The sequence below is a fragment of the Gavia stellata genome, chromosome 12, assembly GCF_030936135.1.
Source record: "Gavia stellata isolate bGavSte3 chromosome 12, bGavSte3.hap2, whole genome shotgun sequence".
Classification (NCBI taxonomy): Eukaryota; Metazoa; Chordata; class Aves; order Gaviiformes; family Gaviidae; genus Gavia; species Gavia stellata.
Window position 1 is genome coordinate 1,304,718 of NC_082605.1, and position 143,468 is coordinate 1,448,185.

Sequence of the window (143,468 nt, forward strand, 5' to 3'; positions counted from 1 at the left end):
AAGTTCTCCTTGGCAAGCAGATGTGCACGGTGGAACGGCAGGCTGTCTGTGGGACCGCTCAAATGGAGAACGTTAGAGAACCGAGCGCTGAATGTCTCTCCAGCTGCCGTGTCCATCGTGGTCACTGACACCCGGGAAGGCCTGGACAGGCAGCTCCTGAAGGCTAAAAAATTATTCTCTACCTGCTGGGGAGCGTCGTTCTGCTGGGAAAGGCCATCGTTAGCTGCTGTAGAGCACCGGATCAGACTACGCGCCATCGTTAGCTGCCGTAGAGCACCGGATCAGACTACGCGCCGTCGTTAGCTGCCGTAGAGCACCGGATCAGACTACGCGCCGTCGTTAGCTGCCGTAGAGCACCGGATCAGGCTACGCGCCGTCGTTAGCTGCCGTAGAGCACCGGATCAGACTACGCGCCGTCGTTAGCTGCCGTAGAGCACCGGATCAGGCTACGCGCCGTCGTTAGCTGCCGTAGAGCACCGGATCAGACTACGCGCCGTCGTTAGCTGCCGTAGAGCACCGGATCAGGCTACGCGCCGTCGTTAGCTGCCGTAGAGCACCGGATCAGACTACGCGCCGTCGTTAGCTGCCGTAGAGCACCGGATCAGACTACGCGCCGTCGTTAGCTGCCGTAGAGCACCGGATCAGACTACGCGCCGTTGTTAGCTGCCGTAGAGCACCGGATCAGACTATGCGCCGTCGTTAGCTGCCATAGAGCACCGGATCAGACTACGCGCCGTCGTTAGCTGCCATAGAGCACCGGATCAGACTACGCGCCGTTGTTAGCTGCCGTAGAGCACCGGATCAGACTACGCGCCAGCTCCAGAGCTGCTTATGCTCGAACATGTAGCTCTGTACACGTAATCCAGCCAGGGTGCCGTACTGGCCCCTGATCCTCTCGGTGCTGTGCGTGGCTGCAGGTTGTCAGACTGCAGTCCGAGGTTACTCACTTGAGGATGCTGAGTAAATGTAGAGCAGCATGGAAAATGTCAGACCGTAGGAGTGTGAAGAAGCTTTTTCTTTCTGTTTAAGTACTATTAAAAATCATCCATGTAAACAGATTCAGAGCACTTGCTAGTGGATCCCGATTAAATTTGTGACATGCAAATTATGTTGATTTTTCAGTAACCAAATGGACTCAGGAAGAGCACCGGGTACCATCTCGGCATAGGACAGCACAGCAAACACCGGAGGAAACTCAGCTGTGAGAAAGCTGTTGTGCGGAGGGGTCTTGCTCCGCTTGCCCGGCACCGAGGACTGGTCAGGAGTCACCGGTGCAGCTCAGCAGCGCCTGCGTGTCCTCACCCGTCAATTGTAGATACTCGCCTTCCTCCAAGAAGGCTGGGCAGTGAAGGGCAAGCGGGGGAATCAAGTCTCTTTTTTTTCCCCCATAATTTTCTCGATTGCAGGTTTGGGGTTTTGGTATTTGGTCGGCTCTAGAATATTCCCCATTCTCTTCTGTCCACCTGCTGAGTGAAATGTTGCTGCTACTTTTAGTCGTTTCATTAGCCTGAATCGTGTCCTTTTTTCTACATGGTGCTGGAAACTTTAGCTGGGAAGAGGGTTCTAGGTCAAGTTTAGGTAATCATAAGCCTTTTCCACCCTTAATGATTCTGTGATTCTGTGAATTGCTGAATGGGAGGAAGAGGTTGAGTCAAGGTGGTATGGAAAATTAACTTTTCCCTTCGTGTTTTTCAGAAATCCGCATTTTACTTAGCTTTTGGGGAGATTGCAGGATTCTGCAGGTTAACTTCAGTTTTTGCCTTTTTGCAGGTCTCTTTCCTCAATGCAAAAAGAAATGTTATTTTTAGGAATTCATTATAACTGGAACAAGGTGTGGGAGCTCCTAACCTTCCCTGCTTTTCCCTTGGTACCTTCATACTGCTTTCTGTTTACTAAACCTCTGTCTGGCGAGGAGGAAGAGCCGGGCATACAGAACTAACGGTAGGTAATTCTGTATTTCTAGACATAGTGCAAACCTGTGGTTTATGCCACAACTGCAAGTCCTATAAGTACCGTATCTATCGGGACGCTTTGAAAAACAAACCACTGAAAGATTGAATGTATCCGTAGCGCTGAATTATTAGTCATCAACCATGTTTTTTAAGAGAGAGATCCTATTTAAAATAACCACCTGTTTTCTTATTTTAAAAGGTTATTTTTACTCATCCGTAAGTAAAAAGGAATTAATTAAAAGAAATTATGGTCATCTGGCAGTCAACTTCCTTTCCTTCAGAAGTCTCGGGGAATAATAACTTGGTAAACATTCTCATTTTGATGGTTCTTTTTTTAATTTAGTTAAATTTTCATTACTAAAACATATAGTATGTTTGTCAGAACCTAATACTTAAGAAAGCAAGCTTGACGGTGGCGGAGGCCAGAGTCCTTCCGTGAATTTACAGAGCAGAAATGTCACAGCTGTTGATGGGCGCAGCCTTTAGCAAAGCAACGGTGCCGTGCCTCAACCCAACCCAAGGGGAAGCACAGCTTGGGCTTCAGATCCCAGTTTCCCTCAGTCTGGTCTACTGCCGAGCGTCGGTCGTAAGGAACCATGAGGTCAATATTCGTAGAGTGATTGACGAACTGGTGGGAATGACGGAAGAAACAAGCCTGAACAAAGAAAAAGCCAGGTACGCGTGGCAGACGTCGCGTTTGAGGTGGGAGCGCAGCCTTTAGCAAAGCAACGGTGCCGTGCCTCAACCCAACCCAAGGGGAAGCACAGCTTGGGCTTCAGATCCCAGTTTCCCTCAATCTGGTCTAGTGCCGAGCGTCGGTCGTAAGGAACCATGAGGTCAATATTCGTAGAGTGATTGACGAACTGCTGGGAATGACGGAAGAAACAAGCCTGAACAAAGAAAAAGCCAGGTACGCGTGGCAGACGTCGCGTTCGAGGCGGGAGCGCAGGAGCGCGGGGTTGTGTCATCAAATGCGGTGCGGGAGTTACTCCCGAGCGGGGTTTACAGCTGAAGGCCCCTGAAACGCGACGGGTGGGGAGCGCGTTGGGTTCCCTCTAAGCGCCCTTCCTCCAGTGACAGCAGGGCTGTCTGCCCGACGGCTGCAGTCGCCTCCGGGCCGCACGCGCACCGGCAGCGCGGATGGAGCGGCGGGCCGGGACCCGCACCCCGCGCCCCGCACCCCGCGGGAAGGCGCTCCCCGGAGGCGGCTGCGGGGGCACCTCTGCCCCCGCGCGGCGGGGCGGGGCCGGGGGACCCTCCCATTGTCTCCGGCGGGGCGGGCGGGGGGGGGGGGCGGCCCTCCGCAGCCTCATTGGCGGCCGCCGAGCGCCGGTGCCTTAAATGGGGCGCTGGGCGCGGAGCGCGGCCCATTGACAACAGCGCCGCGGCGGCGGGGCGGGGGAGCGGGGGGGGGCGGCGGCGGCGGCCGTCGCTCCATGGGGGCGCGGCGGGGGCTGCCGCAGGGCTCACCGCGGGCAGGGGCGCAGCCCGCGCCCTGAGCCGCGGAGCGGGGAGGCGGGCCGGGGCGCGCTGCAGCGCGCAGGGGCGGGCGGCGGAGCTCCGGCAGCCGGCTGGCTCCGCACCCTCTCCGCGGCGCGCAGGGGCGGGCGGGCGGGCGCACGCGCGGCGGTACCCGCCCCTTCTCCCCGCCGCCCTTCTCATCCCCCTCCATGGCGCTGAGGGCGGCAGCCCCCCGCTCCGCGCGTAAGTAAGCGGCTCCGCCGCGCCTTTGTCCGCCGCTCCGCCCGAGCGCGGGGCTGCGCGGCCGCCGGGGCGCGGAGGGAGGAGGCGGGGGGGGGCGGGCAGGGCGGCTGCGGCCCGCGGAGCCCCGCTCGGGCGAGCCCCGGGGCCGGGGGGGGGGGGGGCAGCCGGGGCCGAGCGCGGCCGCCGGTGCGTCAGGGGGCTGCGCTCTGCCTTCTCCCTCGCAGGTGGCGGTGGGGCGGCTCTGCGCGGGCCCGGAGCGCGGTGACTTCCCCGGCGCGGGGGCGGCCGCCGCAGCCTCAGCCCCGATGGAAGCGGGGGGCGATGCCGGATCGGCGCCTCGGCGGGGAGGCGGCCGCGGCGGCTTTGCGGCGACTGCCGAGCCCGGCGCTGGCCCGGCTGCGGGGACGAGCATCGATACTGACGGGCCCGGCGGGAGCGGGGCGGCCATGCCCGGAGCCCCCCCCCCCCCGCCGCTCCGCGCCCCCTCCTCCAGGGACCCCAGAACGGTCCACCAGCGGTTCCTGCGGAGGAGCGTGGTGGACTCGGACCAGGAGGAACCCGCTTTCGACCTCCCCGAGTCGGAGCATCAGAGGAAAATCATCCTGCTCCCCAAAACCCGGAGGAGAATTGCGGAGCGGGCGAAGGCAGGGCAGGGGGCCGGGGAGAGGCTGTGCCGGGGGGCTGAGCCCTCCCCCGGGCCCGGGGCAGCGCCGTTCCCCGGCAGCGTCGGAGAGCAGAAGGAACCCGGCAGAGATGTGGAGAGGAAAGAGGCGGCGGATGCGGCCAAAGACCAGAGCAAGGCTAAGAAAGAGGAGCCCGAGGAGGAGGAGGCCGATATGAAAGCGGTTGCCACCTCGCTGGACGGCAGGTTCCTAAAGTTCGACATCGAACTCGGGAGGGGATCCTTCAAAACGGTCTATAAGGGTCTGGACACGGAGACGTGGGTGGAAGTTGCCTGGTGTGAACTGCAGGTAAGCCGAGCTGATCCTCCTGTGCCTTGGTTTTTCCCCTGCTTTGTACGCCTAGGAGCTAAGGGCAACACGCCGCTGTCACCTACAGAAGCTCAGCGATGAGCAGCCCTCACAGTCACCATTGCTTAGTATCCAGTGTCTAACTATAGCGCAATATCCTCATTGGCTCTGGATCTACCACCTTATGTACACTCCTCCCAGGCTTAACCCGCTCTGAGCCCTGAGCGCTGACTGCCCACACTTGCGACGTTAACCTAGGGCCTGTCATAGCGCCTAAAAGGCTCGCCAGTCGCTCGCTCCCAACACCCAAAGCGTGCCGAAAAGAGCTGAACACAGCTCCTCTCCGTTCCCCCCCTGCCCCTCCAGAACGCAGCGGCTTGGTTTAGCAGGAGCGGAGCGGCGGGTCTCTATTAAAGACGCCGAGCGTAAATGAAGTCGGGGAGCGTTTGCAGGAGTGAGCTTTCCTTTTCCTACAAATACAAATGTGTTATGCTTTTATAAAGACTGCAGACCTGCTGCCCCCTTATTTGCCCCTTCCCTTGCCCTGAAATGGTGACTGTCACCAGCCTCTTGTGAGTCAAACCTCCAAAAGCACCCGCGTGCTCGCCTTTTTTTAGGCGTCATGAACGAGCGCTTCAGTTAGGTCAAAGACCTCTCTGTCCAAATACCTTTAAAAGGAAGATTTTAAATAAAAGATCTGATTTGGGTTCTAGAGCTTTAGATATTACTGGATGACTTCACTCTAAAGAGAGTCAAGGTTTAGATACTGTCTTTTGCTGGTTTGGGACATAGCGATTTTATAGTCTTATTTCTGTACAAATGACAGTGCTATACGCTTAATTTTTTCTTTGGGAAGCTTTTAGTGTCTGTTACTTACCCTGTTTCTGTTGGCATCCATTTGAATGAGACCTATCGGAGAGAAAAACCTGAGACTTCTCTTTTTTCCCTTGAGCTATTAGTCTGAGTTACTCTGCAATTTTGGTGGGAAGTAGAAAATTGAACTCTTAGTTATAATTTGGGGTCCTTAAACTCCCTCTGGTTGACGGAGCTTTGTGGCCTAGGAGAGTATTTGAGAATAGCATGTAAATAATGGGGTGTGATAAGCCTGAGCTCCTGATTGTGCGTTTATTTTTTATAACGTTGGCCCAAGCTGTTTGTAAATCATTCCTGGCTTCCTGGAGTAGGTGGGGATGGATGTACCGCCACATCTTTATTCCCTAATGATTTCGTTACGCAATAGAATCATAATTCACCGCAGCACTCGTTAAGAAGTACGGGGAGCACTTCTCAGTCGTCACAATCCTACGTTCCCGTGGCTTTTATGAGACAGAAATGCCGACTACGGAGCCGCAGCGGTTGGGCAAGGTCAAGCCCTGAGCGGAGAAGCCGAAGGGCTGGTGGTAAGGGGTTTAATCCCTCCTCGCCCCCAACCTGGAGGGCTCCTAGGGCAAGGGGGAGAGGCTGTGGGATTGCCAAGGGGATTTACAGGGAACTGAGGGAGGCCGGCGCTGCTGGGAGGAGAGCCTTGCGGGCAGGCCTGGCCTTTGTCTGGCTTCGGCTTCAAACGGAATCCCAAGCGTGTGAGGCTTTTACTTTAGTAGCCTGAAATTCATTCAGGATGATAATTGGGCTGCTGTCGGAGGGAAGGTTGGTCTGTAGGAGAGGGCCGATGTTGTTTAGCCATCGGTCTGACCAGCGCAGGCCAGCTCCGTCGCTGCGGATCAGGAATTCATCTCGCTGCCAAATTTTTCAGCATGCTCTAGCTGGGGAACTGAAATAGATGTATTTGCAGCATACTTTTTGTAACGGAATGGCTTTAACTACAAAAGAGTGCCAAATGTGTCTGAGAACGCGGCGAATTGAAATCCCAGTGTTTGGGTCATTTACACTGAAAGAGATTGGGAAGGGAAAATTGCAGTGTGACATGTACCTGGTGACTGGTTTTCTTATTCCTAAACAAGCTAGGGATTAATAACTTAATAACTAGGGAAAATAACTAGGGATTCTTGCACCGACTGCATGTGAAGAAATCACCTGGAATAATTCCCTAATTCCCACTACTTTCCATTACATGTGCTTCAGCTTCAATCAGATCTTACTACTAGAGATTTTCAATTTAGCGCAGAATTTGGTTTAGGCCTCTAACTGTAGAAAGAAACCTCTCATTATTATTTGACTGCTTCAGAGAAATTGGTGTGAATCCATAGAAGCAGGCGAGGGCTGCTGGTTCTCCTTAAACACTGCTGTCCTTCCGCCCCGGCAGGTTTGGAGTGGATGCCGGAGGCCAGGTAACAGGAGATGGTATGTGAATTTTGAAAGCCGGTGCTTTGGGCTGGATTGAGAAAGTCTAACTGAATGACAAAAGTCTTTAATCACCATGGAGTTGAAGCCTGTGCTCTTAGTTTGCATGAAGGAAGGTGTGAATAGCTGTGGGGCATCTTGGGCTCTTTGACTTGTCCCGTACATACTCTCCTGATTCACTAGGGAGTTTTACTGGGAAAACATTCAGAGAGTGCTGGCAAGTAATGGCTTTATTCATGGCATCTTGAACGTTTTTATGTAAGCTCTGCCAGTTAGCTATGCCCCCGTTCGTCTCTCTCTGTAGAAATTTTAAGTTCAGCTATCCATAGCGGAAGACTGAGTGGGAGCCATCATCACCACACTCTTGGAGAGGGAAGGGCTTCCTCTGCAGTCTCCCACCATCAAAACCCATCCCAGAGCTTTTTTGGGGGAAAAATGGCAACAAATTGTACCCTGTCTGTCTTCTGGCGATGCACTTGGGCTTGTTACTTCTAGAGCCTGGGAGTTAAAAACTAGCAGTGTTGAGGTTCCATGCAGGCGTTAATCCTCTGTCCTTGCTCAGCGCTTTTTTCAGCCCGGTCGTACTGTTGCCTGTGTGTCTCGGTCTCTATTTTGTTGGTCTGAACAAAGACCATGCGAGCTGTTCTTGTTCAGTGGTCTTATTTCATTGAAAAGATGGCTTTAGGGTTCAGAACCGAAATCATGGCTTGGATTAGGGTAGGGTCCAAACGCTAACCACACTAGACCTGGATTTTAGACCTGAGAAGACGTGAAAGCTGTGGCCAAATTCTAGCTAGAAAATAAGTTTATCGTTCCTTCTTGAAACTGAAGTGTTAGAGCAGGATTAGTGTGCCCTCGCAGTTTGGAAGGCTTTGCATTCTAAGGTTTTCAACAGCTGTAATTAATTTTAATTGGTGCCATGCAATTGCTGTGTGGTGAGGCTTCGGTGTAACAGTATTTCAGTGTTGCACTCCTAAGTAAAATGTTAGGTCAGGAATAAGGAATATAGGCTTTTGCCAATCTACTGCTGGCAAGCCAAATATGCATTTTAGCTAAATGAATGGTTTCCAAATCCCCATCCTATTTCCCTCTGGGAAGATGTAGGGAAACTGCCAAAGAGTCACACCTGGTACTATCTCAAATGCAAAGACCTCGTTGTACTTCATGGTTCTCGCTTGGACTCTGACTACCAAGCTTCCCTTCGCTTGTGTTTAATTTTAGTCCTCTTTGTTGAAAATGTGGAAAGCATAGAATGCCTCATCCTGCTGTTGCTGTACCCGCGGCGGGGAGGGGAGAAATGCCTGTTGGTGAACACCGCAGGCAAGCCAGGCTTTTTCCACCGGTTGCCCAAGTCATGGTCTCCACTCTGCATACTTTTACTTGGATGGATGCTGGTTTCTGCGGGACACTTGGCCTCCAGGTGCTGTGCATGAGACCATGTGGGAGTCCTTGATGCTCCCTGGGACAGAGATTATTCAGGAATTGGATGTTAGAGGTATTTGGGGAGCTAGGGAAGAGTGAAGGATGGATGGAGGCCAAGTCTCCTTCCCTGGCCATATAGCTGAAACTAGAAAGCAAGGGTATTAAATAGCTCTGACTGCATTTTCCAAACGGCCACCAAACAGAGGGGGCTGTAATGGTAAAACAACCACAAACAGACATGCCACTCTAAGGTGACAATTTCTTGCTCCCTGCACCTGCAGCTTTTCTGCCAAGCTTCTGGTCATATAGCTCTGTAGGGAAAAACTTAATTATCTTTACAAGAGAAGTGTTTTGCTTCATAGTTTTATAGCACTTTTCCCTTTTTTTATGCCATTGCCAGTCTTTTCAAACTGTCTGAACCAAAGAAAAAAACGTGAAAGTATATTGTATGTCTTAAGTCACTCAGATGTTGAGGGGTTTCAAATTTTTGGAAGGCACAGATCTTAACTGAAAATTAAGTTCTATATGTGGATGCATTTCTGAACATTATTTTCATTTGATTCATATGCAGTATTCATGTGGGAACAGAGAATGTGTTTTCTTGGTCTCAGTTTTTATTCCTTAAATGAGAAGCTCATCCAGATTGGCCGATAGCGGACTGATGTTAATACGGCATGACTATTCTAGAGGTACAAGATGAGATTAGACTTTGTTTTAATACAAAGTGAATAAAAAGGGCATTTAAAATCATTAATGCTAGACCTCTGAACTTGTGGATTTTTGTTTAAGACTGATAATATTTCCTTGAAGCAAAATTTCTGGTTTGAGTGGATGAAGGGAGGAAAAGCATGCGGTTTGTTTCTAAGCATGTTACCTTATGTATGAGAGAAGGTCTATGTAAATGCCTATGTAATACTTTCTTAAATTTTTAAGTGTTATTTTTCCACCTTATGTCCACTTAGAAGATCTGTGATAGTTGTTCAAAGCAATACCAAAGGTCCACGGCTCGGATGTGCTTTGTGTAAGCAGATACGTTTGCATGGTTAAAAGTGGGAATCTGTAAAATGGGCAACGTTAAAGCAAGTTCACTTTGCTCTAGCTGGCAAGTCACTTCTGGCAAGATTAATTTAACTCCCCATAATTGATGTGGAAGGAGGAGGATGTCTTATGCCCCTGTATCAAGAATCCAGGGGATTTCTGTCTGGAAAAAGGCAACATCTTCAGGATTTTCTCTGGTGCGGTAGTTTGGCTTTTGTAGCATCCGTGTTGGCTGACAGCATTCATCTGATGTTGAAATAGTAGCTGGTTACTATCGATGCTGTTAATTTATTGGCCGGGTAAACTTTGTCGTGTAAATGAACAGAATAATTTAGAAAATCTTTCTGGGAGAAGAAAGGAGGGAGGCTGTATCTGAAAGCTTGAATCTGATATTGCTGTGTGCTCAAATTAACTTGGAGACTAATTTTGTCTGTTTTGAGTTAATTCTCGAGATAGTGACTTCTGTTTTAAATTTAAACAATTGGTTTAGCTCTGCATTAGTGTCAATATGAAAACATGTGCCTGTAGCAGTGGTGTTTGTTAGTATAGCTGTTGCCCTGACATGAAGAAGCAGGATAGGGATATGGTAGTGAACTATTAATAGACTGCTTCTCAAATTCAGTGAATGAAATAGAGCTGGGTCAGACTTCAGGTTCTGCCTTTGAATCGAATAAGCCTCCTTTCTTTTGCTTTTGAGTACCTTCTGCCTAAAGGTGGGTTGTACGCTCTTTTAGTCCTGGTTAAACTCTTCATTTTAAATGCGTGGGGTCCTGTTGCAGTAAGAGGAAATGACTTAAAATAAAACCAGAACTTGGCGTAAAGGATATATCTGGTCCCTTTGGTCATCTCTTGTCCACAGCTGACAGGGGGGAAAAAGTTGATGTTGCAAGCTGTCATCTTACTAACGTTTGCCCTTGATAATGCAACCTGACTTGTGTGTATAACATGTTCACATTTGTCGTCTGATTGCTGCCTTGTGTCATGGTTAGGATGTGACAGAGGTCTGAAGAAAGCTCAGTGGCACTGGTAATGATGGGCTAAGAGAAGGGTGGCAATGGCATTTCATAGAATTGTTTAAGTTGGAAAAGACCTTTAAGATCATCAAGTCCAACCGTTAACCTAACACTGCCAAGTCCACCACTAAACCAGGTCCCTGAGCACCCCGTCTACAAGTCTTTTAAATGCCTCATGGTATTTAAAGTGGTGACTCCACCACCTCCCTGGGCAGCCTGTTCCAGTGTCTGCCAACCCTTTCAGTGAAGAATTTTTTCCTAATATCCAGCCTGAACCTCCCCTGGTGCAAATTGAGGCCGTTTTCTCTTGTCCTGTCACTTGGGAGAAGAGACCAACACCCCCCTCCCCACAACCCCCTTTCAGGCAGTTGTAGAGAGCGATGAGGTCTCCCCTCAGCCTCCTCTTCTCCAGACTGAACAACCCCAGCTCCCTCAGCCGCTCCTCATCAGACTTGTGCTCCAGACCCCTCACCAGCTTCGTCGCCCTTCTCTGGACACGCTCCAGCACCTCAATGTCCTTCTTGGAGTGAGGGGCCCAAAACTGAACACAGCATTCGAGGTGCGGCCTCACCAGCACCGAGTACAGGGGCACGATCCCCTCCCTACTCCTGCTGCCCACACCATTTCTGATACAGGCCAGGATGGCGTTGGCCTTCTTGGCCACCTGGGCACACTGCTGGCTCATCTTCAGCCGGCTGTCGACCAACACCCCCAGGTCCTTTTCCATGGGGCAGCTTTGCAGCCACTCATCCCCAAGCCTTTAGCGTTGCCTGGGGTTGTTGTGACCCAAGTGCAGGACTCAGCACTTGGCCTTGTTGAACCTCATACAATTGGCCTGGGCCCATTGATCCAGCAGTTGGTTACTGGAGTTACTGGGATTTTTGGATGCTCTGAGAGGTTACAGATGCTGCAGAGGTTGGGAAGAGTGATTTTTTTGGGTGGGTAGACAGAGGGTAGGTGCCCTACTCTAAGGATCAGGTGTGAAGGGAATGGTGAGGAGGGAGGTAGTGATAAATCTCCCATGCTTCAGGAGCCCAGCTGGAGTGGTAGGGTTGGGTTTGAGTGCTGAGAAGAGCTTGCTACAACTGCCTGATGAGGGGAAGTTTGGTTTTTAGACTTGCCATGACATAGCTGTTGATCGCCAGCAGCAGGATACTTACCTGCGTGTTCAGTAGGTTCTGTGGTATAAATGTAAGGTAGGTGCTGCTGCATGATACCCAGATGCCCTGTAGGCATAAGACGAGGGCAGCCAAAGGCATGTCATGTGAGATACATGACACTTGGCACTCCTGTTGTAAGAGACATCTTCATTGCTCTGAAATAGGAGGGGTTTAGGCAAATAATGTGTGGAGAATATTGGAAATGGTCATGCAGAAGCAGAACTGGTTTTCTTCTTGGTTAAGTTTGTACGTGTGAAATTGAAGTTATAGCTGGAAATGCATTATTCCTCTGAAGTGATATTGGCCTATTAGAAAAGATGGGTGCTATCCCAATGTTGATTCAGTGTGCCTGAAACCAAGCTTGGCAAGGAAGGGGAAAGTTGGGTTTTTATGGAGTTGAGATGTCTGCTAGAAACAACCTTCATCTAGTATCTTGCTATTCCTATGTAGCTCTGAAATGGAGGAACCAACTCACTGCTCTGAGATGAGAATCTACCTTTCTGCCAGGAGTAGGTTTTACAATTATATTCTCTGCAACATCTTAAAATGAATGGCTGCAGTCTCTTCTGCGGTGTCGTCTGGACCAGTTGTTAAAACTGCAAGATGATAATACTTTCAAATCTCTGCTGTATATGGTGTGATGATTTTTCTTTATTTAGAGAGAGAAGTCTTAGCTCCTCTTTGCCTTCATTTCACTTCTGCGGAGCAAATAAGAAAAAGGCTTTGGTCAGTTGGTGAAAGAGTGAGCTGTTTGGTATGTACAAAACAAGGTGTGCACCCTAATTCTCCATACCTCTCTTTTTTTTCCCCAAAGAGTACTTGTAGATCTTTCTAAATCCAGTTTCAACACAAATCACAAAATAGAGCCCGTTTTATATATTAGGTTGGTCCCTTGCTCTGGAATGGACTAATCTTCAAACCAAAAGCAGCTTCCCATATCCCGGAATAAAATCTCACTGTCCTCCAAAGAAATCAAGTCCATACCTCCTTTGGGGTTGACGTTTATCCAAAGCAGCTTGCTTGTTGGGGATTTTGTCCATTATGAGTTAGCTGGGGTGCTGCATAGCTTCTGAGCTGTTCTTCTGACTTTCTCCTCGCAGATGATCATTGCCGTGTAAAAGACCCTGAGAACGTGGTGTGAGGAGAGGGTCCCAAGTCCCGTGTCTCCGGCGATCACCTCTGTTGTGAACACAGGGTGCCACTGAACACCTCTAAGCCTTAGGAAGCATCTTAGTTGCCAGCTGGTTGTCTGTAGGGATTAATGAACCTGGACTGAATTCTAAATCAGCTGGCAATAAATGTGTACCAAGAACTTTCTAGAGCGACCATTTGGTTTGTTAGCAGTGACTTTGGCTTACTCAAAATATGTACATTAAATGGTGTGTGGTGACAGCCCTTCTACTCAATCCCTGAGAGAAAAAATACGATGAGTACAATTATAGGAGTTTACTTGACTTTTATTTTTGGAAGATGCTCCATTTCAGGCTTGAATGGTCTTACGTAGCTGGGTTTTCAGTTCACAATCATCCCAACAATGCTTTTTAAAAAAAATTTATTACCCCTACTAAACGTGCCATAGCCTGTCTAACCCCATTGTGGCTACAGCGTTATTCCAAATAAGCAAATTTCTGGAGCTGATGGGATTTCTTCCCCCCTTCTCCAGAACCTTCCATATAAGTGCGCATGCATTTTAATTCGTATCAGGTGTCAGTGTACACAATCAGATTTTGTAAGTGATTTCCTAGAAAATAATTTTTTCTGTGTTGTGTTAATACAGCGTAAGGGCTGTATAATATGGTGGTTAAATATGCATTGGGGTAGCGGGTAAAATGAAATGCCGTATTATGGGAATATACATGTTGCTTAAACTATCAAGGAAGGAGTAACTTAAGACCTAATACCATCTGTTCTACAGTTGTTTGCTACAGAGGGATACAAAACACTTATTCATGGACTCTGAGGAGAACAGATAGGAGAATGTAGGCTCAGATAACATTTGTGGGGGTTTTCTTATTTGGCTGTTTTTTTTTGTGAATTCAATCTGATCTTCATTCCTGACTTCTGAAAGGAAAATTAAACATGCTTTAAGGAGTATTTGATCCTATTACAAATCTCTGCAGCACTTTGCCAACATTAATTTGAATTTTAATGTAATTTTTGGTTAGGTAAGTAAACTTAAAACTGCTTTGATTCCTAGCTTTCTCTAAGAAAATAAAAACCTGAAAGGAAACGGGCCTTTTTGTTACACACTAGTCCTTTTTTGCAATGGTTTTTGGGGAAAGCTGTACTGTAGTTGGTTACTAAAGCCACCAATTTGCCTTTCTCAAACTCTGAGAGCCCTGCTGTAGTCTAGCTCTCCTGAAACAAAAAGCCTTTAAGTAGTTTTCACCTTAACCCGGAGAATTGGAGTGTAAATCTGTATGGATGATGCCTGACTCTTTTTTTTTTTCTGAGCTATGTTTATACTTTTGGGGACTTATCGTACCTTTTCCATTAACTATTTAGCAAAGTATTGGCCTTAATAAATTGTGGTTCTGTCCCGGGCATGGTAACGTTGTGTTCCGTGTATTCCTGTGTCAGCGGGGCTTGTCCAAATGCCGTTGGCAGTGTGTTTCAAGTGCTTAAAACCGTCTAAAACCCAGTAAGACTGAGCAGATGGAGGAAGGTTTTTCTTTAGCTGAAAAACCAAAAATTGTTTCTATTCTATAAAATAAGGTTTTATCAAAGAGAACAAATGACAGTTGGTCACTTCATATATGGAGAACTGAGTATTTATTTTATAAAAGCAGTCTAAGCCTACATCTCCTTCTGAAATGGATGTTCCTTTCTCTCGCTGGTGTGTGCTTGAAGGATTAAAATTATGGTGTTTATTCCAGATATTTGTACAATAAGCAGCTTTAACATTGCTTTTCCTGATGCTGTCTGGATTTTTTCAGAGCAGTGTTTTGGATGACCCATTGTACTCACAGGAGCTAATACAGCTGTGGTGGTTGACTGAGCAGAATCAATTTTGTCTGTTAAAATAGAACAGTGAAGAAGAGGGGGGAAATCACAAAATTTCCAGCGGATGTGTATCATTGCTGCAGGCCTGCGCAGCTCTCTGCTGAAACATTCGATAAAAAGCTAGATCTTGTAAAACTGATTCCAAATCGGGTTGGTTTGTTCTAGGCTTGACTGATTAATTAAGGCAAATTGCTGTGGTTGTGTGCTTTTGAACTTGGTTTCTCTCCCACATCAGTGGTTGTTTTGAAGATTGTCGCAGATAATAAAGCAAGCCTTGCACTAATAAAATGGACTTGCTTTTCTCTCCATTACAGGAAGACTTGTATTGCCTTCGATTACTAATGGAGGATGAGAATATCTTGTCCTTTGGCAAACGGTGCAGTCATGACTAATACGGGTGGTTTTGCATGTACTTAATGTTGTTTGTGCGTATATAAAATTAATAGTAGAAGCAGAGAAAATACACAACCACTTGTATTAAGCCACGAGATAGAAGGTGAAATGAATTGCTAAGATGACCTAGAATGGTTGCTTAGAGCCCATCTGTGATCCTGGCTCCTTAGGTTACGTTCTCCCTCGTGTAGGGTTCTTTTTGCACATGCTTCTGGGGACGTAGCGTCAGCACCCGCTGCCCTCCAGGCTTCTAATCTTATTTTTGCATGAGTTGTAATAACTTCTGTAACATCTTTCCTTGACCTTAATGAATTTAAAAGGTCGTTGTGGCAGTTTGGCCTGACCAAAGCCTGTGAGCTCCAGGAACCGCCAGCGCAGGCAACGGGGGGAGAACATAATGCGATATTTAGGAGTAAATAACTTGTATTGTAAGGCCCTTGTTAATTTGACTCTGTTCCAGGAAACATGGGGGGTTTTCTGTAAATTCCCTCTAACAAAAGTGAGAGGAAAGCTGCTCTGATAATCTGCTGGTCCTCAGATGCATGGCAGACGCTGAAACTGGCCTAAAGTTATCTGAAGCAGGTTTGCGCTCTGAATTCTTCTGGGCTGCCAAGAGCTTCTGAGCCCCATTGGTGTCAAGTAGCAGCGATCGCTTGGTCTTTAAATAGAAAACTCACTTTGGAGTCAGACCGTAAGCTGCTTTCAGACCCGCATCAGGCAGCGGGTGGTAAACTCTGACATCTGGGGCCCGTTCCTGTAAAGATGGAAGTGGGAGCCATGACCTGTTAGGCACGCTGCCAGCGGTGTGGGCCGGGAGCTGCGTTGGCTTGGACAAGGACCCGCAAGAGCAGCGTGCTGATGGGGAAGGCTCCATCCCGCAGCTGGTTGCTCCATCTTCAGATGCCTGAACTGCCTGGGAGGGAGGCGAGACCTGTGGCTAACCACGCTGCTGGGGAGGTGGCCTATCCAGCAGTCTTCAGCGTCTCCTCCTGGGATTCACTTATCTGAGAGGGGAAGAATCTCCCGTCTCGGAGGCACGGAGTTGCTGGAGGTGTGCTCCTCACCCTTGCTTAGCTGCGAGTGTAGTAGTTTGGAGGCTGTGGTAAAGGCTCCAATGACTCCTGCAGGTGGGGATGGGAATTGGGAATGCATCTCCCCTGTTCGTTAAGTCCTTTGGTGTTGCTGTCATGGGAGGGGAGATGGGCCGTACCTCTTCTAGGTGGCATGTAAGAGGAAAGGAGTGCTGTCAACCAGCTCTTTCACAGTGCGGTAGGTGTGCTCCACAAATGTCTCCTGGCTTCAACTATTTGAGGAGTGGATGAATGTTCATTTCTGGGTCCCAACTGTGTTTATATACAAGATGGGTACTGACCGAAGTTAGACTGAGGCCATATGGGGTGTAGGCAAGAGACTGTAGCTTCTGCAGGCGCCTCCTCTTAAGAAGAGGCATGGTGCCTTTAGTACATTGGCAGCTGGAGGACTGGGTGTCAGAGCTGCAAGTGCTTTCAGAAGAGTGTGTTTGGACCCAGGTCAATTTTATGCCTTATTTTCATAGTCTCGTGTTAAATTAAGCCAACTAGATAGATTCCCACGTGATACAAGATACTCCTATGAAGGCACCCTGTGGTTTCCTCTAGGCTATAGACAACTCTCTAAATCCTTGTATGTGGAAGAGGATTAAGCCTTCTTTTCGAAGTATAAAAGAAAAACTTGTAGTGAATATCTGTGGTTGGCAGAGGGAAATAAAGTGAAACCTCTTTTTAACTCTCCGGAATAAATGATAGATATTTGGTGAGATTTTTTTTTTGTGGCTTGACTGCTTGAATTCCTGTTCTTCTCCATCCCTGCTCTTGAGCACTCTGCCAAAGCCCACACCCCTACCACAAAGTACACTCCATCCACACCTGGGCTGATAATAGGGAAGGCTTGTTGGATGAGAGGGGAAAAGCAGCTGTGCTCACTGCTTCCAGAGAGAACTCTGACATTCCATACCATGAGAAATGTTTAAAATGTGTGTGAGCTGAAATGCATTTACTTGGATGAAGCCGGCATTACAAGTTTTTTAGCCACTGAAGTTACAAAACTATTAGAAAGAGCAATTGTTCCTCTAAGTAACATTGAAGCATTAAATACAATGCTTCATTTATTAAAGCATGTACACTTTTGTAGAGTTCTCTCAGGTGGTTGGAGGGAGGGGGAGAACAGGCTTGTGCTCACTCAGTGGGGGCTTCAGAGAAAACTTTTACTCTAAATAGCTTTGGGTTTGGGCTGCAAACTCTTGCGTGTGAAGTGAGACATGTGAGATGATGAGTATGTATTCAAAAACAACTCCTGCGAATAAAGGGACTGTGGATGTTTATTGACTTTTGTCACACTAATATCTAGCTGTACTTTTCCTTTTTTGCGATGCTACTGAACAACAACTCAATTTATAACAAGTGTTGCTGGGGAGTGCGGTCCGTGTTGGAGGGAATTGTTCAACATGAGGATGGTGATGGAGAATGACTGAAACTGGAGGGTCTGCGGTTGGGGGGGTTAGCTTTGCCTGACTGGGCTGTAGCAGAAAATACACAGCTTGCTAACCTGGGACCTAAAAATGAAATCAGTGTCGGTGCTGAAGCCCACATTCTCAGTGTGCAGGGTGTGACTGATGCTGATCTGGTTTTGTTACGGACTAGGGAAGGATTCCACAGGGTGGTTCATCAAGCCCTTCTTGCATTCCTGTATGCATTTTTAGGGAGGGTTTATTAAAAATGGATGCTACTTCATAAAAACTTTCCAGTAGGTCTTTAAAAACAGTTTAATGTCATCTTCCTTCTCATTCCTCCTCTTCCCTGTCCACCACCACCACCCCAAAAGTTACAAGGACGGGATCCTGCTCTTCAACACCTTCTGCGCTGCCACAGGGTGTACACAAATACACTTGTTCTTTTTTCATGTCCCTTTCTTTTCTTTAGAGGGTCATCTTCACCATCGCATGAAATTATCTTCTTTGAATCTCATGTTATTTCACCTACCAGTCTTCCAGTTGTGCGAGGTGTTTTCTTGGGCAGCTGCTTTGTGCAGCAACGAGACTGTCAGTCAGTGACGGCTGCGGGAGCTCCTGATCTTTTGGAAAATCCCGATGCACCTGAGATGGAAATCAGAATTTGCAGGCAAATAAAGGAAAATGAGGTAGCATCTAGCGAGACGAGAGGAAAGGGTATTTTATAACCTTTTCTGCAATAATTGTTAGTTTGTGATTCTTAGCAATGACTGATACTTGTAGCCTTGTTGATGCTTGCCACCATAATTCTGATGTTGCAATTAAGGATTTAACTGTACACATGTTGTAAAGGCTTAAAGGCTTTGATAAAATGTATGTATTGTGTATTTTATGCATGCTTTATCTGCGATCCTACTTGCATTACCTCTGATTTTTAGAGCTGAAATTGTAGTTTATGAATTCTGTTGGAGAAAGGAGAAAAGCCATTAAAACATTTCCACTAAGCTAATTTTTGTGTGCAGAAAGAGAGAACTCTAATTTCTAATGAACTGAGACCTTTGTACCTTAAAAGATATATAGTGTATATTTCAAAATGGATTTCTGTCAGCAGGATAACTGATGAAATCGTCTTGTAGTTGGAGTTCTTGGTACCTAATAAAACGTGAGCTCCCCATGAAGCTGCTTCTCACAGAATCATCAAGGTTGGAAAAGACCTGTAAGATCATCAGGTTTTTCCATCAACTTAGTACAGTTTTGCATGTATCTTTTTTTCTCAGAGGGTACATATTTAAGGGTCGGAATGAGCTATAATCTGTGACAAAGCAGAGCGCTTATTTGCGTGAGTGGAGAAATGGAAGGACTGGTTCAACTAGAAGATCTTAAATGTGCTGAAATGTTAATTACTCTTAGAGGTCTAAGATGAATAATTGGTCATGAAAGCCTGTTCACCTGTTTTAATGAGCTCAGTTTAAAAAAAAAAAAGCTGTATGCTATTTCTAAGGCGCTCATGTACCAAAGGTTTAAAATCCCTGAGCCAGGGTTTATGCATTTGTTTCAATAAGCATTAGATTCGGTTTGTGTTTTAAGCATGCTATATATTTTAAAATGTAATAACATTCCCAGGGCAGCAACTTTTATTCTTTGGTCTACCCAAAATTACTATGCAAATTTACCTGGTTTTAAAATAATTCCTTGCACTGATAGTGGTGTGATGATAGCAGGTCTTGAGTGTTATTTCTCTTGCAAGATTAAAGTGACCAAACAAATTATTTTTTTAATTGAAGAGAGATAACGAAAGCAACTATATAACTATATACAGTATACAGCCAGTACCAGAGCTGTAACTCCCCAAAGGAAAACACAATGCAAAACCAGCATGTTTGTAAATATATATATATTTTTACAACATAGCTGGGAGAGTCAGTGGTTCAGTTGATCAACTTAACCGCGGAGGTGAAAATATATGCTCAGAAGCTTCCCTTGGTTTTGGAGAAAAATTCAGTAATTCTACTTTTCTTTACGAACCATTTTAAGGAAGATTATACCTGCTACCTGGGTTCATTTAGTAGCGTTCAGCCTTGTTAAATAGCTGACACATGATATAGCTGGTAACAATACTGTCCGGGGAGTGGGCATTCCGTCTGGTAATGGCTGGGTTGTGATTTGATTTTGATCTCGCGTTTGATTGCGAACAGGTCTCAACTGTTGAGTTGCTGTCTACTTTCATACTCATGGCCAGTGTTGACTGTTTGTTTGGTCTTTGCTTATTGCATATCCGTAAGATGGATGTGAGAGTTACTTTAAAAACCCCCCATAAATGTGTGATAATAATCATAATAAGGATAAAAGGTTTGTACAGGTGAGATTAATACAAGAATCTAAAATTGCCAATGTCCTCTTAAATTTAGCGACTATTAAATAAGATCATCACAATGGGTATTATTCTTTGTTAAAAGACCCTTTAAAGTAGGTGGGTTTTTAAAATTAATTGCAGTATGTGGCACTCTTAATTGTAGCGGTGCAGAATATATAATGTACTTCTGGTAGGCAAAGCATGCCTGAATGAGTTTAAAAACAATAATAAAATTCTTCTTTAGTTGTGAATTCTCAAGTGCTTTCTTTAAAAAGTCCCTGGAGTGGTTTAGGTGGATTGTGAACTCGTTAGGTAGAGTTCTACCTAAGCCTTGCTTTTAGAAATACTTTAACTGTTTCTTTACACTGCGTTTGGTACATCGACTTTCTCTTGAATGCTGTGTATAAGGCGGTGCTGGTCATGTGCTATCCTACTCGAAGACACTAGAAAGTTGAGACGTTTGCTCTTTAAAATGAAATTGTAGCTCCAGGGAAGGCTGTGCTAAAACTTTGGTTTCATTGGAGTCAATAAATTGTTCTTAGAATTTCTAATTTTGAGAACTTCTGAAACCAAAGCTTTAAAATATTTTAAGGAAATCACTTTGTGACTCAGAAGTTGTTTTTCTTTGATCTTAAAAACGCTCTGGTATTTTTGTATGGGATGATAATCTGCATCTAGATTTTGATGGTGTATTATTAGTTTTATTTATGATATTTAAACCATTGAGTTCTTTGGAAATTGGCTGAATCTGGCGAGACTAATCCAGTCGTCTCCTGCAAGAAATTCTTTGCTGAATACTTCTGAGCCCCCTTTTCTGAGCTATCTAGAATTGAACTACAGCTACTGGGAACCTCTTTGAGCTCCAACTTGTACATTTTTAGTCTTGTAGTCTAAAAATATTTTAATAAATGCATATAAATTTATTAGACAGCAATCAAATATGAATTATTAATTTATTAAACAGTAAATAAAAATATTTTAATAAATATTGTAATGAATTTTTAGTCTTGCAGACTAAAAATACATCTTTTACTAAAAGAGTATTTGCAGTAAATCCAATTATAGTTGTTTCAAGAGTGCTAATGTAAAATGAGTGGTCTCGGAAAACTTTCTCGTCTACAGCTTGATGAAAGCCAAGCTTTCGTCAAAATAAAAGGCTCAGCATAGTGTGCCGATAGGAATTAATTCCCAGGGAGGCTGCCTACCGCTCTATTTCTTTGCGCTGCGACAGAGAAACGCCGCAGATTATTTCTATAATCAGGTTAATTGAAGGAACGGAGAGGGGTAAGGAGAAAGTTACTGGATTTCACGTCATAGTTGGGGAAGGAACGGGAAGGGCTGATCTGTTGTCTTCCTGAGTAGGAAACGTGTGTTGTGGCTTGGTAGCGGGCAGCTTGTAGTGCATGCTGGGAGCCAGCTCCTGAAATGCTCTTTTAATAACATACATGTTACGTGTATATTATTGTTCAAGGAACGTGTGGACGGGTCATTGTGGGACATGGTTTAATGGGCATGGTGGTGTTAGTTGATGGTTGGACTTGATGATCTTACAGGTCTTTTCCAACCTTAGTGATTCTGTGATTAGAGTGGGAATTAATGTCTTTCCCATGGAAATGTCTTGGGAGAAAGGGGCGTGATGAGAAAAATTTCTTTAGCCAGCCTTGTCTCAGTTTTCAGGGAGAAAACTCCCAGACTCTTTCACTTGAGTTTCTCCAGCCCTAGTAGAGGCTATGTGAATTTAAACACAATTAAGAAACTACCCTAGGGCTGTTTTCTTTTTTCTTTTAAAGTTCAGTAGGTAAGGGCGTTTTATTTCCTACACCTGTATTTCCTGGTTCCTTTCAGAAGCTGCCAATTAGGGCTAATCTTTTCCCATGGCAGCCTCTGGTCATTGGAAGTTGGAAATATTAAATCCCATTGAAGGCTGAGCCTGCGAGGTTTTTAGGAAGGTTTTGTTGTGTGTGTTTAATAAGTTGCAAACTCATATCTCAATCTGAAATGTCTTAATATTATGGTGCGTGGACTTAATGTTTCTTTTTGTCTGCTTACGGTTGTACCTGCTGGTGCCACAAGCTACCCCGGCCGCAACGGCTGTGCCGAGAGCATGCCCGTGCAGCCGGCTCTGGACCGGAGGAGGGCTTTGGGTCTGTCACAGCAGGACTAAGGGCTCCCCTTGGTCATCCGTAGGGTGGAGATCTGGGAGGTTTGTGAATTGAATTTGTAGGCCAAACCTCCGTTGATGTATTTATTTTCTATCCTATTTTTGTCTCACATCTGAAATCGTTTTTATTCAGGGTAATGTTCTGGAGGACCTAATGTAGTTAATAGACTTAAAACCAACCAACAACTGAAACCCAAACACCCTATTGGGAATGAAAGGTCATCACGGAGCTTTTAATCTGAAGTCCAACCAACCAGACGTGGTATTTAATCCATCTTTCCTTGGAACAGCAGCCAACATATAAAAGCCGTAATAAGAAAATCATTAGTTACATCCTCTTCTCAGTCTAACTGAACATCCTCTAAACTGCTATGGACGGGCCTGTGGTGGCTTCCTCTAACTGTGGCTTTTTTTTTCTTTAAGTTTCTAATAAATCATGAGAGGCTGTCCTGACTTACCCGGGATAACTAGCTGTGCTTCACCAGTTTATTTCCAGCTAGTTATTCTTCCGGATGGGTATCCCTGTTGTAAAGGGATTCCAATTTAACTAGTGTCACAGCAAATATTTACATTATATTACCTGAATTCTGAAAAGACCTATTCCTATAACTTCTTCCGAGTCCTATTTCAAGCTAGTTAAGCTCTGTGAGTTATTTGAATTGAGATGGTTTTTGTTCTGGATTTATGTGCACACCTCTTTTTTTTTTTTTTAAGAGATCACAGGTATTCTCTGCATCTGTTTTTCACTTTTTTTAGGTTGAAACGTTCCTGAATTTCTTTCTCAAGAGCCTGCAAATTTAATTGGGTGAGGAAATCCTTTCCTCACTTTACATAATAATTTAAATAAATTATCATGTCTCAAATGAAACTTTTATTCTAAAGAAAGCAAGGCATATAATAGTACTTGGCTGTGCTGTATAATACTCTACAGTTAATGAAACATCTGTATGAAGTTAAAAATATGAAAAAAAGTAGATTCTTCTAGGGTAAAAGAACAACCATATTTCTCAGCTGTTGCAGATGAAGAGAGATCAGCTTCAGAGGAATTTATTCAGGCCTCTTTTTGCATCATCAGAAATGGAGCTTTGACAGCAGAGGCTGAGAATTTGTCTCCCTGGATGGCCTCTGGACCTCCTCCATGGCTGCAGAGCGTGCAGGGCAGGTTGGGCAGGGAGTGGGGTGGCACCTCCGTTGGACCAACCTCTGTCCGTAGGGTGGCTGGCCCTGGGAGAGGGAGTCTGGCAAAGCATGGAGCTGTGCAAGAAAGCAAGAATTAGTTGGGTTACCTGCTATGAAATCTGCTTGTTTAGCAACACCTGGGTAGGTTATTTCAGGGGTGGGAAACAAGCTGTGATGGGATCAATGGGTGGTGGTTGGAGACACCCGGCTGTGTTCTCGGTTGGTGGCGGTGGCCATAAGTCTCTCGGTAGCCCTGTGGGCACGGCTCTCCTTTGATGTTGCACTGGCACGGGTAAAGAGGTGAATAATTGGAGCTGTTTGGAAAGGGGGAAGTCTAACAGCCCCTGTGAAGGTACAGCTTCAGGTTAGACTGCATTTGGACTTTTTCTTCCCCCTCCACGGGTTGGTTCTGCAGCGGCTGTTTCTCTTGGTGGGCAAGCTTTGAAAGCACGGCCGCATGTGGTATTAAGGCAAGACGATGATTCAGAAGAGTGAGTTCCTCATGTTCCTTCCTCTCAAAACTGCTGCGAACGTACATGGGAAGATGTGGTTAAAGCTGATATTGGAGAGATGTGTCCATGAGCAGGGGCAGTTACATAACGTGGATATAGAGGACAGCAAGTACTGTTCTCAGCTAGCAAATTGTAGGACAGCTAAAATGTGACCGGTTGGGAAAGGCAGGCTCGATGTTCCACACCGACACACAAAGCAAAGGGAATGTGATTATTCCAGACTTTTTGTTTGATCCCCAAATGTTCGCATAATATTCACTGCTTTTTAGGCACAGCAGAGGGAAAATGCAATTCAGGAAAGAGTTAACTAAGGTCTTTAGATGAGTCTGCGCCAGGCACACCAAGGGCTTTCTGCCCTGCTGGGTCGCCTATGGGTGGGTTCTCCTTACGGGCTGCACAGGAGCCTCAAAGTTGGTATGCACCCAGCATAGGTTGAATTTGGCTGCTGTTGGAAATGATATTGCACTGATCTGGTTTTTGGGTTTGGTTTTTCCTGGGAGGTAAGGAGGGAATAATGTAATGTCAGTGCAGCAGAAAATTGAGAAGGCACTCCAAGTGTTTTCCAAGGGAAGATAAACTGTATGAATGGATGCTTGCAAGAGGGGTGTCTTGGGGACTCAGCAGAGCATGAAGGGAGGAGAGGAATGAGGGGGTGGGATAAATGGGGGTGGGTGGTTGTGGCAAGGGAGAAGCCCAGGGGATGGGAACTGTGGGCGATGTGCAGTCAGAGCAGGGGATGCCTTCCTGTCCCCTCTCCTGGGACTGTCTGAATCCTGTCCTTGCTCCTTCACCTGAGCTGAAGCTGGCTTGATTCTTTAATGTGAGATGGAGCTTGGAGGATTCCTTCCCTCCCGAATTACATTTTGCCCAAATTACTCTTTCTCTTTGTCTATGCGTTACATTTTCATAGAATTGTTAAGGTTGGAAAAGACCTGTAAGATCATCAAGTCCAACCATCAACCCAACCCCACCATGTCCACTAAACCATGTCCCGCAGTGCCACGTCCACACGTTCCTTGAACCCCTCCAGGGATGGTGACTCCACCACCTCCCTGGGCAGCCTCTTCCGGTGCTTCACCACCCTCTCAGTAACGACATTTTTCCTAATATCCAGCCTGAACCTCCCGTGGCGCAACTTGAGGCCATTTCCTCTTGTCCTATCTGTTTTGCCGTGGTGGGAAATGAAAGCAGGCATCTCATGCACAAAGCAGCCGTGCTGGGGGGAGAATGCAAACGAGTGAGCTTGGCTGGAAGGTGTGGTTGTGAACACAGGTGCTGGGGAAGGAGGATGCCCTGATGAGAATGAGCAGCATGATCCCCTCTGAGGTGTTGGTTTAGGAGGGCATCTAACTGGGATGTATGAGCCTCTGCAAACCTTTCTGAAAAACTGTTTCTGTTTAAAGATTAATGTCCCATGTATGGCAGTGTCTATAGGCTTTTCTGGATTCTTCCTCTAACTGGGATGCCTTGTCTCGTGGTTCTAAGGCAGAGTGAGTGCACCAAGATACTTGAAAGGTTTTCCAGAAAGTGGGTTAGAGCGGTATTGTGTTCCAGATCCCGCAGGTAAACTAAATCAACAGCTCAAAGTTTGAACAGTTGTATTAACCTCAAATGGCTGCGGACCATCGAAGTGCCGTCTGTTTTTTCAGATTTAACGTTAGTTAAGAATCTGTGAAACACCTACTGAGTCTCCGCTCTTCCCAAAAGCGGGGATATGTTTCAGGAGGGGGGTTGTGAACCATGAACTCTGCTTTCGAAGTGATGTTCCCCAATCTCCCAATCTTAGTATGCAAAATGTTGGACAATTCCCTTGGATAACTAACAGCACACTATCCGGTGCGAACCACTTTGTGCATCTCACTTCAAGAAAGATGTGGACTAGTCGGTCAGAATCCAGCATGTGGTTACAACAGCAAGCAGAGATGTTGAGTACATGGCTGGTAACGAGAGGTGGTTTGTCCAGTCTGGGGAGTAGTGATGGAGGTAAAGATATTGAAGATAAAGGTATTTGAAGAATAGTATCTGAAAAAAAAACCCAAAAGCCTTTGTAAAGGAGGAGTTGAATAAATGATTCTTCATGCCCACTATGTACAGGCAAATAATTAATGGGCTTAAAATGAAACTAGGGAGATGTAGGTTGGACAAAAGGGAGAACTTTCCAACTAAGAGCAGTTAAGCATTGACAGATATTCCCTAGGGAGCCTCACTGGAGCTGGTGTACAGGTCTGTCAGGAATAATTTAGAAGTCATTGCTCTTGTCTTGAGCAAGGGAGTAGACTAGTAGACTAGTCCTGGTGTCTTCTAGACCCACTTGCTGCAATTCTCTTATTCTATGCTATGGCATTGGTCACATGTTCAGGGTTACAAGGTTTGCATTTCCATTGATATGGTGAGTCCTGTGAGCACTGTTATTTCCATCAGCACATGGTTTATGTAAGTTTGGTTTAGTTTGGTAAGGGGCCAACCTAAACTGAACAGTCATAGGTTATCTTTAAACTGAGCTGTTGGCAAATGACATTTGCATTTATTTCGTTAAGAGTGCGTTGACCTGGTTTCAGATGGTGTAAGGGTTATGGTGCAACTTCAAATAATAGCCCAGCCAACAAAAATTGTCCCCATTTTGCATACAAAGGACTCAAGCACCTAAGAGAAGCAGTGACTTGTCCGGGGGCAGAGACTACCCTTACAATTGTGGTCACTGTCTTCAAGAAGGAAGAAAATGTCATGAAGGGCCACCAGAGTGGTTCAGTGAATGGAGAACCTTGCTTATAACAGAAGGCTAGGCTTTAGCTCGGTTAGCCGGGCAAACCAAGAGGGGTTTAGTAGAATCGTAGAATCATTTAGGTTGGAAAAGACCTTTAAGATCATCAAGTCCAACCGTAAACCTAACCCTGTTAAGTCCACCACTAAACCATGTCCCAGAGCACCTCATCCACACGTCTTTTAAATACCTCCAGGGATGGTGACTCCACCACCTCCCTGGGCAGCCTGTTCCAGTGTCTGACTCTGTAGTAACTCTGTACAGTAACTCTGTAAATATAACTCTGTAGAAGGGCAAAGGGAGGGAAAACTCACTAAAAGGAAGAGAGCCATGAAGGCTAAAGGATGAAGTTGTCTTGAAGCAGTGTATCTCAACTGAACAAGGAGGAGGAGTAAGGTTTTAGCACAGCTTTGCTTTAGGAGTGGCATGACAAGAAATCTAATTGTTTTAAGATGAAGGTTGCTGAATTTGTGAACAAGATTATATGGCATGTTCTGCAGGCAGAGAGAGAAACATTAAAAAAAACCAAAACACTTTAATTTGGAAATCTCTTTAAGTGCTCATATTGCTTCTGAATTGCTGTTTGGTTTGGGTTCTTCTAAAAGGTCTGTTGTATCCTGAAGTCAGGTCAGGTTTGCAACTGCACGAATCACTGAGTTTTGAACATACCTGTAAAAAGAAAGCTTTGTGTTTTCCAGATAGTGCTTCGTATTTAAAAGAAAAAACAAACCCAGGAAGAAAGGCTCTCATTCTGTTCACAAGCCGTGATGCCTCTCAGGTTATGTGTTTACACTTTTGTTCATAGATTTGATTTTTGTTGGAGTTATTGGCAATAGCTGGAGGCTTAGAGTCCGAAAACTAACCAAAGTGTCTGATGCCAGTGGAGCCTTGAACTTGAGAGCAGAGATAAATTGATGTAACCTGAAGGTTGCTTATCCAGCACAGAACGTATAACCTCTTTTTAAGCAAAATGTTGTTCTGTGCAAGTAAACATCTGACTTTTTCCGCGTGCAGAGGTGATCACGGTGCTTCAGCAGCTGAGACGCTGAAGCCTCAGAGCAGAGGAGCCAGCAAGGGGAGCGGGCAGCATCGTTGCATGGTCCTGGCTCTTCGTGTCTCACCGTTCCCCTGGGGCTTACCTTCCAGCCCAAAATGATGAGGTCATACGTGAACTAATTTTGTCATCCTTACTTCACCAAGCTTCACTTTTATGGCTGTGGAAGTGGTGGTAGAGTGGTTCCTGTAGATGTTGATGTTTCCTGCTGTGTTTCTGATGTTGTTTTAAATAGCCTACTTGTGTTGATTCTTCTTTCTTCTTTTTTTTTTTAAATGACAGGGTTGGAAAAAGGTTTTCATTCAGTGTCTCTACGACTTAACTTGAAGGGTAACTGCACATCATACGGCAAGCCTGCAGAATGAAGGAGCCTTTCCTTGGCACTTTCTAGAACTGCTGGGTCTGTGAGCATTTGCCAAGGTCGCTGTTCGTAAGGACACGATCTTCCTGAGGATGCTGTATCAAGCGTCTTGCTAGATTCTGCTCAGTGTAATCTGAAAACTTAGAGCCGGTGTCTGTACTGTCAGAACACATGGTGGGTTTTGGTTGTAGTAGAGGAAAAACGTAACGCTTAAATCTCAAAAGCAATGAAGCATTAATGTGTGATTTTTGGCTGAGGCTGAAACACTTGGTTTTCCACAAAGCCTCGTCTCTTGAGAGTAGGTCTCCTGTTACTGGCTGGGCGCATATTTAGCGAAGCAACCAAGTAAATAGACTAGAAGAAATCATTGGTTATTAACTTAAGGTTGGTTAAGAGAGACAGTAGTAATAACAAAAGAGAAACTAATCTGATTTGTTGTAGTGGTAAATCAGCTCTAAATTGGTTACTGTAGTATCTTTATGTTGAAGGGGGGGGTTGGTGAAATAATAATGCTTTATTGGTAAGATTATTGCTGTTTTTACTAGGCATTATTTGAACACAGTGTTGCGCTTGCCCTTCTCCCTTCCTGTCTTTCTGTCACAGTTATATGACTGCTTTTCTTTCTTCTAAAGCCTCGCTAGAGTGCGAGAGGTGAATGGAAATGGTGTTCCTGTTGTGGCAAAGGTTTATGTTTGTGACCCATCTCATCAATCACACCTGCTTTCCTTCTAAATGTTTCCTAGGCAAGAACATCTGTTTAGGAGAATCCACCGATCCCTATGGGATGATTTTCCATATGCTCCTGGTTTAGGATAAAATTAAACCAATGGACCTTGACAGTGTTTTCTTAACCAAAAATGGGTCCTTGTGCTTCTGTTAACAGAACATGATCAGTATTATTTAATAATGGCATGAATCACTTCCACTAGTGCTCTTCTGGAGAGTAATGCAGCGTCTATGTGACTTGAACCGTGCGTTCGCGCACGAAGGCAGATGGTGTTAAACAAGTCGGATCAGCGTCATATGTCCAATCTGGTGCTGCCTGGCATACTAACAGGGTAATGATTTATAGGATTGAGGGCTTGGAGGTATGGTTACCATCAGAAGGAAGGAAATAGAGCTCATGTACGCGTTCCTGCAAGACGAGTAGAGCTGTCGAGTGCCCAAGTTTCCTTGGGTGTCTTCCCTTTCGGAGTCTATAAATTTTTGTCTAGAAAACGGAGGGCTCGACTGCGCGATGTCCAGGGATCTGAGGCAAGCGGCCAATCTCTTCAGACTGACTCAAGTTGGGTGTGTGCTAGTCAGGCTGTACATGCATGAGAAATCCAACGTGTTCTGGGTGACCAGGCTTGCAGGGTGGGTTCTGGCCAGCCGCACCGCGTGTACGTGGATAGTCCTGTGTGGAAATCTTGCAGAAAAGGACAGCCCAAATGAGTTCAGACTTGCTGTGATTTCTCCCTGCATCTGTCTCATCCTGCAAAATTGTGACCTGGCAAAATTAGCATCTGTAAAGCACTTTGTGGTCCTGGCGTGGCTGAGAAAGGAACGCTAATGCACCACGTGGTATTTATAATAAAGCTTTCATTTGGAAACTAGGATGAAGGCTTAGAAATCCCTCGCAGCTTCCGTGAGGGTCAAGCCCATTGACAGAGCGCTGTGTGCGCACGCTGGGATAAACAGCTGCCAACTTGCACAGTGATCTTTTTTTAACGTGTTTTCTGAACTTTTTGCCCCTCTCACCCTAGCGTACCCATCAATGCGAACGGAAAATAAAAGCACGAACTGCTGTTTCTGACTTCAGTTGCGTGGGCTGAAACAGCGGCGTGTGCTTCGAAGTTGTGTACGGTCACTTGCGAATGAGCGTGGCCTTGGATTTTAACGTGCTGATGAGTTTTAAAGGCAGCCCTGCCCTCTTATGTAAGCCTTTAACATACTTTCATGCCTTATTTGTGCTATTTATCATGGTATCGTACCTGAGTTTACTATGCCATTATACAAAAAGGGTATGTTGGGAGGGTTTGGGCAAGTTATTGGGCCAGAATTGATGACCAGACATTTCTGAGCGCTTTGCTGATGAGCTGAATTAGACTCATAGACTCATTCATTCATCTTCTGTCTGCTGTACCTTGCATTGATTTTACTGGAATCTCTATAGAAAATGTGTAAAGAAATAAACTGTAAAAGAATTAATTCAAACATAAAGTGGGAATTTTAATACTTCATTTAAAGGGATGAAAATATTAAAATTGAGACCCGTGAATGCACATGGAGAGACTCTGAAATCTTTTCTTAGTGCTCTTTCACAGAGGAGCGGCTGTATCCCTTCAGAAATTCTGAGCAAAGGCATTTTATGCAAAACACATAGCTCGCCACTTCCTTGAATTTCCCCAGGAGGCTTTTAAAATTATTCTCGGTGATGATTTGCCGTCCTCATACGTGTTTGACTGCGTCCATCCGTGACCTGCTCTATCACAGGAGCGTGGCGGCTCCGTGGTCTAGGACGACGAGGTGTGATGCTGGGGTAGCGGAGGGCGAGGCTGCCAGCCGGGCTGAGGCGGAGCGGTGGGGAGAGGCAAAGCCGAGTGCGTGTTACAGAAGTGGTGCTGTGTAGAAACAACGCTTTTATTGAGAAAGAGAGGTAAATAGAGTCATTTGAGGGTATCTGTTTAGCTTTTAATTTCAGTAATGGTCTTGAACATTTCCCTGCAAGGATATATATCCTACAACATTTCTTTCTCCCAGGGTAGGGCAATTACTAGTAATGTCCTGTGATTAAATACGGCATTCTTCTTTTTTTCCAGTCTGCTCTGCAGACATCTGTGCTTTCATTTTTCTCTGAGTACCATTTTCCCAATGACTGAACAATAACTTGTTGACCGATGAAGCCCTTCTGTGTATTCACCTGTCACTTATTCTGGGGACTGTGGGAAACACAGTTCCAGGATTTATATTCTTTACAGTGAGCGTCCATTACTGCTGGCGATTAATAAATGTCTTACTCGAATTGCCAGTTCTCCTTCACTAGTAATAAAGCTGCTGTTTCATACTAGGAAAAAGCTTTCATGCTATGCAAGCTACAGGGACTTCAGATAGACCAACGTTTGCAATCTTAAAAGGGTGTATTGATTGATCTTTATTAATAGGAAAATCTCTAAGGAGAGATGAAATACCTGAATTTTGGAAAGTTTAAAGAATAACTATAAAGCTTTTTAAAATCATATGAAATCTAGGCAGAGTTGCCAGGACACTTTTCCTAACTTCTAGTCAAGTTTTTCACTATGCTGTATTTTGTGTTTTATAGGCAGTTAACTTTACTGAGCAGAGAGATCCATCTTTGGGAAAAAAAAGAGATATAGTCTTTATAACTCCTTAATGAACGTATTTAGCAGTAATATTATTCATCTATTGAACACAGAACCACTTTGTGCAGCGTGCATTGAACCGAAAGGATCTTCAGTCCTAAGTTTTGCAGGCAATGCAATTTGTCTTTAAAAAAAAAACAACCCCAGGCAATCCAGCCAGGTGGTGTCACTCAAATTAATGAGATTTTTATGCATTATTGTTTTTTTTAGTTGTGCCATTCAAAATGATTTTAGTCTTTTTATTTACTGAAATTAATAGAGGAGGGCAAACACTTCTGTTGGGTTACTTCTCTGTGGGTGGGTTCTTCGGTTCTGTAGTACCTTGTTAGCACGCTTGAAGTCAAACACCAGCCAAACAAAAGAGTTTTTATTTGCTTTGTGTAGGTACACATCATTAGAGTGTGCAAGATCGCCAAGAATAGCGTCATCTTCATATACCCCCTTCTTAAGGGGGTTTGTAGAGTAAAGCCGGCTTTTGCACTTTTCTCCTGTTTGCAGAGCGTTTTGGGGGAGGGAGACAGGACAGAGAGACGAAGGTTTCTGTATGTTTTTCTAATTAGTATTGGGTTTTACCAATGTAGGAAATAATATGTGATTAAACATACAACAAGCCTTTTTTGGCAAATGATGTCTCTGTCGACAATTTCTTCTCCTTGCACTACTCAGTGAAATCTGACCGTGAAGCCCAAACTGCCAGGCCGTTCTTTTCCATAACCTAATTTTCCCATTTGAAAGTCTTTTAACTATTCTTAAGCCAACCGCCTCCCGGGCTGCATGAAAAGCAGCGTGGTCAGCAGGTTGAGGGAGGTGATTCTGCCCCTCTACTCACTCTGGTGAGACCCCACCTGGAGTCCTGCGCCCAGCTCTGGAGTCCTCAGCACAGGAAAGACATGGACCTGTTGGAGCGGGTCCAGAGGAGGGCCACAAAAATGGTCAGAGGGATGGAACACCTCTCCTATGCGGAAAGGCTGAGAGAGTTGGGGTTGTTGAGCATGGAGAAGAAAAGGCTCCAGGGAGACCTTCTTGCTGCCTTTCAATACTTAAAGGGGGCTTATAAGGAAGATGGGGAGAGAGTTTTTAGTAGGGCCTGTTGCGATAGGACAAGGGGTAATGGTTTTAAACTAAAGGAGGGTGGATTCAGGCTAGATATAAGGAAGACATTTTTGATGCTGAGGGTGGTGAAACACTGGCACAGGCTGCCCAGAGAGGTGGTAGAAGCCCCATCCCTGGAAACACTCAAGGTCAGGTTGGACGGGGCTCTGAGCAACCTGATCTAGTTGGAGATGTCCCTGCTCATTGCGGGGGGCTTGGACTAGATGACCTTTAAAGGTCCCTTCCAACCCAACCTATTCGTTGATTCTGTTCTTGCAATCTTTCATAAAATTAGTGTTTTGTCCTCATAGTTCTCTGATTAATATTGCTTTCTGTAGAGTCTCTGAATGTTTGATGCTGTTTGTTAAATACAGTAATGGAACATTCCTTGCCTCATGTTATAAAATCCATACTTCTGTAGGGTAGAGATTTTAGCTTATTAAACAGCTGTAATCAAGGGGTCTGAACACACTGACTCATGAGAAATGTATCTATGCCCACCAGCTGTGAATCTGCCAGTGTAAGATACGGTTTTTGTTTTGGTTGGGGTTTTTTTTGGTTCTCCAATTTTCAAACTCTTGTCATGACGGGCTGCAGGATCTCCTGTCACTAAGCATCACTCACATTTGTTTAGATTTGGGGCTGCTGACTTCATGTTTTCATAGGGCCCGTCTAGCCAAGGTTTGAACTATCTTGTTTGCATTTGATAACTAGCATTCGAATTAGTGTTCCGGGACCTTAGCCAAGGGCATGTGTCCTATAACATAACTATGACTGTAACATTACTATGTCATGGACTTCAAGTCAGAAAGAACCACTGTGGTCATCTAATAGAATTGTAGACTTCTAGAATTGTAGACTAAACGTGCGGACGTGGCACTGCGGGACATGGTTGAGTGGGCATGGTGGGGTTGGGTTGATGGTTGGACTTGATGATCTTGCAGGTCTTTTGCAACCTTAAGGATTCTGTGAATCTCCTATGTACTCCTAAGAGTTTCTTGGATGAATCTCTGATAATCCCTTACCCTCTCTCAGATAAATTGTGCAGACTGAACTACTTAGGCATGGTCAGCATGGCCCAACTCTTTAGGGATGCTCATGGCCCATCCGTAAAACTGGGCCCACGCTAAGGGGCATGTCGAAAAGGTGTGCTCTGCACCGGCAGCTTCTTGCTTCACGCTCCCGCTCCAGCCTCGTGTTACTGCTGCCCGGCAGGCTGTGCTTGGCTGCCCTGGCCTCCCTAGGTCTGGCTTAGGATCGCTGCTTAGCACGGCTGGCTCTCCAGCCCCTGCGCCGGCCAGTCTGTCTCTGGTCTGAGTTACAGAACCTCCTGACAGCCAAGTGCTGTTAGGCTGCTCGCACCCAGCTCACACAAGTATCTCTGTCTCTGTGACCTGTCATCTTTAGCTTCAACACTCTCCTAATTCTTACCAAAGTGTAAAATTTGTTAGGAACGATGGGCTTTTTTCACAGTTCTTTATAAAAATACAAATCACTTTGTTAGAACAAAACCGAAGCCCTGTAAAACCTCTTGAAAATCATCAAGGCTGTGTATTTTTATACGTGTAACTTCTGTTATGTGACGGGTCGCTTACCTAATTTTTAATCAATTTATGTAAATGGATATTTTCTGTTTCATTCTTACTCTTTCTTAATGTGAAGCAAATGCATTGCAGAAATCTGAGGTTGTTATGTCAATGCTATTATCTTTATCAACCCAAACATATAATCTCATTGGAAAGTGGCCAAGATCTGCTTCTCATAGACCCATGTTGATGTTACCCTTTCATGCTTTGCTGTTCAAGGGATGGGAAGATGAATTTTTAGCTGTTAGTATGTTTTAGCTGACAAGTTAGTGTTATTCTTTTGGGCAGGGCTATAGAATGTCAAGCTTTGCAGGAGGGAAAAGAAAGAAAAAGGAAATATTTTGTTACAAATGTGATGCTTTTAGCTTAATTCTTAACCGTTATGGGAGACTTTGATTAATGTATCCTGGCCAGGAGCGCGTTGTTTGCCTTTGAGTGTTTGCTAACAGGTTGTCAAGTGGTGTTAGGAATGCACGAAAAGCAACCGCTCTTCTCAGAAAAGCATTTAAAAAGGTCCCCAAGTAAGACGTTTCCAGACTCTGGATAAATTACTACGTAAGTGTTCATGAGCTGGGATGCCCCAATCTGCAAAGTGTCTTTGTGGCAGTGAACAGTCCCCGTCCCTACTTTCCAAGAGTTTTGCAAGCATGCCACAGGGAATGCTTGTTCCCGGTCTCTGAGCTGTTGCAGAAGAAAAGCCTATTGGCTTTTTCCTTTGTCTTTGCACTATATCCTTCCCATGTATCTTTTCTTTTCAATCTTATTTCCAGCAGCAGCAAGCAGTTGGTCCTTTCTTGGGTGCTGCGTGCTGCGGAGCAGGGCCAGAAGGAGAGTATAGTGTTCCCTGGGCAGCTCCGAGACTCTTGACTTCCCAGGTGTGGGAGTTTAAGTTGGGTATTTGCAATAATATGGCCCTCTGCAAGGATTTTTTTTTTTCAAAACAGAAAAAGCAAGTCATGTTAAAGGACTATTTTCCTGTATTCTCTTCCAATGAACTCTCCCAAAAAGTCCCTTGCAAAAAATGGAAGCAAGTTGGGAGGAGGAAGAGTTCACAGTACTGCTGGTTGTGGTGCTACTTATCCACAGATCTCCAGGGTGTACGGAGGAGCTCCTTGTTGGTTTTTTGCGTCCTAGAGATGCAAAACGTGGGCACAGAAGAATGAAATGACTAGATGTAGGTGGCTCCACAAGCCACAGTGAGGGAAGAACTGGAGAAGTTTCTCTCCAGGATCCATTAAGCCACTATTAGAGTTTAAATCAAGGTCTGTGCAAAGACCCATCACTTTTCTGTTGTCTAGCTATTTTATATTCCTTTCCCTCAGTATAACGAAGTTCAGCATGTACGTACATAGACACACATGCACTTGTTCAGTCTCACTTGTTTTGTGAAAACAAAGACATGAAAAGTTAAGAGATGCTGAACTGGTATTGAAGGCTGCATGGGCAAGTTCTTCTTGCTCACCCGGCTTGTGCACCAAGACGGCTCTTCTCCGGGAAGAAAATAAACTATGTCCAGCTAAATAAAGGCTGCAGTCATTGGGGTGATCAAGGAGACAGAAGGTGCGAGTTGTTCTCCTGCCCGGAGAGCTCAGGGCGGCTTCTGCAGCCCTGACCAGCAAGACCGAGGAGACCTCCTGATGTTGTGGTGCTCTCCTGGCCTCCGCTCTGTTTGCTGATATCTTTTAAGGTCTTTAAGCATTATGCTGCATTGGATGGAGGGGAACAAGTGTGAAATGGCTTTTAACTCTGCTTTTACGTGACACGAGGTGGTTTTTGTGAGAAGAGTGATTGAATTAGAGGTGTATTTATCACTGTGGAAGAACCATGATTTGAAGAACTCTGAAAATATCTCCTACAGCCTGCTATAGGCAGGGCTGTGAAACGGTTCTTAGTCTATTGGTCCGGGTTGGTGGGGAGTCTTGGGTTTTGTGGTTTTGGAGTTGGTTTTTTTACTAATTTGAAAATTTTTGAGGTAGTTTCCTAAAATAAATGTACTTAGTCTGTAATTAGAGACTAAGTCTGAAGGCCAGTTCAGTGAGTATCTTCGAGGATTGGTAAGGCTGCCTAACCTGTGGTGGACTAGTAAATCCAACACAGTTCAAGGGCTTAATTTTGGAGGCAGAAATATATGTTCTGGCTTGAATGATCTCCATTACAAACATGATATTCACAGAATCACAGAATGATAGGGGTTGGAAGGGACCTCTGGAGATCATCTAGTCCAACCCCTCCCACCAGAGCAGGTTCACCCAGAGCAGATTGCACAGGTTACTGCATTTCCACTGAAATAAAAGTTCCAAAGGGAATGGTTTGTTTTAAGTGACTTTTCTAAATTAGCATATTCCACAAATGATAAAAACTAATACGAAGTGAAAACGTTAGAAGTCATTATATAAATGTCACATTTATGTTCTTCCATTTATAATGTGTCAGCAGGTAGAGATGAATCTGGTTTAGGTAGAGATGAATCTGGTTTAGGTAGAGATGAATCTGGTTTAGGTAGAGATGAATCTGGTTTAGGTAGCGCTCAGCTTTGTTACCGCTGCAAAGAAACTTCTAATCGTTTACAAACTGAAACTGTAAAGCCATGCAAACACTTCTGTTGGGTCTTACCAGATTTCCCCTTTTGACAGATTTTAATATTCAGAACACATACGATGTTATGCAGCCACACTGAGGTTACAGTGAAACTGTTTTCTTATTTCTGAATGTTTGTGACTGTAACTGAGCACCCTATTCTCTACTTAGTGTTACTGCTGCATTATAATTAATTCACTGGTAAGAATATTTCACTTCAAGTATGTTTTACAAACTGAAGTAGGGAATTGTTAGGTTATAGCAGGGTGGGAAATGGTAGCAATAATGGGATGAAAATGAAGTTTGCATGTTAGAAAGGCAGGGTTGAATGCTACACGAGACACTCAGATTAAATTTGCTGGGACAAAGCTAAATAAAACTTGCCTTGTTCTGCTAATTCTTCGTGCTGGTTTCAACAAGGCCAAGTGCCGGGTCCTGCACTTGGGTCACAACAACCCCAGGCAACGCTACAGGATTGGGGAAGAGTGGCTGGAAAGCTGCCCCACAGAAAAGGACCTGGGGGTGTTGATTGACAGCCGGCTGAAGATGAGCCAGCAGTGTGCCCAGGTGGCCAAGAAGGCCAACGCCATCCTGGCCTGTATCAGAAATGGTGTGGCCAGCAGGAGTAGGGAGGGGATCGTGCCCCTGTACTCGGCGCTGGTGAGGCTGCACCTCGAATGCTGTGTTCAGTTTTGGGCCCCTCACTCCAAGAAGGACCTTGAGGTGCTGGAGCGTGTCCAGAGAAGGGCGACGGAGCTGGTGAGGGGTCTGGAGCACAAGTCTGATGAGGAGCGGCTGAGGGAGCTGGGGTTGTTCAGTCTGGAGAAGAGGAGGCTGAGGGGAGACCTCATCGCTCTCTACAACTGCCTGAAAGGGGGTTGCAGAGAGGTGGGTGTTGGTCTCTTCTCCCAAGTGACTAGCGACAGGACAAGAGGGAATGGCCCCAAGTTGCTCCAGGGGAGGTTCAGGCTGGATATCAGGAAAAATGTCTTTGCTGAGAGAGCGGTGAAGCACTGGCAGAGGCTGCCCAGGGAGGTGGTGGAGTCACCATCGCTGGAGGTGTTCAAGGAACGTGTGGACATGGCACTGTGGGACATGGGTTAGTGGGCATGGGGGGGTTGGGGTGATGGTTGGACTTGATGATCTTACAGGTCTTTTCCAACCCTAATGATTCTGTGAATTTTGGCTGTCAAAGCTTATTGGCCAAATAAGCATTAACATTTACAAGCTGAACGGTAATGCGGGGTAAGTAGCAACATTTTCAGTGCATCGTGGAAGGCTGGGAAAGGTGGTAGTGCTCCTCCGGCTGGGGTCTGCCCGGCGGGCGAGGAATGGCACCCCCTTTTTTTTAGGAAAGACAACGCTTCTACTTAGCAAGCACACAGCAAAGAGAAACTGAAGGGGATTTCATACCCATAAAATAAGTTAATTTGAAAATTGCCTTGGAGTAAGGAGAGAAGCTGAAAGAAGAAAAAAATTGGATGGCTTCTCTCTGCATGCAAGCGCCCTGCCGCTGTCCTGGTCCGGAGACAGGTTTTATCTGTCGTGTTATACCCACGTTATACTGGGAAACGCCAGCCCTCTGAGGGCAGTGGCATCTCCTCTCTTCCCTCCACACGTTTTCAACTTTCTGAAGATATTTCTTAGGCAGCAGCCTGAAATGTCTCTTTCTCCTCCTGCTGTGGCTCATGCCAGAAGGACTGAGCCTCCAAGGGATGGCTGGAGCCACCTCCTCCTCTCTCTGGCTGCGTGGCGTAGACGAGTCCGGCACTGAAGCAAGGATAATTCATAACCACAGTGTAGACGTGGCACTGCAGGACTTGATTTAGTGGGCGCGGTGGTGTTGGGGTGATGGTTGGACTTGATGATCTTATAGGTCGTTTCCAACCTTAATGGTTCTGTGATTAAAATTGCAAAGGCATCAGCCGTTGTGCTTGGAGGTATTTGCATCTTCTTTCTTGAGTATTCCTGCCTGCAATTCGTGCTCTTCCAAACCCGGTAGAAATGAAGATAGAAGTAGGAGCCCACTGCGGGTGCGACACGGGACCAGCATCACAGGCACGTTGGTATTTGGCTTCATCTGTTTGAGACGCTATGTCTTGTAGTGTTCGTCATTTTACGTGCCCAAATACTGTGTTTACAGATGACATGAAGTAGGTGAAGCAAAATGCTTTTTAAAAACAGAACAAACTGTTGCATAAACTTTCATCAACCCTAGGGTCAAAAGTGAATTCCAGAAAATACCAAATTCTCATGACGTGTCTAAAACGTTTCTTTGGTGGTTTGGTTTTTTATTTCTGTGTGAGCAGAGGTGGTCTGGTGTCATGGGGTTTGTTCAGCTTTTTTTCACGCATTGATTTCACAGTTTCCTTTGAAAAAGTCATTTTGTGAGGCAAGCCTGAGCTGTTTCTGATATTTCACCTAAAATTACAAGCTTATGTGGAACCTGTGAAGCACTGGTAATTAAGGGAGTTAATGGGGTGCTACCTGCAATTAAATAAATTGCTTGTGACAAGAACTTTTCTGTTGAACCATAGGTTATCGTAGTGCAGTTGCATTGGGAGGTTTTCATCTGTAAAACACGGTCTCTGCCCATGGTGTTGGGTTTCTTAGGTGTTTTCATGGCTCTTGCATTGAGATTTGTGATTCGAGATGTTGATTCCCCATCCTCCTGCACCTTGCAGGACGAGTTTTTTAAGTTCTGATGTTCAGTAGAAGACGTGAATCTCATCGTTCCTCTGCCATAAGACTTTGAGATGTTCCTTAATCAATTTAAAAAGTAGCAAGCTGTACTTGTGTCCAGCAAAAAAGCAAGCTCAGCCTTTTCCGCAGTGCCAGATTTAGCCACACAGATCTGAATTCAGCTCCTAATTTTCTGTAGGTTTCTAGAAATGACTTGGGCAAGTAAGTAAATCTCTCTCAGCCTGTTCTGTAGCTCCTGTTCATTGAATTGTGAGCATCACTGGGGGCAAGGGCTGCTTTTTATGCATTTGGAAAATGAGTTACCACTGGGAAACCTCTCTGTGCTTCGCTAATACAGCTACCAAATAGCAGGCTGTAACTTCACCGAGGGTGACTTAGTGAAGAAGAATGTTGGCTGAATGCTGATATGTAATGAAGCTGTAAAATTTTTTTCCTGATTTGCAAGTTGTCCAATGGCATCCGCTGTTTGTTCACAGAAAGGGGGTTTTCTCTGTTAGGATCGCTTTAGATGATATGTGCTTATAATTGAATGTACAGGGTGTGGGAATAAAAGGTCCTGAATGCTATTAAAAATTTATAGCACAGGCATAATAATAATAAAGGCTGGTACGTGAGAGCAGCTACTTCTGTAATATCTTGAGCTCTTCCCAGTCCCAACTGCTGCGTGTCTGAGCCTGCCTTTGCTCCCAGTTATGTCTCCGGGAGAAATCCTAGATTCCTCCGATAGTGGATTAGACAAGTCTTAATGTGAAATTCAAAAGGTGATTGCACTACCTGAGTAAAGTTTTCGTTTTAAGCACAAAAATTGTTTTTATTTTCTTCTAAAATGTGGCGTTGTTCATCTTTATTTCTAAAGGTCTTTGAATTTTTAAAACTTGAACTTTTGCAAAACTGTGACGTTTCCCTGAAGAGGCGGTACTGCTGATACAGAATTTAATGAATTAATAGTCATATGCAGGTACCAGCTAAGACATTCCAAGCTCCCTGTCAGAGCAAAGCAAGTTCTTGGCTTACGCTGCAGGATGTCTGGGAAGACTGCTCTCTATTCCCATCCCATGGGTATTTAGCTATTGAACTCGTGCCTGTAGGGCAGACCAGAACTGCGCTTCTGTTCATAAATCCGCAATAAACTGGTAGACAGCTACATAGGAGAAAGCTGCCGATGGATCCCACTGCTGATTTCGTATCTCAAGGCAATCTCTGGTTAGAAGAGTAGTTGCGGTACGTGAGCAGAGGTACGGATTTGGCATGCAGATGTGAAAATGTGATGATATGAACAGATGTTCATTCTGCTGATTTAGATATTTGATTTCTGTTCTTGTGGCAGAAGTGCTTCTTAGTTTCCTTTTCTTCATCACTGATGTGGGTAAGTGATGTTATAGCTTCTGCATGACAGAGGTGGGCCCTTCCCTCCTTTGACCTACTGCTCCTACTTGCTTCACCAGACACACCTGAATCTGTTCCAAAATGAGGACTTTGTCCTGTTAGGCAAAATTAAAATAACCATCAGCTATGAGAGTTGAAGCATTTAAGAAAAAAAACCTTACCAATATTTATAGGCTAGCTGGACACAGAAGTAGAAGTCCTCAGGCCAAGAAGTCTAGGTAAGATACCCAAGTTGTGTGCCAAGGAAGGAGACATGCTCGTACAAATGTGTGGGCCGGAGAGGAGAGGGCTTTCAGATGTCCTTAGCAAGGCTGTGACACGCCAACCGGACAGCTTGAACCTGTCCAGGCTGGGGAGCGATCTCGCAAAATAGCGAAGGGTCTTTTCAAAGCGAGACAGGAGAACTTCGGTTCACAGAATCATTGAGGTTGGAAAAGACCTGTAAGACCATCAAGTCCAACCATCAACCCAACCCCACCATGCCCACTAAACCATGTCCCGCAGTTGGTTGGCTGTCTGAAGCCAGCTGTACTGTGGCCCAGGCTCCCTCACTAGCAAGTGTGAGTTTATTCTTAAGTCATTTCCACTTATGAAGTGTTGAAAGTAGTTCAATTTCCTTTAACGTTACTGAAAACTCAAGACTTTAAAAAGAGGAACTTAAAGAAACGCAGTGAAACTGCAAAGCAGCACAACTTTCTAGTGGGTAACAGCTGTGCTCCAAACCCTGCTCTGCTCTTACATGGTTATAGGCGTTGCCGTGTAAAAAATAATTCTTTGCGTGGTCTTATTTTTATTTTTTCATTTGATCCCCTTTGCTCATGGGGTGAGCATGTACTTTATTCCCAAATCTGTTAGCCCCTCCGAAGTAAGTAGACAAGAAACTTGACCTCAGTTGTTAATCTTTCTTAGAAATCTTCTAAAGACTCAGGTGAAAGCCAGTCTCTTGCTTGTGTAACTTTTAAAGTCTTAGTCAGAGCCCATATGTTACAACCTGGAGGAAATGATGCTCGGGGATGACTAACAGAACATGTTCCCGCTGTTAATTTGGGTGTCATTCCAGAAATTTAATTCGTAAGCTTTCCCTTTCATTTTGTTAACACCTTTACTTACTAATTCCAGTCTTTGCTGCTGTTCCCTGCTAAGGAACTTAATGAAGGGATAAATCTTATATTAACAAAGAGAGGTATTTATTCGCCCTGCCTGCGACGAGCGGGGAGAAGCAGAGAGCATATGTGTGATAGATTAGCAGAAATATGATTTACGGATAGGAAGTTCACTTTAATGTAGCTTCCTGCTGCAAACATTGTTTTACTCCAGTCTCTCTGGAGTAGACGGGTCTGTAATTTACCAAGAGCGAAGCCATAAAGTACTAATTGGGAATTACTTCTTCCTTCCAAAAAGAAGCGAATAGCTTTTAGTGGTTTGATGCTTAAAACTGACCATGCAGTTATAATCTGATTTGCAGCAGGAAAGCTGGGAAGATGAATGAAGAAAAGGTAGCTTTTGGTGAGGGGTCTGGAGCACAAGTCTGATGAGGAGCGGCTGAGGGAGCTGGGGTTGTTCAGTCTGGAGAAGAGGAGGCTGAGGGGAGACCTCATCGCTCTCTACAACTGCCTGAAAGGGGGTTGTGGGGAGGTGGGTGTTGGTCTCTTCTCCCCAGTGACAAGTGACAGGACAAGAGGAAATGGCCTCAAGTTGCGCCAGGGGAGGTTCAGGCTGGATATTAGGAAAAATGTCTTTCCTGAGAGAGTGGTGAAGCACTGGCAGAGGCTGCCCAGGGAGGTGGTGGAGTCACCATCACTGGAGGTGTTCAAGGAACACGTGGACGTGGCACTGCGGGACATGGTTTAGTGGGCATGGTGGGGTTGGGGTGATGGTTGGACGTGATGGTCTTACAGGTCCTTACAGACCTCAATGATTCTGTGATTCTGTAATTTGTAACCTCTTCTTACCGCCTGTTCAATATCTGTCTGTTAGATTGCCCTTCATAGTGAAGGATAGATTATATAACGCCAACCCAATTAGTGCTTATCTGTCAATGTGAAGGGTGAAATCATGGAGCCGTAAGCCAGCCAGGCTGTACGTGTGACTGGACGGTGTCTGTGTGACTGGTGATGCTGTGCCCGAGGTGCACCATGAACGCTCTCGCTCTTGTGGTTTATTCCTGCGGAAGCACTCCGTGAGCACTTAACCACAGGAGCCCGGAGTAGCTGTAATAATAAAATGTCAAATTCCCAACGCAAGGTTAAGGCAGCCGAGCACGCACCAGTGTGCCTGCCCTGGGGAATGCCTTTTTAAACCAGTCTGCTTTGTAGGCTGCGTGGATGCAATCTCCTATCTGCTCTTGTGTTTTGTGTGACTTAGTGCTTTTGTTGCTGCTGGGCATGATGCTAGCTAGGGCACTGCAGTCAAATAACAGGCAATTGATGAGTTTGCATTGTGTATGTATTTGCAGAGCTGATACATCTAAAGCTCTGAGGGTGAGAAAGCTCGTTGTTACTGTGTCCGCTCCTTCTGGTGCTCCGATTCACACACAGAATCATTAAGGTTGGAAAAGACCTGTAAGATCATCAAGTCCAACCATCACCCCAACCCCCCCATGCCCACTAACCCACGTCCCGCAGTGCCCCGTCCACACGTTCCTTGAACACCTCCAGGGATGGTGACTCCACCACCTCCCTGGGAAGTTTATTCCAGTGTCTCACCACTCTCTCAGGAAAGGAATTTTTCCTAATATCCACCCACAAATTCTGTACTGAAGCCTTTAAGCTGACTATTCGTCACAGTTTATTAAGACAGTGAAACAAATTAAATTGGCAGATTCTTTCTTAGCAGTAACGCAATCCGAGCAGCTATCTCGCTTCTTGCTTGGTTCTGTTTAACTCCAGTTTGTCCGGAAGAGTTGAACCAGCCTGGTGCGTTTGTTGTGGACTTTTGAAGGTTGAAGTTTATTTTAGAAACCTTGGCGCTAAGTAGTAGGCTTGAAGCTTTCAATTATTTGAAATGGAATTACAATGTCGCCTCCTGAGCCAAGACTTTATGTCCCAGTGAGGAGAGAAAGAGCCAAGAAGTGTGAATGCCTTAAAAGGAGAGGAAGCATGGTGATAGCTTCAAACTAATATTGTTACCTCCTGGATCACATGGAGAATGTTTTCCAAGTCTCATGTCTCAAGAAGCTCAGAGCAGCAGTAATGCTGTAGATGCAGTGGAGCAGGCTGAGCAACAGGCTTGTTCATCAGCTCGGCGTGATGCCGCTGTTGGGCTCGAAGCGACGGAGGAGCAGGCCCATTGTGTGTGACTTGGCATCCCTGAACCTCCTTGTTCAGCTGTACCATGTTGAAAACGTCTCCTGCTGCAGAGAGCGTGATGGTTGATGAGTCCTTGGGTGAATCTGGAAACCCGCTTCATTCCTCCAAATTCTGATAAATTTGGGTTATGCAAAGTGATGCCTTAAATCCTGTTAAGTAGATTAGCTTTCTTTGGCATGACCTTTCCAAAGAATCCTGTTCCCCATCTTAAAATTTGATGTCCTAAGGTTGTTTCAGGCTTACACCCTTGCCTTCAGCATAAGGACCTTTTGTGGATTGTCTGATGGGGAATGAGTGTTTGTGACCCCAGTAAAGGTTTTTCGGGTTTGGATTAAACCCTGAGTGAGTCACGCAGTTAAATGGGTGGTTTTGCTGCTTCAGAGTAGAAAACAGTTCAACTGTTAAGCCCTTTCAGAAACACCTAATGCTTTGGCCAACGACTCATATGTCAGATTCAGCCTGGAGGAATTTAGCAAAGGTTGGTTGAGCCCTTACAGCGCCGGTGACCCCTCCCGTGGTGGGGAACGCAGGTCGCAAGGGCGGCTGCTCTGCCTCAAGCCCTGCCCGCACGTCTTCCCTGCCCTCACCTCTCCTCTCACGTCTTAGTACTGGACCCAGGCTCTCTCCTGAGAAAGATGCTCAGCTATCATTCTGATGAAAAAAAAAACAAAACAGGTTCTTTCTACTGTAGTTATAGGTTAAACACATACTTGTCTTCCAGAATCACTTTGCAGTTGCCTGTCTTGCCGTCTTGTACTTTGAATTCAGACAGTAGCCCAAATAATCTGGCGCTCATAATATATAGAATATACAGAATATGATTGTTGGCAATGTCTGAAGGATATTTTTAAAAGTTACCCTTAAAGTCGCAGTGGAAAATGTCTCACAGTGCTTAGAAATCTGGAAATGAGAGTCAAGGGGTATGGTATTACTTTTTTTTAATTAGAAGGTTTTTAAAAAACTGCTGGATCTGTGTCGCCGCCTTTTCCTTTCTCTGCTAGCCCACACTCTGCTCTTCCTGTCTCACACAAGGACCTGCTCCTTTTCCTCCTTCGTAGCAGTGTGTCTGATTTACTCTACACGGTTTAAATTAAGAGGAAACTCAGCAGTAGGGGAAGAAGTGATGGATTTGAAAGCAATTCTCAGGCTCTTCTGTCCTGGCTCATTAGACAGCCTGCTTTTTTTTCTTGCTTTTTTTTTTAACTTAGAAAAAACACAGTTGCTACAGAGCAGCAGAAATACTGCCTTGCTCTCGGCTGTTGGCGTTCAGCGTGCTGCTGCCCGCCTGTCCCCGGCAGCGGCGCGGGGTGCTCCCGGCTGCCCCTGGGGATCCGGGCGTCAGTCCCCATGGGGCACCCCGCTGTGCCAGCCCAGATGGCTGCTGTTGCTTGGGGCAATGTTAGCTCTGATGCTGTTTCATAAAAAGTAAAGAAAACTGAGAACCTGCTTAGCAGCCACAGTGTGAAATGGAAACGCTCCCCCCGCGCACGCACACCGCTGGGGAAGCAGGTTTTCGGTCTTCCATGAAGGGCCAAAGCATCATCGTTTCAACTCGGGTTTTCCTCCTGTTTGTAGCCACAGAAATTCTCATTCCCATATGGAGTTCTTCGCAGTCGCGGATGAGGGCAGGCTATCAAAATGGCAGTGGCCTGATCCCTCTGCATCTTGGTTACGAATCAGCTGGGTGCCAATTTAATTCACTACGTACGTGCTCTTAGAAACACGCCTAAGTGAACAGAGAAAAGGAAAATGTCTGAGGTTAAAATATGAACTAGTTAATCTTGGTGGTTTGCGAGCTTTTGCTTCTGCAAGTACGAACGGTTACACAATTGTGCCTTTTAAAGAATGAAAAAGCTTCATTTCTAGGGCAGGGGAGGGAAGTGCTCCCAGCCTGACCAGGGGAGACAAACCAGACGGCGACGGTGTGGCCTTTGAAACTTGCATTTTGCTCTTTTACGTCATCTAACGAGGCTAGAGCGTGCATCTGGGTGGCTTGTCGTAGGGGTCTCCACGTTGCTCATGAGGTCCAGGCAGCCCCGTAGGCTTCTGCTGACCCGTGGGGAGGAGGAGATGGCCTCTGCAGGCTCCGTGCAGGGTCGCTTCACAGCCTGGAGTTTATGGTGAATGCTCCTAAATTTCTCTAGGAAAACCAGAGTAGTAGAACATGACATTGCTCAGGTTTCTAATCTCAAAGAGTAAGCGTTTCCATGCGGCCAACGTGCAGCCAACAGGAAAGGATGAAGGACAGCTTTAAATCCTTCCTTTGTCAACCTTAAAAGTCTGTAAAATTAGGCAGAACAGCAAACAAAAAGAAAAATTCATGTGTTTGGGTTTTGGGAGGGGGGTATTGTTTTAATTTGTCCCTGGAAAATGGGCGGGTTGTACAGCCCAGTGTGGTTACTGGGGGACCTCAGCCGGCGATCACTGCCGTAACTGCCCCGGCGCAGTCGTGGAAGGTGGTGAGCGGTCACGGCTGTAAAAGACGGCAGCAGCTTAGCTGGGAGGACATTCAGACCTGGAAATGAAATCCTGCATCTGTTAATCTCTTGGATAACGAGCCTCACAAAACCAAAACAAGAAGTAAATAGCTGTGTGTTGATCCATCAAGCCACGGGTGTGTTTATGTTGCCTGAAAAACTAATGCTGTCATGTAGCATAGTGTAGCACAGACGCCTCTTTGTTCAGAGGCAAGTCTTTTGTCTTCTTGACACTGGATTTAAGGCGAGTGCCCTAGTTCATACACATTGCTCATCCCTTACATAAAAGATTTTTATAATTGCTCTTGATACAAGCGAAAAACAAATCTAGAATTCTGAATAGCTTAGTGATGAGTGCCTTTATTTTATTTTTGTCCCTTCACTACTAATAATGTCTTATTTTGGATTATAGGACAGAAAACTCACAAAAGTAGAGAGGCAGAGATTTAAAGAGGAAGCAGAAATGTTGAAAGGTCTACAGCATCCAAACATTGTGAGATTTTATGACTTCTGGGAATCCTGTGTAAAAGGCAAAAGATGCATCGTGCTGGTTACCGAATTGATGACCTCTGGAACGCTAAAGACGTAAGTACTGCGCTCCTGGTGAGAGGGCTAAGAATAGCGATGGAAATTTTTAGAAAAATCCTACTTTCATATTCTGAAAAAAGGCATCTCCAGATAAAAGAAAAAAATGGAGCTGTTCTCTGGTGTCTGTCATTTGTCCCTGCGTTTGAACTGCATTGATTTGACAAGAAGAATTTTGGCCTCCATCTCTCTTTTTTTTTTTTCCTGCTTTCCCGTTTCAGTTATGCAACTAGAAACTGTTCTCTGGCGTGTTTTATCTTCTGTCTGTGACGTTTTAATTTGTCAGGGGGTGTTTTTGGGATTGCTTTTGTGCTTGTATTTGCATGTTTTGTTAGAAAATTCAGATAGAATAGCACTTGCATGGTAGAATCTCTTTTTGAAGCAGAAGGTGCTCTAGGTTATCTACTAAACAATATTCATTAATAGCTTTTGGTACTGACAATCTTGTTAGGGTTGATATAAAACAGTTGGCATGAATTCTGGAACAGATTTTCAGCCCCAAAGGGAGCAGTATTCATCACTGCATCTATCCAGTGTGCTACTCTGCCAGTGCGTTAGCAGGTTTTACGTTTTTCCGAAACGTACCCTCCCATCAGTGTGTTAGGTAAATGGAAAAAATGCAGGTGCGTGGTACAGAGGTCAAAACCTTGTGGTTAAAATTAAACTTCAGTATTCTTCGATTTGAATATAGGAAGCATATTCTAAAGCTGTACTCCGCATGAAGCGAATTGCTATGCTATTAGACTTGCAAATATTTGGTTGTATTTGCACCAAAAATGCTTATTACCTTCCACCCTAAAAACGAAAGCTCTAATTCCTCCTTTGAAAAGATCTATTTCTTTCAACCTTGTGATATTTCTGAGCTGCTGTTAAGGCATCTGATAAGGGGCTTTTATCCAGAATGGAGATTCAGCTGTTAAAGCCCCTAGAACCTCCAGTAACACTTCATTTTCTTTATACCCACTTCTGTGTATGTTTGTGCTTTAGGTATCTGAAGAGATTTAAAGTGATGAAACCAAAAGTCCTGCGTAGTTGGTGCCGGCAAATCCTAAAGGGTCTTCTTTTCTTGCACACAAGAACTCCACCAATAATTCACAGAGACTTAAAATGTGACAATATTTTTATTACTGGACCAACTGGATCTGTGAAAATAGGAGACTTGGGCCTGGCAACCCTCAAGAGAGCTTCGTTTGCCAAAAGTGTAATAGGTAATCCTCCTGTTCTCCTTGGCTTCCTTCTGTTGGTATGGTGGTTGTCTCTTTAATCTCTTTCTTCTACACTTTGCATTAGTAGTTTTTTCACTTGTAGGTTGGTAGTAGAGGTTAAAGTGGTTTTGTGATGTTCCCTTTATACCACTGTATAAATCTCAGTCGTTAGGAAACGGTATCATGACTTCCTCTTGTCCTTCCTTCCGTATCACAATGCTAAACCACTTTTGTTTGTTTGTTTGGGGTTTTTTTGATTGAAATATTACTTAGCATCCACAAATCCTTCTCCTCTCTCCCTCAAAAGGGGCAGCCAAGGGTTCTCCGCAGCTCGTGGGCATCACCCTCCTGAGAAGCGGGCTCAGTGCCCGCTGTGCGGGGAGAAGAAAAGAGAGAGGAGAGGGCAGAGAAAGGATGCCCTGCTCCCTCCCTAACCAGGGAGCCCTGGGAAAGCCCCCGGGAAGTCTTCTGCTTCCAGTGACGCTGGGACAGGGACGGTTCCTTTTGCAGAAGGAGAGGCAGTAGTGCCCTGTGGAGCTGGGCTTCTCTCCTTTGCGGAGAAGGTCGTAGGGGAGCTGGTCTGGCTGGAACAGCTTATCCCCATTTCCTGGGGCATCAGCAAAACAGGCTGCTTCTGCGGGCAACTGCAGAGCTCATCCCTGCCTGGATGCCGTCCTGGCAGAGTTCTGCTGAAACAACATCTGCAATTTATTAAAAATCAGTAGGTACGAAATTAAAAGACATTTCCACTAGGATATGCAGTAGCTGATGTCCTTCGGTGGTGCCCTAGGTGGTGGAGGAGTGTTAGAACTTGGGTTTGCTTGAACTGGGAAGACGTTTTCTGAATGACGGTCGAAGGACGTCGTTGCCTTGCAAAAGTTACATTTGTTTTCTGCGTAAATGTAATGTCTTCCCGAATTCTCAAAGGTTTTGTGGGTTTTTTTTACCCAAGCAAATCTCCCTTGTTCAGACCTGTAGGTGATGGTTCTAGGAAGCTGCAAATCCCTGAGAAATGATGCTGCAAGTGGGGGAAGTTATCATGTACGTGGTCGTATTTCAGCGTACAATAAAAATGGAAATTAGATTCTAGGCAATTAGAGTTAGCAAACTGATAGTGACAACCACTGTTCCCTTACTATATATGAAAATAGCATCCTGTCTTTCAAGCAGTAGTTGCTTAAATAATTATTTTAGCATCTTAATTTTTCAGAGATTATAATTCTTTACAATTACTGTACAAAAGTTACCGACATTAATGCTTAGGGAGCCCAGTATCATTGAAGTCAAAATGATAGAAATTTTGGGTATGTGCTTGGCTACTGAGGGTCTGCTTAACCTTGTTGATTTTAGTGAAATTGTGTTATATTTCTGCTAAGTTTCTCTAGTTTTTAACTATTAATAGTTGGTGGGGTTTTTTCTGTTAAGGGTCAGTATTTTTTTACCTATTTCTTTTGCGGTATAACAATTGTCCATGGAATAATACCAGTAATACCAATACTGGGAATAATATCAGTAATACCAATACAAGTTTTTGTAAAATCAGTTGTTACCGCAGCAGCGTCAAAACACGCTCATGTCTAAAAGAAATTCAATACTGAAAAGGGCTGCGGGTTGCTGGCAAGGTGTCTGCATTCATTTTGGCAATCTAACCGAGCTTATTTTTTTCATGGGTAGTGCTGCTCCAAGGGAAGAATTAGGAGGGCTTGGAAACACTGGTGAGATGAGTGATTCTGCCCCCTCCGTACATGTAGTAGCTTTAAAGGAATATTAGTAGCTGCAATTTTACATCGGCTTGAACGGAATGAAGTCAGCATGGCTCAGGTCCAGTTTTTGCCTTGCTGCGTTTGTGCCATCGCTGATGCTCGTCTGACCTTGCGGTGTATCTCTGCGGGGAGCCGAGCCAGGGCAAAACTCCTTCTGCCAAGAGGAGCTGAATAGATGCTGAGCAGCTTTACGTTTAGGTGGTCTGTTTTGTTTAAGGATACTTGTATGTATTCCTTCCCACCCCCACGGGAGGGGGGGGAAATGACATTTTCATGCTAGTTTGCAATGGTGTCAAGAATTTCATTTGCTTCTTAGACTACCGCTATCACTTTTTCAGATTTGCTTTAAATGCTCCATAATTCATGAGATCCACTCCTGCCTCTGAGTCTTGTTCCTTCTAAAACAAGGTAGGAGCTCCAAAAAACGTTCTCTATGGCAGTTGTTAACCGTTTCGGAGCGGCAGCCACCGCCTGTGTGACGGCGGGGAGAGAAACCCCAAGAGCAGGCACTAAGTTAAGCTTTCATGACATGGGTCCGGCTGATTTACAAAGGCTGAAGGAGTGAGTGTCTTTGAGGTGGAACCGTAAACAAGGGGAGAGATCGATCCCGAATTTGCAAAATGAATTTTACAGACGTGTTTGTGCTGGGGCTTGTTTTGTGAGTTAGGCCAAGTCTACTTCTGCAAACGTGCAAAAGCAGAGTTTTAACTGACAGACCCTGATTTTGAGAGATGTCATTTATGTAACCGTTAAACAAAAAGCTTACACCAAGTCCCCAAACATACAGGGCAACTATTTTTTCCCAGTATCTGTTACTTTAATTACAGTTGTGCTTTTGCTGCTGATGTAGAGATGTCATAACAAAAAACTAACAGACCCACCGTGGGGCTCTGGGGGCAGTTTGGGGGCTGAGGCGGCTGTTGTTGGGTCGGGCGGGCAGAGTTTATCCGGGTCCTTCATGTGGTCCGAGACCTCTCACGCTCCTTTTGGCATCCTGGTGCTCGCGGCTCGCTGGTCTGCTCCTGCAAGATGTGACTGCATTGATCTCTCTTCCTTCATCTTTTCTAAATGTAAAAAGGAAATAAATTAGTCTTGACTCCTAAGCATAAATCACGAGATACGGTTCCTGGAATAAATTACCGACGTGTTAATTTTTTCCCTTTGCTTTGTAAGACCACGCTTTTCAGAGTAGGTTGCTGTGCAAACGTTGCAGGCGTTGTAAGTCGCCGCTTGTCATAAAGCTGCAACTTCCCCTTATGAAGCAGTAAGTACAGTGCTTCACTTCGTATTTCTCCAGTTGCATCAGATTTCTGACACCCTAAGCCCTGTTGAGTAGGACCTTATTCTGTGAGTAGCCTCGTTGATTTGTCCCACTAAACCAGTGACAGACTTACGTTTAATGTTTTGTGCGTGACTTCGTAGGTGATTTGTGATACTACTTGCTTTCAAAGTGCTGTCTGTCTGCCAGGTGGTTGCTACGTATCTCTGGAGGAAAAAAATAATGCAAATTTGCATGGATAAAAACAAGAGTGAAGGTTCTCGTTTCTTCTCTCCTTTCCACCTCCACAAGCCTGTATGCATCCCTCTCTACTATTTCATGACTTCCAGTATGGTCAGGCAATGTGCCATATCTCATTCTCTTGTTAATTTTTGAAATTTTGATACTTTTTTTTTCTCTTCCCCTGGTATTATTACCAGCGAGCCATGGGTATGTAAGTGTGTGTGTGTTGACTTTGGGTTTCTTCCCTGGAGGATGCTTGAGCTTAATCTAGTTACTTCCCTCTTTTGAAATAATCTTGCATATAACTTTACACGGCTATAATGGGCACACTTCTTATAGGCGAAAAAGATTGTGGTTAAAGCCGTTTAGACGTTATCAGAAATTTACATTCTTTTTGTGCGTGTCTGTGTAGGTACACCAGAATTTATGGCCCCGGAAATGTATGAGGAACACTACGATGAATCTGTGGATGTCTATGCTTTTGGAATGTGCATGTTGGAAATGGCTACCTCAGAATACCCTTACTCAGAATGCCAGAATGCTGCTCAAATTTACCGGAAAGTAACCTGTGTGAGTAAACGTCCTTAATTTGTATTGGGATTTTGTAATTTGAAGCTTTAAAAATATATTTCGATGAGGTGTCAGTACTGTCGAATGTGTAGTGTGCTGTAGAAGTTGAGGTATCTGAGCCCTGGGTTACGCCAACCTGTTGCAGGTTTATTTGTAAGCTTGTGATTCCACGGTTGGATTGTGTTTGACTGTACTGCGGCTGCATAAAATATTTTCAGCAATCTTTGTTGCTGATTTTTATCTCCATCTGCCAAAAATATGTAAAACTTGGGAAGAATGAGCAGGGAAAAATCTTCACTCTAGCCTTGCCTTCTAAATGGGGACTTAGCAGACTTGATCAAGTTTCCCACAAAGCTAAAAGGACTAACTTTTAGGTTACAGCCTAAATACGTATTTATACGGTGGAGGATATTTGATTTGGATTGCCAGCACAGATTCCCTCTGTCTGTATGCATAACAAATTATCTGAAGATATAAAAGGGAGAAGATAGCAATGTTTAGTTTTGGAGTCAGCCAGAGGAGCTTTATAGCTGCATTTTGGAACTCTGCAAGGTCTGGTAATCCCCAGACAGGAACCATGGAAATGGGTTTACTGCATTTTCAGGTGAGGTTAGGCTGGAGGAGAAGTCAATCCAAAATAATCTCTACATTGAATAAAATACACTCTGGAACATTCTCACCCCCAGATGAGAAATGTATTTGTCTACATGAGCTGTACTGCGAATGCCTGAAAACTCCTGAGTCTGTAAGATGCGATTGGATTGCAAATCACCGACTGCAGAGAGATGAGACTTGCCAAAGGCTTTGGCAGCTGTGGTTATATTCTGCTCTACTTGGTTAAGTGAAACCAAGAGTTACGGGAGGTTTTTTCGGGATAGATTATGTTAAGCAGACTGCTTTGTCTAAGATTTTCCCAGGTACTTCTTTACATTTGGTTGCTACAAAGGAAGATAGTGAGCTGTGTGGTTTGGCCCTTGTGCATCACCAAAAGATGCAGTCTGCACGCTCGGGATGTGAAGAGGGTAATCCTTGGAAGAAAACTGCACTAAAATTTGGAAAGATTAGCTACAGATAAGGTTGCTTTTATTTCTTTGACCTAGAAGGTAGAAAGAGTAGCTAGGCTTACATAGTAATATATTGAGCGGATCCATCTCTCGGTCTTCACAAGTGTGGTCCCAAAATTAGTTTGTGTCCAACTCTTATCCAAACGCTTGTTATGAGCAAAAATCTTTCCAAATGAAACTTAATAGTAACTGGTTGATTTTGAAAGGTACTTGATACCACTTGCCTTCTGCAAGAGGTTTAGTGAATCAGGCCAATATGGCTCTGTGAAGTCCTGCTGTCGGCAAACGCTGCTCCAGGTCAAAATTGCATTTTCTGATTTGCTGTACGCTGATCTCTCACACTGGATATAGAGATGGTTTCATCAGATACCCAAACACTTCCCTCTGCCAGATGATGGGTTTGTGTGTAATTTAATTTATATAGTTAGAGTTTGTATTGTTCAATATCTGTCTTTTCCCACCAGTCTTGTTTAATCTCTTTATCAATGATCTGGATGAGGGGATCAAGTGCTCCCTCAGTAAGTTTGCAGAGGACACCAGGTTCGGTGGGAGTGTTGATCTGCTGGAGGGTCAGAAGGCTCTGCAGAGGGATCTGGACAGGCTGGATCCATGGGCTGAGGCCAATGGTATGTGGTTCAACAAGGCCAAGTGACGGGTCCTGCACTTGGGTCACAACAACCCCATGCAACGCTACAGGCTGGGGGAAGAGTGGCTGGAAAGCTGCCCCATGGAAAAGGACCTGGGGGTGTTGGTCGACATCCGGCTGAATATGAGCCAGCAGTGTGCCCAGGTGGCCAAGAAGGCCAACAGCATCCTGGCCTGTATCAGAAATAGTGTGGCCAGCGGGAGTAGGGAGGGGATCGTGCCCCTGTACTCGGCGCTGGTGAGGCCGCACCTCGAATGCTGTGTTCAGTTTTGGGCCCTTCACTCCAAGAAGGACATTGAGGTGCTGGAGCGTGTCCAGAGAAGGGCGACGGAGCTGGTGAGGGGTCTGGAGCACAAGTCTGATGAGGAGCGGCTGAGGGAGCTGGGGTTGTTCAGTCTGGAGAAGAGGAGGCTGAGGGGAGACCTTATCTTTACTGAGAGAGTGGTGAAGCACTGGCAGAGGCTGCCCAGGGAGGTGGTGGAGTCACCATCCCTGGAGGTGTTCAAGGAACATGTAGACGTGGCACTGCGGGACATGGTTTAGTGGGCATGGTGGGGTTGGGTTGGTGATTGGACTTGACGATCTTACAGGTCTTTTCCAACCTTTGTGATTCTGTGATCTATATTATCTGTGACTCTAAACGCATGCACACATACCCAGGTCGCCTTAACATCAGCTAACTGTGATGGCAGCTCCACAAACAAGTGAGGCACACTGCTCACGTGCCTGTCCAAGGCAGCAGGTAGCGCACACCCTGCACTTTGCATGAAAGCCATTCAGTATCTAGGGTTACAAGACCAGTATCACGTTCAGGAGATGATGCCCCAGAGCCTAAAATTAGAAGAGACTCCTGTTGTCACAGTGTGAAGCTTTAGAGCCCAAGGAGAAGTCTCCTAAGCTACCTACAAAGATGGCATTTAGAGCACGTCCAAAGGACTACGTGCCGAAATAAAGCCAACAAGTGGTTGTGTCAAATGAAATAAACTTTTCCTTGTAGGGGAAGAGTGAGTGGAATAACAACATGATAAAGCGCCGTGGAATAGCCGTGTGGAACAAGCGGCCATCCTCATAAGGATTCAGGCAAACAACTCCACTGAGCCAAAGCTATTTCACTTCTTTGAGAAGATGTAGCATGCGTTTCCAGCCAGCGTACGATGCAGAGCGCAAGGGCCTCAAGTCAGTAAAAGAGCAGATCCATCTCTGCCCACACTCCCTTCCCCACAGTGCCATAGGGAGCTGCTCCAGCCGTAGCGATGAAGCTAACTGCGCTGCTGAACAGCTTCTGATGCCTTTTTTTAATTATTTCTGAGTAGCTATGGGTGGAAAGCAACACTCTAAGAGTTAATCTACCAGAAATCAGTGTTGCAATCCATTGGGAAAGATTCAGCTTTACCAAGCTACAAATGTCAGCTTGCAACAGTTTACACAAAAATGGGACAAAGCTGCTTCCCCTCTTCAGATGTGTCCTTCTGCTTTCAGAAAGTCATGGCATCTCTCCCATTTCCAGTTCCTCCTGTGTCTTGTGATACTGACTTCAACTTTTAAATACAGGCTCCCAAATCATCTGCATCCTCCCTGTCACACCAGGTTAGCATCATCACAGCTGGTTAGCACGGCAATCTACAACAAGACCACCAACTTCCCGCCATCCCGGTCTTCATAGAATCATAGAATGGTTTAGGTTGGAAAAGACCCTTAGGATCATTGAGTCCAGCCATTAACCCAACGCTGCCAAGTCCGCCGCTAAACCATGTCCCGAAGCGCCTCATCCACATGTCTTCTAAATACCTCCAGGGATGGTGACTCCACCACCTCCCTGGGCAGCCTCTTCCAGTGTCTGACAACCCTTTCGGTGAAGAATTTTTTCCTAATACCCACCCTGAACCTCCCCTGGCGCAACTTGAGGCCGTTTCCTCTTGTCCTGTCACCAGTCACTTGGGAGAAGAGACCAACACCCACCTCTCTGCAACCTCCTTTCAGGTAGTTGTAGAGAGCGATAAGGTCTCCCCTCAGCCTCCTCTTCTCCAGGCTGAACAACCCCAGCTCCCTCAGCCGCTCCTCATCAGACTTGTGCTCCAGACCCCTCACCAGCTCCGTCGCCCTTCTCTGGACACGCTCCAGCACCTCAATGTCCTTCTTGGAGTGAAGGGCCCAAAACTGAACACAGGATTCGAGGTGCGGCCTCACCAGCGCCGAGTACAGGCTCCACGTACCCAGAGAAACTTTGTGTACGCCCCTTAGCCATCTGGAATATTGGTAATTAAGACTTTGTAAGACTCCTAAGCTTCATTTATCAAAGCAATATCCAAGATGGCAAAGAATAATGATTAATCAAAGGATTCCTAATTAGATGTTATATTTCAATTTGCAGACTTAAGTAGTCATTTTTTTAAACACTGAAACACTGAGCCAACTAATTTTCTGCGGCAATAACCTTTATAGCTGAGGATTATATGGTAAATTATATAACTTTGTAAAACTGGTTGTATACTAGCAACTTTAGAGAGGTGGAAAATAATGCTTATCATGAAGAACAAGTAATGGCGGAGAAGTTGTTGAAAGGTCACTTTATTACTTGTGGGTGGTTTTGAAACAGAGCTGTCTAGCGGGGAAAGCTGAGGCAGAAAGCGTCGGGTACAGGCACGGGAGGGTGTGTTTACTGCTATTTTCAGCTGAACTCAGGGCAGTGGGAGCAAAGGCACTGGGACTCCTTAGATGGAAAAATTGGCATTACTGTCGTTCCAAGGAAAGGGTTAACCAGCTCCCTGGGGAGAGGGAAAAAGCCCTGTCGCATGCCATGAGCTGCATGAACTGTTGGACACGGAGGAGGAGCAGGGGGTGGACCTCCTGGTGAGGGTGCAAGAGGAGCATCAGGTGCCCTGGGGGAGATCCCTGCTCCCAGAAGGAGCCTCTCTGGCAGCTCATCAGCTTCTCTAGAGGAGCTGCATCCGCAGAAGAGCTGGCGACGGCAAGGGACCCCGCTTCAATCCGCGTGAGTCACTCAGCCGGCGCTACGCAGGCGGAGGGAAGATGCTGCGGTGTTGAGGTGTAGGCATTTAGGGTGTGGGGTCCCTCCGCCTTGCCCTGGGGCATCACCTAACGGTGGAGTCTGCCCCTTAGCTGGGGTGGTGGTGACTTACAGATGAAAAAACTTTAAAATCGCTTTTCATGAAGAGTTAGGGCTGGTCATGCAGCAGCTATTGCTAGTGTTGGGTTTTGAGACTGAAATAGAGTATAGAAGAGGCTGAATTACACTGTTTTCTTCCCAGTGTGAGATGAGGTTTGGGGTTCTCACTAGAGCAGAAGGTGGCCCTGACCGTCTCGGATGGAGGGGATCAATGGTGCAGCGCTCATGAACGCTGTCATGTATTTTAGCTTGTCAGTGAGAAATTTAATTAAATTTTTGATGAAACTGGGTTTTTTGCACCAGAAACGTAAACACCATTTTTAGTCTTTTAAATTGAGGGTCAATGTAATGTAAAAATGCGATTGCTGTCTAGTTTCCTGATGCTTTTATTTTAAAAATATAAAATAACTGACTTCTGCCTTGGGCTCAGCATCGTGGTGGCAACGACTGGAGGTGCTAATAGCAGCTAAAGGGGTTGGAATTGCTTGCTAGCGAAGGTACAATAACCACCTTATTCTTTAGGCTGCCTCTAACCTTATTTTGGAGTATGCTGGGATGCGCGTTCCCTCTGCTGCCCACCACAGTCAGTGTATCGCTTTGGTTTTGCCATTATAATATCATTTTCAATTGTTTCTGCTCCGGGTCCTAACACTCTGTCAAATTCTTGCCTGCTGATAGGACTTAAGATACACCTGAAGTCGTAGCTGTTCAAGTCATGTGCATTGGTAGTCCTTATTGGCATAGAAAATAAAACACTACCTTTCCGAGGCATTACTATTTTGTGTTAAGATATTGTGCGTTATGCATGTCTGTAGCATAAGATTATTATACTTATTTCAGTGAGCTTTTATTCTACCTGATCATATTCTCATGGCTTAATTGCTGCTTTAGCTTTCCACTTGTGTTTTTACGTATGTATAACTATCTATACAATAGTTCAGGATAAAGTGGCAGTCGTTTCCTGAGCCGTTTCCCAAATGTACGGGGGGGGGGCTCATTTCTTTGCCAATGACTTGTCACCTCTCTGCCCTTTCAGCCTGAATTCTGGAGAGTAGACATAAAAAAAAGTGGATACGTAACATAAATAGAAAATAAGTATTTTTCAAGCAGCAGGTCCAAGCCATGTTAACTGTAGTTAACTTTGAAGTGATTTCCTAGTCAGCACATTTGCGGTGACCTTCATTCTGATGCCATAATCTCATTTTTCATGCATAACTTGATGGTTTTTCTTAGTCAGATTTTTTTTTTGCGTGTTTTATCATTCTGCCAAGTGATTTTGATGTAGACAATAGGCATACTAAGTGATGAACCATCAGAGTCCGTGACCTTCCCATGCAGCTCCAGTCTAGTGTTTTCTTACCGATGGTCTGCAGAATGCACAGCAGACCAGCTGTATCTGCTGGAGGCTCATGGAGACCTCGCTGGATTTAGCAGCACAAACCTGTGCTTTAAAACAACCCACATGTTTATAGTATTCAGTTTTGCAATTAAGTTTTCATATTGTTTCTTTTTTATAAAGTATTGAGTGTTTTCTCGGCATTTGCAGGCTGTATTCTATAATGCTCATACAGATAGGGTAAGTTTTATAGCTGTAGCACAGCAACAACAGACAATGTTATGAATGTCATTGTGCTGACTTATGTGTTTCAGGTATCTTCTTAGATCTGCAAATAATCTTCTTAGATTAGCATTAGGGTTGAGTGCCATTTTGGAGTGAAATAGAGATGAGTTTATAATTGCCTACAGCGATCTCGCTGCTGAATGTCGTGGACCAAAATCCTGACAAAACTGAGAACAACTTTTCCGCAGGGAGTCTGCGGTAGGGTGAAATTTCAGTTGGAAACACGGTTTCGGCTTTTTTGGAAGAAGAGGGTTTTTCCTTTTCTAGGTACTACATGAGTCTAGAGACTACATTCAGCTGGCAGGTGGAGTTTTAGTCCAAGGTAGACTCTCTCTAGAGTAGGAGGGCACCTCCTCGGTGAAAGGAGAGCCTTTAGAAGAAGGCTGACATGGGTCAGACTTGACGTTGGCTTGTCTGGCATACGCTGTGCATCTTGTAAAGCATTATGTGTTACTCTTTCGAAAGTGTGCTCTGCTGATGGGAAAATGACAAGCGCCTACTTCTAGACCTCTGAAAAACAAGCGTCACATTTTCGCCCCCAATGTAAAGGTTAAAATTTTAATATTAAAATTATTTTAAAATTATTAAAAATTTATTTAAATTATTTACAATTATTTAAAATGATTTAAAATTTTAAATATAGGATGTGCCTGGCTGCAGACTCAAATATTATATACTGGAGTGCAATGTATTTCAAATCTAATCACAGACAGAAATTCTCAAAAGGGAGGTGATTTGATCTTTTCTCATTTTACTCTTGGATTATATATATTTATCTCAGTATTTAAAGAATTTGTATGAAAATATCCCTATGCACCTTAGGTCAACCAGTTAGCCCTGCATTTTAGATGCAGTGGTGTTGAATAGACTTTTGTTTATGAGACGGCTGTACAGTTTTCAAACTATCATGGATAATTCCATAGCTAATATACTTTGCGTTTTGGTGCCATGTTTCCTTGGGAATGGTCAGGCAAGACAGATGCCTTTTGTATAAATGAATGAGATAAGTCCTTTGACTGCAAATAGAAACCTGTGTTTGGTGTAAACCCCCTTCATCGTCAGGAGGCTCGTGAGCATCAGGGTGCAGCGCTGTAGGGAGGGTTTGCAGCGGTACAATGAGTTGGCCTCGGAGATTTTCATGAAGAGTAAGGAGCAAAAGCATACTATAGCATATGGGCATTGAGAAAACACTTTGGCAAAGCAGTTCTGTTCAGTACTTCACTGTGCATATTTTCTCCTCGTTTGTTTTAGTCATCTATTCATAGCTTAGCTGTTCAGTAGATTAATACAATAGATGTTTGGAGAAGAGTCAGTGTTCCTTCAAAAGAGGTTGAAAAATGCTGTTTGGAGGAGTTGCTTTATTTTTTTGTAGGAGCAATTTGTAAGGTCAAAAATAGGGGTCAGTCATCAGGGATCTGTCAAAAGGACCATTTTCAGGCAAACCTAATTTCTAGACGCCCGATATGCCCAGCCCTGTTCCATCCCAGTCACGTCAGAGCTCCAGTCAAACCATGTAAATGAAGATTTTCTGTGAATTCTGGAAAAGAAAATTAAATCGAGAGATGCTGTGATATGCCTTATGCTATTTGTGTCTCTGGTACATTCAGTTAGTGTTCGGATGCCCGTGAAGCCCTCCGCAATTACAAAAAGCCATTGGCAGGTTCCCTTGAGTGCGTAGATACGTGAGCAATATATTGCTGTAGGTAGCTGAAAGCTCTTCAGGTAATATGGTGAAAGTTGCCTCTACTGCTGCTTTGGGGGGTTTTGTGGTGTTTTTTGTGGGGTTTGTGGGGGTTTTTCCTAGCTAAATTGGTACCAATGCACGTTTGTGGGATATTTTTCAGTAAACATTAAGCTATAGCAGATGATGGTCTTTATTACCCATTCTTCCTGATAAGTGTCACTAAAAAAAAAACAATAGTTTTGCCTTTTGATCAATTTTTATAGGAAATCAACGGTTTCCTATCGCAAACCAGAGTGTTTGAAAATGTAGAGATTTATCCTATTGCTTTCCATTGTGAATTACCAACCGTTGCCTCAAACTTTTCCCCATCTGAGAACACAGTAGGCTCCTGTAGCTTTAGGGTGTATTAGGGTACAGAGGATTCATGCTAAAAATGTCTTTTGGTACTTCTTTGTTTTCTCTCACTTCTGGTTCACGTATCAGAGGTCTCTTAAGGAACACTCTTGACACACCGTGGTGTGCTTTTGCTTGTTTTGAGCAAGCCTGGGCTTTGGTAGGCTAGACCCCCGTATCATTTTGACACACTTTTTTAATATACAAAATTTGAACCCTCATCTCATAAGTAAGATTTAGGTTGGCTTAAGCAAATAATTCTTTTTAGTGGGTCACAGCCAGCCAGCCACGTGTACGGATTATTTTGTTTTGGTCCCATAAGAATGGGTTTTTTGGATCTCAGCAGCTCTCTGCCTAGGCAAAACTGGGAAGCTGAGTCTTTGTATGACTGTTTCATCATTTATTTTTATTTTTTCAAAATTTATGAACTACATATTTCACTCTTGAGTTTTAAGACCAAAAAAAGGGAGTGGTTGACCTGAAATAAATAAATAAATCCAAGTTTAAAGTCATCTCTGAGGCTGGAATGGCAACAGAATGTTAATAAAAAGACAGAAGGATAATCTGATGCTAGAATGCTCAGAAATTCTGAGAGGTGCCAGCCCTTGTTGAAAATCACTCATAAAATTTATTCATGACTAAATTCAGTGGAGTACTTGCAGACACTTTCTGAAAGACATGTTTTCTTTTTTTTCAATCCAAGGCAGCAGCAGGTGAGCCAAAAGTCAGCCCTTCAGGACTTCAGGCCTCCTTATCTGCCATTGCACGAGCCATTGTTTACTCTTCTTTCAGGGTGAAACTTTAAAAGGATTAGCATGGAGTTAAATGTCCAAATCCCATTAAGTTATGTGCTTAATCAGATTCCTGGTTTTTTAGATAAAGGAAATCATGTTCCATTTTTATTCTGCTTATTGACTTCATTGGAAGTACTTGGGTCCTTAAGTAATAGGGTCTAACTGCAGAATATGTTCCCAAATGGATTTTGTCAAACTTTCATCCACAGACATCTTGTTTTGGTAGGTAGCGATGTTACGTGTTTTTAAAACGGAATCATTTTTTTTGTGACTTAAGCTGAACGTCACAAAAAAAATAACGCCTTGCATTGCCACTCATCATCTATAGCTGAATACATACATGAAAAGTATTCACAGGAAATCTTCTGTTGAACTGAATGGAATGAGTTGCCAACGTTACAGATGTTGGGTATCTGTTAGTCGTTCCTGCGTCCATTGACAAAGAGCGGTAGGGTGGCCTTGCTGTAAATAATGGCTGTTCCTAATGGAACATCTCTTCCCCATGGAATATCCCTTCCTCCCTGTCTGCCACCTGGCATCAGAAGAAATTGTCAGCCTGGGCTTTGAAAATGCACAGCTGAGCGTGTGTGTTAACTGCCCAGGTGTGCCTGGTAATTATTCTTTTAGTATATTTTGATGACATGTACAGAAATATGATGTGATATTTAAACTGTTATTTAGCCTGAGAACTTGCATACTGCTTCTCCTACAGTCTCTCTTTATGTTGGTAAGATACAGATTATTTTAATTAAGAGGCTCTATACCCTGAGGAGGATCATGCTGCGTTAAGGTCTTAGTCCTGAAATACCAGAAAGTAGGGAGAGATGACCTATGACTGCCCTAGAAGTGTTTCTTTTAAATCCTCTCCATCTTCTTAAAAGAGCCCCACCTAACTTGAAAGATGCAAACTCTTCCTGTTGCACCTACGTCGAGCCAGAGCTCCCTGTGTGGAGAAGTGGATTCTGCTTCTCTAAGTTTTCTTCTGCCATGATCAGTTGGGTTTTCTCCTTGAAAGGCCATGCCTGTAGGCCAGCTGTTCCGAAACTAGAATGGAACACTATTCCCAGCAAGAATGTTCACGTTTGTCAGAGATTTAACTTGATTTATAGATTACACCCGCTCAGCAACTCATTCCTGATGAGATTCTAACAGTGTACTGGGGAAATGCAAAAGCAACACAGAGCTGTTGGGCGTATTCTCCTGCTCCCCTGCTTGGTTTTGGGGTTGGTTTTTGGGTGGTTTTTTGGGGGGACGGGTGCATTGGAGAGTGTTGGGGACATAGAAAACCAAAAGATTTGTGGGAAACAGGAATATGGAATATTCTGAGGTATTTTTGACTCATGCTTGAAACTGGCTATCTGAAGAGAAACATGATTATTTTTCTTTATTCATTATTGTTTTGAGAGTTAAAGCAAAATAAAAACCATAGAAGGAATAATTTTGGAAAAGAGTTATTCTGAAAATTTAAAATTGGCTGTTTCTTGAATATTGCCTTCAGAGTCCATGGGATATAAAGGTAAGGTTTGCAAAGGTTAGTAAAGAAAAAGGGAGATTTGGCAGGTGTACGGCTGAGTTGATGTACAGACTAGTGTGCTTGTTCTGAAGTCCAATGGTACTTAGAAATATGGTAGCCCTAAATCTTGAATTCAATTTTGCATTAAGATTATATCTTTAAAGTATTAGTTACTCCAAGGGTTGAATTGACTGTAAAATGTGGAGAAAATGTCCTTAAGAGATATAATATAATTCTCTTTCAAACTAAATAGTTTTTCTCTATCCTTTTAGGGTATAAAGCCAGCAAGCTTTGAGAAAGTTACCGATCCTGAAATTAAGGAGATAATTGGGGAGTGCATTTGCAAAAATAAAGAAGAAAGGTTTGTTTCAAGTAATCAAGTTTTGTATTAAATAACATGCATGCAGGGATTTCAAAGCTGTCTGTGGATTTTTCTTCTGGCCTCTGGGTCTCCCCTGGGCAGGAGAAAATGCAGAATGGAAATACAAATATAAGTGATTGTCTGCTTTCCTGCCGTATAATGTCAGGATAACTGAATAAATGGCATTGTGGTGTCTCTCAACCTCTCAGCTTCAAAGAATAAGGTCAGAAAGCGTTGTTGTGGACATGTGAGCTAGCGCATTCTGGCATAGCTGTCCGTAAAATCTCACTCTGGAGATTCTGCGTGGAGCATCGAGTGTGGTGGAGGTCGACCACGAATGCGACGTGGTAGATTCACCGCAAGCTGTTCTAGCAGGTTCCATTGACTCGTTAGCCTCTGGAGGTGAAGACAAATTGTGCCTTGTTTCCAGTTTTGGTTTTAAAACCGCATCTTCTTATACTGGCCTCTCCTAGATGAGTGTGTCTGCTGTTGGGTATTTCATAACTTTCACAAATACAGTTGTCGGGGACCTCAACTGACTACCTAGAGGGAACCTCTTTTTTAGTACTCTTTAAGCTCAGATCCTCAAGAAAAGTTGAGCAAAGCTATAATTTGCACTTCTGTACATGCTTATGGTGTATGAATATTGCTGAAGCTTTGTGAAATAGGAAACGTCATTTTTTTCAGCAGTCCTCAGTAACACTGGAAATACGACGTCTTTTTGCTAAGAACACAAATTTGTTACGAACACCAAACATACTGTAAATGTGTTCACCTTTAACAGCAGTTTCTGGTCACAAACCTCTTTTGAAATTGCTTAAGACTTGCAGTATTTGAATATTCTTTATATCCATTGCAGATACGAAATTAAAGATTTGTTAAGCCATGCCTTTTTTGCTGAAGATACTGGGGTAAGAGTGGAACTTGCGGAAGAAGACCATGGTAGGAAATCCTCTATTGCCTTAAGACTCTGGGTAGAAGATCCTAAGAAACTGAAAGGAAAACCCAAAGATAATGGAGCCATTGAGTTTACTTTTGATCTGGAGAAGGAAACTCCTGATGATGTTGCACAAGAAATGGTAAAATAAACTTCTCCTGACAAAAATGTATATATATAAAGTAGTGCATAAATCTCAAAGGACAGCAGGAATGAGTCTGGTAAAGTAACTTGCTCTTAAACCATTCCAGGTGTCTGGTTTAAGCAGTTTGCATTGATTTTTAGAATGAATGCTGCAAGAAAGGGGTAAACAGGGAAGAACTAATAACTGGAAAATATTATTTACCAAGTATGAAAACAGATGTGTGAAACGGCTTTTCAAATAGCTTAGGGACCATAGAGGTCTCTTCTACTTTTATATTTTGAAAAGTCTTTTGCCAATTTCTGTTAGCTGTTGAATGTCTTTAAAATTGTTTGGAATCTGTTTAGTTTCAGAGAGCAGCTTGAAATAAATTAGAAGAGTTCAAAAGTTCAATCACAAAATATTCTGCACTGAATTCTTCAGAATGCTTTGTTCCATCTTTGCTGTCGGTGTCACTTAGGCAGAATGTAGATGAGGGAAGTCTGTAGTCAGCCACTCTTATCACCAAACATAAATAGGAAACTAGATTCAAGCCCACTGCACAGAGTTAGGAATAAGCTTTACATTTTTTAACAGATAAGTTTGACTTGAATTTCTCTATCTTCATAATTTGTGGGGTTTTGTTTGAAAAACTATTTTATGTTCCAGTTTCACTATATAGTCCTTCAACTTGTATTTTAATGATGTCCGTACTGCAGTTGTTTAGGTTTTCTAACAGCACGGAGACATAGAATCAGTAAGCACTGAGTCAAGGGTCTGAATTTTCTTGTGCTTGCAGAAATGTTCCTATTATAATCTAAATCCCAAGGGATCCCATTTAATGATGTTGTCATCAGCACTCCTGTTCTGCTTAGGAGGCACTCATTTTGGGAATGTTGCCTTACTGTGCTTGGACTCATCACCATGTACTCCAGATTTAGCGGGAGAAATTCAGGCTCCTCTGTTGTCTTGTCATTAGTTTGCAGTAGATCCAATATTTTTCGAGCAATGTACTGTTACAGAACTCATTTCATTTAAAAGTTGCTCTGCTACAGTTACTTGCTGCTGTATTTTGCATTTAAATATTTATGGAAATATTTGGCATTTTGAAGTTCTGTAGGTTACTTGGCCCATAGTTGTCATATCTTGTTTTGAAGAGGAAATAATTATCGTAAAAAGAATATTTAAAAGGATCGCTCCCAAACTACTGTGATACTATACCCTTTCCCAAATAATTTAAAAACCTGTGTTTTACTGTTACGTTGACAGTTCCTAGGTGACTGCATATGACATGCCCTCAAACTGGAGACTGTTGGGGGAGTGGGCAAAGGGGGACGGTTATTCCTAAATGTCTTTTTCTAGCCCTCATGAATTGTGGAACACCAAAGCCGTGTGCTTTCATCAATTTATGTTGCTTTATGTGCTGTGGAAGAGAAGAACGCAGGAGGCCTTTTGAGTACAGGGAATTATTTAGCATGAATGATGGGTTTTCGGTAGTCAGGTGTTCCGGCCTGTCCAAACGATGTGCATGAAAGGAACTTGAAATGTTCTGGTGGTTTTGCAACCTGAAGTTACCTTTCACTACCAGTGGGTACCGTAAAATAGCATGTCTTCATTAAACGTTAACCGTTCTCTATATAGAGATGTAGGAATCAGAATTGCTTAAAAAAAATTGTTAATGTGGCAGGTTTTCAGTGCCTTCCCATTAAGCTTTGTCGTAAAGAATCTACCGGGCACATTAGTTAATACCACACAAGGTTCTCTGGACCTGTGTGGTGGTTCTGTCGAGTAACTCCCTTCCGTTGGTAGCGTTTGCTGGATCATCGGTTCAGGAATGTCAGTAAGGTCCAAGGGCATAGGCAGTGGAAAACACTCATATCCATCTGCAACTGTGCTTTAAGCTGCTTTGCACCTATTAATTTTAAACAGCAGAAATCTAAGCTGTAAAACTGTCTTGTGTTTGGGCAAAAGCAAAGGAAACCCTCTAGATTTCCTCCGTGTATATAAGTGCTTCCAAATCTGTAGAATATGCATGTTAAGAATGTAGGGAGAGCAGACAAATCTCTGGTAGGTCGTTATTAAACTAAAATTCATACTCTATGCTGTAGGAGATCATACAAACAAATAGCACAAAGGTGAATTTCCATTTTATCTGCTGAGCAGTTGAATTCTGACAAAGCCTGGTCCCCTTTTCAGTCAAATGTGAACAGTCTGCATTTGACTCAATGATAGGCTTTTTCTTTGTAAAAGTCAACCCATACTGGCTGACTTTACCATTTAAGAGAAGTTAATTTGAGGCAAAATTCTGTCAACATCTTTTCCTTCGTGACTTGCTGTGATATCAAGCACAGCAGTTTAGGAAACTGTGTATACTGCAAAGGTTAAGGCAATAAATTCTGATTTAGGGGTAGTATGGTTTACTCCAGTTGCATTGTTCAAAGAGCATTTGTCAAAGATTTTTTTTTCTCTTTTGACTATCCTGTTAGTATTTAAAAAAAAAAATGTGGGGGGGAACCCACCTGCAGTTAAGCTTGCTCTCTCCTTCTCAATGGATGTTAACTGGTGAATAAATTGACCCAATATATAATCAGGTCTTAAAAATTACATATTGCTGTTTTAAAATGCATTGGGGATAGAAGTTTTATTAAAAAAAAAAGCAAGCGCTTGAGTTCCTGTTTTTGTGAGGAATAAATATGTAATTCATGCTATTTCAAACGGATGTTTTCTCTGTTAGGAAGAGATTCACGTAATACGCGCGTGTGCACACGTGTGCGTGCACATCCGAGCGCCCGTGATCTTGCTAAGTTTGTGCCTCCTCTGTAGATTGACTCTGGATTTTTTCATGAAAATGATCTCAAGATAGTTGCGAAGTCAATACGTGACAGAGTAGCATTAATACTATGGAGAAGAGAGAGAATTTGGCCTAGGATGCAGTCAGAGGAGCGTCGGGACTCTGAATGTCTGGAGAAGTTGAAGACGCCGCATGCACAGCAGGTCCAGGTCACCTACCTTTCTCACACTGGTCACCATGTCCTGTCGGAGTCGGAGGAGCCAGAGGCAGACCAGCATCCCTTTCAGCAAAACCTGCCCACCAGCGTCACCTCTGTTGCATGTAAGTCTCATGTTGGTTTTGTGTGCACATGGTGATGAATGTCTGACGGTAAAACTCCATGATAACCTGAGCTCAGTGGTGAGATGAGCTGCTATGCATGTTCTTGCATAGTAGCTCAAAGAACGCGTCTCGGCCAGATGCATAACAGTTTTGAAAGAAATAAAGTTTCAAGAAAAACTGTATTATATAGAGATGGTTCCCCCTTCGGTAGCAATAAATGCAGAAAACATAATATGTTTGTAAATGGAAAAGCAAGGAGACCTGCTGCTAGACACAAAAATAAGTTTCCTGTGCCAGGTGGTGGGATCAACACTAAGTTTATGCGCAACACAATTTCAAGGCCTGCAGAAGTTGAATTGGCACCAAACAGGTCAGAGCGACGGGTGGCTTTTTCAAATCATGTTGGCAATGTGAAGATGTTTATTCAAAAGCAGACCTTGCTGAAACCAAAGCGCTGCAGTTCCTTGTGTTTTGTGAGTTACTCTTGATGGCTTGCGTGAAGCTTTTTGTGAAGCTGTGCAAAGGTCTATGGCAGCAAAAAAATAAAAACCCATCTCTGAATGTTATATGATGTAATTCAAGTTTTCCCTGTTTTGTGGAAAATCACAGAATCACTAAGGTTGGAAAAGACCTGTAAGACGATCAAGTCCAACCATCACCCCAACCCCACCATGCCCACTAACCCATGTCCCACAGCGCCATGTCCACGTGTTCCTTGAACACCTCCAGTGATGGTGACTCCACCACCTCCCTGGGCAGCCTCTTCCAGTGCTTCATCACTCTCTCAGGAAAGACATTTTTCCTAATATCCAGCCTAAACCTCCCCTGGAGCAACTTGAGGCCACTTCCTGTTGTCCTATCGCTAGTCACTTGGGAGAAGAGACCAACACCCACCTCCCCACAACCCCCTTTCAGGTAATTGTAGAGAGCGATGAGGTCTCCCCTCAGCCTCCTCTTCTCCAGACTGAACACCCCCAGTTCCCTCAGCCGCTCCTCATCAGACTTGTGCTCCAGACCCCTCACCAGCTCCGTCGCCCTTCTCCAGACACGCTATCAACTGCAGTTTGGTCATGCATGTTGGAAGCACCAGAGCTTGTGTGTTGACACTGTAATTATTGGGGTCCTTCGGTCACGATGCAGGTGCTCTCTCTGTTCCTCCAGGCTCTGTTTTGTCCTGAGCTCTTGGCCTGGAAGCAAGGGGGTGGTTTGATCTTTGTTATGGCAGGTCAGAGTAGGTGGTTGCTCTTTCATTTGGGCCCCGGTAGCTACAAGCTGATTATCTGCCAACTCTTTCCATTCAGCTGGGGGCTGATTCAAGAGCGATCACTGGGCTATTTCAACACAGGTGGATTTACATCCCCTGTTTTAATTCCAAGCATTGATTTTGGTCTGTCTCTGAATAAGAAACTACCTGGCTTTGCTGGCAGACCTGCTTGTTGCTTTGTTTTATTTCTAAGCATCAGACTTATCTCCAGCAAACAGCAAGGTGTGAGGAAGGAGTGTTTTCATTTCCCTAGAGTAACTTGTCCCTGTTTCTGTCCCCAAAAATCAACCTTTGTTACCAAGTCAAGCTCTGGTATTGAAATCTTAATCTATTTATACTTTTGAACATCTTGAAGGAAATGTTGCCAGATATTTTTAGCTTGGAAGGTTTGAAATTTTATGAGTTTTCTTTTTTTTCTAGCCAGTTTTTCTGATAAAATCTGATGTACGTATTTTGCTACTGAACTATTATCATAATGTTTCTGGTTTACTGTTCTGGACTTTTATGTAAGTGTATTTAAAGATGCATTATCTTTAGCAAAGAGACAGCTGCTGCTTTAATTCAGGTATTGTATAAATTGCTATACAGAGGTCTGCTTTGAATACTAAAATAACCAAGAATGCCTTAACAAGAAAACAAACCTTTACAAGATATGAGAAATGGCCATATTTGCATAACACTCAGAACATTGCAGTATTTACAAAACTATTTTTCTGAAGCTAAATGGAACTCATTTCATTTTTTTTGGATCATATACTTATTTCATGCTATCTAATTCCTTTGACAAACACAGTAACCGTGACTCTGTTTCCAGTGGTTCAGTGAAGCTACTTGTGCTTCTCATGGTTCTGTTGGACATGAGTTGGCAGAATTTTATCCTAAATATAAACCCCTCACTTTATTCCCTCCTCCTCAACTTTTAACCAATACTTGGTACTATTTGACAATTCACTATCATATGTCTTTGAACATTTTTTTAGGGATGTTAGGCCTAAGACCTCTGAATTACTGTTCTACCAATTCATATAATAATCTGAGGTCAAATGTAAAAATGTAAATTAATAACTTAATGTGTGTAATGCATGTTGTTCTATAAAAATCTGAGACTGACTCACAGCTTTTACTTTAGCACTCTACTGTCATACTCTTTTTTTTTTTCTCCCCTTGGAGTTCTTAATTGTTTGTGATAAAATGGAAACCTGTATGCGGCAGAAATCCCTGCCTCCTTAGAGTAGGGTCATGTTGACTCTTTTTGGAAATGAGCTGGGTAAATATAGAGGGGAGTTTAATTTCGCAAAAAAAAAACGGTTGGGAGAATAGTTTGTGAGTACTGAGGAGAAATGTCATCTCTGGTGCTATTAAAAAGTTGTTATTTAAAAGTCAAACAAGCAAAACCTTATTTGGAACATGGAAAAAAGAAGATGGTAAGTGTCAGAAAAAGAAATTGCATTTAAACTTAGTTGTAATTTAAGCCGTTTTTCTGTAACTGTGTTACAGTTTTCTTTCAGTTTTGAGATTTAAATCTTTGTTACAGGCTATTTGTCTTTTGGATACTTACAGCTACGGTCTTGATTGTCTCATCTCATTTCTCAAATGAAGAAAACAGTAGCTTATGCTCAAGTAGAATTGGGCACCTGTACTTTACAGGCTTCAAAAGTTGTGACCAGACCTTTTGAGATCAGTAATACTCAATGGTACGGTTAAAAGATTTATTTCTGTTTGAGAAAAGATATGATGCTTGGCCAGTACCCGTAGCTGTGCAATTCTGCAGGTTAGCTGGGCAAACACTCTGCATGAGAAACTCCGACAGAGCTCTCAGTGGTACTCCTAAATCACTGCAAACCTGCAAATTATTTTGTTATCTGTTCCTCATCTTGAGGTGTTGCTACATCCTCAAGTAGGGTATGATTTGCTGAACTAATAAAGTGTACAGTATAAAGAATTTTGTAATTTTCATTGCTACTAATAAAAAAGGTGTTAAAGTCAGTGCAACCCTACGAGATCTAACTCTGAAAGACTCCATGATCTGCTGTGAATGTTACAATTGGGGTTTCCTTTCCTTTCATCCTACAAAATCTATAAACGTCTGCAATTCTTAATGTCAACCTTATGCCCTTTAAAGGAAATATCAATGTGCCTAAAATATCATTGTGCACAGAAACCCATGGGGATGGTTTTTGGCTTAAGAGGAGCAGTATGTGCCTTTTGTAGAAAATAACATTTGTGTTGTATAATTTATTTATATAATGGAAAGGGCTAGGGTAGTAAAAATGCTAATTACGTAAACCAATGTTGACCTTGCTCTAAAATCATTACGTGAACATTTGGAGTTGTTGAGCCTTTAATAAAAAAATATTGTTCTTTCAGCTGACAGCACGTTTGACAGTGGCCAGGGGTCCACTGTTTATTCAGACTCACAAAGCAGCCAGCAAAGCGTCATCTACTCGTCTCTGCCTGACCCGGTACCTCCTGCTATTCAACGGGTGTATAGCCCACCTCTGAGCGAGAGCCAGGCTGTGCCCCATAGCCTTCCGCAGCTGGGGCACTACCAGCAGCCCTCAGGAGTAAGTCTAAAGCTTTTCAAAATCATTTTGCATCCTAGATAGTACTTAACGGCTCGTTTATACTCTCGTTTTCAGTCAGTGTGGATTCCAGGGCTTGCTTCATATATTCCTCATTCAGCTCTACCAATGGTGACTTGCTTAGTAATACATTTCTAGTTGATCTGGAATGTGCGCTTAGTAGATGGTGTCTGGCTGGCTATATCGGCCATTCTGAAGCAATGCTTCACTGGCAGCTGTCCTACTTCCAGTGAAAAAGCTTCTTATCAATCCGTTGTCACTGAACTACATTAGTAGCTTTGCAATTATTAGTTTTAAACTCGTGCAGGTGTTTGAGAACGTATTTGAGAACTGTTTTGTTTGCTTTTGTTCACTGTCAATATAGCCACACACTATTGTTCCTTCGTTTGTTCAAGAGCCTCTTGGGTCTGATGTTTCTTCCAGTTGTGACAAAGCTCACACATCCAGTCACTGCCTTTCTGGCTCTGGGTTTGGATTTAATCTTGCACCAAGACGGCGGCGTACGTCCATTATTGAGGCTTCAAAATCAGGCACTGGTAGCCCAGTCAGACATTCACGCTTGCTCCCGTTTTCATGCTGTTACGACCTTGACCGAAAGCAATTAATGGAACTACTGGTGCAAGAACAAACACATACAAGCGAACATAAATCTTCAGGTGCTTCCAGTGAGAGGCAGAACATGGGTGCGTTGTGTCCTTCAGAAGCTGTGGCAGCACCGTGTTCCAGTTCCAGCCTGCACCCGTTACACACAGCAGGCAGTGCTTACACTGCTTTTCGCCGCCACAGTTATCCTGTCGTGGCTTTGACTCCAAACGCAATGTCCCTGCCCCAAGAACGGGGAGAGGAAAACGCCTATCTGCAGACTAGAGAAGAGGCAGTAGGCGCATCGCCTCTGGTGGCATTGGGGACCTCTGCGCTCCCTACGGAGCTCGCCATTCCTCAACGGCCTTGCCAGACGCGCCTAGCCTGTTTACTTCAGTCTGGCCACGATCAAAATGTGTCAGGAGTCTTGATGCCTGTTGAAAACGTTCCTTCCCCGGGAAGCCAACTCCCAGAAAACTTGGTGCCTCAACCTCTCCCGCAAATGAGCAGGCTGTGGGGCAGGAGTTTAGACCTGCCTCTGTTACACGAATCTTTACAATACATAATTCGCCGAAAGACCAGTTCTTCTCCCGTGAGATCTGCAAGAGTTGGAAAAAACGTTCGGCCTTCTGAATCCTGCGATGCCGGAGAAGGCAACGTGCCTGGATGGTCCCAGCCCTGTTGTAAAGTGCGCGCTGGCCAAGTACCGCTGGCGGAGAGCAAGCTGGTGACTGCACCTACCCTGAGCAGTGGAAGCAACCTGCCTAGTAAAAATGATAGTAATGATGTGGTAGGTTGATTTTTTTCTTTGTTTCATCCTATTTGACTTAAGAAAAAATAAAATCCAGGACTGATGTTTTTTCCTGCTTGATCCAGATTTACCCTACGTATTTGGGAAGTGCATCATTTCCCCTGGTTTTACCTTGTATTTTCCAAAATGCCTGCAAGAAATGATGAACTGTGCTTTGCGAATGCATTGAAACATGACTCTGTTTACCTGAAGGAAAAAAAAAAATTCATCCTTGGCATCTGCAGCCAGCTCCTTCCACTGCGGAAACCACCTTTCCTTTGTGCATACATCTCCTGGGATGCATCCTTCCTCGTTTCTTTTTCACTTGAAGCACTACCGTAACAACTCTAAATATAACGCTCCAAAGGCACATCTAGAGCAGAATTTTTTTTATTATGTGCCGCAGACTCATTCTTTCCGTTGTTAGGTTTCAGTATTTTTAACCTAAGCACATTACTTTTTTTGTGATTGAGGATTTGGCAAGATAATAACCTTTATTCACAAGCAAAATATTTCTCTGAGCCTTTTATTTTCTGATGGGGTTTCCGTATTTTTTTTTTTCTTTCTGCGATAACCTAGGTAAAAAGTTCCCAGGTCTGAAAATCTCAACAAATACAGGAAAGAAAAGTCTGACTCAAAACCTTCCAAAAAAAAAACAATCACTGTATTTATCTAGGAGTTTATTTACCAAGATAACAAGCACGTAACTGGAGCTGTAGTAGGCTTTTTAGGCTTATGAGCCTCAGTCTGATCTACTGTTTATTTTTAATTTATCTACTTTGAGCTGAAGTTTTAGAGAACTGCTGTTATTACAAAACGTACCTGAATTTCTTTTTTTTGGTTTCACTTTAACTGTGGTTTTAATTTGTTTCTCATTTCTCTTTGTTTTCTTGGCATCCATTTCCAGTAAATTACCTGCATTTTTGGAAGAGAAAGATTCTTTAGGAAATTATAAAAACCTTTGCAAAGATAAATTTCCTTTTCACCTAGTTAACAGCTTGTTGTTGCTGATGGTATATTCTCACTCTGTGTGTGCTTTCAGTGGTTTTACTGGTCTGCACGCTTGCTTCCAGAAAGAAATGCAAGGCGGTTTGGTTGTCTTATTTGGAATTTGCCGACTGTTTTTCCACGTGTTTAGGTTAAGTAACTTTCCTTTCCTTACAGATGATTTTTCTTATTTTTTCCCCCTCTATGTTGAACTAAGTACCCAATAGACTACTCCCTTGCAATTCTCTTCTTGGTGAACAGTTGCAGAGACTTTTTAACGTGAGGATGACTCTTCTCTAAAGCAGTGCTCTCCCTCCTGCAGCCTGGCCTCCCCGCGGTTCAGGCGGCGCCCGGGGTGGTGTCCCAGCGGCCCCAGCACTACCAGGAGCCGGCGATGCCGTTCCCCGTCGTCCAGCCCACCACCGTCGCCTCCCTGCAGCTGGGGCAACCGCAGCCGGTGCTGGCCGGCCAGCAGGTGAGAGCTTGGCCGCTGCCGAAAAGCGCTTTCCTCATCCCGTTCCTTGCCCGTGCTCTGCTCCAGCCTCTACCTGTGGCGAGTTTGAGGTGTTTGAAACTGTTGAACTGCAGCTGGAGAGACTTAGGGATGGGACAAAGGGCGTTGGGTTTAAGGGATGGAAGAGTAACGGGCTTGAGGACAATTGTTGCGTGATACATTGGAACGTCTTGTTGTGGCTTAAGACTTCGCTTCTGTTGTGGCTTAAGAGCGTTAGCTTGAAGCCTTGCATTGATTTCGACATACTATCTTGGTCCTCGGAAATCAAATAGCTTTTTATTCATTTTGCGTTATTATTTGGCACCTCCTTTCTAGCCTTTCTAAAAGGTTAGGAAGAGACTCTGTTGCCTGGTGTCAGTTGTCTTTAAATCCTCGGCGATGCTGCTTTTTGACTTGTGCACGCGTGTTAAATATAGTTCAGTATAGGCATCCAGCCAGCAGCTTTATCTTCCAAGAGAAGAATCCGTCTCCCTCTGAATCGTCTCTAAGTAGTAAGTCTTTGTGCATTTTGAAATACCAAATTCCCCCCAAAAGCTGTGTGCCTTAAAGGTACTTACAAACCCCCTCTTTCCGGCAGCTGCGAAAGCTGCAGTCGCCTGCTTGTGCAGAGGTGGTGTCAGCCTGCGAGGAGTGCAGCCACAGACCTGCGCGACATCGTAATTTATGGCTCATTTTGGGGAGTCTAGCAAAAGCTTGGCTTCCGTTGGTAGAAACTGTTGACGGGGCTGGGGAGTGTCTGTATGCTTTGTGACTGGCGTGTATCATACCTCTCCAAACCTTTTTCGTTATCGACGTTTATCTCACAAGTTGCTTTTTTTTTAACATGCCCTATTCTTCTGAAAGCATCAGTATAAGAACAAAGTAATTTGGTCTCCTTGAGAAACACGTGCTTCTGTGAAGTTTTGTCATATAGGGTTTTTTCTAAAGGGCAGGGATGTTCTCATGGTTCTCTCAGCCAAAAATTTTATACTTACGCACATTTAGGACCTCACCAGTTCCACAGATCTCTCTAGTGACCTCTGGAGCTTTATGCTGACAGTTCAAAATCTGGCGTTTATTTTCCCCCGTGAATAAGTTGCTGGTTTGGAATGGGATATTTGGCCAACTTGCTCAATTTCTTTCACATGCCTTTTCCTCACAGCATTGCTGTCTCTTGAAATAATTCTATCCCTGATAGTAAAAGGATTTAATAAGTAGTCTGTCTGTGTTGGAAGACAGAAAGCCAGATAAAAGACTGACTTTTTACAGTATTATTACAGAAATAGGTAAGACGATAAAATTTCTGTGCAGAACTTCCAAGAGCACCAGTGTGCCTCGGAGACAGAAGGAGGTCTGGTGGTCCCAGAGTCTCCAGGCGTGACGCTCTGAGCAGCGGAGATCTGCAGTCCTTTGTAAATGAACAGTAGGGCAGGTCAACAAAAGAGTGGGGCGTCAGGGTGAGAAAATTCATCTCTCTAACAGAATTGATCTTGTATGAATATTCACTGGTGGCTCAGACACATGGGATCAATATTGCATCTCCTCATGATTTTTTTTTTTCCGATTTGGGTATCTGTGCATTTATAATGTTACGGTTATAATGAGGCAAAGTTAGCGTAATTCAGCTGGATATTTTCGCTTCCCTATGCCTCATCCAATTTACAAGCGTTTTGTAAAACAGAAGTTGAATGGAAAATGAACGCTTAAGGAAGCTGCTTAGTTCCATGAGCACAATTTTTCTGCTTTTAACGCAGTGTCCTCTCGAGTCGAAGGTGGGTTGAACAGCCTGTGTCAGCGTGCTCAATCCTCAGTTATCTGTGGGCAGCCTGTCTGAGCTGCAGATTAACCCAGCCAGGGACGCCGAGACGCCTGAGCTGGCTCGGTGCGCTGGCAAGGTTCATTACAGAGAATCACAGAATCATTAAGGTTGGAAAAGACCTGTAAGATCATCAAGTCCAACCACCAACCCAACCCCACCATGCCCCCTAAACCATGTCCTGCAGTGCCACATCCACATGTTCCTTGAACACCTCCAGGGATGGTGACTCCACCACCTCCCTGGGCAGCCTCTTCCAATGCTTCATCACTCTCTCAGGAAAGACATTTCTCCTAATATCCAGCCCAGCACCGTGTGGATGTAACTGCTCTGCTCCTGAGGTTGGGTCAAGTCTGGCAGGAGTTTCCCATGATGCGGAGCCGAGGAGCCTGGTGGAGCAGAGCTCGTGCTATGGGATGAGTAGGGGCTCGAGTGGGGCTGCCCCGACACCTCGGGTGGGCTTCACCTCAGCCGGTTTGCTCTGTCTCATCACCAGTGCCAGGCCAGCTCCTGCTGAGCCCCTTGTTTGCATCAGCGCTGCCATTCCCTTGAGTTTGGGATTTTAACTGGGTAAATGCCCCTGCTTTCCCAAAGCTGGGAATGATAGAAAAAACTCAATACAGAGCCACGTCATTGATTTTTTTTCTTTAATATGGCAAGATGAATACTCAGACGAGACTAATAAACACTGCAGGAGCTGAGCTGGTGGTGCCATGCGGAGTTGTTCAATGCAGTCTCCAGCATGTCTTGCACTGCTTGTGGCATTTCGTGCGTTCAGCCCTGGACACTCGATACCAGTCACCAAATACTCCTTTGTTCACTGATCCTTGTATGGGAAACTTACCAGTCGTGGTTGAATTTCAGCTGTTTACGGCTGGATGGCATCTTGCTTCTTTTATACATCTTCTACAGTTTTACTGTATTAATACCTAAAAGCTCTGGTTGAAGAATCCTGCTACTAAAAAAAGCGCAGAGCAAAATATTACGATACTGACTTATGGCGGAAGTGGCGAAGGTGGAAGATTATAATGCTTGGCTATTCATTTTACAGTTACCTTTTGACCATTGGGCATGACGTTAGGTTCCATGTGCTGCAGAGCCCGGGTGAAGCAATCAATCCTGTGGTCCCAAGTAGGTCAAGCCAGAGCCAACGTGGTGCCGCGGTGCCATGCTTCTGAAACAGAAGATTTTGGTTATTTAAAGTACTTTCAGCATTAATTAGAGGAACGGAAGAAGTAGATACTGGTAGCATGGAAAATGCGGAAGTTTGTTACCGATTATTTTCAGCTTTACGGCAGTTTTTTGTTTTTGTTCCGCTGTATGAAATCCGGCAGGCCAATGGAGCGTTGTTTTCCCTGGAATGGCAAAACTGCTTTTTTTTGGCTGCCATATCATTACTACAGCACCTCAGAAATAACTGGGATCCAGCTTTTACTATAATTATTGTGTTTTAGTCATGTCTCAGGTAATAAGCGTTGGATATTTCGATGCCTGCTACATTATGTAGTCAGCTTTTGAGTGCCAAGATTAGCTGGGTATAATCTGCATCGTAGGAATCTTTGAAGTTAGTAGGTGGGGATTTTACGGGGCCAACTAGAACAATCTCTGGTGTTTAAAGTGTCTGAGTCATTACAAATAACCTTTCCAAGACAGTTAGAACTTGTCTTTCTAGGTAATGTATCTTGCATTTAAATGGGGTTTAAACATAGGCTCTTGTACGGTGTTTAAATTAGGAGCGCCCTTCTCTTCTATAAACCGTCCCTACTCCGAGTGACAGTTCTGTTCTGACTGTGCAGCTTGAACTAGAGAGGGAAACGGGTGGCCGTGTCCGGCGAACTGGTTCTTTCATAATATACAGGCTATATAACCTTTTCTTATTCTTCTTTTCTTTTCCCAGCAGCAACCCATGTCACAGCAAGCTTCCCTGCAGCAGGTGCTTGCCAACCAGCCGGTTTGCCCAATCCAGCCTGCAACCCATCTATTGCCCCAGTATCAACCCCAGACCTCTCAGGTGGCAGCTAGCAGTACACCGCTAAAACCCCTTCAGATTTCAACCGTGCCCCAGCTTCCGCCGGTGGCCCCTTCCCAGGTAATATCTTTGAGAACCGTGCATGAATACAGCCATTCGAGTAAAGCTTTCCGGCTAATAATTAACGTGATTTGCAGGTTTTTGTGTGGCTATCTTGAATGCGTGCCAATTTAATTAGTCCATAAGAATACAGCTTTTTTCCCCAATTCCTGTATTTTTCTTTACTATTTGTTTTTGTTTGGTGAAGCAAAAATCTCTTTTGTGAGTAATCCTGTGTCATGCCTAGAGAATCCAGTTAATGGCAGTTACAAAATTGCAATAACTGCATTTATTTATTTTTTTCGCACCTTCCCCTCTGGCATACTCTCTTCCCCATCCCAGGCTTAAGAGCATGAGAAATTGCCCATTTTTTTTATTTCTTTTTCTGAGCTCCTGACTTCCCCGCCTTCCCCAGCACCCCGCCGCCCCCCTCCCAAGCTCCCAGCCCTGCTTCTGTTTTCAGTAGCAGGGTCGGACCCTTTCCTTGACCTGGAAGGGTTTGTTGCTGCTATTAGTGTGTTTGCTAGTGACAGCCACCGTGATGCGAAGCAGCTTGCGCCGAAGGGAAGAAGCAAGCTGTTTTTGATATGACAAGGTAGTTAGGGTCTGCTACGTCACTGGGAGGTTTTGACTGTAAAATCCCTTTTATGGGATCTTCCGTGCTGCCTGGGTTGCAGCCAGGCTGTTTAAAGACAAGGATTTTAAATTGTCTGACTGAATTTTGCATGAAAGCATTTTGCGTTTTGTCTGGTCCGATTCCTTTTCATTTCTGTTAAAATGAAAGCAGCTTTTAATTAATATGTTGCTTGAAGGCTTCAAGCTAGCATTAGAAATAGTTTTAAGCTTCTAGGGTAGAAAAACGTCCCCCCGGAATGAAATGCTTTCTCTTTTACTAATGATTTAAGCATAAATCGGGTTTTATCGCTGTTTGTAAACCTCAGGAATGGAAGTGATTAACGAACAGACATAATTATCGTCGTGGCACAGGTGATTTTTACGTACTCGTATGGCGAATGAAACTACTTTGTACCGTCAGTGAAAGCACTTGCGATTTATGTGATATTATATTTTTTTCAGATTCCTCAGTTTCCTGTCATTCCTGCAATTACTCCTCTGGCAGGACTTGACAGCCTTCCTCCAAACCTCTCTGATATACCTGCTGCAAACGTGCCCCCCATACCTGCTCCTTCTCAGTATTTTGCTCCAGCCGTGATTTTACCCAGCCTCCCCATGAACCCCACTCTGCCTATGGCACCAAACTCCCCCGCCCTCCCCATGCAGGCCGTCAATCTTCCTCACACAACCGTGGCTTCTTTGGTCTTGCCCTGCCAAACAATAGTGCCAAATATGTCGGCTGCTACGATACCATTGCTTGCTGTGGCTCCGCCGGGAGTGCCAGCGCTACCGCCGCATCACGGGGTGCCCCAGCTCCCCCAGCAGCAGATGTACCAGACCACCTTCCAGCAGATCATTCAGAGCGAAGCGCCCTCGCCCCATCACACGCAGAGCACGCAAGCAGTATCCCAGCCGCAGCAACCTCCACCTCCTCAGTCACTTCAGCCAAGCATCATTCATCCTTCAGAACAGACTCTCTCTGCGCCTGGGGCTGGTCACCAGGTAATCCACTGGGCGTGGGGCTGTGTCGATCCTGGACCGTAGGGTGGTTGCTGAACGCAGGCGTTCCCGGGGCTCGCTCCCTTCTAAACACGCAGTAGGGAGGGTTTTTTCCTTGCGCTCGAGATGTTCTATTAACTTCTCAACCTTGGTCCCGGAGGTGGTTGCTCAAGCCGTGAAGTCAGGCGGAGCAGGTGAGCTCTTAATCCAGGGACAGGTGAATATCGAGGATGTAGGGAATAATCTCACGGGCTTTGGAAAGCGAGCAGACGAGAGCGCTTTTTGAATTCCCTCTTCCATCTCAAATACGAAAGAAGTAGGAGCTGTCGTTCTCCTGCGGCAGGAGAACGAGCCGAGCCGTGACAGTAGCCGCACAGCCTTGCGCGTGGTGCGGAGGCTGTTGTATCCTCATGGCAAAACGTGGGTGAGCTGGCAGGGGAGAGAGAGTTGTTCTGATGTAGAACTCCTTTAAAAGAGTAAAGGGAAATGGCCAGTCGATAACGACTCCGGAAAAGCGCAGGGAAGAGGTCTATCAGACAAGAATGAATTCTAGCTACAGATCCTTCTCCCCCTTTAAAGAAACGAAGCATAAACTGGAGCTTCTAATATTAGCACTATTTACAAGAGAAGTGGTTCAGGACTTGTTGACAGAGTCTGTAAATACTTCTATTGCCACGTCTGTGATATGACAACATGAAACGCAGTCTGACCCAAGCAGGAGAGAGCACTAAATCTGTTAATAATAGGATTCTTGAAAAATCTGTGTTCTACTACATCACTTTGCCATAACATATTGATTAAAATTCATAACATCCCATTTCAACCTGCCACATCATGGCATTTTCAATGTAGTGCATCATTTTTAAATTCCTCTCTTCAGCCGTATATTTGGTACAGAAGTATTGTTTGTGAAAATGTAGGCAACACGGAGCCCGAGATGGTTACCGCTGAGCTCGTTAGCCGTAGCGTTTCCAATGGCTTTGGAGGGAATTGAATCAGGCCCGTTACGCACAGCGAGCGTGGCAAACGCCGAAACTGGACAACTGATATTCCCAAACTGTCCTGACACGGTCATTATCTATCAAACGTGTACAGAAGAATTGCGTAGTAATTTTCTTAGGATTAAAAAATAGCTATTACAAACAAAACGGACAAGTGCAGAGGAATACTCAAAAATACATTGGTGTATGTTTTAAAGTACTTTCAATGGAGAGGTATTTCTGTAAAGGCTTTCTAAGGCACTGCTCTTTTGGCAGTTGACGTTTAGCACCTCTGAGTTTAGTTTTGCCCAGGTAAATTATACGTTGAAACATTTTGTGAATTATTCTAGTTATACAAGCTTTAAAAAAAAATCACTGCTCTTCGGCAACGTACATCACAGTTGCTATTCTAACAACCTCCACTTAGGCAGTCGTGTAACTGTTAGGTGTTGCGTCTTTATTTTTATCCACGTTAAAACCTGGAATAATAATTTCAGCTCATATCCAGAATCTGCAGAGAGCATGCAGCAGTGAAATTATGTGGCCTAGTTCTCATCTGAGTCTTATTTTTTTTAACATATTCTCCAAGTAGTCTAAATCTCTAGGTGATGATACTTTTAAAGAGTATAAATTAGGCAGAGTTTTACCTAGTACTAAAAAGCCTTTTTTCTTCCATTTCTTCCTTTCTTTCCTTTTTCCTCTTCCCACAAGCTCGGTCACCTTGAAAAAATAGATGATGTACCTAAAAGGAGAATGTTCTGTTCTTAAACGTACAACTCAACAGAACTGTTATGCAGAATAACAACATAGTCTCTAAGGTAGTTGGCATCTAATCGCATCGGTCCAGTTCCCACAAAGTGCTTACGCATGCGAGTTATTTTAATGCACTGAAGAAATCCACTGAGATAAATGAAACTTCCTCTGCATGCATAACACAAGGAGGCGTTTGCAGGATTGGGGCCGTGGGGCTTAGCATAAGTCAAGTTGTGTCTTAAGCGTTTAAACTAAATGGAAAACAAGGTGTTCTGTAAGAGACTGGTACATATTCGGTAAAAAAGAGTTGCTTGTGTGGTCTGTACAAGCTACTGGTTCTACCTATATAGCAAATTTTTATGAAAACCCTGATTTAGATTACGGGTAGAGTGTGTTTTTTCTCTGCATGGCCATTGTGGTAGGCTCGTGGAAAGCAGAGCAAACTGTTCAGGACGATGAATTCATAATCCAAGAGTTAATTCCTTAGCAAAATATGCCTTAGTTTCTACAAATTACATAGCGCCTGAGCGATACGCACATTGTCATGATTGTATAGGAAGAACCCTTAAGTTTTCATTTGGTCGTCTCAAAGCAAGTTGAAACCCTTAAGTAGTTACCTTTGCAAGCAGAGACCACACAAATAGTCTCACTGCAGATTTATAATCCTTGCTCCGTGAACTCCGGTGGCTTTAGTCCCTTGTCCTGTAAGTCACAAGCACTCTAAGCAGAGATTTGTTTTAATAGCTGTCTGTTGTGTTGCAGCAGATGACTGGACACACTCAGTATGCTTTGGAAGCTGGAGCCCAGGTGCCCGTGCTGCCTGTGCAACCTTCGATAGTCATGTCACCGCCTTTGCAGTTGCAGCCTGAACTGTTGCCTCCCCGCGTCGCTCCAGAAGGCGTTTCACAGATTCACGGCAGCCTTGCTACCGCTAGTCCGCCTGTCCCCATAGATCACTGTCTGCCTCTTCAGCCGTCTGGTCTGCTGCAGCTTCAGCCCGATCTTTCCCAGCCGCTCCCGGCTCCCTGCTCAGCTGTCCAGGCAGCCGCAGAGACATCTCAAGAGGTAGAGCCGTTTCCTCTGAAATAACTCACCAGCTTCACCCTTAACCTTCTTTCTTACTCCTTTGCAAAATAATGGGCTTATTTCACAAGGGAGATTATCCCCGCTCACCATGTAGAGCCGCTTGTCCTAGATGCTAGCACCTCTGGGTCAGCAAAAAATTGGCTCTTTCAAATGAAGCTGGAAACTGCATGTTGTACCTTGTGAAATGTCTCCTTGAAGTAATGAGGCAGCAGGACTAAGTACTACTTTGTCCGTAGCTGAGCGCAAACACAGAAGCAGAAATTACTTTCTTGAAGTGCTGTGGGTCAGTAGGAGGCTCTTCTGTAGCGTTTCATCCATGTTTTGTCCAGTCTTGTTTTAAATGTCTCAAGCACTTGTGCAACCCACCATCATTTGCCTTAAACTATTTCATAATCTGATTCTTCACCATGTAAAAGCTCTTCGTGCTCCTCAGCTTGAGCCTTATTCCCATTTCATTTAGTGTTGTATCCTCCTGTATTGCCTGAATTCTACTCTAGCCCTGGGATTTTTTTGTTCCTTCAGATATTCATAGGCATTCCCAATTCTCAGAGGTCATATAAGCAAGATACATTTTATTGGTTTTCTTTATAAAACTGTCAGCTCCTCCTGTCTGCTATTTTGACTTTTCTTTCCGCTCCCCTAATTGTTTAACCTTCGGTCTTGACAGAACGTGACAGAACGTTTCCTCCTCTTCAACTCTTTACTAGCTAGCCGTAAGCAAAGCCAAACGAAGGTTTTGGCATTCGTACCAGAGTTCAGTAAATAAGCCTAATCTGTTCTCTGCTTCTGAATGGAAATGTCCCTCAGCAGTTCTGCTCTCAGAATTGTTCCTCTTGAGGCTTTCTGTTCGGAGCTACCTTTCCTCCCAAAGTAACAGCTTCCATCTTTTCAAACGAAATCTCCTTTTGTTTTCACCCATGCTTCCATGCACTCGTCGCGTGCCTGGACTACACAGCACAGCCTACGGCTTTCTTTAGAGGTGCAGCTGAACTCCTCTTCCAGAAGATGTTCAGTGAGAATGCTGCTAACACTAAAACCAGGTTCAAGCTCTCCGTTTTGCCTGTCCTTCTAGTGGCGGTCTGATTCTTGTCGAATAAATATTCACGCTGGGATGCAGGATGTTTCCCGGTGAATTTTTGTATCCTCTAGGTTAGATAGAGCACAACTGGTAGAACCAGCCTATAGCGCTTCACTTGCTGAATCCCCCCGTAAAGCCTGGCCGTGCCAGGCATATCCCTTACTCAAGATATTTCTCCTCCAACTGCCTTTCTCCTGTCTGCACAGCTCACGTCAGGTTGAACGCTGATGCCAAAGGTGCAGCCTTCAGTGTAGGCTCCATCCCGTTAGAGATTCTGGAAATACAAATAACCATCATTGTTACTGTGCAGTGTGATACGGGGGATACAAGTCGTCCTATATGACCTGGGAAATCCACGCCCACTGAGGCATGTGTCCGTCTTGTCGCTTTGTCACATCCCTAGGAACATTTAACCACTGTCTGGCTAACGTCATTCTCACATTTCATCTGTAAGTTAACTCCCTTCTCTCTTTCAATTTAAGAAATCAATCCAATATCATAGGATCATTAAATTGATCAACATGCTCCCCGTGCTGATTTTTATGACATATATTGCTAAGGTTTTTCTGGGCGTGAGACGGGTTTCATATCTGTATGTATTCACAGAATCGTTAAGGTTGGAAAAGACCTGTAAGATCATCAAGTCCAACCATCAACCCAACCCCACCATGCCCACTAACCCATGTCCCGCAGTGCCACGTCCGCACGTTCCTTGAACACCTCCAGGGATGGTGACTCCACCACCTCCCTGGGCAGCCTCTGCCAGTGCTTCACCACTCTCAGTAAAGACATTTTTCCTAATATCCAACCTGAACCTCCCCTGGCGCAACTTGAGGCCATTTCCTCTTGTCCTGTCTATTCGAAACACTGCATTTTGTTGCTACTCTGCCATAACATTTGTAGCTCTTTTCTTTTGTTTAAATGTGTGGCAGTACTCACATCCAAACCAATCTGAAATGAGATTTTTGTAAGGCACTTGATCAAGCGCATTACTAAAATTTCGATACATTATGTCTGTGTTCTCACTGTTCATTAATTTTGCGGTTTTATTGAAACCGCAGTCAAGCTTGGCATGGCATATGTGTGGCATTATAAGCAGGGAGTGGGGGTGACTGGTAAACCGTTAAACTTTTAACTCCTGTCTACCGACTGCTTTGGTATTAAAATATAGCGATGACAGTCAAGGGGCTTGTTTCTAGCTGTGCATCTACAGAGGGATTTTACAGACGTGTTTGTAAATATATATATATAAAATTACATATTTATGAATATATTTGAGGGGGGTGTATATACATATGCAGTTATATACATGCACAGGCGTGTGTGTCCATGTACACATATGGTAAGTTTGCAACAGCAGGGCCAGTAGCATCGTCATCACAAATTCTGTGCAAATGGGTCTACCCGAGGCGGAAGTCACGCTATTGATGTCTGTCCTAGTGTTGCAACCAGTGACGAGGGAAGCTTCTAGGGGAAATTTCTATTGGGTAGAGAGCAAGAGGACGTGATGTAAGGGTGGTGTTTTTAAATGATGAATTTTCATCTTTTATTTGTAAGTTCTCCAGAAATGTTCACAATAAGCCAAATAAAGTGAAAATACTTAACGTATCTCAGGGAACTGTACGAAGCAATGAAGCAAATTAGCTTATTCTTTATATCCATCCAAAAAAAAAAAAAGGGGTAGGTGCTGATGTGGATTTATCCTGCAATTAAGTTTTTTCCATTGTGATGAGAACTGTTTTGTTTCTTGCACCACCTCTTCTGCTTTAGAGACAGCAGAAGGGGACTAGCAGATTAGTGGCTCTGTCTTAAAAAGTGGTTGTGCACAGTGGTTGTGGACAGAAGTCATGTTGGGAGGGTACAACGGGACATGTATTTTTTTTCTGAATTCCAAGAATTGGTTAAACAGAATGATTTAGGATTACTGGTGTCTCAACAGTAAAGCTTTCTTAAAGGTGTTTTTCATGTGCCAATATAATGCATTTACTTAAATGACTTTTTCTTACATTTTAGGAGCAGGCAATACAGGACAAACTTCAAACTCTGTCACAGAGCTGTGAAAGGTATCATTATAATCTCTTTGGCATAAGAAATGTTTTCTGTCTGGAGGCTGTTTTTCCTCTCTCTCTTTACAAGGCTAAGCCTTTGCCTTGGCTGAGAGGAGAGTAGCAGGAGCTGACCGGGAGAAGATGGAAGGGTGCAAGCCTAGGGAGAAAGCTGCAGATATTCAGTGTGCAGTGTGCCTATTTTGGCTCCTCCAACTCTTTTAATTCTTTAGTTTGGGTGCTGCATCCTAGCCTTGATGTATGTACACCAGCTTTCATTTCAGCATGCGACCTCTTTTTGTTAAGATAACTGAAGTGGTACGGTCCCTGGTTTGGATGCTGTTGAATCTGTATAAAGACGTGCCACGCTGGATCATTGGGTATATAGTTTATTCCCTCTTTGGACTGGGTATGCCTGTATCACCTTCGGTAGTGATCTTCCCCCAGGTACGGTACGGGGAATGGTGTATTGGTGAGAGTTGTGTGTTGAGCCACTCAAAGGTATCATTACAACAGGCGTTAGAACACGCAGCCAAAGCCCGTTCTGTGGTTTTGCAGTGCTGGGAGGTCATGGTCAAGCCTAGTAATGCTCATTACAGAACTAATGATAAATAACCCCCAGAGCCAGCTCAGCACTGCTCAAAAACGAAAGCAAATTTCAATTTTTGCCAGCCCTCATCTGCCTGTTTCTGTACTCAGAAGAGCAAGCAGTAAGGTTTGGAGAAAGCACTGAGGAAGAGCCCTGGAGAGGAAGGCTCGCTGCTGGACTGGAGAGGGGCTGACTGGGGGCAGTGGCTGCTGCTTCGGGGGCAGGACTCCCCTCCCAAGGCACCTGCGGCTCCCGTGCTACAGCTCCTGCTTCGGCACCAGCAGCAAGCCGGGTTTTTCAGCATTTGGATGTGGATAAGGGAGATATGAACACCCGCTGTTCGTAAGCAGCTGAACGCCTTCCCTATTGCAGGAGCCAGCACCAACTTTGTCCTTATTGATTATAAAGCTTTGGGGTTAGGATTTTAGTGACCCTTTTCAATTTCTATGAATAGACAAGATGAGTTTCGTTTATGAACTTTGAAGACGTCTCTCTCTTACTGTTTTCATTGTACCCCACCAAAGACGTTAGCCTGACACAAGTCAATGCATCCCCATGACCTTAAAATGGAACCTTTTTTCCCAAGAATTTGCTGCTTTTAAATACTGCCTGGGAAGTGAAATCTAATTTTTCGCGGCTATAGGTTAGTTCTGGCTATAAAGTTAGACAAAATGAGTTCATTTTGTCTACCTAGTCTGTTGTAGAAAGGCACATCGAATTTCCAGTCATCTTTTGAATTGTCATCTTTGAATTTGAAGCTGACTGTCGTGACTGAAGCAGCACGGAGACTCTGTGCCAGCACGTGTCTCATTGTCGTAGAGGGAGGTCTCTTTTCCAGGTGCATAGGTAACTCGGCGCCAAAGCTGGGTTGCACTTTTGTAGAGCGGAGGGTAATGGCACGTGAATCAAATAGCTGGCAATTGCAGCAAAGATGTGATCTAGAGTATATCCTACGCGCAAAATGCGCTCACTTTCCTAACGGACGAGTTACACCTACGAGGTAGCTGCAAAGGGAGTAGAAATAAGCCGTTCTGTGAAACTAGTGCAGAACAAGAAGTAAAAACCTTAAATTTAAGAAAATGATCCTTAGGTTAGACTCAAATTCTTTTATGCCTGTATGGCTAAATGAACGCAGGAATAAATTGTCCAGGAAGGTTATGAAATCTCACGGGGGCTTTGTAAGATCAGTTTACACAAACATCTGTGAGGACTGGTTTAGATAGAGCTGATCATACCTTGGGGTAATAAATGGGCCAGATGGCCTTACAAGGTTCCTTCCTGACATGGTTTTTAGGAACCTTTGAAAATTTCCTGCAAATTACTTGCATGTTGATGTTTTCTGTACATGTCATATTACAACAAGGTTGTTAGTGGCTACTGTTTTGGCTGCTAAAAATGATACACTGCTGCTAGCTGGTCATCTGGGATATTGTGGCATAAAACCTTCTTTCCTGACCCTTGAGAACTGCAGATTGAGGAGAGGCAGCCTCTTACAGGATGCTGTACTGACTTCTCACTCTTTTCCTTCATCTCCGACAAACGTTAGCTGACCCTGTGTAGACCTTCTGCTATGAGTGCAGACAGGCAGGAGTTGAGAAAACTGGACCTTAGAAAAATAGGAACCTGTGCAGTTCAGAGAGGGACTGTAAGGATCCCTGAAGTGAAGGGATTAGGGGGATGTAGTGATACATTAAGACTTTCCCTGTGGTATTGGGAGAAATGTCAATAGATCATTTCTTAGTAGGTGTGGTAGCCAGAGTACGTGCCTGACTTGGAGTAGTTCCCTTCGCTTACTGAGCATCTTTAAGTAGTTGGCTCAGTTTGGGCCAAAAGAGTGCAGACGTGCGCTTTTTCTTGCAGTCTCTGTTGTTGTGTGTCTTACCTATGCATAACCCCATCGTGTGTGACGGTGGTTTTATTTTGGGGTTTTTCTTCCTTTCTCTTACAAAGCTACATGAGTCCAGATGTTGCTTCGGGTAAAGAGATGAGTGACAGCTTTGAAGGAGCGATAGGAAGTGGAAAACAAGAAGGAAAGTCTTCAAAGAAACATAAGAAATCTACACGCGCTCGTTCACGCCAGGAGAAGTCCAGCAGACCAAAACTGACCATACTAAATGCAAGTACTATCTCTGGGAGAGTGACTTTTGGATTCCTTTGGCTGTGCCAAAAATAACTGTCGTTAATGTTTGCCTGCAGGTTTGTAACACGGGGGATAAGATGGTGGAGTGCCAGCTTGAAACACACAATCATAAAATGGTGACTTTTAAGTTTGATTTGGATGGCGACGCGCCGGAGGAAATCGCTACTTACATGGTAAGACTCGGTGATGCGGCTGCCCGCAGTCTCTTCATGCACCAAGTGGCTTCAGCCAATTTATTCTCGTGTGTGCTTGTTGACCAAGCTTTCTGGTAGCTGTGGAACAGGGCGTTAATCGGAACTTTACTGTTGTCCTCTTTATTTTGATGTGGCCTTATAGGTAGAGAACGAATTCATATTGCAGAGTGAAAAAGAGACATTTATTGAACAAATGAAAGATATCATTGATAAAGCAGAAGATATGCTCAGTGAAGATACAGAAGGAGAACGAAGTTCTGATCAAGGAACGAGTCCCCAGCAAGATACCGATAGACTAGAAATGAACGAGGTAAGAAATGTTAAAGATTTCTAGTTTGATTCCTTTTTCTTAACAGCCAGTTACTGTAAATTAGTTTTATAGCCTGTGTTAAAAAAAAAATGTTTCTTAGCTAGAAAAATAATGCTTCTTAGAATGATACTCCTCTTGCATTGGTACAAGACAGCTTGGTTCTTTTATTGTTTTGGTTTTGTTTTTTTAACAGGAGAAGCGGCAGTCTCAAATGAAGACACCCGTTTATCAACAAAATGGTAAATGTGTCTTTGAATACAAACTTAACCTCAAGCTCTAAGGCAGTGATGAGCTTATGTGGAAGTTTGCTAGATTCAGGAAGAAATCCACCAGTTACTGGCAGTTGGAAATAGATCTAGAAATGTGGGTCGAACAGTGGTCCCTGCTGTTAGTTAGCAAGCTGGAAGATCGCAGGGCTAAGGGCTAACCTGGATGAATCTAACATCTGGGGATGTTTAGGGAAGCCCTGAATCACACAAGCTGATAATCAGTGGTGGAACAGTCAAGAAGGTGCAGGCAAGCGTACTCTTTCCACATCAATAACTACATTTGCAAGAGAAAGCTGGAAGATTACGTTTGCGTTGGTAATTGAATTGAAATTTCTAACCCATAAGTTTTCGGCTACTTTGGTATTACGGGATGGGTCTGGTCCTTCTGAATGCTGTTGGGTCCTTCTGAATGCTGTTGGGTCCTTCTGAATGCTGTTGGGTCCTTCTGAATGCTGTTGGGTCCTTCTGAATGCTGTTGGGTCCTTCTGAATGCTGTTGGGTCCTTCTGAATGCTGTTGGGTCCTTCTGAATGCTGTTGGGTCCTTCTGAATGCTGTTGGGTCCTTCTGAATGCTGTTGGGTCCTTCTGAATGCTGTTGGGTCCTTCTGAATGCTGTTGGGTCCTTCTGAATGCTGTTGGGTCCTTCTGAATGCTGTTGGGTCCTTCTGAATGCTGTTGGGTCCTTCTGAATGCTGTTGGGTCCTTCTGAATGCTGTTGGGTCCTTCTGAATGCTGTTGGGTCCTTCTGAATGCTGTTGGGTCCTTCTGAATGCTGTTGGGTCCTTCTGAATGCTGTTGGGTCCTTCTGAATGCTGTTGGGTCCTTCTGAATGCTGTTGGGTCCTTCTGAATGCTGTTGGGTCCTTCTGAATGCTGTTGGGTCCTTCTGAATGCTGTTGGGTCCTTCTGAATGCTGTTGGGTCCTTCTGAATGCTGTTGGGTCCTTCTGAATGCTGTTGGGTCCTTCTGAATGCTGTTGGGTCCTTCTGAATGCTGTTGGGTCCTTCTGAATGCTGTTGGGTCCTTCTGAATGCTGTTGGGTCCTTCTGAATGCTGTTGGGTCCTTCTGAATGCTGTTGGGTCCTTCTGAATGCTGTTGGGTCCTTCTGAATGCAGTTGGGTCCTTCTGAATGCAGTTGGGTCCTTCTGAATGCAGTTGGGTCCTTCTGAATGCAGTTGGGTCCTTCTGAATGCAGTTGGGTCCTTCTGAATGCAGTTGGGTCCTTCTGAATGCAGTTGGGTCCTTCTGAATGCAGTTGGGTCCTTGGGGTTTTACAGACAGGTGGAACGGGAAGGGGATTGTCCGTTGATTCTCTCTGTAAGCGTACGCTGGTGGGGAAAAAGGAACCTCTGCTGAAGGAAGCATTGTTTCCAAAATTCTCGTTGCTGCATGTGGCACTGTGTATTTGCTCCATGCTTACAGGGGAAGAAGGATAATTTAGAATTTCTTTGACAAGTGCAGAAACTGGGTAATCCCCCGAACTAGACTTTCTGCTCAGAAGATCTGGTTTATTTTTTTGCCTGTAAATGTCATATGATTTTCTTAGTGCATCTTTTCTAACATAACATTTATATTTCTACTAATGAAAGTGACAAAGTGTGTGTAGTTCTGGCCACTTACACATGCCACGCTTTGAGATAAGATGTGGAAGGAAATATTAGCCAGCAAATTTCCAACATGGAAAAATTAAGCTGGATGAACTTTCCAAAATTAGCCAATTTTCCATTGTGAGAAAACTGTTCACATACCGTTAATAAAATGTTCACGTACATAACTATTACCCTTCTGAAAGTACAAACATTAGAAAATAAATTCTCAAATAACTTAAAACATGTGGCAGAATTGGGAGGCATCCCTGTCTCCCTTCCAGAAGGGATGAGAATCAAATTAGGAGCCGTTGATTTAATCGTGGCTAATACTGTAGAAGTTCTGATTTTCTTTCTAAACACGGAAATTAAAGAGTAGGTTTTGACAGATGATCTGGAATGAATGGGAAGTATTTTGCTTAGTTTTTTCTTTTCTTTTCTTTTCATCTCTAGTTTTGCATACTGGCAAAAGGTGGTTTATTATATGTCCTGTTGTGGAAAACCCTACTACTGATGCACCAGAATTTTCTCCACCGGTACCTCAGAGTACACAGCAGTCTGAAGGGCCAGGTATTTATGAACTTTATAGAAAATATTTTCTTCTGTGAAGTTGCTGCGTTATCTCTTCCAGTCTCACCTGACTTAGTTGTGATTGTTTCATTTCATGTAGTCGGAGGAAGAAAACGATGAATTTTTTTTAAGTGGTGTGTTTTATGTGTGTTGCTGGTATTGAACCAAATTAGGAACGTTTCTTTGAGTTTCAGGACAGTCTCAGTATTTTAACTCTGCCTTACGCTATAAGGTAGCTGAAGTTCTAGACGCTGCTGTTTTAATAAGCAGTGTCTTTTCAGTGAAGTGTTTTTGCATAATGCGTGATTTTATTTTTTTAGATTCTAATTTGACTTGTATAACAGTTATTTTCTGACGGGAAGCACTAAGGGTTTACAGCTACATGCGGTTATCACTGCAGCAGCGATTGCAGTGACTTTCATTCTGTGCGGCTCATAAAGAAGTTAACCTGATGTTTGTCTGCTTTCTAGACCTGGAGCAGTTGGATGATCAGCAAGCGAGCTCTGCGGCGACGGATGCACCTGGTGTCTTAGCCAGTCAGCAGCTGCCCCTACAAGCAGGCGTATGTGACAGCCCCATCGGAGCCCCTCCGTCTTTGGCACAAGTTCCTGCCGCAGCATCTTCCGCTGCCTTACCGAGCCAGGCGGAGTTTTCAGCTCCGGCGCTACTGGGATCTGCTCCGAATATCCTAGAGCAGGCGGCTGCTAACGGAGGTCAGCTGGAGTATTCTCCGCTGAAGGCAGCGATGCCCGCTCAGCCTGGCCCTCCTGCCCCCCGTGCCGCCTTGCTGGAAGAGCCGTCCGACGCTCTCTTCGCTCCTCAGCACCTGCAGCCACAGGCCGACGAGGGCACGTGTGTCCCTGACGTGGAGATAGCGTGTTGCAGCGTTGGGCCGCACAAGGCGGTCCCGGCAGAGCTCTGCCCGCTCCCCGTGCTCCCGGACGCCGTCGTTTTGGAACGGCAGCCTGCGGCGCAGGTCCCTCACCTGCCAGAGGCCAGCCAGCCTGGCGTGGTGCAGCACCCCTTCGTGAACCAAGCGTTCCCTGCAGCCGCCGCATCCGATCCTCTCGGTCTGGCGGGATCTCAACTCCAGAGCCCTACTCAGGTGCCGGTGGCCGCACCCCAGCAGCACGCGATGCTGCCCCAGGCGCAGCCCGTAGCCTGCGCCGGCGTGGGGATCGGCCTGCTGCAACAGCAGCAGCCGAGCACCGCCGAGTCCGACGGAGAGGGGCCACCCAGGGTGGACTTCGTTGACAACACAATAAAAAGCCTTGATGAGAAATTGCGCAATTTACTTTACCAGGAATACGTTCCTACTTCTTCTGCATCGGCAGGGACTCCGGACACCGCTGTCCCGTTAGAACAGGGCGACAGTGAATTTAACTTGCCAACTTTTCCCGAAGATCAAGTTCCCGCGTTGGCATTGGATTTGAGAGAACCAGGCCATAACGTTGCAGATACGGGCCAGGAGGTGAAAGCTGCTGCTGAGGCCCCGTCGGTGCCACTCATACCCTCTGAGATCTCACCCTACCCGCCACCGGTCAGTCCAGCAATGACTCTGCCCTTTATACCCCCAAATCCAGCTGTTAGGGACAGCGCCAAAGCAGAGCTCAGAACCGGCGAGCCTGGGGTAGGACGCGTATAGATTTCGTGCTTCTCTAAACGTTTCACATTTCTGCTCCCGGGTATATTACCTTTGGTCTGTTGACTGCTTTCCAACGTGAAAGTTCGCTTAAATTTTTCCTTTGTTGGATGCATTCTGACTCGTTTTACATAAATGCTTGTGAGGGAAAGCCAAATTTTTCCTTTGGGTTTAAAAGTGGTAAAATACCTTTATTTGTTCTCCTCCTCTTGTATCCCGTTGGAAAAGCAGGCAGAAATGTGATAGCTTTTTTGCAGTTTAAGAATGTAAAACACTTGAGAGGGTATAGTCATTCAAGTTCTGATGAAGATGATCATGCTTCAGTAGGAATTTTTTTTATAAATTAATGGCTGTGATTTAATGCCTGCCTTCCAAGTCAGTCTGAGTAAAATAAACACTTCAGGAGCCTTTGCTTTGTTCAAGTGCTGCAGCTGAAGGAAGACACTGTATAGGTAGAAGCTTGCTCTGCTTCCAGTAAGGATTTCTTTTGTCTTCCCCTGAACTTGGCAGAGCAAGACTTCTCTGGGAAGCATCTAAGGAAGGCTGGAGCAGCTGGTCTGGGTCGTTATTTACTCAACGGCTCGATTGTGCATCTGTGTTGAGTTCTTTCAGGTGAAATCCTGAGTTTATGATATTCAACAGATTTGCAGCACTTTCTGCTAGAAGATCAGTGTATATCTTGAAAAGTAGCGTTTCTGGAGATAATTACGTCACCACTAGCAAGGATGAGGCTGTTCCATGTAGTGGCAGCTGGATGAACTGTATCGACTGCTTGAGAGATGCTGTGCGTTACAGCAAAGACGGCTGCACTTGAGTAGCTTTTTAGAGCATATTGTTTATAATGATAAATCACTTTCTACAGCAGGTAAAATTCTCACTCTATGAAAGGTGTTATGTCTCTCCAGTAATTTGAATATGTCCTATTAAAATCTGTGCCAATAAGAAAAGAGAAGACGTAGAATTTCTGCAGACAGACGTACAGGTGAAGAACGTACAGCCTGGCTGGAAAAGCAAACCAGAACAAACCCCAAACTGATATATATATATAGATATATAGATATATATAGATATATATAAAATTCAGTGCCTGTTTTTTAGTAACTTAAGCTGCAGTTCCCTCTGTGTGACACTGCCACAGCTTTTTTTTTCTTCCAAGGGAGATAAAAAATGGGGGAGTTGAAGGAAAAGCTAGAAGGCCACCTCTACAGACACTGTAAAATAGTCTACTATTCCACAGTAGTGTGAGGGCAGAGTGGGGAGGAGAATGCGTTGGCTTTCTGCTTTGTGCGTGAGGCTGAAATTCTTTTTCTTTTTTCTTTTTACTGGAAGTTTGAAAAGCCGGAGGTCACCAGCATCGGTGCTCATTCCTCAGGAGCAAGAGGTGGGTCAGCAAGCAGAAAAGGTAATGCTCCTTTCGGTGATGAACGGCAGCGATACAGCCGTACTGGAGCGTGGTCCTCTTCGCCGTGGTCCTCTTCGCCGCCGTCCCATTGCTGCTCACCCTTCTGCTTAACTGCAGAGCGGTGCCCGGCACAAGGCATTTTTCATCCTAGTTGTAATAGAACTAATATTAAACGTCTCACTTCTGTCCAGCTTCCTAGAAAGAAACTGCCTCACAGGCGGATTTATTTTAAACCTTAAATATGTAATACACGTCTGTGGTGTAGGTATAGGGTATTCCCATGGAAGGCTGCGTTCTCAAGAATAAATTTCCAGTGCCCTTAAAACAGAAAGTCCCTTGGATTTCCTGGGTTTCCTAAAAATGTATGGACAAAAATAACGTGATTGAGGGTAGCCCCTCTGGGGGAAGCCTGTGAGATTTTCAAGAAGTCCCACGGAGAACTAGTCAAGAATACTTTTCTTTAGGTACTTGTAGCTACAACGGCACTTTCTATAATAACACAGGAGGAGCCATAGTAAGAAACTGGGTGTTTATCATGCTCCGTTTACCTGTCTTGTAAGTCATGGGAAGTATTAAGGGCTCAGGAACCTGAAGCTGCTCCTGCTGTCATGGGTGGGGTTGGGGAGGACGACTTATTTTTTTTGGAGATCGTCGTGGCAAAGCTGGCTGCCAGCTTTGTGCGACAATCGTTCTTGTCCTGGTGGGCGTAGAGCGTCCACCGCCTTTAGGTCAGTGTGAGAGGGGACGCTTTGGGTAGCCTGTGTGTGTTTGTCTTGCTACAGGCAAGGAAGAGAGGATGTGAGTGGAATGGAACACTCTGTAGCAAAATGAATGTATCTTAGATACCATCAAGCAGGGATGTATTTCACCGTTTCAGAACTAGAGTCACAGATTTTTGCCTTATGTTCACTCTGTGCAATGTGCCATAAGAAAGCAGCTTTCTGAAAAGCTTGCGTTCATTGGTTTAACTTCAAAACCAGTGTCCACGTTGTGAAATAACCGCGTCCTGATTACTGCCACTAATATTTTGCATCTTGCGTGCTTCTCTGGTCCGAGTGGCCATCTTTTGGGCTTATAATTTCCACTTGCAGCAATATGCGTTGAACTTTGTTTCAGGCACTTGTAATTGCTGGTGTCAGTATCTGTCAAATGAGAGGTGTGAAATACCAGTCGGTCTGTGGTCAACTGCAGCATTTTGTAGGCGTGAATAACCGACTGCAATTCTTGTTTTGAGCTGTCTTTAGTATTCAAGACATACCTTAGTAATGCAGGCCCAATGTACCGTGCAGATTTCAATTTTCTTCTGGTTTTCTCCTTAAATTTTCAACTGACGAATGATATTCTACACTCCTATTATTATTTGAATTCCCCAAATCAATAGATTGAAGAGTGCCTACCTGCAGATATTTTATATTGTCATCCTGCAGTAGAGATCCTGTATTACAAAGAATGGATATTGAAATCATTCTTCAGTGCTACACTTTATCACACTTCAGTTTATCACAATAAACATGCTAGTTTTTATTATACTAAAGCATGCCAGACATGAACATGTTTTTTTTTTTTTTTCCAACTTGTAAAACAGGTTCAGCTGCAAGCGTCACTTCGGCTCCTGCTGCTACAGCGAAAGGCCTCCTTCAGGTAACCCGAAACTAGGAACAGTTCTATGCTGGATTGTTACAGTTACTTTCAAAATTAATTTCCATTATTTTCTCCAGGTTGCGCCTACATCATCATCAAGCATAACTAAGCAGATGGAAACTTCTAAAAAGAGCGAGAAGGCAAAGACTATGACTTCGTCTGCACACATGGATAATGTAACGCAAATATCTACAGCAGATGGGGTGATAAATAACCTTCAAAGGGATGACTCTCTCGACTCCGGTTCCTATGGAAAACAGGCTGAAACTCATGATAGCGGTACACCAGCCAAAACTATTGGCAGGTTTTCAGTAATCAGCACGCAAGATGAATTAACTTTAACAGCGCCACACTGCTTAAGGTTCTCGGCACCCCCGGACGTCTATTTGGATGAGCTACCTTCCAGCCCGGATCTGAAGACAGCTGTCCGACGGGTGCAGACAGCCTCTTCTGTCGACGTCCTCTGTGACCAGGGTTCCAGTGATTCTGCTGATGAGCCTTTCCATCGGCAGTCGGCTGCTGCTGCCCAACTGTCCCCCCCGAGCAGTAGTGCAGCCACGGACTTAATTAAAAAAGCAGCTGCTTTTCTGCAAAGATCTGGCAAAGCTAGCTCGCCAGGCCTCGATTCACCTAACGGGCAAGGAACAAAAATTCCTACCATCAACATAACATCGTTCCACTCGCAGTCGTCGTACATGAGCAGCGACAACGACTCGGAATTTGAAGACGCCGATATGAAGAAAGAATTGCAGAACCTGCGAGAAAAGTATGTCAGGTTTGCAGACAATGCTAGGGAAGCTTGTGTTAAGATACTAGGCAGCATCTCCGCATATGATGAGCAAATATGTCCTTTTCATAGCTGTAATGAGTAAACTGGTTCTGGGCAAATTAATTAACTTGTCTCTTCTCCCAAGTGACAAGCGATAGGATGAGAGGAAGTGGCCACAAGTTGCGCCAGGGGAGGTTCAGGCTGGATATGAGGAAAAATGTCTTTACTGAGAGAGTGGTGAAGCATTGGAAGAGGCTGCCCAGGGAGGTGGTGGAGTCCCCATCCCTGGAGGTGTTCAAGGAACGTGTGGACGTGGCACTGTGGGACGTGGGTTAGTGGGCATGGTGGGGTTGGGTTGATGGTTGGACTTGGTGATCTTACAGGTCTTTTCCAACCTTAAGGATTCTGCGATTCTGTGAAATGTCATACTGCATCCTTTTATGCATCACTTTATTTGTCAATTCCATTAAGAAGAGTAATTCCAGAATAACTTAAACCCCAAAACATTTCTGCTGCGCTGTCCAGTTTCCCTACTGAAAAGCTATGTTGATAGTGTAGCAAACAAGAGCACTTGTAACATATGTGATAGCAGGTTCCAGTGTTTAAGGCGGCATAAAAATAATTCGGATGCTTGTGTAGACAGCTGCGTGGTGTTCTTTTCATGCCCTTCTCTGCAAGGCTGATTTGGACTATCAGGTCTACAGACCCATCACTGTTCCCAGACCCACTTTTACAGTAGCTGTCTGCCTAATAGATACTAGATTAAGACTGACTTCACCTCCCGTCGGATCTCTCAAGTCATTGGTCCAGTCTCGGCAGGAGGCTGGATGAGCCTGGCAGGAGTCTGTTGTGCTGCCAGCCCTGAGAGCTAGCTAGCTTTAAATTTGAACGTTTTCTTTCTTTCCTGGCAGGTAATGGGTAAAAACTAGCGTTAGATGCCAGTTTAACCAAAATATTAAACTTAAGATAAAGTTATAATGGTTTTACTGAATACAGATGATGCATCCGTTTAAAACGGAACTACAGTAATACAAAACCTTTAAACGGACTTTATGGCATCATGAACTCTGCATCATAAATAAGATGATGATTCATATGCTAATGATGTTATTATGGGAAGCACTTTTGTCTGTCTTCATGTTGAACTCCTTCAAACTGATGTACAAGCCTTGAGAGTTAACTTTTCTGAAGCCACTGGTTTGAAAAGAGAAATCTTGGAATAGTTTAGCGCTCCTGTTGGATCTCATGTCAAAATCAATTGTTTTTACTGAGGATGCTGAAAATGTTTTTAGCTGTCTAGGATTCTGTCCTATAAATGAATATTTGAGAAGGAGGTCACATTTGCCAGGTAGATTGTTCTAGCTTAGCGTATTTTTGGATGAGCAATTGATTGGTTTATAACTAAAGACTTTTTTGTTTCTTTTTTTAATAACTAATTATGCTGTCAAGATGTGGTGCTTTACCAGACACATCGCTACCGGAGTTCTTTACTTTTTGTGTTTAGGCATATGAAAGAAATTGCTGAACTTCAGACTCAGCAGAAGAATGAGATAGAGGCACTCTATATTCGGTTAGGGAAACCCCTTCCTCCCAACCTGGGGTTCCTTCACTCAGCCCCACCGAGCAGCCGTCGCCGAAGAACCAGCAAAAATAAATTGAAAGGTGGAAAACTATTAAACCCTCTGGTCCAGCAGCTCAGGAGTGGAACATCAAGCACAAGTAGGTACACTAGGTTGCTTTCCTTATGCCTGTTGTTTGTGTCAGTTGTGGTTCTGCTGTGTAATTGCACAGACTGCAGGAAAGGCACTGAATTTTTATTGTTTTTAATATCTCAAAAAATCACTCAAGTTGGCACGCTGCGACCTAGTTTTGAAGTGGGCTTCCTTTGGGACAAGCTTATTGCAGCTGCCCGGTGCTGACCCACACATACCTTCTCTGCATCGGTTACAATGCTTGGCAGAGAAACAATATTACCCTCTAATTTGGAATACAGCCTGGTTACATTTTCTCATCCTTTCTCCAAATGCAATTTATTGATGTTTGCATTCACTTCGTAGGTGCTGTTATCCTCTATTGATTATGTGCTGCGTCTTGTTGTTGTTTTTTTCCTACAAGATGCCGTATAAATAAGATGGGATTGCATTTGCTCCCCCAAAGGATGGGAGGTAAAAACAGTTATAAAACTGCGGTGGATGCTTTGACCATCTGAAGTCGTTTGAGACTTTTCAAACAGTACTACAGTCTTGAGTCATTATCTCTTTGGAAAGTATAAAGATATAATTCAACTGGGAAATGTTGATATACCCCGGTACTTATTTCTTCAGCAAGATGTAGAATACAATAGGAATAATTTTTCTTCAACTTAGGTCATGCTGTTATGATGCAGCACTTCCAGCATTAACCCTGTATTTCAAAGTCACTGCATCATAGGTCCACTTAGGATTTCACTGCATCAATCCTAATTATAGTCAGAGCATTTTGGAGGTTTTTGCTTTTTAATTAAGGATTTCAGTTGAGATAGGAAAAGCAAAGACATTTGGAGGCAAGATGTTCTGTGATCCGTCTTGAATCTCAGCGTTCGTGCCTACAGGAACTGAAGCAACGTTCAGTGCTCTGTACCTCTTTAGCTGCTGTGCTTGGCTCACGTGCATAGGTTTTACTTCCTTTCCTTGTGACTAGATACTCTGAATGTCTGTAATCCTTGGTCTGTTCATTTTCCAGTTTGTTCGTGGGTTCTCCCTAGCCATTTTTCCTTCTGTCTATTCACGAAACCTACATCTCTGTCTCCACTCATGGCCCTTGGCTCATATCAGCGTGCTACCCTAGTCTGAAGAATTTAAGCCTATTTCTGCATAAAATGTCCCAATTCTCCATTATTTTTTTGCGTGTCACCTTCAGTTAGAGAACAGAAATCTGCTCGGTCCGACTGCTTTGGCACATGCTTTCCTTCATGCGTTTCTTCTGTGTTTTTTTTCCAATTTTTTGAGGCACTGTGTAAAGTTCACATTATCTTTGAGAATCTGTATTCATGCCTGAGTCTTCTCATCCCTGACTACGTAGGTTCCTCATTTTTTTGGCCTTCCTAGGCCCTTTCTCAGGGATCGACGGCAGGCAGTTTCTAATACGGTTACTGATGTAATTGTCATTTCCACCGTTAGATGCTTTTGCTGATAAATCAAATGACTACAAAGGTGTTCTGGTGTTAAAGCCTCTTTAGCCGAGATATCCCTGTAGATAGATATATAGATACAGATATTTATATATAGACATGTGTCTATCTATCTATAGATAGCTATGAAGTTCCTCCTGTTTTTGCAGCAACTTTTTATTTCTCTCCATTTGCTTGCTTTCACCTTTCGCGTTTGCTCTCAAACCTACGTGTTCTGCTCAGTCGCTCTGTGCGTTCATCCTCCTACTTAAGCGCCTCTGCAGCTCTCGCTTTATTTCAGCAGCGAGGTCCTGACTCCAGCCTCTCTGAAAAATGCGGAAAAGAATCTGTAAAAACCAAACCTACTCCGTAAGCTTCTCGGAGAAACACCGATAGTGTGTGTAGGTAATTTTCTGGTGCAGGCTATCCGTAAAGCCTGTGCTTTATAACTGTAAACCGCTGTTCCTCTTGGTGGCAAAGGAACGATTATTTTTAGGCACAGATTTTTACGCAGTGGTTTCCTAGCATTTGCCGTTGCATCTATTTTGTTTGTTTGCTCTTTCAGGTAATCTTTCCGACTCTAAAGACTCACCCCACAAAGAAACACCTAAAACTCAGCCTGGAGCTCCCGAAGCAGCAGCAGTAACCTCCCCTGCCTCGGCCACCTTTGGGAAGGCCGTTCAGACACAGCAGCCGTGCTCTGTCAAAGCCTCTTTGTCTTCTGACATCTGCTCCGGCTTAGGCCCCGAAGGAGGTGACGTGAACGCAAGCTCTGGCCAAGGTGATTTTTTCATACCAGCTGTTCGGCATGTCTTCCAGCACATGCTAAAATTAGTTCGCTTCCCTTATGCTTGAACTTTTTAGGAGTGGATTTCACTTCTAGTGAGCTAGGACCTTTGACAATCCAAATTACTGGCTTATCTTTAAAAAGATCATTGCGGTATTGTCAGAAGAACAAAAGTAAAGTGTCTTCCCAAGTGTTAAAAGTCAACACTCAAGAAGGCACGCTAATTTTTAGGAAGGAAATACCTTTTATTTTTGCCAGCCGCGGCTTTATACTGATGCCTTTTCTGGAGTCTGCCTTACAGATTTCTGAGAAAAAAGAAAGGAAAACAAAAAAAGATATAGAAGGATAGGAGATTGTTTCTTTTGGTTCATTTGGGGCTTTTTTTAGCCCCTTGATACTGGTAGACCCAGAGTTCCTCGTTATAAACTACCAAACCGTCTTGGGTGTGAGGGGGGGGAAAAAAAGAAAAGACCAAAAAAAAAAAAGAAAACCCAAACCAGAGAACCAGGTTATGTTTCCTTTATCTAAGGGGTTAACTTTGTGCATGATTTTGGAGTCCCAGCTAAATGACCGTAGATTGGCTGTGTTCCCCAGTCCCGACCTCTGATACTTCTGTGTATTGCACACCTCCGTAGGCTTTGACTGATCTTGTTGCCATGCATATTGGAAGTTATAATGATGATTAAAATACCTTCCTCTCATTGCACATCCTGCCAAACTACTCTACAAAATATCTATCTGTTCTCTTCTGCTGTTATTGCATCCTTTGTGTATGGTCAATTAACTTACTCCTCTTTGGCAAAGTTAAAATGGAGATGTGGATGTTTAACTAACAAAGCTGATTTGACTGATGGTATAGGACATCTGATCACAGCTACTTGTACTTTATAAGTGTCTTTGTTTTCTTCCCTTTATATTCATTTGCAGGCTGGACGGTTTTCCACCAAACGTCTGAGAGAGTGACCTATAAATCTAGTAGCAAACCTCGTACCAGATTCCTCAGTGGACCTGTGTCTTTGTCCATCTGTTTGTATTTGTTCTTTTGTATTTTATCACAGTCCATCTTTCTTTTACCCCCTTTTTCCAATCCCATGTTTTATATCTCTAATATGTTTGGCAGGATGCCCCTTTTTCTGACCCATCTTTTCTTTCTTTTTATCCTTCTTTTAAGTAATCATCATGAACACACCTTATTTATATTAATTTTTCATATGAAAGCTTTTTTTGCACTGCTTTTGGCTCGTGCCTGGGCACCAAAAGCATGTGTGGAAGATCTCATCATTTATTATATAGCCTTATGGTAAATTTTACCCTGGACTGATCAAAGCTTTTGTACTTTATGTGATTTATGTTGAAGTAATTTTATTTGCAATGTGGCAAATATACATGTCTGCTGTCCCGGTTCCAGCGACAACAAAAAGAAATCCATCCTTCTGTAGACGAATGGTCTCTTTCACACATGTTTGGACTATGAAGACATGCATGTAGCAAGCTGATACAATACTAGAAGGTCACTGAAGGGTATAACTTCCATACAAGGGCTGTATTAACACGATATACAGTACTGTTTATATCCACTCTGTTTTCTTTAATTTTTTTTCCCCGCTCTTTGCATGTGGAAATGCTGAGACGATAGTGCTCCAGCTAGTTCTTTCAAAATCTGTTTTCTAGGTGGGCTCTTCCCCATGCATTCACTTTAATTACTTTTAAGCGAGCAATTTTTTACGTACTCGTAAGCAGCAGGAAGATCCGGTTACTCCAAGGGAGAGTGCCATCAACTTTTTTTGCGTAAGCTGATCTGGCTGAAGCACTTTACTCAGTTTCTTTTCTTATGACCTTATGTGACCTCAGAGATGAAGTCAATTAGCAGTTCATCAAAGCATAAATAAGTAAAAAGCAATATCCGATTTTCAGATGATACTTTGAAATGGATTGCTAGGATCCAGTCTTTTTTGTTTCAAATAATTGTGCACCTGCTATTTGTACCCTATTTGTATGACTTCTAAAGTAATTGGCAATTCAACCAAATGGTATCAAGCGATTGAATTAAAAAATTAAGACCTTTTTACCCAATCTTATACGCTGCTTTTTAGGCAAACAGATTTTGCTTGTACAATAAAGATATGTTGTGCTGAACAGGTACTATAGGCCACTTACATATAACATTAGAAAGGCTAATAATGTTCTCGAGAAAATGTTTGGTTAACTAACTGTTCATTTGCATTAAGATCAGATCTCCCATTGGAGTTCTACATCGCTCATCATTATCCAAGTGGTACAGATCAAAGGCACAAGACCACTCAAACACACTCCTCCTAATTTTATGAATAAACAATACTTTAAAAAATAATCATTTTTTTTTAAATTTTTTTTTGTCTGAGGTCCCTAAAAGTCCAGGCACTCAGGTTCTTGAAAACTGATGTTTACTGCTTGGCATACTGAATTTATTATCATGCAAGTTTTTAATGACTATTGAAGTTGTGAGGCAGTTTTGCTTTCAGGGATTTTTTTTCTGAGAACCTGAGGGGAATTCTCAGTTCACAAATTTTCCCATTTGGTATTATAACGGACATAGTACTTTCTTCCTCTGCACATGTAATTCCCAGAAGTCGTTTCATTAATCTTTCACAGATTCACTATTCAGTAGGATGCAAAAAGACTGGGAGATGGCAATTAAAAACCAGCATATTAAAAATGGTTGGGTGCATGGATATTGTGAATGAAACCAAGGGAATATGTAAATCCTTCAAATCGTGAAGTTTCCCAATGCTTAAATAACTCGGCACGACTAATTGCTTTCTGTTCTCAGCCCATATGCTCTCTTCTCACTTTCTTCTGGGCGAAGTGTTCGGGGAGGAGGTTTGCGCTCCCCCATTTCTGAGTCATATGAGGAGATGGACTCGGTTTCAGGCAATTACCCCTGACACGTCCCTCCAAAGTCACCGCTGCTCAGAGAGCGCAGCTTAGTTTCAAATACTGCCTGCCACTTGAGTTGCCGGACAGTTTTCCGCAGCTGAATTACTGGTAGGTTTTGATGGGGTTAGGAGGTTATTTTAGCTTGTCTTCCCAGCGAGTCCAGCAGGTCGGTAGCGTGTGTGCATGAAGGGGTAGACTGGATATTAGGAAAAATGTCTTACTGAGAGAGTGGTGAAGCATTGGAAGAGGCTGCCCAGGGAGGTGGTGGAGTCACCATCATTGGAGGGTGTTGAAGGAACATGTGGACATGGCACTGCGGGATATGGGTTAGTGGGCATGGTGGGGTTGGGTTGATGGTTGGACTTGATGATCTTACAGGTCTTTTCCAACCTTAACGATTCTGTAGATGAACACGGGGCTGCGTGCAGCCCCGTCGCTCCCCAGGGGCAGCTGGGACTGCTGCTGGAAGGACATACGGCTGGTGGGTCCGTCGAGCCGGTATCTGGAGCAGCCGTGACCATGGACCTCAGGGAAGATAGTGCTAGATGATGGGAATGCCAGCTGGCTCGTGCTCCTTCCCCTCTGGAAGGGACATAAGTTGACCCAGCATGCAGGCAGAGCCGAGCGTTTGGACTAGGTGCTAGACATGTTTGCATCTTCGCTGCATGCCCGAGCGAGGAGGGCGAGGGTTGAGACGGGCGGTGAGCGAGCGCTGGGCGTGCGGGGCTGGGATGTGGCTGTCCGGCACAGGCAGCTCGGTGGTGTGTCCGGGCAGTTCAGGGTCCTGGGTCTATTCCACGAGTCGAGGTTTCCCTGGTATTTTTTTGGTTTTTTGAGAGCTGCCGGGAAAAGCTGTGCAGGATTTTCAGAGATGCTTGGAATCTATACTATCGATTAAGGAAAAACAGCCCTTTGTGGGGAGCTTGGATATGCCAGCATGAGGCTTGTGCTGTATTAGCAGACAAATTAGCTCACGCTTTTAAAAAGAAATGTTCAGCTGCATTAAAGATAGTTTTACCAAATATCTTGCCCTGGTTACAAGATCCATCAAATTTGAACACTTTCACAGTTTTCTCCCAGAACAGCTTTTTGATTCCATTCCCTATGTCCAATATTGATTTTTTTTTTTTTCCTTTGCACTTTTCATGGAATAAAATATTTTTGATAGGCTTCAGCATCATTTTAGCCTGAGCTCTTTCCCTGGGTTAAATTGCAAGGGCGACTTAGGGAAGAGTTTGCGCTGATTGTGAGTGGAATTTTCAAAAGCTCCCTTTGGCTCAGACTTGTAATCTTGCGTAAAGCAGCTTTTGTCAGGTCTGGAGTAATTAATATATTGTATGTGCGTATGCGATTATGGAAATGGTCTAACAATTTATTGCCATTTCAATTTTATTTTCACTTTAAGCTTTTTGGCAGCTGTTAGAGTGCAAATATGGGACAGTGGATTTTTTTCTGTCCTGTATGATATAATAGCTACCTAATTCCTCAGATAAGAAATCTGGAATTGGCAGTAAAATGCTCTGCTGAACTTCTGCGGCCTTAGATTAAATCTTAATTATGATTCATCTCCTTAACTTTACAGCTATTAAACACCTTGCTTTTAGAAGCAATACAATTAATTTGGTGAATTAGGCTTACCAAGTGCATTTTTAGTTGAATTTGGATTTAAAACTAATCGTAGCCGATGATTGTCAGTCCCCGCTTCAGGCGGTATCACCACTCAGATAATGTTTCTCATCTCCCAAGCAACATGCTGGAGTGATGCAGTTGGGAAGAAATAGGTCTCTTTTTGGTGATTGACTCTCCTGTAATGTTTTCCTTGACGTTGGTTCCACTCACGCGGATATTTTGTGAACCTGTCTGGTATTGCTGTTCTCCGTTGCTTCCCCACATGTACGGGGGGCCCCGGGTTTGATTTGGCACCCGAGGTGCGTATAAACTTGTGACTCGGTTTTCGGGAAGCGGAGGGGTTGGTGATTAAACTTTTTTACATGCACTTGAGCACGTACTGTAGTCAGCTGCCTGCTTTTATTTTTCGCAGGCGCTTGCTTTTCATTTGCATACATATTATGCCAAATACTACCTATTGCTACATGCAGAACACTGCAGGATAGTTAAGAAAATAGCATTCTGGTATTACTGCCGCTGCCGTTTCCATAATAGGAGTTCCTTTAAGTTGTGCTAATGGGAGTTGTACTTTAAGAGATAGGCAAGGTAAGGTATATCTGAGAGAAAAGAGGGGAAAAAATTAAGAATACGACGCGGACTGTTCAGTTGTGAATGTGACTTGTATTTGTTACCTAGGCTTTGAGATGAGAGACTAAACTTGGCCATGCTTGCATAAGACATTACTGTAGTCATGTCCTTCTGATTTTCCTGGAATAGAAACCTCATTAAACTATATGAAACAATAAGAAAATCTTTCAAAGCGGTCCTTGTGTTCCTCCTCATGCCACCCATATCAAAACACAAACATTTCTTCTCCCTTTTTTCCCCTCCCTCTTTTCTTTCTCTTCCTCAGTCTCTGACTGATGTCTCTCCTTTCTCCTCTGAAGACTCATTCAGAGCCTATGTCAACCTGGACCTGCAATCTCTGAGTTTAAAGCTGCATTTCTGGCACAGTAACATAAAATATTGACACCGGTTTGCTGTAGAGAAAAAGCGCATCCATCCTGTATCTTGCTTTTTGCCCCACTCTCTGATTTTACTCATGTTTTCAAGTGCTTCTTCACAATAAACTTGCCATGCCCCATGTCAGATATTCATCTCCTCCCATACCATAATGATATTCTTCTTACCAAGTCCAAAATACCTTTCAGGAAATTTGGCACTCAAATAGAAACGGTGCTCATGTCTGGCAAGATCTGACAGTCAAGTAGGGTTCTTGGTATGCTTCTGGCACTCTATCCAACAGAATATGTAAAATCATGATGAAGGATGTAACGAGATAATAATGAAAAAAGCACGTAGTTTGGTTAAACGAAAACTCAGCTACTCTGCTGGATTATTTTTCTGCACTTGGACAAGGCATAAGGGGAAACTCATTCGCGGTTACTTCCAATTGAAGTTCAGAGTCTCACATTTAGACACAAATCCTACCATTAAAGTATTTGGAAACAATTGGCCTCAGACCTGCAGAACAATGTATCTTTTTGGACTTGTAAAACAGGACTTTGAGGGTTGTTTTACAGTTTGTCTTTGCAGCCAGACTAGCTTGACTTGTTCCTGAAAGCATTTTTGGCCTCCTGTCACAAACTGAATTGACATCATTTCCTGCATAAATAGAGTAGGAATCAAAACCTCCTATTGGGAAGCCAAGGCAATTTGGAAAAAAAACAAACACAAAACAAACCAAAACAAAAAAACCCAACAACAACAACAAAAAAAACCCAAAAAAACCCCAAATAAATGCATCTTTAAGTCATGAGACCTTGCTTTTGGCATGCTATTGTACTTCTCAAAGCTTCTGAATGGCTGCACATTAAGAAAGGTTTGAGCTGTCCAGTTATTTAGACTTCCTTTACTCACCTGAACTGCTGACTTTGTCTGTCCTTTCTTGCATAATAACTACTTTCTGATTGCTTAAAAGTACAGAAGCTTGTCCGTCAGATTTGTTGTGTTTAGTCTTACCTAATTCTGTATGTCTTGTATTGTTTTACCTTGTAGGGTCCACCTTGAAACGACTATGTCTAGGCAAAGATCACAGTAGTAGTAACTATCCCATTTTTGTTTCTCAGTATTTCCTTCATGGCATGGGATGTTTTTTGCTTTTTTTATTATTTTTTTACTAAAAGCTAGTTGTTTAATAAATAGAGCTGATGCACTTATACTGATACGAAATTAGACCTTATAAATTGTGATACTTTCATAATAATGCATGTGCTGTGATGTCTTGGGAACCACGCATGCTGCAAGACAGTTGTGGTATTCTTTGTGTGTGAGACCGTGCACGCATGCGGCGAGAAAACTGGATTCAGTGTCTGTCTTTCTGAAATACACACCTTTATATGACTGCAGTTCTCTGCTGGAGGAATTTATAGCTTAAAATGATCTCACTCCTGTTGAGCTGCATGAAATATTAAACACTAATTGAAGAGCTTTCCTGTCAAAATACTTATTTTTCTCACTGGTCCCTTTCCCCCAAGCAAAGGAAAAGGAAATGAGCAGTATTCACTTAGAAGTTATGTTGCAGGTTGAATGCATGATCATTTAAAGGTTATTAACGTATTTTGTATGACCATAGGACTAATTAGTTTACTTGGTTTCATTGGCTGGTAACTGATTAACAGAAAAAGACGACTGAATGTTCATGTGTGCTTATATAATAATTTTACTACAGTTCTATGAACTTTTTGCTTGGAGAGATGGTCTTTATTTCAAATCTTGAGCTCTATATCAAGTACGTTAGCTGAAAAGCTACTTTATATTTTCTGATTAGGTCAAATTCAGGCACCTTCAGTTGCTGTTCCCTGCTGATCTTGCTGTGTCAGATTTGTAGTTACCAACACATAAAAAGGACAGGTTTTGGGGTTTTTTCCCTAGTTCTAGAAATAACTGAACGTATCAAATTAAATCTGTTAATACTCCTTCTCTCTGCTTTTATCTATACCAAAAGTTCTGTATCTTTGTCTCTTAACCTCATGCACCCACTATGTCCTCCTCTCTCGTCTTTCTTCTGTACATTCATGGTACTGATGGGTTTTTCCCCCCCCAAAATACACAGATGGCAGAGTAAATGGTCCTAACTTCATCCAGAGAGATTGTGGGTTCCCAGGGTCTTTGAGGCGTAATAGCAAACCTTGCTTGTAACCTATATGACAATTATGGTTTTCCAGGAGGACAGTAAATTTATACAAGTAAAATAAATGGGAAATTAATTTTTTTAAATGCGTGCAATTTTAGCAGCTAAATACATCCTGTCTCCCACTGTCTTGTGGTGGTCTCCTCTGAAGAGACTTTGTAAGCCTCAGGATGTCAGTGTTACTGGGACTGCATTCGTTTCTTCTCTCCGAGTCATTAATTTCACCTAGAGAGAAGCTGTGGGCGCAACAGCAGTGGCTGAGGTAACATAATGCGATAGAAAATACAAATGCACTGGACTTGGACCATTTCTTTAAGCAAAGGTGTTCTGTAGAAAGGGAGGGGAGGGTTAAAAGTCCGAAAAGCCACCATTTGAATTGCAGTAGATGAGAAACTCTTTGAGCAGCAAAGTGGTGAAGCAGAGATGCCAGCGTCAACTTTCTTTGTGTGTGATTTTCCAGGATCCTCGACAAACAGTCTCGTAACGTGTCCTGAGCCCGTCCCGCAATCAACCCTGCAGGTTCAGGCCAACAACAGTAACAACAAGAAAGGGACGTTCACAGACGATCTTCACAAGCTGGTTGACCAGTGGACAAGCAAAACTGTTGGAGCTGCACAGACAAAACCTTCTTTAAACCAACTGAAGCAGAACCAAAAAAGGCAAGACATGGAGCCAAAGGCTAATCCCATGCAAACCCAGAATGAGACATGTGGAGTAAGTGGCACTCCTTGAAGAACGTACCTTTTGCTATGTGTCTGAAAGCCTTTGCAGAACGCAGATTTGGAGGAGGACATAGACTAAAATTCTTTCAGATAGATGCTTCCTATAAATGTCCATCTCTTTTCATTAAGTACTAAACCAGATTTTTTTTAAGATTGTCTTTTGGAATAACCTTAAGGGATATGTGGGCCGCAATATACTTATATATATATATATAATATATATTTTTAAATTGCAAAGTGCTTATTAACAGCAATATACAGCAATACTCATACCGTTAACCATATGTTGCTCAACTTAAGTTTTAACTATTCCTGAAGTTTTCTTCTTTTTGATATTTAATATTAATCTTTAGGCAGAGCAGTGGCTGGGCTGGTGGCTTTGGTGGTAGCGAGCCTTGGGTTTAGCGGAAGCGGAGTGAGTACTGTGCTGAAATAGGGGACAGTTGGATGTGTCTCTGACCCTTGCGTGTTGTACTGGGCATCTCTGAGGCTCTCTGCCTCACGAAAAGACCATCTTCAGAAATGCTGTGAATGTAAAGTACAATCAAATGGAAATTGGAAGCGCCCCCATTCATCCCCTCTTATTTTCAGTAGCAGGAAAAAAAACCATTGTGATGTGCGTTTGCGTCTGTGTTCGGTGCTTGTTTTCATGGCTGAGTGATGATCCAGAGGTAGGCACAAAAATGAATGAAGATGTGTCCAGAATCTCAGTTTACCATTCTGTCCCACCCTGGTCTGGGTTTCCAGACCTCTTCCTCCTCCTCGCTGTTGGATGATTCTTTGACTAATAATTTTTCCTGGATTCATTTTTTTGGAAGACGGGAAATTGAGCCAAAGTAAAGGAAAATAAATTAATTTTAAAAGCAAAGAAATAGTGAAAATGAAACCAGTGAGGGACTGCTTTGTGATACCTTAAAAACAAGATAACTGGATCTGGATAGTAAACCGTTGCTTTTTCAGCATGTTGAAGGAAAAAAAACTCATATGCAGCAGTGGTAGCTCTGTAGTTATTTGTGAGGTGAGACGTGCTAGAGCAGGAACCGCGCTAACACGTCTGCTTTGGTACCTGCTGGTGTCGGAGTTAATAGGGTCACTGACTTCATAGGGAAAAGCATTTGTGCAAATTTATTAACCAATTTTATGTCAATTCTTAGCTGCCATAAATGAACAAAAACCGGAGAGTGAGTAATCTTTCTGCGTAGTGATGGTTTAACCAGTATAAACCCATTCTGGAGTAGCAGCATCTACTTAAGACCCTATTAGTTCTCACAAAATAAGTCAAAGAAAGTGATGGTGAGGACACGGGTTTTGTTCCGTAAGTTATTTCTTACTGTCTTTTGATGTGCTTTTTGCAGCCGGATGTCTTTTCCCCGAGACTCCTGCAGTAGTTCGAAGTATTCGATGGGGGTGTTCTGTCTCTGGGAAAGAGAGTGGTTATTTTCCTCATTTAAATCACCGGTTAACATTGATTTAGGGTTAATTTTACCTTCTGCAGTCTCGGTGTCTCTGTTTCAAAGCCTGTGGAGACGACAGAATATTGCTGTGAGAGGAGGAGGAATGTCCCTGTCTTAATACGCTGATTTTAGAGGGTTTATTTCTTTCTAGAACACGACAGTTCTTCCAGGGAATTAACAAGGCCAGTTGAAGTCTTTTAGAGATAATTTACCAAGAACTCGGAGAGGTCGGGATTCCCTGCTCTTCGTTTCACGTCATTCCTCGTTGCTTGGAGGAGTGGCAGTCAGTTGGAGAGCTCGCGAGCCCCGCGCCTGCTTGCCCTGGGTGGTTTTGTGCGTAAAGTCCTCGTGCGGGCTGCAGAAGAAGATGCAAAGGTAGACAGCAAATTTTCCTAGCGTGGTTATTGTTGGGGTTGTTGTTGTTACTGTTGCCACCAAGACGGCACCGCATGCCGGAGGTGACAGAAAACAGGGCAGTAGATAGGATTTAAGACTTTTACACCAACACAAGGGCTGTTTGGGGAGTTGAGCATCATTCTGCTGATTGTACCTTTGGAAATTCAGCCTAAAGGGGAAATCGAAGTTAAGGGAGGAGAGGGCTTGATGATGTTGGGGAAAAAAAGTAGCCAGAAGAGGAGGAATGAAATTGTGTGAAAGGACCCTTAGCCTGGACAGCTGGACAAGGGACCCATAACATCAGTTCTTGGAGTGATGAGTTACATGGGGAGCTGTTACAGCTGCACTGAATCACTCCTTGAGTCCGCCTTTTAAAATGGTATTGAAAAGTCAAAAAGAACTCGGGAAATCACATAAAGGATGGAAAAAATAGCTTTCTAACAGGGAGCGTATAAAGCTCAGGCTGTACTTCTTCAGTCCATCTGTTAACACCGTCATTTTGTCATCTTTTTGATCAAATACAAAAATGCCTTTGCGAGAAAAGAATAAGGAGCACTAAACAGATTTCTGGCCCATCAGAGAAAGTTGTAATAAGGTTTTATGTTGGAAATAAAGGCTAGATAAATTGGAAATGTGGTGATTCTTATCCCCCTTTTTTTTTTTGACTGGAACAAACCAGCAATAAACTGTTAGAGCAGGTAGTCTCATATCTTCAAACCAGGTTTTTTGTTTTGGGAGATGCTATTGTTGGTCCCGTGTGATGATCAGAAAGGAGGGGCAGTGTTCATACCTTAAATTCTATATTTTCTTTGGAGATTATTGGACAGAAAGATGTCTCCTTGAAGAGTTTTTAAACAGGGGTAGGAGTGATAGGAATTGTCCCGTGGTGCTCTGTTGGTTATAGGTCCCCAGGCAATCGGCACCACACAGAGCTCTTGTACGTGACACAGAGGCCACGTAGGCGATGAGCATCCTCCTGGGGTGAACGTCTAGAGCTTCTCTTATACAAAGTATGACAAAGAAGGCATCAAACCAAATGCCCCCTTTCTATTCTGTATTCTTTTTTTCAGTCTCTTAGGCCAAAGGAAAATTGCAACAAATCCTTGTTGGTTAGGGGTAGAGTTATTTTATTAATTTTTTAAATGTATTATTTTCTGTTATTAATATGCAGGGTAGTTGTGTGGCTGATTTCAAGTCTTCTCTTTCACTCTGGAAACAGAGGACTGACTTTCCTGAGTTATCTTTTTTTTCTTGAGATGCTTCTACCACCGTCAGCAAATTCTTTGCTGTGTCCAATACAATATATTATCGGTAACTTTTTTTAACTAAGTGAAGGCTACTCTTTAAGGTTGGAAGTCAACTCAGCAGAGAAATTGGTGGTGTGTTTCATAAAAGTTAGTGGTTTTATTTTCTTCCTCTTTATCATCAGAAGTGTAGAAAGCAATAAAATAATTTGGATGCAAAGGAAGGCTTTAAATTCTGCTTTGCTACCGGTCAGTTTGGCTGCAAATCCTGTTGATTCATATTAGAAGTTTGTGGGGGAACCTTCAGGCATCCACTAATGTCACAGGAGCACTGAAATGTTCCTTTCCAAATGTTTTATTTAAACATGGAAATACACGTGGATTCTCATCACCTGTAATTTGAAATGTAATGGGAGATATTAGGAGGAACTGAAGTCAAACTGCCTGATAATAGTTCTTTCTCTCGTGCTCATCAGTGTTGAAGACATGATGGAATAATCCTTCTTACAGGTAATTGTGGTTACCACCAGTCAAGGAATGCGCCTAGGAACGTGAGCTGCCTTGCGTGTAAAGAGTACTAAATATTGTGTAGTTAAAGGTATTATTCGAAGATGCCTGGGAATAAAGGGCTTACCAAAAATATGTTTTGTATTCTTCATACTGTTATATAGCTCCATAGGTTTTAAAGAAAAAACTATGACCCAAAAAAAGCTGTAAACATGTTCCAAGTACATAAGAAGGCTGTTCCCGTGAAGCATGCAGGTCTGTGTCAGTCGGTGACGTGTGCTGGGGCTCAGACACCATCAGTAATAGCTGCACATCTGTTTGTGTTTAGTACATCTTGATTTTAATGAGCTGGCTGCCTGGGAAGCAGGCTTTTGGGAGATAGCCACAGACGCGAAAGTGGGGCGGAAGGACTATTAACGCCTTTTACTCTGTCGTCCGTCTCCGTTGAGTTGGAAGAATAATAAAAAAAAAAATAGGATGAATCTGTGTCTGAAGCTGTTCAACGCTGCCTTCTCGGGCTGAATGTCAGAACAGCTTGCCAGCAACCTGGAAGAGCAGAAACACAAATCTTTAGTAGCACCTAATAACTCTGGGTTTTCAGCAAACTGGAAAAGGGTGATAAAAAAGATGTATTAGCATCCTTGCCCTGCTTGTGTTGGCAGCTGGCTCTAACCCTGTCCTGCGATTCAGACCGTTTTGTTTCAATGGTAGTTGGACCATACAGAAGTAAAACAGTAATGCTATTAACGTAGCCATCAAAATGTGGCTGGAAGAAAAATAATCTAAATCTTGCATTTTTAGAAGGGGTATTGATAGTTACGGTCAGCTCTCACAGCAGAATTACCTGGGTTCATCTGTTCTAAGGTAAAAACATAAATATTTCTGATGTTTAAGTCAAACACAATTATTAGCTATATACTTTCACAGTACTGTAGCTATGAATATTGCTAAAGTGGCACTTTAGCACTTGCATGGTAAAGCATGATGGCAAGGTAGAGAATTAAAGAAAGAAGTCCAAACAACGGATTATTTTTTTTCTGAACTACCATAGCCTTTGCCCAGTGGGGTTTGTTTCATTTTTACTTATGTTTTTGTGTATGATGTTGTTCTTTGTGCATAGATTATTCTTGTGTTCTAAATGAGTACGTATGATTATTTGGGGGAACAGGAATAAATGCCGGCGGGGGAAAGGCTGGCAGCAGAAGGCAGGCATTTGGGGAAGCAGGAGCAAGAGGTGGCTCCTACCCGGCAGGGACTTGTACAAGCCCTCAGGGCAGAGGTTCATTAGGGCAGGGGGGTTTGGTAAGCGCAGGAGAGGAGGCGTTGTTGTGAGCAGAGGTAGGAAGGCAGCAGGCCCAGGTGCCACCATAGGTGTTCGTTGAGTGCGTGTGTTGCTTCTGTAGAGGAGGCTAATTGAGACGCAGGGGGAAAGAGGCGGGGAGGGATTTCACTTCCTTCCCATATAATATAGGATATATTTTAGGATGTCAACCCAGTCTCCCCTCAAAAAAAAAAAAACAAACCAACAACCCACCCTATTAAATATCTCTAGCAGACAGATTTTTTACATGATGACAGGGGTAAATTTTGCAGTGCGTTTGTTAAATTCATTAAGTTTGAGATTGTGTCTACCTTATCAGCCTGCTTAAGGTGAGGTCAGCTGAGTTTATGGGGTCTAGACAGGCAGCGGAACAAACAAAAGTAAATTAATGTTGTAATGTTAAAAATGAAGTAATGCCATCCATAGCTGGCTAAGTCATACACTCAATCTCATTCCTCATTGCTAACGTTGCATCGTCTCAACTTGAATTGGGAAGGGAAAAGACCACTTCTGCTTTACGCTCCTGCAGGAAGATTAGATTTATTAGATTTATTATTTATTATTTATTAGATTTATTTTAAATAAAGCCCAAACACTTGTCCCGTATGACTGCAGGCTATGGCTATAAAGATCTTTTGGTTTTCAGTGATCTCTAAACATTGAGCTGGATACAGGGGTCTGGTATTGTACCACTTGTTTTCAATTCCCAAGACAACTTCAGTATAAGAGAAACAATTTGCACCCGTATCTTCAAGCTGTGGGGAGAATACCAAAGCCCAGAAGATGCCCTGGAAGCTGAAGCCTTGTCACAGCTAGGATACAGTGTGCTGTAGTTGATGCACGTTTTGGAATCGACAGTTTGTGCCAGAACTGGCACCTTTCAAACAAATTTCCAAAAACAACAAGGTAATAGCTAAGAGGAGAGGTCACCTGGGCAGGCAGGGAGCTGCGGATAACAAATGTGTCCTTTCAGCACAGAATTGGCTGGCTCGTGAGTGACAGGAGAGCTTATGGGTTCACAGCTTCACTTGTGAGCTTCAACCCCCCCCGGCAAGTGTAAGGCTTGTGCTTAGGGGTGAAATACCCATACCGTTGACGAGGCGCTCGGCCATGCCACGCGTCTTGGGGGCTTCCTTCCGTGTACCTCCGTTAAAATACCAGCCTGACTGATTGAAATGCCGAGCTAGTCCTGTTTACAGCCGTGGCTTTGACCCCGGTGTAGGTACACACCTCATCCATCACTGTGTGAATGTCCATCTGCTTCCCTTTGAATTTTATGAACAAAGTGACTTGTAGTCTCGTGGCTTTCCTCGAGCTGGGAAATCCATAGCTCCTGGTGCTGTCTTGAGGACTATTCTGGTGCACGTTGGTTTTGATGTTTCAGTCGGCATCTAGGTGCAGGAAGAAATGGGTTGTTCCAGCCTCCATCCCTGTTGAGTCGTCATAGCTGGTTAAAAGATGATGGTTAAAAAATGGCTTTGACTGAGAGACCTCTATCCAGAGGAAGATGCACAAGCTACGTGTCTTGTTGCCTCTTAAAGTGTGTGGTTTACTCCCTTGAAGCATGCGACGAAGGTAGAGGAAGCAACCTTAAATCATTAATGTGCATTTATCACGACATTAACAGGTTTTAAGAAGTACGTGTAATGGGTGGGTTTGGAGCATGATGTAATTTTATTCTCAGTTGCACATACGTAGCCTTAAATCCAGCTGCTGCTTTGCCAAGTGATTTAGCTGAGAATGAAAAAGTCAAGCAGCACAAATCGGGTAGAGGTAGTAGATTTCTCAGCATTTTAAAAGAACTGAAAATAAGCTTTTTCAAGGTAGAATTTTTAAATAGGATTATTTGCTAAAATGTCACCTTACCTTTTCAATGCTACTGTATAATCTGTTGTGTGCATAAGAAATTATATACTTCGGTTAGGTACGTTTACAGGCATCCGTTGTCATCCACTCACGGGTATCTAGCTTGGTGGAAATTCTCATTTTTAAGGATGTTAAAACATGGGTGTGATAATAGGTTAAAGAAGTCTTCAGGTCTGAAAAAGTCCGCAGTTCCTCTGTTTATGGTTCTTTTGGTTTCTGCTATTAATTTTGGTGGATATTTATACAGTAATGATGTTAAATTCATTATACCAAAGCAATCATTTCTCTTAGTTCGATGCTCACCATCAGATTCGTTTCAGATTAGAACTGGAGACAGTGACGTGAAGAATGATATCAGATATTTCTGTGGTTTTCTAAAATTTGCTTTGGAGCCCAGGTTAACGCCCCAAAGCAGTAAATCCCACAGTGACATTGCCGTTTTTATTTTTAATTGAGAAGAGATACAAAAATCAGAAACATAGAGTAAGCATTCCACGCAGTCTTATATTCATTTTTTCCGTTGAAATTTCACATTCATACGAATTTTATCAATGTAATGTGAAATAGCAAATCAATGGGAGATTCCTGGACTTAAATAATACCCTTTTTCTTATGCTATAAATAGATGCTGGCTTGGCAAGAACCACGGCAGGGAGTTGTAAATTCTGTGAAATTAAAAACGGAATGCAACGCTGCGAACCCCATCCGTGCAGAGAGCAGGCAGCATTTTGGATAACGATTGTTTCCGTAGCATTGTGCGTGACGGAGCGTATAATTTGGGAAGCTCCGCCATCCCAGTGTTTAGGAAGGAGAGCTTTCTCTGTCCCTCACATGCAAAAAGTTGAGTAATTGAAGTGGATGTTAACAAAATTTTAGAAAAATAGCTGGAATTGGTTCCAGTAGCCCCTGAGGCAGGAGCAGCTCCCACTGCGTCCTCGCTGGTTTACCTCGCCTGGTCTCAACCGCCGCCAGTGGTTCCAACTGCCGTGGAAATTCTCTTTCTGTTCTTCACTACCCTTAGTTCAGTTGAGGCCAAAGGACCCAGCACAAACAACTTCTTACAGAAATATGTGCTAGAAATTTTAAAACCTGTTCTGGGGACGGCTGTAAGAATTTGGGGGAGGCGGGGTGTGCCAGATTTGGGTTTGGGTTGGTTTTGGTTTGGTGGGGTTTTTTGGTGGGGTTTTTTTTTTGTTTTGGTTATTTTTTTTTCAATATTTGGGTTTGCTTGTTTTGGGGGGGGGTTTGCAAGATTTGGTTTGGTTTTTTGGAGATGTTTTTTGGGTTTTTTCCAAGATTGTTCAAGGAATGTGTGGACATGGCATTGTGGGACATGGTTTAGTGGGCATGGTGGTGTTGGGTTGATGGTTGGACTCGATGATCTTACAGGTCTTTTCCAACCTTAATGATTCTGTGATTTGGGGTTTTTTATGATTTCGTTTAATTCTCCATTTAGTTTAATTTATTTACTTTTATGCACAAGACCGAGCATAAAAGATACTTGCGTTACTTTGGATTTTCGAGGGGGTTTTATGGCTTTTTGGGTAGGGTTCAGTTCTCGCCTCATGCTTCCTGCCTCTTTAAATAGAAAGATTATGTTCAGACAAATTTCCCCTCCTCCCTATATCAACCTTTGCTATTAATTTCAAATTTTTTTGTCTTTAAAAAACAAACAATAAAAAAACCCCACAAGCAAAAAGAGAAATAAAAAAAAAAAACGCCACCCCCCAAGCTCTGAGGATGCCGTGCCACCCCTGTTCCCCCCGAGGCTGACAGCCCACTCACGGCGGTGGGGGCCATGCCATGGGGGGCAACCGTGCCGCCACGCTCCCAGCACGGACATGCGTGTCCCGGCACGCCAGCGCTGCCTGCGCCAGGCGGGGAAAGAGGAGCTTAACAGCGACGCTTCTTCTATTTTTCTTTTTGTAGGTTAATTCGGTAAGAATGGGATTGGGGAAACAGTGCGTTGTTCCAGCGTCTTGCCCCGTGCCCGCTGCCGTAGCTCCTGGAGCTTCACCGTCCCTGCCAGTGCCTATGCCGGGGCCTGCCCGCTCTGGCACAGTGACACCTTATGTGATGCCTCTTTGTCAGTACGGAGGAGTTTTCCCTACACCCGTTTACGGAGTGCAGTGGTTGGGGCCGGCCGCGCAGCCCGGGATTGCCGGAGGTCCGAGCGTTGCGCGGTTCTCGCCTCTCGGCAAAACCTGCTTGCAGATGTACCCGGCGCCGCTGCAGCGACCCGCTGCCGAGCCGCCTGGCCCGCACCTGCGAATGACGTAGCTCGGTGGCGTTGCCGTAGGTAATGATGGTTTCAGCGTTGTCACGTGGAGTGTTTGATCTGTAGATGCCATATGTGTTGGATGAAGCGGGGGTCCGGGTCAGGCCCGCTAGCGTGCACAGCCATACACTGCATCCAGCAATCACTGTGAAATGGTTTCACAAAAGGTAGTTTGTTTGTTCTGGCAATATTTGCTTATATTTCATCGCTGAAGACACTTTATTCTGTTGTGTTCTGATGTTTTACACTTGCGATCCTTAAAGTCGATGTACTTGAATTGATGACTAGAAAATTGTACTAACCCCTGCAGGAGTACAGTGCCTTGAATTTCAGCTTTTCAGTTCCAGCTGGAAAGAGATGTAAAATTCTTTGAAAGGTGTATTTTATTTACAATCTGCTTGTGAGTTGAAGTTCTTTTTATTTGCAAAGATATCGAAGGTTTACAGTCGATGTTCTTCATCAGTTTCATTCTGCTGTAAATGCTTTTATTTTAATTCCTGAGTTGAATTTTTGGTTTTGAAGCTTTTACAAAAGAAAATAATTGTGAGGTGAGGTTTGTTTGAGACGCCGATCAAAAAATTGTTTGTGTTTGTACAAGGAGTAGTGAAATGCACATTTTAAAATAGGAGCGTTTACGGAGTGATCCAATAAGTTGTATATAAGGACAGGTAATAGCTTCGGGCAGTGCAATTCATTCTCTCCCCCAGTCTTTGGTAAAGCTGTTGTAGGCAGCAACTTATTTCTCTAAGAGGCAGGCAAATACTGTTTTCTTCTGGATCAGCAGCAAATTGGATTACGTTTTCCTTCCCCTACTGGGCTTTTATAACTTAGTCAAATTACAAATTCATGCATGTTTCATAAGTGAAAAAAAAATCTAACTGAAATCTTGATTGTAGGAGAACACGTCTCCAGGTCGCTGTAAGAACCGTGTAAGTACAGCACTTGTGGGTATTCTGGCTTCGGTTTGGCCGCCGTGGTTCAGAATGATGTTTTGCCACTGACGTGCTAGCAGTATGCACGCTAAAACGGAATAAAAATGTGAAGCTATTCTTTTTCATATCTGATACTTCAGTTTTGGAGTCTCACCACGTTTTGTTTGAAATTTTTTTTAAAATTTTCTTTTTTTTTTTTTTGATTTTCATTAAGTTTGCGCTCTAGGTGGCACGGACACCTCTCTCCTGTTTGAAAGTTGCTTTTTGCCCATTTTACTGTGCGTAGAGTCTCCACCTGCACCGCTCAGTCTAAAGGCACAAGGTAACCACTAAAACTGATTTGCTGATGGTAAGTCTCCTTTCCCTCGAAAGCGCTAAGGGAGGGCATTACAGGCACAGGTCATGAACCATGCGGTCACACCTGAAGGCACGTTGCTCTGTATCTCTACCGCGATGACATTTTATACTGTCTGCTGAAGGGCAGAGATGTCTTGTGCTGCCAAGCTGTGAATTGTATAGTTCTATTGTACTTTGAGCATTATATCTGTCTAAATTATTTTGTTTGTACCCTTTGAATATATTATTCCATCAATTCAGTTAGAATTGAATTTTATAGACAATTATGCAGAGTCTTCTGCCTGGGCAAAATACTTACTGTAGTAAGAGATTTCTGTTCTCTGTAACATGTATCTTTAATTTGTTTGGGTTTTTTAGATTCATGTCTGTATGCTTCATGAGCAAACATGGAAAATATGTTCTCACACCAGTTTTCCTTCGGCTTGCACTGAATCTTGCAGTTTATGTCGCTATTGCCTGTTGTATAGTCCATCCCTTGTATACTGACAAAGTCAGTGGCACTAAAAACCCCGAGAAATTGTATAGATGAAAAAGAAGAAAAATAAACATTTTGTGCTTGAAAAGTGTGTGAAAAACCCAGTGTTTTTCTAAAACGTAGAATTGTGTCCATTCCCAGCTGTTCCGGGTAACTCTACATTTGTTTTCCAGACTCTTACCCCTTGACTTGTGTAGAAGGAGCAGATGTGATGCCTCCGCTCTTTCTCAGGTTCTGCCCATAACTGCCACATCCCACCTCTTGGCAGCTGTAGAATTGAAACGGTGCTCCAGAAGTCGCGTAGTGCCACCTCGCAGGCTACGTTGCTTGAAATCCCCTGCCCGCTGCCGTATTTCTGGTGTTACGCTGCTGCAAAGCAGACCAGACTGGAGCATGAAATGGGTTCCTTTAAGCAGATTGTATCTTCAGTACTGCTGGTGGTACCCGTGAGGATGCTAGAGTTTGGTAGGTGGTGAAAGAGGCACCTGGACTCTGCCTCTCCTACACAGAAAACTGCTAGGGGAGCCCTTTTAACTTGATCCTGGCATCATTTAAATGTGAGGAAGCAAAGATGACTCGGCCCCGAGGCAAGCACCCTCTTGGTGGTTGCCATCATTGGTGTAGGCTGCAGGAGAACGTAGGAAAGGACGTGCAGGAAGAGGTTTGATACTTCTGCTTCTCTGTTCCTGCACACCCGACCCGTGCGGCTTTGCTGTATGTGCTGCGTATGTTTGAAAGTCTGCGACCTGTGCTGCGGCTCGCTGGGGGAGTCCTCTCGTGGGCCGGCGGCTGCGTTGCATGCGCTGTGCGCCCAGGCAGAGCCGGTGACGGGCCGGGGGCAGTCTGTGTGAGCGAGGCTTAAATGCACCTTCCAAATTTCTAGTGGGTATGTTCCTAAATATTGCATCTTTAGCTGGTATTGGGGCCAAATAATGGCTCCGAGGTTGATATCTGCATTTCAGTATTCATGACTTTAATTTTCTGATAGCCGTCTTGGCTGCAATTCTTCTGACTCTTAACTTCAAGCTATGTTTTGTTACCTTCCATCGAGGCGATCGTGTCAAAGGGTGCTTTGAGCCTTGGTGGCAATTAAGCAAATGACATGAGATGAAATAAACGGGACAGCTTCTTGAGCAAAAGGTGAGCAAAGGAGCGAGGGGGACCTAAGGGGTCCGTGCTGCACCATTGGAGGTGGGGGATCTGTACCCAAAAAGACATTCCCGTGCAGATCCCAGAACTGAACTATATTCCTGGCTCTGAATATTGCTTCGATGTGCAGCAAACGGGTCAAACCCGCTGGGTAGAATTCCTCACCTTGCCGGTTGCAGGCCTGCAGCCATGTCCTGTAGCTCTGCCATCTCCTGACGTTCCCAGCGCTGCTCTGCAAGGATGCATGTGGCGTCAGTACGGATCCTCAGCTTTAAATACGAGGTTTCCGTGGGGGAGTTTGCAGATCCCCCAGTCTTCAATCTTTTAGAAGTTACAGAAACTTAATACAAATATTGAAAGAATGTTTTAAACTGCCAAGTCATGCACCCGATAGTTCGGAAATGCCAAATTAAGTTTGTCCATATGCCATTAATTTGGCTTTCCGATTGCCGTACATCATGATGGAGCATCTAAAGGCGTAATCACATCCTGTTTTCCCACCACATCCCTGGTTTGCTTGGAGCGGGGCTGGGCGAGGAAGAGAGCCGCTGCCGCAGCCAGCGCTGCTTGTCTGCTGCAGGGATGCAAAGCGGGGAGCGGGAGATGGCAGGGAGACACATTCGGATGCTTTAAGGCTCTTCTGCAACTCCTGATCCAAGCTCCCTGACACAATTTCATTCAAAAGAATGATGTAAAATTGTCCCTTGTGGTTTCTTTCCATGTTTAACTCTGGTCTTCATTGCACAACTTTAAAGAGGAAATACTACTTAAGTATTACTTCACACCTATCTCCAAAGTGCTCCTTTTTCACTCTCTGCTGAATAACTTCTTTAGTTTTCTGTGAAATATTTGACGTTGGCTGGTATCAAAGACAAGGTGAGGGATTGAGTAGGCCAGATGTGACAGTCTCTTTGCTCCTACAGAGATGTTTGTGCTTGGGAATGGGGCACCCTCGTGCTAAATGGTAGTATTTCTGAAACGAACTTCTTAGTCAAGTTGCGGGTTTTGCCATTTGGTGTTCGTGGAAGGAAATCCCTAATACTTTTGAATCAGTTATTAGTTTAACTTGGCTTTGTCAATAGTTGCTCTTTCCCTTCAAGCATTTTTTTTGTGGTCCCAGTGCACTATTTTCAATTCCGAGAACATTCAGAATTTCTCCAAACAAGCCCCGTGGACTTAGCGCTTAGTGGGTCCGTGTCGGTATTGTTCAGTTAGCGTACGTTTGAGTAGGAAAAACATCTGTCGTCCTACATTCTTCGGAAGTTGGCTTTGGAGAGTTGTAATCAGAAGTCTCCCTTTGGAAATGATGTGACCTCACCATTGCTTTCCCCACACCCCTGCCCCCCCCCCAAATTAAGCAAAGGGTTCAAGACTTTTTGAGTAAGATTGATGCCTCAGATGTTAACTACTGTGGCAAAAACCTACCTAGTTTTCTGCCTTGCTGCCAACTAGCCCCCACCTGAGTCTTCAATAGATGCTCTTCAAAGGGTTGGCTTGGGGACAGAAGTCACAAATGAAATAGTTCATGACTACGTTTAATACCTTAGTAAGGTTTCCTTGCATTCTCTGGTTCTTTCTCTGCCCTTCTCAGTGCCCGATTTCCGGTGATGTTTGTGAGAAAGATGGCAGTGCTGGAGAGGTGTGTGGTTGCTGGATGTGGGCGAGGTCTCTGCAGCGTATATGAGCAGGGAGTTCACGTGCTCTTCGTTGTTACAGGTGGATTAATATCTTGCTGTGGGATTGAATTTATAAAACAGCAAAACCATAATTGCGTGGAGTTTCTTGCGGTGGTTATTTATTATTGATTGAATCCTTGAGGAGCATTTCCTTGATTTGTGGTGCCGGGCTGTGGTTGGCTGGCGCTTAGGCAGGCTGAGCTTCAGTTGAGTATTTGGGCAAGCTGTCTGGTGTGCTGGTCCTTGCGGTGTTTCTTCTGAAGGAACCTGGCAAATACTATTATTTTCCTGTCTATATACTCCTGAAATGAACCATTGATCGGATGGGAATTGTGTTGTGACCTATGCGCGTCGGTGACTTTTGACTGGGGCGATACTTGCTTTTTCAGGTAGGTCTGTTTGTGGAGCCATCCCTGCAGATGCAGCACGAAGGTGATGTTCCAGCCCTGACCGTGCTGGTTCTTTTATTAATGCACATAAGCTCCAGAAGTGCAATGTAATGAAATGGATTTTAGGAGCTGTGAGGTTACAAATTCTGCATTATGAAAGAATTTGTTGCTCGAAGGGATTTGGATGTGCTGTGATGCTGACGTTAGCTGTGTCGGTAAATAGATTACTTATAACTGATTCATCTGAAAGTCAAGCTTATACCAGGAGGCAGCAACTTTTGTAAATTAAGTTGGTCCTTTCTCCTCTTTTTTCAGTGATAGTTGTAGTGTACAATCAAGATTGTTGCTATATACGCTTGGATCTATGTTTTACTATAAAACTTCTCCCTTGAAATAACTTTCACGTGAAGAGTTCAGAGGCTGCGTAATTCAAGCCTTCAGTCTTACACGCAAAGCCTCATTAAGCTTTAGATTTTGCTTGATAAGTGTGGAGAAGCTATACGTAGAGGACGACCCACTATTTTGATAAAGTATCTGTTATAACAGTGAAATTCTTGTGACCAATTCTTGGTTTTTCAAAGTCTGGTGAGCAAGGGAAGCTTGGTTTAATGTCTTTTGATGTAGCGCCACTGGATGGATTCCCAGTGTATATTTAGGATGTTGTTGTAGTCGTGCATGAACAAGGCAGAAGCAAAAGTTAGGATTACTTTTTTTTTTCCCCCCCTTGGAAAGGAGCAGATCCCCGTAATTGGCTGTTCGTTATTGAGGCACCGCTGAGTGCAGCTACGGCAACATTGCTCTCGAGGAGTTTCAGGTGACAGGATGGGCATGGTGAGAGCCTCTTGAGCCACCCTTCTGGGGACTTTTCTGTGTCTATTGTAGTTTTTCTGAGATATTCAGGGCTCTGACACCTTGTAAAAACCTAGGAAATTTAAGAAGAAATAACCAGCTGCCAGTCCTTCTCAAATGGGCGTTCTTTAGGCCTGACATAAAATACCCAAAAAAAGTATTTACTCGTGTGTTGCTGGTTTTTAATTACTTTGCAAATAAGGTTAAAAACTTCCTCAGCATTCAGTTTTTGTTTATCAGGCTGGATAGGCTAGATCTAATATCTTTCCCACTGTTAGTCAGCAGCTACAAGATGCGCAATCGCTGCCTTTTTCCCCATAGTTCTCCCCAGCACGGAGAAAATTTTGAGTATAACTGAGTTTGCTGATCTCTTCAGTGCTGTTGCCCGTCCAGACTGACTTCAGAATAAGAAGTCAAGAGGTCGTCCCTGGGACGCGGGCTCAGCATCTGCGAGGGTTTGTATGAAGAGCCAGGCACCTGGAGAGCTTGCTCTGGTTTTGGCTTTATGGCTGATGGGTGGTGTAACCAGGGGTCAGGCCCACTGCTGTCTTAAGGTCTTTTTCCCGTTACCTGGTCATAGTTAATATTGTCTTGTTTTCCTGGATGAACTTCCGTGCCAAATGCTGGTCCTCAATAGTGAGCAGATGTTAAGAACAGTGGTGGGTTCAGGTGGATCTGCAAAACTGATGTTGATCGTAAGCTCGGGGAGGAATTACAATCAAGACATAATTTTAGTTCTTTTAAAAGCCATTCTTTCTACAAGCAGGCAGAACGAGAAATACAGGAGGGAGAAAATTGGGACTGCATTTAGTAAAAGCAAAGCCTGAAACACGGAGACCCACCAGGAGCTATGCCAGACACAGACGGCGTCTGTTCAATGTGCTTTCCCCCAGTGTCCCTCACCTTCCTGCTGTTCTAAAAGACTCACTGCATTTTTTCTGAAAGCATTAGCAAAGTGTATGCTATATAAACCCCATATATGCTTGCAGATCCAATAGCAGCGTGCATGTTTCCATGCCGTAGAGTGAAGGGCTTTGGTGCATGTCACTGTGAGCGTGTCACCAGCACAGCCAATGCGTACCGGTGGGGCACGTACCGGGGGATGCGTGGTGGCACCCTGTGTTGCTGCTGCTTCAGCCTTGTGCTGTGCTCTTGGCGCCCTCATTGCGTTTTATTCTGGTACTGTCGTTTCAAGCCCTCGGCATGTCTACCCTTCCATGTCTGGCCGGCCATCTCACCTTGCGGTCTGCGAAGGGTGGTGGAGGCTGACGGGTCCCATCCCTGCCTAGTGTTCTGCTGGTGTAGGGTATGGCATCCCTGCTTCCCAGGTGGGAGGAGGATCCTAGGCTTGGCTCCGTTTCCGCTGGACAAGGGAGGCCAGCTTGGGCTATGCTGCCGAGCCTGCAGGCGCAGGAGAGCCGGTGCCCACGACTTGCCCCAGCACCCCCACCATTCCTTCTGCCTCCTGCAGCAGCCGCCGGCTGGCACGCAGCGCCACATCCCTCTCCCCTCCTTACTCAGCGACAGAGTTCCATAAACCGAGACGAACACTGGGTGTCTTTGCTGGCTTTCTCTATTTCTGCCTCCTAGGAGATTAGCTCTTCCCCCCACGGGAGTCGGGACTCTGGTCTGAGTGACTCCACAAGGTGCTTGGGTTCTGCCACCAACATAAATATGTTTATGCTTCTAAGCTTTCAGTACGACACAAGTGATGTGTTAATGGAGGATTTTGGTTTCTGGTTCCCTGCGGTACCCGAAACGCGCGCAGCGGCTGGCACGCTCTGGCATCTTCCGCGCGCTCCGGGTCCACGATCTCATGTGGCCCTTTTGGGTTTTGTTTGGGTTTTCCTATGTGTGAAATCCATATATGGATATTTTTTTTTTTAGATTCTGAAAATGAGATCGTCAGCGACTGATACGTGGCCCCCTCAGCTACGGTGCCAAGCGCAAGGCCCCGCCACGGCTAAGGAGGAGGAAGAGGAAGATGGGAAGTGATTTATCATGTGTGAGAAATTCTGTGCCGTTCTGGTTCATTCGACGCAATTTTGTAACTTCTTTCTAATCATTTTTTTATTTATAGTTGGAAATACAAAAATGTTATGCAAAAAAATAAAGGAGAATTATTTTGGGGGAAAAGGATTTTGTTCCAAATTGTTCCCTTCTGTTGTGAGCCAGGTTCCCGTGAGCAGCGGCTGGAGAAGAGGGAGGAGGAGGCACTCCTTCAAATACTTTTTGTTTCACACAGTTAATTGTAACTTAAGTAATTTTCCAAAAGATAAGCTAGGCACGTGTATTCACATTCTAGTACGAGGAAGAGAAGTTCCAATTCCATTTAAATTTCTCACAGTTCTTTTGTAAAGATAATACTCTACTTTAAATCCGCTTAAATCAAGTAAAGAAACCTACAGAGACTTCACTGGAGAGTAAGTTTGTACTTGTCACTTCCCTTTTTACCTCTTTCTTTTTCTTATAGACCGGCCGCATTTTCTTGCCAGAGTTAAATACAGTTCTCGAGTCACTTCTAATTTTAAATGTAAGACTAAAATCCTTCTGCAGACGAGTCGGTAATTGGAGCAATTTTTAAAAGACTTCAAAGTGCCTTCAACAAGCTAAAATTATGTAGTGGGAGATTTCTTCTTCTTGATTCGCTGACGATGGGTTTCAGCTGTCTCCTGGGTTGAGGTGATGTACAAAGTAGTTTGTAGCAATAATCTCATGAGTAATCATTTATTATAAAGGACTACTCAACTTTTTTTTTAGGAAGATGGGTTTTAGCGCTGTTCCTAAGGAGTGGCAAAGAGTGCTGCTCTTGCTGTTACGGTTGGGCCCCAAACTCTTCCAACCTTCTGCTGCTGTGCTAGGCACCCACGGACCTCAGTTGCTTCCCCCTTAGACAATTCCAGACCACAACGTTCTGACCTTTTTACTCTCTTGGTTTCAGTACAAGAGAAATAGGAATTTCTATTTGCCCATAAGCCTTTCAGTACCATCCTTTCTCGCAGCTGGAGCCTGGCATATTGTTTCGTTGTTATCTGCCATGTCTGTCTCTTCCAAATCTCGGTTCTAAATAATAAATCTTATTTTGATGCCGTTGTTCCCTATTTCCTTTCCACCTCGGCTTCTCTTGCCCGTCAGCGAGGGTGATGAGGGCGCAGGTGGATTTAGATGTATTGCTGAAGCTCAAGAGCCCCGAAGCAAAGAACCATTCAAACACTTTGTAAATTCAGAGTTTTGAAGCCCCAGGGCCAAAATACGTATATTTGTGTTAACTTCGTGCTTCTCTGGGGTGCCTCCTGTCCTATCCCCCTCTAAGGAAATGGGGCTGATCTCCCATATGAGAGCAGGGGCTAGGTAAGTGGTAAAGGCTGTCGCTAAATTGCTGCTTGCCTTGGGCTTTTGTGCTTGTAGGAGGGACCAGATCCGTTTCCCTTTCTAACAGGTGGGAGTTGTGGGGTCCAATCGAGCGCTACACCTTTCATTTTCTATTTTGGTTGCTGTCATCTTTCCCTTGGCTGTGAATATACCTCCCTTGCCCGCCTGTCCCACACGCTGCCGCCGGCACGCTGGGTATGGGGGCCAAGGGTGTCGCGTCCCCGACGTGCTTCTCCAGGGGATGAGTCGCTATTCCAGTGATCATGGCAACTCTGTGCCCTCACCTGCGATTTTTATTCCCTAAAAGTTTAAAAGGCTGCTTTCTTCAGGGAAATCCCACGCTGGGTCTCCTGGGGTAGGGGTTGTCTTCAGTGTGGGCAGCCTTCATCAGTTTTTCTGATGCCTGAGCCTCTTCGCTCTTTCTGCAGACCCTTGGGCTGCTCTGTGGCCCCAGCTATGGCTGCAGGACGCCAGTGGGCCTCCGTCTCCAGATAAGTAGTTTGAAAAAAATCTATTAATATTTAGATTAAATATAAGGATTAGAATCAGGATGAAAGATCAGGAGTGGAAATCGTGGCAGACCATGGATGGTGGTTGCTCTCCACCTCTGCCAAGCCTGCCTAGCTTTAGATAATCTCTTCTGCAAGAGGCTGCTCTGTTTCGGGGTGCAGCCCACGTATTTACTGCTTGCATTGCATGTTTGAAATAAAAGCCCTACGAGGTGCTCAGGGTCCTTGAGCTCCTCCGGTATGAACCGCTGACTGGGATCCTCTGCGGAGGAAGAGCTGGGCTTTGGTGCTTTTCCTCCCTACCTGCTGTCTCCAGTTTCTGTCTTCCTTGCAGAGCAGTAACAAATCTCCTCTCGATGTGATGCCAAGCTAACATTACGGTTTAGATTTTAATCAAAAATACCTTCTGCTGGCCGTAATCAAAAGTCCAAGCAGGTGCGTATGACCATTACGAGGTTTAACATAGCACGTAAGAGTGGAAAGGAGGAATACGAAGACTTGAGCTTTAGCTTTGCTCTGAAATGCAACACTTAGTCCCTGCTTCCATCAAGGTGCTGACGCGTTTTCTCCCGCAGAGGCTGGACATGCTTGTTCCGGTTTATATCTCCGTTAAGCTCAGCAGGCGGTGGGGACCAGGGACAGGACCTGTGGGTGGACAGCCCCAGCCTGCGATGGAGCCCCTTGGGTTTGACCCTTGGGCTGTTGGGAGTGAATTGTTTTCAGCCTCCTTTTTTTGACATGTACATTGATTTCATTACTGAGGCGATGAGATGAGTTTGCTGTGTGTCTTGTACCTGCGGGCTGACTGGAACAGCAGTGCCAAACAAAGGGCACCTAAAGCAGCTCTCTTCATTGCACCCATGAATATTTCAAGGCATTGGTAATGTCTCCAGCTCCATTTGTCCGCTCGGAGCCGCCAGCAGTTTCACCATCTCCTCTGAACATCTCATATATACTTGGCATGCTAAAATTATTAGTCTGTGCTGAAGCTATCGCAGTGTTCCTGGATAGCGTCACTTAAAACACCACCTCGGAGCTCCCCCTCTGTAGTGCTGCCATTGCCTTTGCTGCTTGTCTCGAGTTCACGGGAAGCCTGTGGAGGGTCCTCTGCCAACACCGCTGCCTCTCAGGAAGTCTCTGACTAATGCTGATCCCTGAAAAATATTCTCCCATACTACCTACCGCACTGCAGTTCATGCAGGCCTGTAACACCTCCTTAAAAAAAACCAAACACCCTTCCAGTTTGGGTGCTAGGTGCTATGAAAGCAGTCCAGCACATTAGGTTTGACCATGAGCATGCCCATAAGAACAGGAGGCCATGAGCATGCCCCTAAGAATGGGACTCCTTGGTGTTGGCTGGTTATTCTGAAATTACTTTGAATGTAAACCAAGTGTTTAAGGAGAAAATAAACAGTTTATTGCAATCTAGCTATTGACAGTGTAGTCATGAGGTTTAGAGAGAGTTGTACAAGACTAAGATAAAAAGCAACTTGTCTTTAGCTAAATCGTAGACCAACTCCTAGAGGTTGTTCTCCCGATTTCTTCCATCCCAAGATGTGGCTATAAAGCAACCAAAGTCTTGGGATAACTTTCAGTAAAGATTTTCTGGGTTGTTGGTATAGGGTGTCTTTCTATATTCAAACTATCCTTGGGGATGTCCTCAGAGTCGGGCCTTGGCTTCAACAGTTTCTGTGATCTGTTAATCAGTGTGTAATCCTCCAGGAAAAACAGTTTGAGTTATCAGCTACCCCACAGGCTTCTACGACAGCTAGAGGAGTAGCTAGTTAGTAAAGCCTTTGTAAGTGTACTAACAGGCAGCCCTGCTGCTGTACAAGCTTAGTTATAGCTACGCTGAATGTGATGCTTTCCTAGCTCTTAGCTGAGACAAAATGATGGCTCCCAACCCACCCACCCCCCACCTGAGAGCCCAGCTTTGGGGGCTCCCAACCCCCTGAGAGCCCAGCTTTGGGGGCTGAATGGCCGAAGAACCGAGGCATCTCCAAAACAAACCAAGCAGGTACATTTGGATAACAACTTTTATGCTCTGACAAAGGAATCCAGAAGAATGATGGGGCTGATCTATCAGAACCTCCTGAGATCTACTCGTACAATGTGGAGTAAGTACCAAAACGTTCCTCGGTTGTGATATTTAGGGGACGGAGCGACTTGGGCTGTAGCTTGTCTCCACTTCGACGCGCTGAGCATAACGCTGGTACCAACACAGCACCGGGCAAAGCAAGGTGAGATTTGAAGTCTATGTGCCACCCAAATTCTGATCCACTCAATAGATCCTAAATCGCTCTGCAATGAGTTATCCTAAAAGCAGGTGAGGCTGCGGATCCAGGGCTGCCTGGGCCGGCAGCACGGCTTCGGTTGGGATCCAGTGTGTGGGCAGAGGTGCATCTTCATCATGGGTGGGTCACACCTCAGCAGAGGTGTAGTCAGCCCAAACAGTAAAGTTACCCTTCGTGTTTTGTGCGCTTCTCTAAAACCGGCTCATAACTAGAGTTTAGGAAACAGGCTTAAGTTTCTTAAACTTATTTTCATGCTCTCAGGCTACTTTTGTCCATCAAAGCCCAACGTGTCTGGTCTGCTAGTGCAACCCAAAGCCCTGTGCCAAGGGGGGAAGCTTGGGCATGTGCTCAGGAAAATTGGGGCTTTAAGAGCTGGAAGAAGAACTGGGGCAGCTCTGAGCGTGTGAAAGGACGAAGCAGCCCTGCCAGTGCTGACCACCTTGCTGCTTTGCAGGAGGGTGTGCTCCCTCTCAGCCATAACTCTTCATCCTGGTGTTGCATCCCAGCCTTTCTGCTGGAGAAGCAGAGACATGGATGCTGGGGTTCTTTGGCAGCTGTCGAAGGGAAGAATGGGGGCAATTCATGAGGTTGTTCAGTCTGGAGAAGAGGAGGCTGAGGGGAGACCTCATCGCTCTCCACAACTACCTGAAAGGGGGTTGTGGGGAGGGGGGTGTTGGTCTCTTCTCCCAGGTGACGAGTGACAGGACAAGAGGAAATGGCCTCAAGTTGCTCCAGGGGAGGTTCAGGCTGGATATTAGGAAAAATGTCTTTCCTGAGAGAGTGGTGGAGCACTGGAAGAGGCTGCCCAGGGAGGTGGTGGAGTCACCATCCCTGGAGGTGTTCAAGGAAAATGTGGATGTGGCACTGCGGGACATGGGTTAGTGGGCATGGTGGGGTTGGGGTGATGGTTGGACTTGATGATCTTGCAGGTCTTTTCCAACCTTAAGGATTCTGTGAATTACAGAGAAAAACAGGGGTGCCATGGGCTCTGTTGGATAAGGACTATTACAAACTGCATTAAAGTTTATGGAAGAATTCTGCTTTTTTTTTTTCCCCTGGAACAGGGGAGTTCTCGTTATTATTGAAGCAATAAGTGAAAACACTTGAGATATTAGAACAGCTGTGCGCTTTTTGGAAAGACAGACATTTTAATTTGACAAATATTTTTGTGGCAATGAAAGGAAATAATTGCAAATGTTAAAAACGTAGCCTAGTTTCCTGCAACAGGGGCTTCTGAAGCAGCAAAGTATTTTAGTAGCTGCTGATTTGGGCAGGGAGGGGGGAGGATTGAAAAGGTTTCAAATCCCCTCTGGATTTGTACAGTTTCTGTGAGACTTAAGAGAATTTCTGGAAAGAAAAGGAAGAATAAATTTGGTGAGACACTGATTCGATGCTGGAGGCATATGAAGATATTTGAGGCTGTTAGATGTTTATCAAGGATTCTGGGGGCTGTTAACATAGTCATGGAAATTGTGAGTCAGTTAAAAATGTCAAACATCACAAAATAATTCTCAAATATTTGCTAACTGCACGTGAGCTCTCGGCCAGCCAAGGCTGATGGGTACGCCAGTCAGCTGCTGGCAGCGGTCAATGTGGTGAGTGCTTTTGGAAAGAGGTGTGCACGGAGACTTTGTAGAACTTTTGCAGCCTTAAACGTTACATTTGGGGAGTTACTCTGGAAGGTAACCTGGTCTTGTTGTCCTTTTTAAATCAAAGTGTGGATTGATTTTAAAGAAAACCTGAAAGTTGGAGGTAGTGAAGCTCAGCATTGCCTATTGGTGGCAGAATGAACCTTGATTTTCATGTCCAATGCTGTCTTGTAACGCTGGGGGGAGCGGGGACAGGAGAAGGTGGCAGGCGGCTGGGAAGAAGGCACACTTCTCCCTCCCGCCTTGTAAAGACAATCCCTGTGGTTTTGCTCTCGCCGGTGTGAAGTAACAACCAACCTAAAAATTACTGGCAGGGTTGCATTTGCTCTTGCAGTAGGATTCCAGGAACGTATTTCCATAATTTTTTTTTCCTGATGACTATTCATCACTGAGAGATGTCAGGAAGGATGGAAGGAAGATGGCAATTAGTAATGCGGAAGGAAAAATATTTCTGTTTACTGACCAGCGAAGATAAGTAAAGGGATACACATCTTGTAGAATTAAGCACTTGGAGCCTTTTATTTTCCTCTTCCCTTCCATTATTCTTTACTGTTTTCTAACGTCTGTTATTATAAAAGCAGACAAGTAAAATTGTTCAAAAATTACCCAATTCCCTCAATGGGAAAATGGCATTGCTGGAAAAGCAAAACCCAAATACTCTATTTTGGTTTGAAGTGACGCTATTAACAGATTTCCCTTGTCCAGCTCTAGCTAAATTAGAAACGACTGGGATGCAGGCTATCCCACCCCCTGCCCCGCGAGAAGCGGGACTGTCTCAGAGGTAGGCTTTGCTCTCCGTCGCTTTTGTAATAAGCTCTGAGATGCTTTTTTAGTTACCTCCTTTAACCCGAGCGCCTCATCCGCGCTCGCAGCCTTGCGGCGCTATTTCTATTAGGCAGATGAATTGATTACACGTCTTTCAGGCATTTTCTTTATTTACCCTTTCTGAGTAAACTTTTTGCTTTGCTAAGCGCCAGGTGATAATAAACGAGTGGCAACAGGAACGATGGAACCCCTGTGAAAGAGCAGCGTGGGGTGGCTGCGCTGGGCCTGGAGGGAGGGACCCGCGGATGGGTGCGGAGGCGGCGGGGGCTCGGCTGGACCGCAGCGGGGGGTCAGCCTGAGATTATATTTTCCAGCTGAAAAAGCGAAGCGCTCCCCTTCTCCTTCCCTCCCCTCCGTCTTCTGCACGGAAGGAGTATCTCGAGGGGCCGTGCCTGCCCTGCGGAGCTCTCTGAGAGCGGGGGGGCTGCTTGATGGGGGCACGAGAGGAGATGATGGGATGGAGGGGGATGAGGGGGCACACACCTGCACACTGCGCAACAGTTTAATCCCTGTGGTCGCAAACGCATTCAGAGTCTGTTCCTTACGAGGGCGTGAGCCGGCGGGAAGGGTCGGGACCAAACGCGTAATTTTTACATTGTCCTTTTTAATCAGATCGAGGACAAAATCCTCAGTGTGCCGCGAGCAGCATCCCCAAGCGCCCGGACGGGTCTGGGGCCGGCGGCAAACCCGGGCCGGGGAGGTTTGGGCAGGCAGGAGGCTGGGGGGCCGGGCAGGGGCAGCGCCGGCCTGTAAATATTCAGTTCTCTTTATTTTTTATAGAAATAACGGCATTGCATCCTGGCTTTGCAAGACATTGCTGTTACCAGCAGTTAATGAAACGCCAGGGCCGCTTGTGAGCTGCCCGAAACCCATTCCAAAATATTTATTTTCGCAGGGCACTAAAACCTGAGCATTTACGTAAAGCGCCGACGGCAGGATGTATTTTTCCACGTACAGCGAATTTCTGATGAACCCAAGTTCGCTTTTCTGTGGCAGCAGCCCTCGTCTCCCGTTCTTTGTCATGGTGATTCAGTAATGCTTTACTGTTGTCATGGTTGCGGGGTTACTACTAAAGCCAAAGCAACTGCACAGCCCTTTTATTCATAGTTGCAGCGTATAAACTAATTAAGTAAACTGAAAGCAGCGGTCTATTCCCTGGGTCTTGTTTTTATCATACTCAGGATGAGATAGACTCGATTTCAGCAGTCCTAAATATCAAACCTGACTCTGTTTCATCTCCTTAGATGAGTTTTGTATCTTAAGACGGGGCAAAGTTCGCTAATCATTTAATTGCCCAGAAACGTCCTCGCAAAATCGAAGAGGTCTCTGGAAAATCTCTTCTGAGCTGCTAAAATAAAGCTGGGAGCCAGCGTGTTTCAGCCGAGGTGCATTCCTTATCGCTGCTTTAGTCGTGGCAGAAACCCAATCAAAATGTTTAGTTTCTGAGTTCATGCTTTGCTGGGTTAAAAAAAAAAAAAGAAATGGTGGCAAAATGATGGGGATTGATTTCTGCAAAGGTCCTCGCTCCCGCTGCAGAAGCCCGGGAGCACAGGAGGGATGGAGAGCGATAAACACCGGGCGGTACCAGCTGCAGCCGGCGGGCCAAATGTTCTCTTCGGCCCTGAGAAGGTCGGTTGCACAATGACACGCGAGCTCATTTTTTTATTAAAAATATAAGCACAGGATCTATTTGCGAGTCCCGAGAGCGATGAGAGGGACCCAATTGTTTTTGCGTGAGATGGGAGTGGCTGCGCTGGCATTTGCCTGTGTCGGGGAAGGGTTTAGAAGATTTAGTGTCCCCAATTGGTGTCCTGTTTACTGATCAGCTGCTGCTCTGCCCTTGGCAATCGTCCTGCTCCGCTATGGACAAGGGGGAATTTAAGGAGAAATTGAAGCAAAGCAAAAACCTATTTCCTCCTAAAATTAGCTGCGTCTCAGCATTCCCTTGGTATCTCCCCAGGAGGACGCACTCGCACTGGCATCCAGTCCCGGGGAACACGGTGCCGTGCGGGATCAGCCCTTCGCCTTCCTCCCGCAGAGGGGAGCGAGGACACGGGAGATGCTCCCTGCCTCTGGGTTAAGCTGGGCTGAGGACGCACGCACCGATCAGCTCATCTCAAGGTACAAGGGGAGCTTGGATTTCCCCCCTTGCCCCTGCTCCCTCCGTGAATTCCTCCCGCTGTGCCACCGCTGCGGAGGGGAGCGGTGGGAGGGCGTCCAGGGTCCCTGCCTGTCCGGCAGCGTTGGGTGTCCACCCGCTCCCCCCCGTTAGCATGGCGGGGACGGGATCCGGCAGCTGAAGGGGCTCTGATGCTCCGGGAGGGTGCTGGACACGGGGCTCCTGGGGAGCTGCCCCTCGCTGGGACCGAGGGGCCTCCTGGGGACCGTTTAACTTCTTCCCTTTTTCATGCAAGATGGAAATTCCCAGCTCTCGTACAAACTGGCCCCGCAGAGAAGTTTCTCTCTGCTACCAGTGGTCCACCCCTCTCCTCCACCTTCTCTGGGGTGTGAGAGCAGCGGGACCCCTCGGGGATGCCCAAGGCCGAGGGATTCAGAGGCAAGCTTGCCGTGCCGTGGCTGCTACGTACTTACGGCTTTCGGTATTCTGCATCGTCACCTATTACTCTGGTAGGACTTTTTTTTTTTATTATTCTTCACATACAGAAAAGAAAGAGTCCCCCTAAGGAGCATGAGCCCAGGGGAGGTAGCGGATCTACAGGGATACTTGTCATTCTGCAGAATCAACTTATTTTTCACTAAAGCTCCAGCTAACTGCCCAGCAACCCGTCCCTGCTACACCCAGGGTGGTGAAAGGAGAGAGGGGGCCCGTCCGCCTGCGGGTGCCCAGGCCAAGAGCCGCCCGCATTAGCAGCACGCTGCGGGGAGGGTGTTACTTGATTGTCTGCCAAATAAATAAGGAATTTTGGCAGTGCTTAAAGGGAAATAATTTGCAGTAACAACGGAGGGCTCCTTCCCCCTCAGCCCGGGATCGGTGCTGTCTGCTGACCCAGAGAGGGAAAAGCTTTCTCCGTGTTTCGTGCTCATCGCTTTTGGGAGACGGAGATTTCTTTTGCGCGGCCCCAGCCCCTCTGCCAGCGCGTCCAGCTGTGCGAGGGCATCCCCCGCTTTCTGCCCCTTGCCCTCTCCAGCTCCCTAACCTTCAGGGAGCCTAAGGTTCCTGAAGCCGCAGCTGGAAACGCGGTGCGGCGGTCATGGTGAGCAACGTCCGTGCAGTGTCCCCAGCCCTGGGGGCTGCTCCCGGGCACCGAGGGCAATGGGGGTCCGTCCTGTGGCCAGCGGGACATTAGGTGCGTTGCTGCTGGGAGGGCTGAGATGCGGCTGTGACGAACACCGGGAGCTGCTGAGCACCAGTCGGGCTGACGTCGGCTGCTGGATCACCGGGATGCCCGGGGAAGCCCCATGCCCTCTGCTGTGGCGTGGCCGGGGGTGTCCACATCGTGACTCCAGGACAGCTTTCCTGAAGACCAAGGCCAGCAGCTGGAGCAGTGCAACCGGCCTCGCCTGGACTAACCCCGGTAACCACGTGCATATCATCACGTCTAACCTGGTGCTAATTCGGAGCAGGTTGCGTTTGCTGCAGCTTTGCCTGTGCCAGCAGGTAGCCACGAGCCACCCCCGGCCGGCTCAATCGCTGCATTTGACAGCTCTTAATTTGACAGCTCTTAACGAAATGCAGTTCAAAAGAGGCTTAATTAGGTGAATGTTAAGAAACATAACCACGTTTTCCACTTTTCTTTTTTCAATTTAGCAAAGCAGAGTTTCAGAGCCTGCAGCCCCCCTTATACCCAGGAAATGGGTATTCTGCAAACGCCGCCTTTTCCCTTTTTATTAGCAGAGAGATCAAATTCCTCCCTCGCACCAGGAACGGGGTTACCGGCATGACAGTAAATCAGCCACGTACGTGGGATCGCTTCCTCCTATGTCCAGATGCTCTTTGCTGGGAGATGCGCTCCTAAAAGGCAGTTCATAACCTCCGAGCACCCAGCTGACTCCTGCTCGTTGATAGTAACAAAACCAGAAAATATTTGATCTCTCAAGACTGAAATTCCCAATGCTGCCTTTTGCTTTGAAAATTAATTTAATTAAGGCAGCATGATCCAGTGTAACTTCAGCTACCCAAAGTCAGTTTTGCAAAGCTTGGCATAGAGCGTTCTAAATTTGCTAAATCCCTATCTTACAGAGAGTAAAGGGATTCCTTTTCCTTTCTTTAAGGGATGGCTAGAAACATTTTTCAATACTACTAGTTTTGGCATAGCGATCTAAAAAGCAGTTCTGTAATACAGAAAGGGAATTGCCTTTGAAGATATGTCAGGAGTTTTTGAATATTTTTGTTGCCATTCCTTAAAAGGGTTCAATATTTGGTTTTCCTTAAGTTGGAGTACTTATTTCTTTTGGAGGAGTCTATTTACACTGAATTTTGCAACTTTGCAAGTTTAGAAGAGAAGTAACTCGATAGCCATTAACTTCAAAACCGCAACCTTTGGCTGTTCAGGAACATTTTTAACCTCCTCATTTGTTACCGGTGCAAAACGCCGGGTCCAGGCGCTTCATCAGAGTCCAGCCTATTGAATTGTGTTGCAGGACGCAAAAAGGGTGAACACGGAAGCGAAGCATCGCTCTGCTGTGGGCATTGCAGTTCTGGGCAGGCAGGTGTTTTGTAGAAATATTTCCCACAGACGATGAAGTTCTGCACATCAAAGCAAATGCATTTCGGTGCAGGGGCAGCCTTCCCAGGATTATTTAAAGTCATTTGCTGAACACGTTCACAGCGCTGTTTTGCTCTCTGGCAGCGCTCCTAGGCAGGCATCGCGGGGACGGGGCGAACAGAAGGGCCGTTGCTGCCTGTCCCAAGGCCGTGCCTTCACGCTCGTGGTGGGAGTGACTCTTTGCTGCTCCACAATGCAGGAAACATGCGGGAATAATTGCTTTGGTTGCTTTCTTAGAAAATATTTTTACTGTTAAACTTATTTTGCCAGAATACTTGTGGGGAGTAAACACAATGGAGGACACAAATATAACAAACGGATGGGTAGTAGATGTTCTTCTTCAGCTCCAGCCCCTGCCTGGGGACTGTTATGGCACTTAATGCATCAGCTGGAGCTCCTGCCTTTCCAGACGTCCCAGGTCCACCGCTGTCATCATCCTGGTACGGTACGTGTCTGAGGTTTGGGACTGGGGGCAGAGGAAGGGGTGGGAGGAGGGAACCACCTGGGATGGGGCAGAGGCTGCGTCCTGCTCAGCAAGAGCTAAAAACACGCAGGAATACAAAGCGATCTGTAGCAAGAGCTCCATGAGCAACTGCCGGGTATCCCTGAATGAAGGAATAGCAAGAAGGTGGGAGGAGGACAGTGGGGCGCAGAATGAAGGTAACAGCCTGTGCAGGAAAGGGAGAGTGCAAACAGCGCTCAGCAAACGCCCCAGAGAGTTTAACCAAAACTGAAGGAAGGACCTGGGGGTGTTGGTTGACAGCCGGCTGAATATGAGCCAGCAGTGTGCCCAGGTGGCCAAGAAGGCCAACGGCATCCTGGCCTGTATCAGAAATGGTGTGGGCAGCAGGAGCAGGGAGGGGATCGTGCCCCTGTACTCAGTGCTGGTAAGGCCACACCTCAAATCCTGTGTTCAGTATTGGGCCCCTCACTCCAAGAAGGACATTGAGGTGCTGGAGCGTGTCCAGAGAAGGGCGACGGAGCTGGTGAGGGGTCTGGAGCACAAGTCTGATGAGGAGCGGCTGAGGGAGCTGGGGTTGTTCAGTCTGGAGAAGAGGAGGCTGAGGGGAGACCTCATTGCTCTCTGCAACTGCCTGAAAGGGGGTTGTGGTGAGGTGGGTGTTGGTCTCTTCTCCCAAGTGACGAGTGACAGGACAAGAGGAAATGGCCTCAAGTTGCGCCAGGGGAGGTTCAGGCTGGATATCAGGAAAAATGTCTTTCCTGAGAGAGTGGTGAAGCACTGGCAGAGGCTGCCCAGGGAGGTGGTGGAGTCACCATCCCTGGAGGTGTTCAAGGAGCATGTGGACGTGGCACTGCGGGACATGGTTTAGTGGGCATGGGGGGGTTGGGTTGATGGTCGGACTTGATGATCTTACAGGTCTTTTCCAACCTTAGTGGTTCTGTGATTCTGTGAAAGTGGCTTGGACTCCAAGCGTTACCAGGCTGGTCAAATATCAGCGCTCTTGAATGCAACATCTTCCACTCCTGGTGCACATCATCACTGTGGCCCTGGTGCTCAGCAGGGCAAGACAGCCCGGCTGGGAAGAGCGTCACAGCAGGTGATGGGGCTGCTTTGCCCGTGCTGCTCAGTAAAGGCACCTGAAGGTCCCTGCACAGACCTTTCTGCCTTGCTGGGTATCGCAAGCAGAGCCGTTGGGAATGAGAGCAGCTCGGCAGAGCAAGACTGTGCCTGGGAAGTGCAGTAAAGCGTTGTTATCTGGAGTCAATAAATGACTGGGACTTGAACCCTTATACCTGATAACTTCAACCGCAAACAAAAAAATAAGCAACTTTTACACCTAATGGAGAATATTGTATTTTTGCAAACTGAGGCCCTATTTTGGGCTGATCTACCAGATGAAGGGACACATACATTCTCGTGCAGGAAGGACTTCCTTGACTGATAAACATCAGTTTATCTTTTTTAGCCCCACCAAACTTATGTATAACAGAAGACGACTATTTCTAAGTCCCCTTAGGGGTAAATATCAAGCAGGAAGAACTGCATGAGTTAAAGGTTAATGTTAGCCCAGGATCAAACGGGTATAAATTAGTCATGAATAAATGCAGACTGGAAATTAGAAGACGGTTAACAGTAATGTGAGGAGCAAAATTCTGGAGCACCCTGTGATTGCAGAGGTGGTCTGAGAAGCTTGTGGAAGGATTGTGCAACTAAGTAGAAATTCCTGAAGACAGAAAATGGCTTTTTGTTGTGAATCCTCGGGGATTTGGTGGGCTGCTGTAGTTGAAAAGAGAAGGGATTGCTGTTTCCCTGCCCCCCCTGCTAGATTTACAGCGTTTGAGCCCTAGGGTTTCTGCTGGTTATCTGTGGGGATAAGAAAAAATTCCTGTTGGTGTATCATCTAACTGGTGGGGGGTTGGGTTGTTATTTTTTTCCCATCCTCTCAACCACTGAAGATTAGTCACGGCCAGAAACAGGATATAAGTGAGATTTGCTAAGTAGCATTAAAATCATGGGGGTCTGGCCGGTGGTCCTGGCTGGTGTTCTCACAGTCCAGATTACTCACAAGTTCAGGTGCGGATGGAAACTCCTCCCTCGGGCAAGGCTGCAGAGACTACGGGGAGCTGGTACCCTCGTCTTCCTGCGCAGCGGGGGACATCACCCACTTCCTACAGACCACCAGCAATTTTTACTAAACAAATTTGCATCAGAACACAAATACGCGTTGGGAACCGATGCTATCGACGACTTCTCTCTTCTTGGTGTCATGTCACAGGCATGAGCTTGGTCTTTTGCTAGAGGCTAAGGCACGGTCATGCTTGTGGCACATAAACAGATAATCCCTCGTACCGTTTTGCCCAAGACATCTATTGCGCAGCGGCACGCAGATGTTGGGGGCCTCAGCTATGTAACCCCAGCCCTGGGTTCTTGCATTACCCAAAGACGTAACAGCACCACACGGTCTGTACAGATCATCTTATGACAGGCCATCCCAGCGCTCAGCGGTCTTTCAGTGGAAACCAGGCATGTAAAATTGTGATTCGGTGAGGGAGGTGTTGGGATACGTGCCCCAGCGCTAGGAGGTATCGTGGGAGTGCGGTCTGCTGTCCCGCTCGCTGGTTTGGCACGTGTAGCTTCACATCTGTCAAGGGACTGCACCCTGTAGTCCTGATTAATCACACTAGACACAGTGCGTGGACAAATGGAAAATACCTAGAAGATGCCAATAAATAATATATTCACCTTCTTTCTGCAACACAGAAGACATAACCAAGGTTTGCTATTTCATTCATTAAAGTACATTTATTTTCCTAAAAAATAAAAGTCCATGTGGCATTACAGAGGAGCTGACACATCATAAACCGTCCAGCTCTCCCATTTGCTTTATTGATTTCCTTGGTCCCCTGCTAGCAACTGCAGGCCTGGTTAAACTATTTCTGTCCGTTATATCACAGCCATCGTACTTTTGTGGACTCAGATGAACATCTTGCACTCTCCAGGTCGTCGTCCTTTCTCGCTGTTACACAGTATAAGCCCAGAATATTTAAAGCATGATTTTGTATTATACCACGCTGCTCTAGAAAGCACTTTTACTGATCAAAAAGTAATTACAGAGGACAAGTTTCACTCAGCCCCAAAACAGCCTGGCGTCAAATTCTCAGCTGCAATAAACTGCTATCTTGCCATCGTCTTGAGCGCAAACCTACCAGGACAGAGCAGCAGCAGGTCTGGTCCCAAGCGGTGAGCGGTGAATGTGGCAGAGGAGCTCGGTCGTAAAACTGACGGTGAGTTAGACTAATATATATATATGTTTTGGTTTGGTTTATTTTATTTTTATTTTATTTTCTAAATTGCTGGGAAGGCTTAGATCAGTGGGGGTTCTTGAAATATCCAAGCCAATGTAGTCAATTATTTTAAACTAAAGACACAGTTTTCTTCAGAACCCTTTTACTACCCGATAGGTTAGCGGTGAAAAATAACCTCTTGTTGAAGGCTGAGAAAGCAGATGAAGACACATTATTTAGAGTTGAAGATGTTCAGGACAAGGATTACCTATTCCTTTGTTGCCTGCACAGTGCCTAGCACAAAGGGACCCCCTTGTATGGGGCAGTATGTAGTAAGCATAATCAGCAAAAATATAGTATTACTTGTTCAACCAGAATGACTCTAGCAGGAGAAGACGGACAGATGGATTAGTCCACACTTGTCATTCGTATTTGAGCCCTATTTAAGCAGTGAGGTTTTTCTGCCTACTGATCTCGATTTCTATTCTGAGAAAAGGTGTTTTTCTGATACACATTCTCCTTAATAGCCCATAGGATCTTCAATGAAATAAAACACCTGAAGAATGCTATAAATACAGGTATGGACATGCAATTGCCTCTCTTTAGGCATAATTTTGGGAAGTTTCAGTGGTTACTGGCATAGCAGACTTTGTTGTATGTCAGGATGCTGCTGGCTAATAGTTTTGTGGTCCTCAAAGCTCACGTGCTTGTAATCCCATTGCAGCCAGTAGCATCACAAGAACATGCAACAGAAGTACTAAACATCAGCCTAACTGTTCCCAACCAGTTAGTGGGATTTGGATGACACAGTTTTAGGGTGATCAACCTGATGTGTTGGTTTTTAAGGTTTGCTGAGCTTGTGTTCTCCTACAAGTCACGCTCCTTTAAGATGTACTCAGCTGAGCTTCAGTTTCATGTAAGGTATATCCTTATTTCATGGAATGTGAACTCTTTACTCACACCTATATAACATAAGTAAAATTTAAATTTACTGACCAGCTAGAGGAAGGAATGGCAATCTATCAAGCTATTTAATTTCCTCTTCCTATTGCAAATCGTTGTCTGCCTAGCATGGGAAAAAATCTCTGCTTAAGAGTGTTTTTATATTGGCCGAGAGTACAGTAAACTTGAAGGCAAATGTGTTCTGTGAATCTGAAAAACTGCACCACTTCCACTTAAAAACCTCTCGGAAATCCCTTTATGAAATATTGTGTCTTTTATTCTTACAGTATTGACCGTAACAGATGCCACAAAAGGCTACTGCTTGATTTTGCAAAGCCCCAACCTGTTGATTGCACTTTACCACCAGAGATGCTCTTTTATATTTGACGTTTATATGAAAATGAAACTCCTCACTCTTGAATTTGGTAGCTTCCCATAGATCCATTTTTCTCAAATTCTGCTTTTTCTTTTTCTCATATAATTTTCACCAGTAAGAATGAGCCTTTTGGATCAATTGAACTGTTCATTTTTTCTACCAAAGGGATTCTTTCCTATTTTCTTTTGTGTCTCTCTCTTCTACTACCCATTTATTTCAGTAGGAATTATAACAGACTTGACAAGAGCAGGGATGTTATTCCCCGCTCCTCCCCTTTCCTCTGATGGATTTTTCAGAGTTGGAGAAAAAAGATCACGTTACTTTAGAAGCAATTTGATCTACCTAGAGAGTCACGTGCTCTTTGGCTTTCAGCTCTTCCTTTCAGGACTTAAATGACCCCTTTTATGGGGGAAAAAGCCCCCCTGTGCACCTTACGTGAGTATTGCGTGTGTTGAATCTCCAGGATAACTAACCTTTTCAGTATTCAGTTAAAGCACTCTCTTTCAGGCACCAGCGGGTATGCCTGTTTGCTTAGTATCTCATCGGCAAGATAACCGGACTGTGGGATGTGGCTGAGCAATAGTAAGCGAGTAGCAAACATTGGAGTAGCCCCATCTATCCTGGCCAGGCTGGGGAATGGCACAGGGAAAGTCGAGGAACTGGAAGCCGAAGGGCTACGGACAAGGAAGGCAAGGACGGCAAGTCTGTAGCATAGGAGATAAGGACTTAGAAAATGGAAGTACAGGGCCTTAAACATCCCTGGGACCACAATGGCAACGTCCTCTACGGTTCAAGGTGCTGAGCAAAGGGAAGAAAATCATTCCCTGCTTCCAGCTGCTCAGTACGTGAAAAGCCAAAGGGCTCTCCGGAGAAAAGGCTACAAAATTAACAGTAGATCTGGTGATGGCTAACCGCGTTATGCTGTGTGCTGTGTTTCTAATGAGCTGTATCATCTGCTCACTGTTGCTCCTCTAATTTTGAGGAGCTGTAGCGGTTCAAGAAGCAGGGAGTCCTGGGATGAGGGACATTACAGAGAAAACTGTGGGATTAAAGGCATGAAGGACAGAGGCAAAACGTTTCTGGGTAAGTAACTATGATTAATGGTAAAAACCAGAAGATCTCGAGTTGGTAACAGAGCAAGTGGGTGGCAATAGGTAGTAGCTGGGTCTGGTGCTGTTTCAGAAAGAGGGCTAGAAAGG

At 44.5% G+C, this 143,468-nt stretch overlaps 1 protein-coding gene across 1 annotated transcript; it reads left to right on the forward strand.

Annotated features, from left to right (window-relative positions):
- The first annotated feature begins 3,961 nt into the window (after positions 1 to 3,961).
- Positions 3,962 to 118,025, forward strand: WNK2 (WNK lysine deficient protein kinase 2). The gene is made up of 28 exons (XM_059823006.1): positions 3,962 to 4,627; positions 46,727 to 46,899; positions 47,887 to 48,107; positions 51,781 to 51,938; positions 63,053 to 63,141; positions 64,001 to 64,220; positions 67,023 to 67,311; positions 70,943 to 71,139; positions 73,839 to 73,991; positions 77,723 to 77,914; positions 78,971 to 79,510; positions 82,003 to 82,305; positions 85,418 to 85,467; positions 87,989 to 88,154; positions 88,235 to 88,351; positions 88,515 to 88,682; positions 88,876 to 88,921; positions 90,991 to 91,107; positions 91,578 to 92,647; positions 94,079 to 94,151; positions 95,737 to 95,792; positions 95,870 to 96,558; positions 98,066 to 98,280; positions 100,275 to 100,490; positions 101,424 to 101,522; positions 107,079 to 107,123; positions 108,674 to 108,927; positions 117,653 to 118,025. Exons 1-28 carry the CDS (start codon positions 3,962 to 3,964, stop codon positions 118,001 to 118,003), a joined length of 6,933 nt encoding a protein of 2,310 aa, XP_059678989.1. The 3' UTR covers positions 118,004 to 118,025.
- Positions 118,026 to 143,468: the final 25,443 nt, after the last annotated feature.

Coding starts and splice junctions, on each gene's coding strand:
- WNK2 (XM_059823006.1), top strand. CDS start 3,962: ATGGAAGCGGGGGGCGATGCCGGATCGGCGCCTCGGCGGGGAGGCGGC. Junction 67,312..70,942: donor CAGCGTCACCTCTGTTGCAT/GTAAGTCTCATG, acceptor TTGTTCTTTCAG/CTGACAGCACGTTTGACAGT. Junction 88,155..88,234: donor CAAAACTGACCATACTAAAT/GCAAGTACTATC, acceptor GTTTGCCTGCAG/GTTTGTAACACGGGGGATAA.